At 33.2% G+C, this 106,183-nt stretch overlaps 6 protein-coding genes across 6 annotated transcripts in view; 3 read left to right on the top strand and 3 right to left on the bottom strand.

The window, feature by feature from the left end:
- Positions 1-929: 929 nt before the first annotated feature.
- Positions 930-13,899, top strand: LOC148598028 (uncharacterized). The gene is made up of 8 exons (XM_088560762.1): positions 930-1,128; positions 2,386-2,435; positions 4,199-4,244; positions 6,589-6,891; positions 8,113-8,136; positions 9,310-9,414; positions 10,347-13,199; positions 13,813-13,899. Exons 1-8 carry the CDS (start codon positions 1,056-1,058, stop codon positions 13,875-13,877), a joined length of 3,519 nt encoding a protein of 1,172 aa, XP_088416888.1. The 5' UTR covers positions 930-1,055; the 3' UTR covers positions 13,878-13,899.
- A 10,670-nt stretch (positions 13,900-24,569) lies between these two features.
- LOC148598027 (uncharacterized) lies at positions 24,570-40,703 on the bottom strand. The gene is made up of 9 exons (XM_088561092.1): positions 40,533-40,703; positions 39,891-39,949; positions 36,207-36,249; positions 35,321-35,581; positions 34,787-34,810; positions 33,174-33,278; positions 27,272-30,121; positions 26,545-26,594; positions 24,570-24,632 (listed from the first exon to the last, which is right to left on the bottom strand). The coding sequence occupies exons 1-9, from the start codon at positions 40,603-40,605 to the stop codon at positions 24,621-24,623; spliced, it is 3,477 nt and encodes a 1,158-aa protein (XP_088417218.1). The 5' UTR covers positions 40,606-40,703; the 3' UTR covers positions 24,570-24,620.
- Positions 40,704-41,448: 745 nt separating this feature from the next.
- Positions 41,449-59,797, top strand: LOC148598026 (uncharacterized). Its single transcript, XM_088561131.1, has 9 exons — positions 41,449-41,590; positions 44,810-44,841; positions 46,862-46,919; positions 47,262-47,549; positions 49,882-49,905; positions 52,447-52,551; positions 53,161-56,016; positions 57,036-57,118; positions 59,739-59,797. Exons 1-8 carry the CDS (start codon positions 41,518-41,520, stop codon positions 57,095-57,097), a joined length of 3,498 nt encoding a protein of 1,165 aa, XP_088417257.1. The 5' UTR covers positions 41,449-41,517; the 3' UTR covers positions 57,098-57,118; positions 59,739-59,797.
- A 563-nt stretch (positions 59,798-60,360) lies between these two features.
- Positions 60,361-80,721, bottom strand: LOC148598025 (von Willebrand factor D and EGF domain-containing protein-like). The gene is made up of 20 exons (XM_088561533.1): positions 80,637-80,721; positions 77,975-78,406; positions 77,056-77,106; positions 76,270-76,514; positions 75,383-75,466; positions 74,913-75,060; positions 73,578-73,783; positions 73,266-73,339; positions 72,030-72,108; positions 71,529-71,726; positions 70,402-70,562; positions 69,352-69,496; positions 66,567-66,675; positions 65,980-66,143; positions 65,411-65,679; positions 64,368-64,485; positions 63,886-64,009; positions 63,126-63,253; positions 61,238-61,355; positions 60,361-60,560 (listed from the first exon to the last, which is right to left on the bottom strand). Exons 1-20 carry the CDS (start codon positions 80,683-80,685, stop codon positions 60,406-60,408), a joined length of 3,057 nt encoding a protein of 1,018 aa, XP_088417659.1. The 5' UTR covers positions 80,686-80,721; the 3' UTR covers positions 60,361-60,405.
- Positions 80,722-91,426: 10,705 nt separating this feature from the next.
- LOC148598024 (uncharacterized) lies at positions 91,427-99,714 on the top strand. Its single transcript, XM_088562140.1, has 7 exons — positions 91,427-91,559; positions 94,066-94,374; positions 95,214-95,394; positions 95,772-95,860; positions 96,462-96,761; positions 97,151-97,282; positions 97,925-99,714. Exons 1-7 carry the CDS (start codon positions 91,427-91,429, stop codon positions 98,779-98,781), a joined length of 2,001 nt encoding a protein of 666 aa, XP_088418266.1. The 3' UTR covers positions 98,782-99,714.
- Positions 99,715-102,852: 3,138 nt separating this feature from the next.
- The window catches only part of LOC148598023 (uncharacterized), a 5,231-nt gene continuing 1,900 nt past the window's right edge, over positions 102,853-106,183 (bottom strand). The window contains exon 3 of the mRNA XM_088561492.1: positions 102,853-103,508. Coding sequence (XP_088417618.1) covers positions 103,219-103,508 — 290 coding nt within the window. The 3' untranslated portion in view covers positions 102,853-103,218. The remainder of the gene's footprint in view (positions 103,509-106,183) is intronic.

The raw sequence follows: 106,183 nt of genomic DNA, 5'->3' as shown, positions 1-106,183 counted from the left end.
ACTTGGCATCTGTCTGGGTCTACCCTAATAATCAATTTTAAGTCCACCTTCTCTTACTTTATAATGATAACACCACTTTATTTCTTTCACATAATTTTTTTTCTTCATTGAGATTTCAATTTAACTTAAACATACACATGTTTTGCATACCATATTAACCCTCCGAATCAACGTTAATATATCTAGTTACGGAGTGATATTTTGCGATACTAGTATAAGGTAGTGTGAATTTAATCAAAACGTTTAGCTAAGTTTACTTACAAAAACTAAGACAAACATCCCAATCACAACACATAAGAACAAAAAATACGAACAAACATTAAAAAATTGGTAATCACACCCCACCCCCATCCCCCTACCCCCGAAGAAAAAAAACATTTATTTTTAGATTTTACAATTGTTGAACCTTTCTATTACGAATACTGTGATTTGGCGATGTAATCAAGGGGACAGAGGTATATCTCAGTTGCTTTGAATTTTTGCTAAACTTTTCTTGGAAAACTAATTAGTGATACACAATCAACACAGAAGTATACAAACGTAAGTTTACTTAATTCTAAATTATTTTACAAAACATAACGTTTCTTGTGTTTATACCTTAAATGCAAAACAATGACTGTATTCAATCGTCCATTAAATATAGTGGCATCTGCTTAGATTATAAAATATGATTATTATATATATATATTGCCAATCCTATCGTTCAGACGAAAAACAACAATTTTGAACGTTGCCTATTGGCTAACCATGCAGTCCCCTCATGAGCCTTTTTAAGAAAAAAATCTATCACATTTCTTTAAAGCGCAATCCAAATTCCATCAGGCCAACATCAGGCACAATCTCTGCTTTAATGGTCGATTAATAGCGATTACTAAGTAAAACTCAAGTATTCGTTAGAATATCCATATTTGATGTAATTATTTGGGCGTTTTGTCAGTTGGCAAGGGAAGCAGTACTGCAAAACTATTAGACACTGACATTTTAACAACAATCAGTAATTTCATTTATATAAATACGTCAACAGCGACGCCATATGCAGAAAGGAGGGGACCACCATGACAATGGATAGCATGGTGAGGTGGTTGATTGTCATCGTTGTGGGGACAGCGGTCTCCATCAATTCTATGGGTAAGGCTTAATGTCTAGAAAAGGTACCACATCACAGTCTGAAATTTATTACCGAAACTTCAATAGTTGATAATGAACGAACATCCATCCAGTCAGTAACGACATTTATTTAGACAAACATTACCTATCATTGAAACATCCAGTAAAGCAATTGAACATCAATTCTAATATGACGTGCTTTGAAGCTCATTAGACCACAGCCATGGTAAAAAAGTGATAAAAATATGACCAACATTTCGTGCAACACATAGGCTGCGTCTTTTCAAAAATATGAAGAAATTAGTCCTATTAGAATCAAAATAAATCACGGAGACTCCATTTTATTATTGTTTTTCCGCAAATTGGCCATTTATGCCGCTATTGAACCCCTCGCTATCGTTCTGGGTTCAACAATACGATTCGAATGGCCGGCCCGTGTTAAAACAATGATAAAATGGCGTTTCCGTAATATATTCTTAATTTAATACAATCTTTTTACGTTTCCCTTTGGTAATTGTGAATTATTTGCAATATTTGTGTGCTCCTTGTTTCCATTTTGTTAATGCGAAGATTATAAATGTCAAAATAAAAGAAAGATACACTTCTTGAAACATTTAGGTTTCCCGCACGCACTATACCCAAACGCACGAAAAACGATACACGAACGCTAAAATGGGAAACGTGAACGTTTCAAGGAGTGTATCTTTCAAATGGACCTCATGATATGTAAACTATATATAAACATTTTGTTCATGTTCAGGTTAATTTGTTTTATATTTTCATATGAAATTCACTTAATTTTCTACCAAATTGAGGGAATAAAATATATGAAAGATTTCTTGTGATTTCGTGAACATCGAACCTTCACGCGAATTTGATATGCAATCTTCACATAAAGTTCATGTAAGGTGAATTTTACGTGCAAATCACATTTATTTCATATACATTTTACCAAATCCATGTTCGATAGAAGAGAACAGGCATACATCCAAATCCGCTACCCTTTCATATTCATATCGCTCCATGAGTACAAACCGCTGAATCAAGAACTCAGTCTATTATTGTAGTAATGATATCATGCATTTACAATGTACGTATGGTAGAAAATTTTGCTGAATAAAGTTTACCAAAATATGTCAGGAAAACCCCCACACACAACCAAGTAACCATATGGTCAGAATATAAAAAAAGGTTTCGAACAGGAAGTTGACGTTAGAAAACGTGACGTTTGGCCTAAAAATGATTTTGTTTTTACAACAAATTCTTTTTGTATTTTAGAAATACAAAGACTTAAGGATGCAAGCAAAAGAACACTGAACGAACGAATGGTAAGATTTTTAAAAATCATAGCATATTTTTTCGGGACTCCATCTGCTTATTAGTCTTATTAAAATTCTCGAGCAAACGACAACCATTTTTCGGTGATTGTTAACATCAAGTTTTCACAAGTGGAGGTATATAACATTATAAATATTAAAAGGTTTGTTTTATAGAGTAATCAAGCGAACCAAGGTTATAGCGGTAATCAAAAGAATGTAATCCAAGGACAAAGACCAGACATGGAAAACAGACATACAAAACAAAGAACATATAGTAACTAAAATCATACAAGTAACAAAAGCAAATGAGCAACTCGGACTCCACTAAAATCTGGGAGCATGGACCAGGTGCACTGGTAGGGTAAGCGCCCTCTGCTTTTCTACCTCGACATATTATCGAATATTGCGAAAGAGCAAGAATTATAAATATACCATATGGCAAACGTGATGTCTTTTCTTTTTCGGTTTTCTTTTAGTCCGCGTTAATGCTTCTTCATTTTCTGCGTATGAATATTTATATCGCATTTCATGTGTTATGGAAGACTCTGTCTTCAACAAAGGGTGCTATTTTCCTCCCGTTTCTCACTCCCAGTTTTTAATGAAGCAATAGATGTCCATATATTGTCTTACGAGGACCTTATAACTACTTCAAAATTGATTTAGGGCCATTTCCGTTTAATTTTCCATTATATACTGTATACACATCTCTATGACGAATGGGTAAATATGAAGTTCCCTCAGTGTAGTCTTAATAAAGTTGCTTAATTCAAAACTGGATAATAATTGTTTAAAACATTTGTCCTGTACAAACCAAACATCCTATAAAAATGATGACACGGAGAAAACTTTATCCGAAAATTCTATGTTAGCTTCTTTCGAATATTTAACTTATAATTTATGCATGAAAGAACATGGATTTGTCTGTACTGAATGTGAATGGCACAAAATATATTTTGAAATATATCTAACAAATCTACTAAATTATGAAAAGATGAAAGAGTTAATTCCCTTTAATCAGAAACCATGGAGTCATGTAACGAGACTAACTTACCCTCTAGAACATCGATAAAATTTTACATTTAATCTCTCAATAAACGTCTCATCGAGTAAATCGCACATTGTCATAAAACATTTCGGAGGAGTAAAATTGTTTCTCAATCAATGTCATTTAGAGCCGTCTATATGAACGAGTTATCATGAGAACATAAAGTTACTACACCTGTATATGTAATCTGCAGCACATCGCTACTCATAAAATATCACGTGCTGGGTAGATGAAGGAGAAAAATGAAGTACTATCTTTAAAAAAAGATAGCCGATGCAGTAAAATTTTACTTCTAAATTTCTCCATTTCTTTCAAGAAATAACAGATGGCATACAATTAAAATTTTCGATACGGTTTTTGTTCTCTTTTAAGTTTCTACAGTTCTTTAAAGAAAATAACATATGGCACGCAGTTTCAAAATTTCGATACAGTTTTTTCGAACGCCACTAAGTTATCAGTATTTGGCCAATCGGGAAACAGAATTGCGTTCAGGTAACTAGCGTTTCATAGACGAGCGTCCCTAATGTCAAATGGTAAAAATCTAAACTGTACCGACTACATAGGAATAACTATGACATGGTGAACAAATCGGTTCTCTTGGGGCAGATAGATACATTTTAATAATGAAACCAATGTTTGCATCGATTATGTTATATAATAAGGCAACTTTGAAATGAAACAAGAGCAATAACACTATCAACGTTGAATTAATAATTGTTTCTATTAGCAAGACACACTACTCCGACGTTTAAAGAGAATGGTACCTCAAACAGGTATGTATTTATGTTCATTTTTCTTTCACCATGCTGTACTAGCTTACTTGATTTAATTTGTCGTTGAATTGAACATATAACTATCATTAAGTAAGCTAAATAATGAGACAAACAAAGTAAGGGAGCATTCATCACACCAATCTACATAGACCTACAACCAACTGAACAATTTCTGGTGTATAGCCTTAAATGATGGGGCGTACTACTCGCATTTAACTCTGATTTTAGTACACTACTTTCTGGTGCTACATAAACCTCAATAAACTTGACTAACTTATATACATGTAGATATCTATGTTAGTACTAAGAGACATGTTTTCTTTGTAAGAGTAACTTATGATTGCGAAAGAAATATCTGTGAATGTCCATCGAAGGTGCGCTAATACACTCCAAGTAAAAGGCTACAAACTTAACATTCTAAGTTCTGTCCCACCAATTATATTTATTTTAAGCAATTTTGTAACATAATTGTTAATAAGTTTTTGGATGTCACACTTTATATAGAAGTCATTCTATTTGAGCAATTGTATTCGTATATTTACTAGTTGGCAAGTGATATACGGTCACTGACTGAATAATTTTTTCTGTTGCGACGTCATAATTTTCTTGCAGTATGACAGTATGAGAATAACAGGGCTTTGAATTGAAAATATATCTGCCCTACGGATGAGGCTTAGAACTGCGGAAAAATTGTCAGACGTTATTGTCTATGTATAAGGATGAGTTGACCAAATTCAATGTATTCAACAAATTCATTAATATATTATACAAGGGACTTTAACAAATAATATAAATTGTGTTAAAGAGTATTGACGGTCAACGACTCCTAATAAGAACGTCTAAAGTGGGGATCAAATTGGTGGCACATTTTAATCTAGCCGACCTTTCAAAACTTACAAATAAGTAACTTAAGACGGTACTAATACTCTAATGACCATTTGGTTACGTAAGTCTTTATCTTCCCACTTTGTCAAATCATCCGTGTAGGTGTGCAGTTCTCACGCATTCCGCAGTATTTGACCATAAGTTGAAATACTAATAGCGACAGATATAAACAGGGATACCGTATGGTCGTTGATTGCTACTGCTTTTGGTAAATGCTAAATCAGCATTCTATAGTTTTTGCAACATATTTTGCAATGGGAAAAGGTTATCATGATTACAATCAAAACAAGAGGATCCCAGGAGCCTGGATCGCTCACCTGGTTAACGTTTGTCTTTCAAGGACAATAAATTCAACAAGGAGTTTTCCAAAATTTTGACTCAGACACCTTTATAAAGACTTATCAAAAGGATCATTTCAGCAATTGAAAGTTTCCTTCTGTCTAATATAGTTTTCAAGTTATTGGCTAAAAACTGAAAAAAAACATCATCTTTCTAGGACAATAACTCATACAAGTAGTAACCTGACAACTTCGATCCATGACGACTTTTGAAGGCCTTACAATAAGGATCATTTCAGCGATTGAAAGAGTTTGGATAAACTACTGTCTGACATTTATGTTCTATTTTTAGTAACAGCGGCCATGTTTCTTAACAAATTGGAAATCCCCACATTCGTTCTATGCCTCCAGAAACATTCACGCCAAGTTTGGTTTCAATTGGTCCAGTAGTGTCAGAGGAAAAGATTAAAAAAATATACATTAAAAAATAGGGAAAAAAGAAACATCAAAAAAGGGCAATAACTCCAAAATGACTTCACAGATTAAAATGACAATTTGACCACAGATAGATCTCATCATGCTGAACACTTTTATTTATGTCAAAATTGGCTAAACCAAATAATGTTGGAGCTGAAAGCAAAAAACTACAGTTTGACCCCTTTGTTTTATTTTTAGAAACGGCGGCCATGTTTTCCGACGGATTAATAATCCCCACATGAGTTCTATGCAGGATACCCTGAGAAACATTCATACCATGTTTTTTTTGAAAATTGTTAACGAAGATGACGACTACGACGACGGACGCCAAGTGAGGGTTATAGCTCACTTGGCCGAAGACTAAAAAGACATAACAAAGGGTTTCTTCCAGGCCAACAGTTGGTCCAGCTGCCAACAGTTTTCATTCGGCTTGCATTGCTATCTTTAACCATAACTCTAGTTTAAAGACATGCAATTTGGTTGGTATAAACACAGACTTTGCTTAAAGAAAAGATTTTTTCAAGGTGACTTGTTTTGCTTTAGTTTATATTGATAAACTCTTTTTTTTTTTTTTTGGTTTCTTTATACATGGTAAGAAGTAAGATATTAAATTTTAATTACTGTATTGTACGAGGTAGTGAACACAATAAAATGACTTTATGTGTAAGGATTTAACAATGATAACCTCGTTTTTTATGTTTTAGTTGGAGAATTTAAGAGATTTTGTAATGGAGAAGTAGTTCAATTAAGTTGTGCAGATCCGTTTAGCACAATATATATACTAAAGGCGTTTTATGGAGCCATTCCTGACTGCCAGGTTGATGAATATTGGGATGTTGATGCTGAACACCAAGTCAATCCATCTGCTTTATGTGGTAAAACTGTTTCACTCCCAATCGCAACCTTGTGTGACGATAAAAACGAGTGTTCTTTTGACGTTGGAGAAGCTGTGTTTGGACAAGTAGACTGTAATGGCCAAGCTGATTTGTACCTAGAGTGGGTTTGTTGTAAGTATTTATGAAGAAACAATACACGAAGCTTATAACTTTGTGCTATCGTGTACTGTCGACGTACTAATTCTTTTTTTTTCGCGGTAGACAGAAAACCGAGAATAATGACACCCGCGACAACAACTTTAAACTCAATATAACGCGTATCATTCTTTTTATACCTGCGAATATAATTAATTGACAGAATTTGCGAAAATAAACAACCGCGAAAATTATCGTAATAACAGTATTAGTGTCGTACCAAATTCCAGTTTTTTTTTTTTTACAACAGGTCCATCCACGAGTTCTTTTATTATTATGAACAATGAAGAACCAAATAATACAGTACAAATATTTTGTTTCATCAAAAAGCACTGAATATATGGCAGATAACCTTCCGTCTTAAAATGAGTGTTGTTCACCAACAAACAGTTCTCATCGCAAGATAACATAAACAACTTTATTATAGCAAAATCATACAAGTACCAAAAGCAAATGAACAACTCGAACTCCACTAAAAACTAGGAGCATGGACCGGGTGCACTGGTAGGGTAAGCGCCCACTGCTTTTCTACCTCGACATACAATCGAATATTAACCGACCCCCGAGTAGTAAAAGACACCTGTTCAGCTTAGATTTAGTCTAAATATATGTGAACCTAAAACCTGTTCTTTAAAAGGACCATTTTAAAAGTCCTGAATACTTGAGTGGAATGAAATCACATAATCTGATAACCTAGGGAATCTTTAAGTACCTCTTAAGTTACAAATCATACAAAATGTGATTCATGGTGGAAGAGCCTACTTATTTTTATTTTTGATATTTTGTTTAAAATGTTACAGTAAACAGAAATGAACATGTTGTTGTTATGTAACACATGCTCTTATGAGATAAAAATCATATAGAATGTAATGTAGAATACAAACTTAAGGGAGATAACTCTGTAAATGACAGTAAAATACAATAGAAACTTGGATTTTCAATATGGATTACCTACTAAGAGCAGACAGATTGGAATGAATTATTATTATTATACATTTCATTACATAGACCTATAAATCACACGAATAAAAATATGTTACCTTTTTTGGGGTGTATCATATATTACAGAATTTGCATGATTCTTACGAAGACTGCTACTTAAACATCAGCCTTGGTACAAAAACAATGAAAAACTATTTCTATGACTATCTGAACTGTTAATTTGGAAATTAAATAGCTTTTGATAATTTGTTTCAGTACAACCTGATGCAATTGTGGAAGGTTTGTATTTACAATATGACATTTTATTTTCTATGAAGTATTAATTAGATTGTACAATGTCATCTTTGAGCAAATACCACAATAAATATGTGGTTCTATCCTAACAAAAATTACACCTTAATCCATTTGAAATTAATGGTAGAAACAAAACATATGACAGAAAATCCAATAGCAGAAATGGTGCTTTTTCGGTCGACATACATAAAATTGTTATGTAGCTATATTGTGTTCCGTATCAAACATTTATTTGTGATGTTTGAATCACCCCTGGCTGATATAATAAATACTGCTATTCTATCTAACGATGTATAAAATATAATAACGAAAAGGTTGATCGTCTTTCAAAGTGTATTTTAAGAAGGTAGACCTAGGGTAAGGGGCACAACTCATACAAATTATTCGAAAGTTTGTATGCAGCATTTTACATCTATCTTATGTAAGCATCAAAGTAACTTGGACTGATTTCATTCTGCTTCAAATGAAAGCTTGATAGGCTTTGGCGAAATTGAATATGATACAAACATATTACTGATTTCAAGAGTTATGTCCCTTGCCCTAGGTCTCCCCCCTCAAACAATGGTAGTAGATATTGTTTTCTTCCAATGTCACAACAATAGATACATATACATAGTTTTACATTTACTTTTTACGTCCTAAAATGTGAGATCCCTTAGAACGAGGAAAGGACGACAATGAAAACAGAAACAAATCAGCTTTTATATACACCATAACGATTCAAATTTAATCATGATCTGAAAAAAAACACTATATTTATGAACGAACACGCGATTAAAGCGTATTTATGAAAGGAAAGAAATTTTCCAGAACACAAGAAGAAAAACAAAACAGGTTATCTTTCTTTTTGTGAACAATCATTTAAAGTTAAGCCAACAGAATAGTATGTTCACCTTCTAATGCACGATTCAAACGCGTTTTCAAAATAATAAACCAATAAAAAAATACAAGGAATTTTCCAGTACCAGCTAGAACGCTTACAAAATACCGCACTGTAAGTAGTCGATTAAAGAGGAAGTAAACTTCAACGTATTAGTAAAAGCATGACAAAATGAAAAATACACGCCGATAAGAAATAAAGTTAAATTCTGGTTGTTCGTTGGTGTGTTGGCTATATAGCACACCGATGAAAAAAATACTATATTTACGTTTTACCAGGTCCTCCGGGCGAAAAAGGATCTCCGGGAGTAAAAGGAGTGATGGGGATGTCGGTCAAAGGAGAAGAAGGAATGACAGGAAAAAAGGGCAACTTAGGCGCTAAAGGTAGGTTCATAGGGCGGAGCATAAAGGTACGTCTTGGACTTATTCCCCAGACGCGTGCCCTATCGTTTTCTAGGAAAAATTGGTAAGGTGCACCTGGTCCAAGCTCCCAGTTTTTAGTGGAGTCCGAGTTGCTCATTTACTTTTGTTACTTTGTATGTATGATTTTAGTTACTTTGTTGTGTATGTCTGTTTTCCATGTCTGGTCTTTGTCCCTGGATTACATTCTTTTGATTACCGCTATAACCTTGGTTCCCTTGATTACTATTTCAATTAAAACAGGGTTCTGTTAAAACAGACTTCACTGTACTTTAAGGAGATAGACCTAGGGTAAGGGACATATATCTTACAAATCATTGGAACGTTTGTATTCAGCATTTTACATCTATCTCATGCAAGCATCAAAGTAACTTGGATTGATTTCATTCCATTTCAAAGGAAAGCTTTGAATCACATTATCTATTAGTAGATTTGGTAGATATGTTAGAAAATATTCAGCTTGTTACATGTAAAATTTGTAATGCATACTAATATGTAAGATTAATTTGATAAAATTGGAGAGAATTTCTAATCAAATTGATTTTTTCAGTTTAGATAAACTCATTAAATGTGCATTATTAACTGTATGCTTAAATGACTATGCGTATCTCGTGAAATGTTGTCAATTGCACATTTGAAAAAAAAGAAGAAAAATATAAAACTATATGGTGTTAATATATGCAGTTGCTACACCTTGTTGTTTTTAGGTTTTTATTTTACTCGTCTAGGTTTTTGTTAATAATACAATTATCTTAGATCTAACGCTTGTTGTCTAATTAACCCATAAATTCCTGTTCAAAATATATATTTGATATTTCGTCGAAATATTTTTTTTTTTCACCAGAAGTGTTTTGTTCTGTAGACAGTTAATCTGATTACATTTTCTATCTAAATAGGACCAAAAGGAATGAAGGGGCAGATGGGAGCTTTAGGTGGTAAAGGGGTGAAAGGAACGTCTGGAATGGAAGGAAACAAAGGAGAACAAGGTCAAAAGGGAACGGATGGTATAAAGGGTCAAAAGGGTGTAACCGGAATAATAGGCATGAAGGGCATCCGCGGACCTGATGGACCTAAAGGAATGAAGGGTATAAAAGGACCAAAAGGATTCGAGGGTGAGGCTGGTCTTAAAGGAATAAAAGGCACTAAAGGTCCCAAAGGAGAGCCAGGGTATAAAGGGAGTAAAGGAGGAAAGGGTTACCTTGGTTACCAAGGACTTGTTGGAATGAAAGGTGAAGAGGGCATAAAGGGTTCAAAAGGCATGCAAGGCGTCAAGGGACCAAAAGGTCCAAAAGGCCTGAATGGATTTAAAGGTGAAGTAGGACCTAAAGGATTCAAAGGAAAAAAAGGTGTCAAGGGAGGCGTTGGAAAGCAAGGCTCTAAAGGTCTCAAAGGAGAAAAGGGTATCAAAGGATTTAAAGGCAGTAAAGGACCAAAAGGACCAGCAGGCGAAAAAGGAATGGAAGGAAAAAAAGGACAAAAAGGCTCAAAGGGCATCAAAGGCGTAAAAGGCATACTTGGCATGAAAGGATCCAAAGGAATGAAAGGGTTCAAAGGGGGGAAAGGCATGAAAGCTCCAAGGGGTGTTATGGGTATTAAAGGTGTGGAAGGCGAAGATGGCATAAAGGGTCATAAAGGTGAAAAGGGCGTTAAAGGCTACAAGGGACAGATGGGAAGCAAAGGCATGAAGGGACAAAAAGGAATTGAAGGAGATAAAGGCTTTAAAGGAATCAAAGGTCTTGGTGTCAAAGGACAAAAGGGGCTAAAGGGTGAAAAGGGACAGAAAGGCAAGAAAGGGTATAAAGGCACTAAAGGGTACAAAGGATATAAAGGGGATAAAGGTATGAAGGGTATGAAGGGACTGAAAGGGGTTAAAGGGTACAAGGGACCAAAGGGAATGAAAGGATATACAGGCGAGAAAGGTGTAAAAGGAGACAAGGGATTCAAAGGTTATAAGGGATATGTAGGAATAGTTGGTTTACAGGGATTAATCGGACAAAAAGGTTATAATGGGGACAAAGGAATGCAGGGAATGTACGGAGTGAAGGGGATTAAGGGGTTAAAGGGATATAAAGGCGGAAAAGGCTATAAAGGCTACAAGGGAGCTAAAGATTACAAGGGTGAGAAAGGAATGAAAGGTTACAAAGGTGTAAAAGGTATGAAAGGTTACAAGGGTTCAAAGGGTAAGAAGGGACAAAAAGGTCAAAAGGGAATGAAAGGCTATAAGGGATACAAAGGAATGAAAGGATATAAAGGTGAAAAGGGCATAAAAGGTTATAAAGGAACAAAAGGCCAAAAAGGATATAAAGGTGTTAAGGGCACAAAAGGTTACAAAGGATATAAAGGTCAAAAAGGATACAAGGGTTCAAAGGGTATGAAAGGGGATAAGGGTTACAAAGGAATAAAAGGATATAAAGGCAAAAAGGGAACAAAAGGATACAAGGGAGAAAAAGGCATGAAAGGTTATAAAGGAGAAAAAGGGCAAAAAGGGTACAAAGGAGAAAAAGGGCAAAAGGGCTACAAAGGCAAAAAGGGACTAAAAGGTTACAAAGGGAACAAAGGCTATAAAGGATCTAAAGGTATGAAGGGTCAAAAGGGCTTTATGGGTGAAAAGGGCATCAAAGGATATAAAGGTAATAAGGGACTCAAAGGATACAAAGGTGATACAGGTATGAAGGGACAGAAAGGTAATAAAGGTCAAAAGGGTTATAAAGGCAACAAAGGTATGAAAGGATACAAAGGTATAAAAGGCGAAAAGGGCTATAAAGGCACTAAAGGTACCAAGGGATATAAAGGTCAAAAGGGTTACAAAGGCTACAAAGGAGAAAAAGGTCAAAAAGGTTACAAAGGAATGAAAGGTAAAAAGGGATATAAAGGTGACAAAGGCATCAAAGGGATCAAAGGAGAAAAGGGCATTAAAGGGTATAAGGGTGTCATAGGCATTGAAGGTAGAAAAGGTGCAAAAGGTCAGAAAGGATATAAAGGAATCAAAGGAATTAAAGGGTACAAAGGAATGAAAGGCGACAAAGGGTTAAAAGGTAAGAAGGGCTATAAAGGCTACAAAGGTCAAAAGGGCATTAAAGGGTACAAAGGAGAGAAAGGTCAGAAAGGATACAAGGGTGAAAAAGGATACAAAGGTAAAAAAGGCATGAAAGGCTTCAAAGGCGAAAAGGGACAAAAAGGCTACAAGGGTATGAAGGGCAATAAGGGTTATAAGGGCAGTAAAGGGTTGAAAGGAGAGAAAGGATATAAAGGTATTAAAGGCGAGAAGGGAGAAAAAGGACTTAAAGGAACTAAGGGACGAACAGGGTTCAAAGGGCTAAAAGGCTTAAAAGGGATAAAAGGTCAAAAAGGTTATAAAGGGAGAGAGGGAATAAAGGGCAATAAGGGCCAAAAGGGTTACAAGGGCGAAAAAGGGCTAAAAGGAGCTAAGGGATATAAAGGACATAAAGGTGTTAAGGGTATAAAAGGCAGCGAGGGAATGAAGGGAGTAAAAGGGCTGAAGGGTAGTAAAGGACTCAAAGGCTTCAAAGGAACGAAAGGAGAAAAGGGACCGAAAGGATCAAAAGGCCTTAAAGGAAACAAAGGAATGAAAGGAGAAAAGGGTATTAAAGGCTACAAAGGCTTACAAGGAACAAAGGGTGAAAAAGGCATTAAAGGCAATAAAGGAATGAAGGGAATGAAAGGTCCACTTGGTAGTGACCACAAAGGACAAAAAGGAGAACCAAATAAAGGTCAAAAGGGTCAGAAGGGTAAATACTGTTAATGATTGAAAGCGATTCTTATATTATTATTATTTAAAAAGTGCCGTTTTTGCAATTGATGTTCTGAATATACAAAACAAAAGCAAAAACCTACAAATAAAAAAACCAACATACAAAAAAGCAAGAAAACACAACAAAACAAAAACGAAATGAAAAATAAATAAATAGCCATTCACACACTGAACCCGGATAGAACACAAAAAATTGCAATGTGAGAAACCGTGATTCCGCCATAACCATTCACACACTCAACACAAATAAAATTGCAATGTGAGAAACCGGGATTCCGCCAAATGTGGAGAAAACATAATAATCATTCCCACTGATGTGTATACTGAAGACATAAAAACCACGATTTCAAGAATCCACGAACTTGTGTATCTTCCATAATCCACGAAAATTGGTATCCACGAAAAGTACTTTCACAGAATTCGAACTATAGACAAAAAAGAGGCTTTACAGATAAAATGATTGCACAAATAACAACCTCAAACACATATATTCGATCAGAACTAAGAATAATATAGCATCCACTGTATGTGTATTCATTATTATTTGAACAGATGATAACATAGGTTTTCAATATATGTTTTTGTTTCAGGTTATAGAGCTTATATTGGGCTTGTAGGGATAAAAGGACAAAAAGGAGATATTGACAATCCTTAAAAATACAATCTACAATGTCGCAGTTCTATTTTTGTTGTCTTTCATGGTAGCCTGTTTTTGTGAAGTGCGATAGATTGTGCGTTCAATTCCCGTTCGAGTCACATCAACCCTTTATAAAGAAAACCACTACGTATGTGTTAATCACACGATATAAAAGAGTAAGGATTGGTTGTCTCGAACATGGTAATAAATGTGTCTAATTGGGATGAAAGCGTACTTGTTGCGGCCTGTTGTATCTGTGAGCAAGCCCAACGAAGATTCGCTTTAGTGTGCCCGACTGGTCAAAAGTTTTTCGACAAGTCAAATGTGCCTGTCCTATAATGTACGAAATGTCTTCCATTGGACTAAAACCCACAACAGTCAATCAATCATCTTTTTTTGCAGTATAATCAGGTATTAATTCAAAATGAGAACATTTTGAAATGTAATTTGGTGTTTTCTTTTATCATTCTGAGTAGGCTTTATATAGTAATTTGGTATTTCCATATTTGAATTTACCGTCCTATGGCAACGAAATTTCTAATAGTAACCAAAGAGTGCATTTAAGATCTACATATGGCACATGTTCAGTTTTAGATAGATTTTGTATTTATCGGACAGGGTTCACATCATCATTACACGCAAAAGATAAAAAAGAATAAAATGGGCTACAGGAAAAAGTTTAGCAAATCCGGTCACACCAACAGGAAAACACATTAATGAAGCACGCGTACGTTAAAAAAACAAATAAAAATAAAAACTAAAACTAAAACAAAAACTAAAACAAAAACTAAAACAAACAAAAACATAAAACATAAAACAAAAAAACAAACAAAACAAAAACAAAACTGTTCACTCAGTAAAATGAAACATGCTAACAAAACAGGGAATAACTCAGTTTCTTCTAATATTATTAGTCATTATAAAGATGAAAGCATTGGAAAGGTACTTACGCTTGATTAACGGAAAGCTCTAACACAGATATAGGATACCCCAATAGAGTATGTAAGTTTCGTCACCTAACTCCGTGGTTTCATGAGAATGGGTCCTCGCCTACCATTCAAATCCATGGAGATTCGTCATTAACGTTTCATTGGGTTCAATATTAAAAACAAAACATCTTTTTGTGTAAAACTACTGATACAAATGACAAAAATGTAGTTTTACAGGATAAAAATATTATGAAAAGCATAAAATAGAAGACTTTGCTTTGTGATGCAGTGTTTCGATTTCCCGGAAGTAAACAAGAAAATGCAGATCGGTCTTCGGATTTCAATTCGTTCTACATCGGAAATTCCGGAAGGGAAACTGAAACTAGAACAAGACTTATAAACCCTATTATACAAACAGGAAACCGAATACACGAAATCTGTAATTTTTTCTAACAACTCAAAAAGGAACTCAAGGCCACGTCCTATTGCGGAAAATTATTCGATTAAGTGGCAAAATATACAGAAGCGTTAATAATTGGACACTGCAGATGCACCAAAAGTCAACAAACATTTCCTAAATATGAAAACTAGAAACAGAGGCGATCTTTTTATACAATAAAGCAAAGATGATAAAATCAAATCATTATATCAACACTAATTTATAATAATTTGAAGGCACAACTTTTTTCGTCAGTGGCAAATCTGCAAACCTGCAAGGGTACAAAGCCAATGGATACAGGAAGAACACATTACAACTTCATCACGTGTCCATTGCTAGGAATGTCACTTGTACATATGTAGAATTTTGATTTCAAACATTTTACAGAATATGTCAACTGAATCGATACGTGGAACTTTATGTGATCCATTATCGGTCATTGATCATTAACAGGTCAGTCATTCATCCAAACAAGGTTTAGATCAATTGTTCCGGCGTTTTGACATACATGTATATTATTGTTATTATCCAATTTTGAATGGTGATTTTTAACATCTGAGTTTAATTTTTCTATTCCGAATGATTTTCCATCATATCCGCTTTACAAGTATTTATTTTTTTATTTACCTAATACGTTTTGTTGAAATGAATGATACTACCTATACTCTGGGTCATCCATCCAATTTTGGACAAAAAAATTGTGATAAAAATATGTTTCATTTTTTCGCCAAATGTATGGCGAAAATATAAACCTATGCATCGACCATTGATTTTTTGCGGTTGACATAATTTTCGGTCCGCTGAATTTGTTACTCCGCCTTCTTAAAATTCATTACGAGGATTCCCATTGTAAACTTGATCTGTTATGGCCTTCTTCATCGCATAGCAACATCTAATTTTCTTCGAGAAAAACCGTCAACCAATCAAAGCGACTTCCGCCGAGATCGGAAAATTACGCGCCACTTTGATCTTAAAGTGTCCGTTCAATATCCGCATTGTGTAAGTTGTCTTAGATGCCCTTATGGATGCTTAACTATCATTTATTAGCGACTAAGAGTGTGGGAAATTGTTCACGGAGTATGACTGGAATAATTGGCCTGAGAATTACGAAATAAAAAAAGTAACCATTTGTTTACATTAGTCTGATTAGAGTCAGACATTTTGACCCCTTGACATCCTTTTGTTTATTTTTTTTTTTGTATTTTTCTGTTAATCTGATCGTGAATGCTTTCCTGTAGCTGTTTTTCAGTTAACTCATACATTGAAGCACCATCGCAATTTCAAGTTTACATGGCCTGTAATGTATTTAGTAGTCGTGGCACAATGTACGGCACTTGCAAACTGAGAAACGCGAAATCACTATAGTGGAAACTCATTTTTTTTCTTATTTCAAGCATCATTAACACATACATGTAGCTCTCATAAGTGCATAAAGTTTACGATATATATATTTTCTTGTTATATACATGTATGTTAATCAAATTTTTATGTTATTTAGAATAATGTGAATTGACCAAATGAAGACCCATGAGATCCCTTGTAGAAATGATTTTATTAAAGCATGTCAAATAATCACTTATGTGTAAGTATTGATATATGTAGATAGAGTATTGGGGAATATATAAGGGGGAGATCGTAACATTTATTTTTTTTCAACATTGATATAATTAGTTCCTATTTAATTGTACATACATGTATGTAAGTAAGTACATGTGTGAATACAGATATATGTGATATTTATGTATTAACAATTTTAATATATATGACAGATAATACTAAAGTACAAATGATATCACATCAAAACTTTTATCACGGTGTTTCAAAGAGTAATCAAGGGAACCAAGGTTATAACGGTAATCAAAAGAATTGTAATCCGGAGCATGGACCAGGTGCACCAGTAGGGTAAGCGTCCTCTGCTTTTCTAGAAACACCCACCGAGTTGCTCATCAAAAGTCAGGTCCGGGGAAGAAAAACGAGGAAAGGAAAACTATGACCCGTTTAATAAATCAGTTTTCATGGTGCAGATGGATATACGACCCTCGAGTTCATTATGATGACCATAAAACGTCTGTAGTGATGACTGCAACCTTGTAGCAACATAACCCTGTTCCAGAAGCCTATTTGTTAGAGTTCTAACGCGATGCAAAAAGTCTGCGTAGTTGATATGGTAAAGAATTTCTTCTTGAAATAATTTTTACTTAATCAAAACTTTTGAAATCCATGCATATCACAGTTTTATACATTGTATATATAAATAAGTTAAAAATCTATTAAAAATGTAAACGTGATTATAAAAGTAATTTTTTTAAAAAAAAAATTCTCCTGCATGATTAAAATGTATTCACCGTTTGTTGTGAAAATAGCTATTCATGATTGATTAACTAGACTTGAAATGTATTGCACTTTCTTTTTGCAGCCCGCTCTACAGTGATGAATGAAGAAACCAAGTTATTGTGTAAGAGGAAACTGAAGAGTACATTTTGTAGATGTGATTTATCTGTGGAAAGCTTTCATATATTTTTTTTTTTGATATTTTGCTTCATACAATCAGATAGTGACTATGCTGAGGTGATTCATTGTGAAGAAAATCCCAAAGACAAAAACAAAAAAAAAACAAAAAAACAAAAAACAAAAAAAAAACTACTTATTTGATCAATGGTTACTGTTCTTATAACTATATATTTTGAAGATATTTTTCTTTGCTTGTAGCAATCGGAATTACTCGGCCATTTCCGCTACACTAAATAAAAAAACAGGGTTCAAATGTCCCCCGAGGAACACTGTAAATTCACTGAAATTTTCTAAGTCCAAGGACAGTAACTTCCGTAAAAATCATACACCCATAACCGAAGTCGAGCTTAATCTGTAACTCTTCATAATTAGGCCACATACCAAGAACAAACTATTTGGTAAAAGTATAACAAAAAAGTGCGGAAAACGCGGACGGACGGACGGACGCCCGGCATTTCCATGTCCCCACCCAACGTGTCGCGGGGACAAAATAACCTCAGATGGATGAAGAATTTCTTCTTGAAAAAAATGCTGGAATAATTGTAGTCATACGTGAATCAAAGTAGTTCTACCCGCTATGCGCTAGAAGTAAAAAAAAATCAACAACTCTCCTGAGAATTTTGACCCAAAGCGAGGAGCTAAGAAAGGAAGCAATGGTAAAAAACAATAACCAGTTTAACCATAATTTTAGAATTGGATCGGTCAAATTCCTGACAGATCCATCCACCTAGTGCCTCCAGGGTTTTTCTTTTGCGTAACTAGAAAGGCTGAGGTGTTCTGATTGTGCTTGCACCCCAAAAGTTTACCCACCGAAGATGTGTTGAACTGCAACTCAATGGAAAACCTGAATGTGGTATATGATAAAACTGTCTGTGCTTATACTTATAACTGGTTATACATGTATGGCCTTATTACCTGTAGCATGTGCTAGTCGACATATTGGGTTTTCTTTGTACCATGATCTTTTCTATTTTCTTTCTGGCTCAAAGTATTTCAAGATGCTGTAGTTTTTTTTTAATTTTTGTTAGATTAATCATTTAAGATGTTAAAGGAGCTTTACTGTTAAACATACACACTAAAAGATGTGTGATATAAAGTAGATTATAGTATGGAAGATTTAAATTGAAGTTTGAAATATGTATAAGGAGTATTTACATGTAGGTGCAGCCCACTTAAGGCCTTACACAGAGTGCATTTGCAGAAACCCAATTTCTGTTGAATCTAGGTTTAAGTAACTGTTGGATTTTACAAAGTTGACACAGGTTCAAATGACCTTTTAAGAAAACTCAGTCCCTAAGTTTTCAAAAAGTCAATGCTACAGAATGCTTGATGAATCAGACCACAACAAAAAACAGACCATGACAAAATCAGTCCAAGGCGGAATCGGACCAATACCGGTATATTTCATTTTTATGCTTACTCATTATGTAGGGATACATTATGATTATAAAGGATTTTTTGGTTTGAAATTATAAAATGAAAATAGGTTTATGCGAGTGATTTTCTACAGAGAGTATATATATGTGTAATATAAAGTCCCTGTTTTCTAGTAGCATATTCTGTTTTATTTAAAACTAACTGAATGAAGGATATTTTAAATCCTTGACTTAAAAAAAAAAATTAGCCCTTTTAATACTTTCTGAACAGGGACTCCCTCTAATATACACTCCCTGTTTCCTCATAATTTCAGGCACATACATAATATGTAGTTAAACAAATGCTACCCTTGGAATACTACCCTATAAATATTGAATTTCACTCTTTATTGTTTAATTTACATTGTTATTGCTGGATGTCTTGTCTAGTATGAAATATCAAATCATTAGAACATTTTAAAACATGTACAAGTACATTTTTTTATATTTATGGTCTGATTTTCTGATGGTCCATTTTTGTTTTGGTCCGAATCATCTTGTCCCAACTTAAATAAGTGTTAATGAAAATTAAGAACAAAAAAGTATAGGTAGTACCATAATGAAACTTAAAAGGTCATAGATATAAAATGAAATTGATGGTACTACTAGAGCTTGGATTAGTAATTATTTGAACCCGTGATTACATGTTGAAAGCTGTGACCAGTGAAATATTATTTAGATTATATGATATGATTTCAACATAGAAGTGTATCTTAGTAAATGACTGGGTACAAAGAAGCATTTATATTATATAACTTCTACTAAGTATTAATAATATTGTTGTTTTAATATCAAATTTGAATGATACATGTAACTGTATTATTATTTGAATGTAATAAAGGATGGTGATTAACAACAAATGAATTTTAATAGGTTGTATATCCCAGTTAACACTGGAGTTACATGTAGATGCAGAACTATACAAAAATTTAGGAAATATCTACACAAAAGAACTCCCTTCATAAATATCATTAATTTCTTATCAAATATTACGTGAAAAATTCTATTAGAAATGTTCACAATTGTGAACAGCAGGGTGACAAAGAACGCAAGAAAATGTAAGGAATTTAATCAGCTGGACAAATTTATTATAAATATAGAAACTAATCTGTTAAATATTCATGCAAATTAAATTGAATTAAAATAATTTCCTTTTCTTTATTAATTAGTCGAGATTTATAATTAAGAAATTTGAATTTCCCACGCCTATGGGCAACATCATGATCGGTTGAACTGTGACGTCACGAAGTCGGTTTGTAAAGTGAAAGTAAATAGGTAAATGATTACGATGTCAGAAGAAATCGCAAATATGGGGCTTTTCTCCTATAATTTCAATCCAAAATAAATGGAAGAAGTGATTGAACCAAAACATGTAAGTAAATGTCAGACATCACTGACAAACAACGGGATTTGCAGCCAGATAGTATATTGGTAAGGTAAAAATCTTATGGCTACTTCCGAACAATGATCGTGTTGCTGCTAAAAAATCTTTTAGAACATTTCTCTTTTATCATTCGCGCAATCGTAAACTTGACAAGTCATCATGTTTTGGTGATTAGATGAACAGGATCGTAGAAATATTTACGGAATACTCTTTGTTTACATATTATTTGCAGTTCTTTATCAGTACCAAACCGACTTCATGTGACGTCATGAGCCAATCGGAAGATATCGGTAAAAATCAATAAAGTCTTACTATGATCTACTAAGTTTATAATTGTTTGGAAACACTAAAAATTTGGGTGACGACCAGTTTTATGCTGAAGGGGAGGGGTGGCTAATTGGCAGATTTTGACAATACATATTATTGTTCTATACCTCGTAGAAAATTATCAAATATTCTGCCCTCAGTCACTCAGATACTTTAGACAGTGAAATGGAAATAAACACAAGTAATCTTGTCCCAGTGGGGTTGAAAATACATTTTCTGACCCCCAGAATTTCAACAATTAAAAATATTCAGACCCACACAATTTGTCAGCCTCCTCCCCTGAGTCAAATGATCGCCCCTTAATCTACGGAACCAATATTGGGAAATGTCATGAATGGGATGTGATGGGGTAGATTATATGAAGAAGCTTTTCTGTCTTTTTTATCCAAAAAATTTCCTCATAAGAAATAACATTGCATTAATTACTTATTGAAAAGTTATTAATAATATGGAATCGGCTTATAATAAAGACCGAAAATGCTCGTTCTTCAATTCTTGATGTTTACGTCTTTCACCTCTACTGGTGTAGCCAATATACAACTACAAAATAACGTAGTTTCGAAAATTAATATTCGCTGTCAATATCAGCTGATCAGCGTCTGATTGCAGGAATCGCTCCCCTTTGCACGGAATACACCGTCTAGAGTACCATTGTGACGTAAGTTAAGTTTTCCGCCTGTGACTTCCGGGAAAAAATGGCCGTTATCTTATAATTTAAACACGACATAACAAACGCTGTATATTTTTTAATTGCCGATCTACGGTCGTGCTATTGAGGTTGCCAATCTTGGAAAAACGCCCTGAGTTCGGGATTATGGAATTCATTTACGTAAGGTCAGTCATTTTTTTAGAAATTTCAAAATTTAATGTCGCCGGTTGCAGGTAACCAAAAGTATAGGTGTGAATTATTTGTTAAAGAACCCCTTTGTGATTCCTGTTGGGGAGATGCATTATGGTTTCTAGACTACTATCGGATAATACTCACTTCCAATATGATGGGTGCCACAGGCAGAACAGGACATGCTTTGTCTTCGGGGAAGCAATTGATGTCCCTAACGGCTTGTTTATGGGAGTTTATAAGCTAAAGCTTAACGTTGTTGTGTGTAGGGCTTGTTTTTTTTTTATTTCAGGTTTTTAAATGTAATCTATTTCGGTTCGATACATTGTTTATGATCGTCTTTTTGTTGTTTCACGTTCAGGCCACGTACTTGGATTTTGACACATTGGAATTAACCCAGCGTTGATGCTTTGTCATATTTATGACTTTTCATTTAAGAATTGTCAACTTTCCTTCCATCTCTGGCATTTTCCCTTCAGCACCTGTGCATGGAATGTTCATATCACAACTCATACGTTATGCAAGAGCTTGCCGAAACTATGCAGACTTTTTTTTATCGCGCTACAACTGTAACACATAGGCTTCTGGAACAGGGTTATGTTGCTACAAGATTGAAGTCATCACTACAGAAGTTTTTTATGTTCGTCATCATGAACTCGTGGATCGTTATGATGTATCCAGCTGCACCATGACTATCCGACTATCAAATTTATATTTACTTAAGCTTAGACGACTTTAGTTCACTGTGAGTAGTAATTAGAAAATCATTGACCAGGTTATACGAAAAACGTAATGATTTTTCATTCCATTTTGTCATCTGTGTCAACATTCTTCTGGCACCTGCATATGGCGTTTTCATATCACAACTCACACGTTATGCTAGAGCCTGTAACAACTACGCACACTTTTTGTACCACGCTTGACTTCTTATAATTAGGCTTCTGGAATATGATTGTGTTGCTACAACATTGAAGTCATCACCTTAGAGGTCTTATGGTCGTCATCATGAACTCATGGATCGTTACGGACTACCCAGCTGCACCATGAGAACGATTTGTTCATTGTATCAATTTTCTTTCCTTTTTTGTCTACCCGGACTTGACTTTTCATGAACAATTCGGCAGGTGTTTCTAGAACAGCAGAGGACGCCTGTCGTATCCGTCCGTGCACCTGGTCCATGCTCCAAATTTTTAGTGGAGTCCGAGTTGCTCAATTCCTTTTGTTGCTTTGTACGTATCATTTTTAGGGATGCCAATTTTGTCTTGAATAACTAATCCAGTACTCAATAGGCCTATCGAGCGAGTACTAGATTACTTGCTTGGTACCTCGGGGTTGTATCTCTTATATTACATAATGCTAAACTATGACATTAGGAGCTAGATAAGAAAGTATACAACTATTAGAGCAGTATCATTTTTATTTTTTTTCTAAATCAGTAAGATCACGTTTGTCATTTGTAATTATGTTATTTTTAACCTTAATGTACGTTTTCTAAGTAACACCTTACGGCATTTAATAATCTCCTTTCAAAGCTGTGAATGAGATCAAAAATACAATTCAATGATTACCATAGTTATTAAACAAACAAACATATTTACAGGTAAAACTGAAGGTATTATCAAAACATTGTCATTGAATAAATCAATTGGACAGATTTGGGATGGCTACATACAATTCAATAGAACTGTGCTTGCAAGGTAATTATAATAGGATAGCGGTGCTCCAAACAATGGCTAAATATTTGATTAAGAAAAAAAATATATGACCTATCGCTGTTTCTCGTGAAAATAGTCAAGAACACCCGAAAACCCGAATACGAACTATATTTAAAAGAGTACTAGTTGACATTCCTAATTATTTAGGTTATTTTATGTTCTTTGCTGTTTGTGTCGATTTACCCTAACTGGTTTTTGTCCCTGATCTTTATTCTTTTGAATTCCGCTAGAATCTTGGTTCCATTGATAGCTCTTTCAAAATGGTTTCTGTATGATCTTTGACACACACTATTTTACATTGTTAGCATTTACAAAAGAAGAAGTTCGGCATTAAATGAAAAGTTCCTGAAATATTGTGATTACTAAAAACGCTTAAAAATATCGTAAATGATTACATGATACATTTGTAAACAAGGATCTTTTCTTCTATTTTGTCTTGTGTTCATTGCTTGTTGCTGTTTATTCAAATTTATTTTTTTTGTTTATTATATATTTTTAGTAAATTCCGGAGCATCAAATGTTGTATTTGCGTGTCATAAAATGTTAAAGTAACATTTTGACAAAACTTTATGTTACTGTGTATTTACTTTCTTTATTTTTTCAAGGGATGATAGGAATGAATTAGATTTTTGTTTTAGAATCAGCATTCAAATTGATAGTATTCGAATTCTTGATGCCTTAGAATTCTCTAGGGGAAATTCAAAAAAATCATATATGATTCACTTCAATATATATTTGTTTCTTGAATGGCAAAGACCTGTTATGAAAATGTACACAATACATATTCCATTTGTTATGTTTGTCTAGAAGTCATGACAACGAGGCGTAAAACCCTACTTCCTCTAATGTTTCGTCTAAAGTGTAAAAAAATCGATTTCAAATGACGTGTGCTATGAGTCTGGAAACATACTCTACAAACCAGGTCTCAGCAATGTCAGAAGAAATTGAAGAAATGCAGTCGTAAAACACAAAAAAAATGTAACTATTATTCAATCGTTGGAAAGAATAAGTTTTATTTACACAAGGAGAAATTCGAACGTTACAACATGCCCTCAACTGAATTACACAATCGCATGAAGAAAAAAAAACGTTCGTATGAAATCACAAGCTCAACTAACTACTAAAATGGCAATTAAAATAAAAACATCAATACAGGTTTTAATTTATTTAATGTGAAACCATTGTTCTTAAGACACTTTCTGTTCATGGTTCAAACTAAAAGAAAACAAACAACAAAATCTTACTACTTTAAATATCAAAATAGCTTTAACAATATATAGCAAATATGGTAAGAATTTCTGATAAATGATTTATAGATTTTAAATTTTGTCTTTTGTGTTTTAGTGGCTCGATATATTTAGTTTGCATTGTATATTTTACCGAAGGGGTTACATTGTTATACCTTATTTACTGACGCATAGAAACCACATGGAAAAATAAGGAATCAGAATTTATTTTACCTATCACATGATACAATTGATATTGTCATTTTTAACCACCGTCTCTTTATTATTTTATTTCTACTGTCTGAATAATTTTAGCCATGTCACAAATTTATTCTGGTGTCGGCTATTATATTTTAAATATCAATTTCTTTGGATAAAAAAATAGGAAAACACGTAAATTGTATAGACACTGTTACTTAATTTTCAAAATTAGACAGAGCTGTAAGCACAAAATGCTTGTTTAGATACAAGAGGATAAAAGAATACAAATTTTCTGTCTAGTTAATGTGTTATCCCAGTAAAAAGTCGTTGTTACACAATCTTAAAAGTATACAGTTCATCTACATGTATAGAAAAGTAAATCAAGGAAACCAGGAATCTACACAATTATGGCAGCTCATCGTGTTTAATGGAACACTTGACAGAGATATTAGATGAGGCAAAAGGCCGAGGTCGATATCTATTTTAAGTCTTCCATAAAACATGATATTGCATGTACCAATTCCCTGTAGAAAGTTTTAGAAATTACCACTGGGTGAGTTTTAAAACAATTATTTTTTGTATGCATTTAAATTTGTAGAGTCAAGTATAAATGCATTTGTTTTTGGAAGTCTTTGTTTTTCAGGTGAGCAAATTCAGTCAAATACATATTTAATATTTTACCAATTGTTATTTACTCTGATAATTTGTCTACATAAAACACTTTTATCCTAAATGTAAACAGCTGACGTCAGTCGTGTAACATCACTTCTGATCAAAACGTCTTGAGGATGCAATATAAAATATTATACTTTTACCGATTTTATTTGTTTACTTTCTTAGATAAAACTGCCGGTCCATATAATGCTATATGGACCGGTAAGACATTATATAGACAGCCTCGCTTTCAAATTAAGATCATAACGTTATAATTTAAGAAGTTCTGTATGGTTCTTGTTTCTTCATACGAATGATCCAGAGTAAACTATATATATATATATATATATATATATATATATATAAAAGTATAATATAGCAAATAGTTCATGCTACTTCGGGCCAAATGGCAATATATGGACCGGTTGGTCAATCCCACAAATTCAATAGACCTCAGCAACGCTTTGGTCTATATATATATTTGGGGGACCAATCAATCCATATATTGCCATATGACCGTTAGCATCACGAACTATTTGCTAAATATGGGTGTATCAGAAATAATAAAAACTACAGATTACGAATGTAATAAAAAACAAAAGGTTATCAGAAAAAATACTATCCTGGCATAGTTACCGGAACAATAAATTACAAGTGACAATACCATGTACAGGTATTTCTAAAGGCAAAAGACGATCAGAAACAAATTAAAAAAAACAGACAAAAAGAAGTACAAACACATGCTTGTCGGGTACCTATTGACTGATCATTTTGTGTAAAACTCTCAAATGTGTAAAAACTATAATGTCGTTATGTATTTGTGAAATGGTTGTCATGCATAGTCTTTGAGTCTGCCTTGTAAGGCAGTGAAGTAAACTGGTGTTACCTTTCAGTTAATTTTTTTTTCGGATTTTTCTAGGTTTTGAACATACTTCATGAACAAAAGTACATTCAGTATACAAATATGTAATAATGACTTTAACAACGTGTGATGATAAAGAGAGCGTCGGAGAATTGTTATTTTTTTTTATTATATTAATTCTTACCCGTTTTCCCTTTTCGCCTTTATCACCTTTCAAATAAATTCCTTTCTCGCCTGAAAAAATGAATTGGCAGATATTAAAACTGACTAAACGCAGATTTTTTTAACGTAAATAAGTTTGCCTTCTATATTCTATATATGTGAAAAAATAAGTTTGATTAATAACAACGTGTTTGGAACGTGTCTATCTCAATCACAGAGTCAACATTGGCATCAGAATATTACCTTCTTTCTTCTGTATTCTATCAAATTAAAAAAAAAACCAGCTCAGCTGATTACTGCCAAATTTGATGAAACATTCAACCCTATTGTTGCACTTTGTTCTGACAACAATAGTTTTAGTACATTTGTTCTTCTTTTCTTAATTAATTTTACATTAGTTTAGTACGTTTTGTCTAATCTTGATTTCGAATATTTACTCCATATACTTGTTTATGTGTTTATTCAATATTTAATCTGCAATGTAAGTTTGATTTCCATCTTTACAAAAACTCCTATCCAAAACAAAACAATAGCAAAAAAAAAAACAAACAAACTAACTAACAAACAAACAAACTAACAAACACACACACAAAAAAAAAAGACAAAAAACACGTTTTGCTATGTGGTGAATGGTCACCTCTTGTTTATCTTGTCGACGATAATCATTATAGTAGCTTAGATCGTTTCCGTATAAATAATTTTCCACGACCTGTATTATAGTACTCTGAATATTATATAATCTCACTTACCCTTAAATCCCTTTTCGCCCTTTACTCCTTTGGAACCTTTTAAGCCTTTTTCTCCTTTAAGTCCCTTCATGCCTTTTTCTCCTTTCATGCCTTTCAGGCCCTTCATTCCTTTTGCACCTTTTACGCCCTTTTCGCCTTTAAGGCCTTTATATCCTTTCATTCCTTTCAATCCCTTTGGGCCTTTCATCCCCTTTTCTCCTTTACTTCCTTTGAAGCCTTTAAATCCCTTTTCACCCTTTACGCCTTTCACGCCTTTGATCCCTTTATCGCCTTTGAAGCCTTTGGGGCCCTTCACTCCTTTGTTTCCTTTAAACCCTTTCATTGCCTTATTTCCTTTATCTCCTTTGTATCCTTTTGGGCCTTTCATGCCTTTTTGACCTTTCATGCCTTTTATTCCTTTATAACCTTTGAATCCCTTGTCGCCTTTATCACCTTTTGGTCCTTTATATCCCTTTTGACCCTTGTAACCTTTCATGCCCTTGCTTCCCTTATATCCTTTATCACCTTTTACTCCCTTAAAACCTTTCGTGCCTTTCATTCCCTTAATTCCTTTGTGGCCTTTTTGTCCCTTTGGACCTTTATACCCTTTCATTCCTTTTGATCCCTTGTATCCCTTGTATCCCTTGTCCCCTTTGTAGCCTTTAATTCCTTTCTGTCCTTTATAACCTTTAACCCCCTTTTCACCTTTATTGCCTTTCCATCCCTTATTACCTTTATACCCTTTAAGGCCCTTAAATCCTTTGTTTCCTTTCATTCCTTTTGGACCCTTGTCACCTTTCATGCCTTTAATACCTTTTGTACCTTTTATTCCTTTATAGCCTTTGCTGCCCTTTTGACCTTTATAACCTTTCATTCCCTTTTGACCTTTCATTCCCTTTTGTCCCTTATAGCCTTTATAGCCTTTCGTGCCTTTACTACCCTTATAACCTTTTGGGCCCTTTTCACCCTTGTATCCTTTTTTGCCTTTGTAACCTTTATAACCTTTGTAGCCCTTTTGACCTTTGTATCCTTTCATTCCTTTATTTCCTTTGTATCCCTTCATGCCTTTTTCTCCCTTAGGGCCTTTATATCCCTTGTAGCCTTTATACCCTTTAAAGCCTTTCTGACCTTTGTATCCTTTAACTCCCTTTTGACCCTTATAACCTTTCATTCCCTTTTCTCCCATATAGCCTTTTTGTCCCTTGTATCCCTTCTGACCCTTGTAACCTTTTTGACCTTTGTAACCCTTTTGTCCTTTTTCTCCTTTATACCCTTTATATCCTTTAATTCCTTTCTGTCCCTTATAACCCTTTTGGCCTTTGTTACCTTTGAAACCCTTCAATCCCTTTTCTCCTTTATATCCTTTATAACCTTTCTGACCTTTGTATCCTTTCATACCTTTCACACCCTTATAACCCTTAATTCCTTTCTGGCCCTTGTACCCTTTGTCCCCTTTGTAGCCCTTCATTCCTTTCTGGCCTTTATATCCCTTGTCTCCCTTCTTCCCTTTGTATCCCTTCATACCTTTGTTTCCTTTATACCCTTTATCGCCCTTTTCACCCTTTAAGCCTTTTTGACCTTTCTGTCCCTTATAACCCTTCATTCCTTTCGGACCTTTGTAACCTTTAACCCCTTTCTCACCTTTGTATCCTTTCATTCCTTTTTGTCCTTTGTAGCCTTTCTGCCCCTTATAACCCTTATAACCCTTCATTCCTTTTTCTCCTTTATAGCCTTTTGTTCCTTTCTGTCCCTTGTAACCCTTATATCCCTTGTAACCCTTTTTTCCTTTCATTCCTTTAATACCTTTTTCCCCTTTATTTCCTTTGAAACCTTTTGTCCCTTTCATTCCTTTCACTCCTTTAATACCCTTATACCCCTTCATCCCCTGGTCTCCTTTGTAACCTTTTATGCCCTTTGAACCCTTATATCCTTTCATACCTTTGTCGCCCTTGTATCCTTTCTTTCCCTTAGGACCATTAATACCTTTATAGCCCTTCACACCTTTAGGACCTTTTGTTCCAATTTCCCCTTTTAATCCTACATCGCCTTTGTCTCCAAATGGCCCATCTAATCCTTGCATTCCCTTTATACCAAGTATTCCGGCATATCCTTTATAACCCTTAAGCCCTTTGTCTCCTTCCAACCCCTGTATTCCTTTCAGTCCTTTGAATCCCTTTGGTCCTTTGTCCCCTTTATATCCTTTCACTCCTTTCACTCCTTTGTTACCTTTGCTTCCTACTTCCCCTCTCTTGCCTTTTTGACCCTTATCTCCAGCCATTCCTTGTGGACCTTTTTGTCCTGCTAAACCATCATAGCCTTTGTATCCCTTTGGTCCTTTACCTCCTATGTCACCTTTTGGACCCTCCATACCTTTAAGTCCCTTCATACCTTTACTTCCGTTGAGACCGTTGTTGCCTTTTATACCCTTTAATCCCTTATTTCCGAAAGAACCACGGGGACCTTTAAATCCCTTCATTCCCTTTTCTCCGAGAGAGCCATTGACTCCTTTACCGCCTTTGTACCCTTTTGCTCCATCAACACCCTCTGGTCCAGCAACTCCTTTGTCTCCTTTTTGTCCATCCATTCCTTTTGTTCCCTCAATTCCTTTATAACCGTTTTCTCCTTTGACTCCATTTATTCCATTTAAACCAAGATCTCCTTTTAAGCCTTTATGTCCTTTACTACCAGCTATGCCATTAGTGCCTTTTTCACCTTCAACTCCCAAATCTCCCTTTAACCCTTTCATGCCTGCTTGCCCTTTGAAACCTTTAGCACTATTCTCTCCTTTGGGTCCAGTGTTGCCCTTTTGCCCTTTGACACCAGTGTCTCCCTTTTGACTTATACCTTTGTTTCCTTTTTGTCCGCTTATTCCTAGAGAAATTAATTCAGCCTTTAACAGAAAAGAATACTACGAACTTTGCTTGGATATATTATCCGTTCACAATCTTCAGTTAATGCACTTACACACTTGATGGTACATTTGACTAAAAAAATGTGGTAAATTCAAACCCTTGTAAGAAATAGTTTACTAAGTTCCTTACATACCAAAAGAGGAATTAAATAAGTGACACACGCTTTTCGAAAATGGAAAGTCCGTAATTCAAATGGCAATGTCAGAGTAAAAACAGGAAAGTTGCAAAACCATCGCAATGGTTTGGACTTGGTACAGGCATTTCAAAATGACAGTTCAACCAGGCTCTTCAGTTAATGCACTTACACACTTGATGGTACATTTGACTAAAAAAATGTGGTAAATTCAAACCCTTGTAAGAAATAGTTTACTAAGTTCCTTACATACCAAAGGAGGAATTAAATAAGTGTCACACACTTTTGAAAATGGAAAGTCCGTAATTCAAATGGCAATGTCAGAGTAAAAACAGGAAAGTTGCAAAACCATCGCAATGGTTTGGACTTGGTACAGGCATTTCAAAATCCCAGGAAGATATCTTGAAGCGTTGGAACATAACCTGTTGCTAAAAAAACTACGGATCCATCAAGCTATCTTCAGACAAGACCGATTATGTACCGATCAGATAGCCACACTGCACATCATCATCAAGCAGTCCATGGAATGGAACTCTCCAGTTTACGTAAACCTTGTGGACTACGAGAAGGTATCTGATAGTGTGAACAGGGAGATGCTATATAAGTTACTTCGGCATTATGGAGGGCCAAAGAAATATGTTAACTTGATACGAAAATCCTACGAGGGTATGTCATGGAGGGCAACTGGCTAAAATATTTCATATCGACTGGAGTAAGACAAGGTTGCTTGCTGTCAGCATTTCTGTTCTTTCTAGCCATACATTGGATCTTGTAGACCGCCACCAGAAGACAGAATAATAGGATTCAATGGACACTGAAGAACCGGCTCGACGACCTATACTTTGCAGACGATCTGACACTCTTGTCACACAACCAACATCAGCAGAAATCTTCACACTTACGCAACAACTCAAATTTACAAAGAAAAAGACAAAGATTAAAAAATCACGCTAGTAAAAATGAACAACTTGATGGTGATACCTTGGAAGAGGTAGAGTCCTCTACATACCTTGGAAGTGGAGATGACAAACAGGAAGGCACAGATGCTGATGTAAAGACCAGGTTCAGCAAAACCAGAGGAGCTTTTATACAGCTTAGAAACATCCGGAGCTCGATAGTAATAAGCCAGCAGACCATTGTCCGACTGTTTAACTCAAATGTAAACTCTGTGCTAATGTAGGGAACAGAGACCTGGAGATTTACCAAGGTTACCGCAAATAGAATAAACTTTCATCAAACTGTGTCTTCAACGAATATTGTCCATTGGTCAGATATCATCAGATACACTAGTACTGAGCTATGAAGACAAACTGACCGGCGTCCAGTGGAGGAATGAATACTAAGAAGGAAATAGAGTTGAACAGTTTACACCCAAAATAATCCAGCAAATAATATTACTCGGCAGGCCCTACATGAACACCTAAATGGAAGAGGAAGAGAGGAAGAATACGAAATACCTGACGACGACACCTGGAGTCAGATGTAAAGCTGACATGAAAACATAGGGACAGTTTGAGCAGACCATTAAGAACAAGCAGTGCTGGAAGACAGTCATCGATGGCCTATGATCCAGGAGGAGCCAAAGTGAGAATGTAAAAACAAATGAAAATTAATTTGTAGACATTATGAAAATCTATCTTATAAAACATGTTGATCTGAAATGATATCTTTTAATAAGATGTAGAAATCGGCAATAGAACCTTTTAAGCCAGCTTATGAGATGTAGTTTCTTATTATCCTGATCCCAAAGCTTAGCTCTTAGGCAACGGTGACGTCTTAAAAAGACATAAAAGTGTTACTACTAAGCATGACATACTTTAACAACTGAAAAATACAAGCACCCATGGACAGGGGTAGCTGATATGTCACTGTTTAAGAAAGGGAAAGTCATAATTTTAAAATCAAAGTCATTTCGTTTGTCATATATTTTTATACTTAGATGACTAAGGTGGTTATATTCGAGGTGGAGGTCTACAAATGATGTGGAGTGCATATGTTCATATGTTCTCTTGCTTATCTATGTCATCATTGCTTCACATATTGTTATTTATTGTATGGTAAAACCTGCCTTGTACAAACCAAGCCAAAACCTGTCTAAACGAGACACATTATTGCAGTCATTTTTTTATCAGTATAAAAATATTTTTAACCTATGCAAACCGAACACCTGTCAAAAGCAAACAAATTATACATTCCGAAACGTTTCGGTTAATACAGGTTTCACTTTACTTTCTAACAAAAAGCAGGCGTTTAATTGTAAATTTTTCTTTTTACAACATTTATCAGATCAATTACTATTTAGTCCGAGGTTGGAATAAACTGAATATTTGGAGTACCAACATGTCATGAAATTCTAAGGTTCTAGAAAAGCAGAGGACGCTTACCCTACCGGTGCACCTGGTCCATGCTCCACGTTTTTAGTGGAGTCCGAGTTGCTCATTTGTTTTTGTTGCTTTGTTCTTTGTTGTGTATGTCTGTTTTCCATGTCTGGTCTTTGTCCCTGGATTACATTCATTTGATTACCGCTATAATCTTGGTTCCCTTGATTACTGTTCTATAACTGAGGTCGTAAATAGTTTTTGCGCCATTAAAGGTTCATTCCCTTGTTAAAGCTGCTATGTTGTCAGACACTTAGGTACCAAATAAGATGAAACCTGTCTAAACAGAACACCTTATGGGCTTTAAAATGTGGTCAGTTCAAGCCCCGCGTAGCGGCAATCGTTCTGCATCCTATCAAAATCGAAATTTCCGATTAGGTTTAAGATTTAACTTGTACGCAGAGCAAATTCCGCACACTCGTGAAATCTAGGAGTTCTACACTCCTAATCACATTTTGGTTCGAACTCAATTTTCCATTTAAAAATATAATTATTCCTACCTTTTGCCCCCGCCATTCCTGTCATCCCTGCAGTGCCCTTTTCTCCTTTTGTTCCAATTCCCGGCATGCCTTTCTGTCCTTGGATTCCTCCCTGTCCTTTTTCACCTAATTGTAATACAATAAAGTTGTGATTGTCAAACAAGGGACATCCATATCTGATTGGACATTTTAATTTTTTTTTCGAATCAATTACTGCAATGGTATTAAATGTTGCTAATTCGCATTTTCCTATTTCGCGAGTACTTGAATTCGAGTTATCTCAAATTTAACGAAAAGTAAAACGCTTTATATGCAGATTCCTAGTTCAATAATTTCGATAATAATCAGTTATTGTTAAATACATGAAAGTGAATACACAGTCGTTATAAGTGTAATGACAACAAATGTTTTACTCTTGGACCTCAAACATAAGATAGGATTTAGATGTATCCATCTACATTATGACAAACCGATTTGTTCAAGGAGTCATAATTTTCTTCTCCTCTTTCGAATACCCTGGACTTTACTTTTTGTGATCAGCTTGGCGGTAGTTTCTAGAAAAGCAGAGAAGGCTTATCCTACCGGTGCACCTGATCGATGCTTCTGGTTTTTAATGGATTCTAAGTTGCTCATTTACTTTTACTGTTTTATGATTTTGGTTATTTTATGTTGTTGCAGTATGTGTGTCTGTTTTTTATGTCTAGTCTTTGTCACTGGAATACATTCTTTTTATTCCCGTTGGAATCTTGGTTCCCGTTATTACTCTTTTAATGTGATTATCAGTGACTTGATGGGACAATTATTTGAGTATTAAGAAAAAAAAATAAAATGAAAATTTAATTTGTAATAAAATGTGTTATTATATAGATAGCAGTGATTTACCGAATGTTCCGAGTGTACTTTGTTTTCGATAATTCACACTGTGAAATAAATTCAGTAATTTCACTCTCGTGCTATCACCCGCCAAAACGTCACAATATGAATATCAATCCGCCGTTTACAAAATTTTAAATTTATGTTGAAAATAAGAATAAATAATCTATATGATAAATAGGATAATCAATTGGTTATCGTGAAAAACCAAAATATGATCATTCGTGCCAAAAACGCATAAAGAGTTGACTCGTGCTCGGAACAAGTTCCGCACACTCGTTAAATCTGGGCACTTTTCGGCACTCGAGATAATATTTTGGTTATTTAATCTTTCCAATGAATTATTTTATTAAGATTACTCGAGCTCTAACAAAATGGTTGATATACATGTATAAGCTAGAAATAGGTACTAGATTACCACTTTCGAGGATTGGTCGTAAACAAAATGGATAGCAAGCTCCACGCAAATTTCGAAATTCTGGGACATTCTGCAAAATCAATGATTGCTTGACAATCTGAAAACGTTGCGTAAAATCATTCATTTTTTGCCAAATTTGCAAGATTCTTGTATTTTCTAAGAGCGCTTACTGCAGAGTCTAGGGTGAATTTCGAACGTCAGACGCTTTTCGGAGCTTGAGTTGATGCTTTTTGTTATTCAGTGCAGTCCTCGTACTTCATTGCCTACTGTTCTGATTATAATCCGTATAAACCTTCTACAAAAATAGATAGGTTAACAGAACGTTTATATTTGTTTAACTTACCCTCTATAACGACTGTCGGTTCAACTGAAATAAAAAAAAGGAAATATGTGTTATCAAGACGTTTGCTAATCTAAAACAAACAATATGCTCTCTTTTATGAGAGTGATTTTTCTCCATTTTTTTTTTTTTTTTTTTTTTTTTTTGGCACATGTACAACTTCAGAAAATGGCGGGAAAATAAACTTATAACTTTTTAAACAAAAATGACAAGAATGTTTTTCAGAAATTCCAATACAGAAAAACAGCAAAACAAATATAAAACAAAACATGTTTAAGTTCTGATGAAGAAATTGGCCTAAGTCTGATCTTGAAAATAAATTATAATTTTAGTTATGTTCTGACTAAAATAGTCATTGGAAACATTGGGTGTTTGTATTAAATTTGCTTATTGGATATGGGGACGTTCATACTATAAAATTAACTAATATCTATTTCCTTCCCCATTCAAAATTCTTTATTTCCCATCTCCCCATATACAATAGAATGGAAGATTTCCCCACACAATTACTATATAAAGGAGATTCTACATCCTTACCACAAAAATAATACACAAAGAAATTGTTCTCAATGCAGTTTGTCGATGGTAATGGGCTAAGGGTACTGAGGTTACATGTTACACTATGATCGCATCCTGCAGCCACCATATTAGTGATATTTGCACCACATAAACGATCCGGAACTTCTAAATATCCGGTTTCATTACACAGAAATTCTCCATAAAATGCTTCCAGTACGAATATATATGTATCTTCCGGACAAAGAAGAACGTCTTTACATCGTACAAATTTTGGAGATGCTAAAATTATAAAATTCGTAGTTTTAGTATAAGCTAATGGATTCAAAACAGACAAATGTGCGTTATTTGTTTTTGATTTCATTTTTTCTTTTATTGTTTTGTTATTTTCTGCTTTAATATATGAGAAACTTCCATTTGTTTAAAGCTATTTACAGGTAGATTTTTCAGACTATGTGATATTCTTCACTTGAAAATAATGAAGGTCGATCGATATTCACTCCAATACTATTTTATAAACATGTACAACTTATAAGCAGTTTTATTTATACTTATTCTTCGTCTTCCATACAATTATCTTTTACTTTTTATTTTTGAATAATTTACGATTCAGGATCTTCCGAAAACCTATGATTGGTTCCTGAGTTACTACGTATCACTCCGTTAGCTTATAGGCTTTGTTATACAGGATGGGAAAAAGTCAAGAGAAAGAACACTTTTCATTACAAATTCATGAAGCTGTTTCCAGTGTACTGTGCTAATTTGCATAAAAGGGCGGGGTTCAACAGTTGATGAGTCACACTTTTAAAATCTTTGAAATAGCAAATATACCCTCGTGGAAGAAATTGTTACAATTCTGTCCGATAAATGGTAATAAAATTATAAATTTATAATGGCGGCTACCTACTTCCGATTTGTCTTTTTGATCTTTGAACTGCTCCCTCTGTGTTCTGGAAGTACAGTTAATATGTTCACAGTTACAAAGGGAAATCAAAATAATATAATACAAGGAAAAAATGAAACAACCAACACGTACAGAGGAACAGAAATATATGAGCAACCGCGGACTCCGAACAAAAAAAATATATGGAAGCATTTTGCAAGTACACCGGTGAGGGTAAGCATTAGTTGCATTTCTGGAAATACCCGCGATGTTATGTTATGTTTTCAAACATAAAGTAATAACCAATAGATACATGTATATTGATATTACAAATACTTCTATATACCTATACAAAATATAACCTGATACACAAAATTTAAGTACACATACTTAACCAAGGTGAAAGGTCATGACATCATGAAAAACAAGATATACATGTACCCCAGATACAACCAAAAGAAACTTAGTTAAACATTTGAAAAAAAAAAAAAACTCACGGGACTGCATTATTGTAGGTAAACTCATAACAGATTTTACTCACTTTCAATGTGACGGATTATGCTGGGGGTACCATGTCATGCTTACCCTTTCGAGGAATCTGATATGACTTCGGCTTCTATGATCGAGTTCATATTTTATGTACTTAATTTTTTGTATAGTTTGTTTACCTTATCTTCAGTTTTTGTACGTCATTTCATTCATTCTTTATATGAATCCCATCTGTGTACTATTCTAAATATACTAATTAGGACATGTGATCGAATGTTTAAAAATAACAAGGATTTCAATAGGCTGCAAAATCTGTTAAGATCTTTCTCACAACAACACCATGAAAGAGCAATCAAGGGAACCAAGGTTATAGCGGTAATCAAATGAATGTAATCCAGGGACAAAGACCAGACATGAAAAACAGACATACACAACAAAGAACATAAAGTAACTAAAATCATACATACAAAGTAACAAATGTAAATGAGCAACTCGGACTCCACTAAAAACTGGGAGCATGGACCAGGTGCACCGGTAGGGTAAGCGTCCTCTGCTTTTCTAGAAACACCCGCCGAGTTGCTCATAAAAAGTCAAGTCCGGGGTAGACAAACGAGGAAAGGAAAACTATTACCCGTTGAATACATCAGCTTTCATGGTGCTGATGGATACACCATAACGATCCACGAGTTCATGATAACGACCATAAAACTTCTGTAGTGAATAAATGAATAAACAAATGACGGGTCAATTATCTCGTTTTGAAATTTTGGCGGGAAAATGAATTTCTGGATTTTCAACAGGTTTTGCCTTTGTAGGTTTTATCTTTAAAAACCCTGCCGAAATAACAAGAATTTCAAAAAAAACTTCTTGAGGCACATTTAAAGATGTGCTTTGATGGAATTATGAAAAGAAAAGTATATAACTGGGAAAAAAATGATTATGCTACGAAATGGATAAAATCAGAAAAGTCTAAAAATCTGACAAAAATGACTGGTCTTGAGCAGCGAACATCATTAAGTTCCGGTTATAAGATATCCGCATATGTATAATGTTAATTTATCTTATACAGTGAAACTTGCCGTACAAATGTAATCAAAACTTGAATTATCTAAAAACTATCTAAAGCAGACAATTTTGAAGTCTTATATTTATTTTAAGTTAATCGAATGTTTAAAAATAACAAGGATTTCAATGGGCTGCAAAATCTGTTAAGATCTTTCTCACAGCAACACCATGAATAAATGAATAAACAAATGACGGGATAGTTATCTCGTTTTGAAATTTTGGCGGGAAAATCGAAGGACTGTGAAAACGGAGAAAAGTTGTATATCCAACAGGGCTTCAGTTTAGACGAGTTTTGCTGTATGTAGCTATTGTTGCCCTTATTGCAGAAAAAAAAGATGCATGGTGATATATATAAAGAAACACTCAAGGAGGCAAAATAAGAATATTTGAGTCATAATATGCCAAGTATATGTAAATTCGACCCAGAGAAGGAATGGTGGAATTGATTTTTGAATTTAAACCAAAAATGAGTGAGTTAACCCTGTAAATGACAGTAAAATACAATAGAAACTGTTGGATTTTCAATGTGGATTATCTACTAAGAGCAGACAGATTGGAGTGAATAATTAAATACTTCATTATATAGACCTATAATACAACTGAAGTACCAGTCTTTATAAAAATCAGACAGGAAGTGATTCATGCATGTCAAAAACCCACGGAATTCAGTTTTAACTCTTATTCAGAAACCGTTATAGATCATATAACCAGTTTTAGTTTTTCATTTAGGAGTTGCGCTTTTGAGATAAAAATTTATAGAGATTGAACATGAAATTAGCACTTTGCAAGAGTTACCGTTCTTGATTTGCAGAAAGGATTATTGTCACTTAAAAATATAGCATATGTAGACCAAAAAAGCATCGTCTGATCCGTGGGTTTTTCTACACCATGAATCACCTTACCATAGGCAGTGTCTGAATTTCATATGGACTGGTACTTAATAACACAATTAAAACTGTGTAGTCTTTTTGGTGTGTATCATGTATTACAGAATTTGCATGATTCTTAAAGAAACTGCTACTTAAAAATGTGCAGAAAATTTTACAATAAAACCATTTGAAAACAGTATACTTTAAAAAGTACTGCATAGTTATTTTATCATAATATAAGAACTTTCCAACTATACATTGGAAAACTTTCTTAGAATAAAGACAAAGTCGAAACCGATTATCTTTTTAGAGTATATCTGTAATGAGAAACACAATTACACGAACATCGACTAATATATGTAACTCTAATATGACGTGCTTCAAAGCTCTTCAGACCAAAGCCATGGTGAAAACGTGATAAAACATGACCGACATTTCGTGCAACACATAAGCTACGTCTTATTAGAATCTAAATCTGATAACGTTGGGTTAAATCATTCACCTTTTACCGACTTTGCGACTTTGCCAGTCTTGAAATTTTTGAGAATAACAATCATTAGACACTTTTTCAAAGTTTGATAGTTTCATTGTTTAAAAAACAGAAACTAAATCATATAATCAAGAATTTCCATATCGTTGACTAAAAGACTAACAAGATTCTGAAACAATATTGGTTTTCAAATAAATATGTTTCATTGATAAAATGTTTTCATAAAATCCTTCACCGTTCCTATTGTTTCTGCAAGACGCGTATCAATAATAATTCATGTATTTCTTAATCCCATCATTATTTTTTTTTTTAATTCTTCGATGGGACTCAAGGAAACTATTTTTTAACAATAGCGATCTGCACCATGAAAAATAATTTATTCAATGGGTCATAGTTCACCTTTCCTCGTTTGTCTACCCTGGATTTGACTTTTTATGAGCAACTCGGCGGATGTTTCTTGAAAAGCAGAGGACGCTTACCCTACCGGTGCACCTGGTCCATGCTCCCAGTTTTTAGTGGAGTCCGAGTTGCTCATTCGCTTTTGTTCCGTTGTATGTATGATTTTAGTTACTTTATGTTCTTTGTTGTGTATGTCTGTTTTCCATGTCTGGTCTTTGTGTCTGGATTACATTCTTTTGATTACCGCTATAAAATTGGTTCCCTTGATTACTCTTGTAACAAAAAAAATGTTTTCGTTTACTTACTCTTAATCATTCATTGGTGATATCAAGCTAGATATTCAATCATGAATTTGCTTTATAAGGAAGATAGAAGATAGAAACATATTGTACTCACTTCCATATCTTCTGTAAGCCCATCTCTTTTCGAACGAATCATTTTAGGTTTCTGCAAATCTGAGGTCAACAACAAAGTAGATAGTACTTTATGAGTTTATTCCATATAGTTCTTTTGATGATAAACTAAATTATCTTTTACTTTCGCTTTACAAAGGATTTCTCTATTTAGAATATACAGTCTTTACAAATGAAGGCGTCGATAGAAGAGGGTCAAGGTCTATATCAAATATGTGCATAAGGTTTCCAAGAGACAACAAATTTCGGACTGAGTTACAAAAGTACTGTGAAAGTACTATTGTTCGTGAGGCCAATTTTCGTGGAATTCGTGGGTAGGCAAAACAACAAATTTGTTTCCAAACGAAAAAAAAATCCATTGATGTATATACGGAAAACCTCCAAGCCACGAATTCAAGAATCCACGAACTTGTGTTTCTTCTATAATCCTCGAAAATTGGGATCCACGAACCTTCACAGTGATATCGGGGTAGGGAATCTTGACTTCTTGTCATATTTGTAATGTTGTAATTAATGGCAGGATGTGGTATTAAAAGTGATTGATATTCGGACAGATAAACATATCTTTTGAAAATACAAAATTAAAGTCATGGTCTCTTTTTATTTCCACTTGTAATTCACTTACCCAATGCTTCGGTGAGGACCGCTGTCCCCACAACGATGACAATCAACCACCTTGTCGTACTATCCATTGTCATGGTGGTCCCCTCCTTTCTGCATATGGCGTCGCTGTTGACGTATTTATATAAATGAAATTACTGATTGTTGTTCAAATATCAGTAACTAATGGTTGTGGTGTACAGATTTTCATACAAAGCAGGAAAATTAATATATAATAAGGGCTTATAAGAAGAATAATTGGTACCTCGTCAAATAACGATCTCTGTATTTTTTCTAAAAGTAATACAATAAGTTTCCAATTTAGATGTATTATGCCAAGATGTTGTGTGATGGAATTTGTTTTCTTTGTGAACAGAGTTTTCCAATAAAAAGGCTCTAAGGGGGATTTGCTAATATATTGCAAAAATGAGAACAATTAACAAAAAGTACTAAATGAAAATAGTAATTATGTTCCATCCGTTGAATGATAGTCGAAATCATTATTTTAATTCATTCCAAATATTATAGACATATACCATTAGGGAAGTTAATGCAGCGGAATTCTTATGTGAAATTATATTCATATGTAAAGAAATTTGGGTATAAAATCATCAATTATTTGAAAAGAGGGTTTGTGAGCTGTAATATTACCAATCAATTTTCTGATCAAATTTAAAGAAAATAATACTAATAAATTTGTTTTAAGGCATGCTTGCGATTGAAAATAACCAATCCTTAAATCTGAGATGCACACCTGGTCAATAATATACTTTTCAGGCAAAAAATATAAAAAAAACAACATAAATTTTGATTTATTCAATATGCCTAACGACATATCAATAATAATGACAATACAAAATCATAATTTCAGTATAATGATTATTATAAATAAATAATACAGAAGAGCAAAATCGTGAACGATTGGAGAGCTAAAGAATTAAACGTACAAAATAATTTCATTTATATAAATACTCAACGGCGACACCATATGCAGAAAGGAGGGGACCACCATGACAATGGATAGCATGACAAGGTGGTTGATTGTCTTCGTGGTGGGGACAGCGGCCCTCACCGAAGCATTAGGTAAGTGGCCAACTGAGCAAAATCCCAATTTTTTTATGTTAGTATTATATGGATTATCTTTTGCTGAAAACCAGCCTGCTCTATTATGTATCAAATAATCAATTCATACATGTAAACAGTTAAATCATCATTCGTAAAATATTTAAACGACGGAATTCCTGGGTAAAAGCAAAAACAGTAAATAATGTTTTCTGTACGCATACAAGTAAAGAGGAGGAATTGGAGTTCGTTGTTTAAATAAGCAACCTATCTACCTACCTAATCCTATTTGCACTGGAAAGGCAGTAACTGGTGACCACAATATCTTTCTGGCAGCTTAGCATGATCAAAATGTAAGTCTAAAGAGTAAGGATTTATTGTTAAAAAACCTATCTGTCTAAAAAGATATCCTTTATTTAAAAAAATAAATTTACAACTTTTGGGTTTTTAAAACAAATTCAAGGACGCTTACCCTACCGGTGCACCTGGTCCATGCTCCCAGTTTTTTGGTGCAGTCCGAGTTGCTCATTTGCTTTTGTTGCTTTGTGTTTATGATTTTATTTACTTTGTGTTCTTTGTTGTGTGTGTATATTTTCCATGTCTGGTCTTTATCCCTGGATTGCATTCTTTAGATTACTGCTAAAACCCTTGATTACTCTTTCGAAGACTTTTTTAATGAATATATACCTTCAGACAAAACCAATCATTCGAAATTATTTCACCACAATTAGTACTTATGTTACATGCCTCATTGAACATCAAATGAAAACAATTGTGCAAGAAGTAGACAAAAAATTAACATGTGCAAATAACGGCTATTATTTTTATTTGATGCTTAATGGACTTTCTTCCTAAAACAAAATAGATATCAAATCATATATGAAAATCGAGATATTAGAAAAAAAAATAGCATAATTGTCAACACGAATTTGGCAATGGGTCTTTGTCTTTTGAAGTCGAATTAACTGTTTGTTTTAGGAATTTCAGAGGATGCAGAACAGCGAGTTAAAAATTACAATATAACATATAATATATATGATAGGGGTAGAGTTAGTTATGCCCCTGTAGTGAAGAAATGGCAATTCATTTCAAATAATATCAACCTCAATCGAATTACTGGCACTTCATCGAAATAAATGCAATATTTTGAATAAGATTTCACTGGGAAAAAAAACTTTAGTGTGTTTTTTCCCTTACCATAATTATTATAAAATATAGCAGTAAAGTGTTCTAATTAGGTAAAACATCCACAGATGTCAATACCAGAGGACCAGAGTGAGAAAAATACTTTAAATGTTCAGTTTCTGACTGAAATTTTCTCAGGACAGATTTGAAGATCATTCGTCATATTTTTTCTCGAATTTTGAAAACAAAAGATTTCATTTCCCAAAATTATTTACTGAATTTACCACAATTGTCTACGATTGACGTAAAGAATGTCTCGAAGTCTTTATTCTTATTAAAATATATCAGGAAGGTAAGCATTATATGAGGGTCTGTCTTCCAATCGTATGAGTTTTGAATTAACAAATTGTTAACACAGAGGCGATGAAATATCAATTAAATTAGGTTTTTCAATGGAAATTGATGATTGATTAACATGTTGAACCAATTCCAAAAAAGTTATTTTTCATGCACACATTAAGAAAGAATGAGTCTTTTTCGTATGATTCAAACTATTCAATGAACAAATAAAGCGCTCTTGTCACAAATAAAACATTTATTTGTCATTAATATGACGAAAAAAACTTAGGAATGCGCACAGCAAGACAACAATTTGTCGAACGTTTAACTTTGTCCACCCCTGATTTGTATCATTTAGCGTATAACTACCATTGTTAAGGTTATTTGAAAAATGTTCATGTGTCTACAGTTTTATTTCAATTGCCTGATTCTTCTTTGGTCTGCATCCTCTATATATCGCCAACTTTGCAACCAGGTCATTTTTTGCGATACACGAGGCTGCAACTAAAATATTTATACAGAGACTATTGTTGTTTTGAAAAAAGGGACGCTGGAAAAATGTGGTGATAAATGAAGAACCACCATTGAAGAGGGGCATATAACGAGTGTGGACTATACGATATTTTTACGAAACAATAGTTCTTAATGTAATCAGATCTGTTTTAAAAAAAACCATACATTGATCACCAAATCAAATCTAACCAAGAAAGATAACTCTTGCAAACTAAAAATTTCAAACACAATCTATATAATTCTTATCTCGAAAGTCAAACAACCAGGTGATAAACTATGAAAGGTTCTGTGGTTTAAAACAAGCTCCACGCAGCGGCTTTCTACCTAACCGCTGGAGACAAGCCTTTCAAAATTCTCGGACTTTATTTAAATCAAGTTTCGTTTGACAATCGGATAACATCGCGTAAAATCATTCACTTTTCCCGACTTTTCAAGATTATTGCATTTTTCTGAGAGGGCTGGCCGCAGCGTCTAGAGTACCTGTCGAACGTCCGACGCTGTTTCGGAGCTTGGGACTTTAGCTATTCCCGAATTAGAAATAAACGTGGGATTTCCTCTTGTCTGATTCATATAAAAATGCTACTAAAAGGGAAAAATCCATTATTTCGACTTGACCTTGATTTAGCACGATATAAGTAATTCAGTGAATGTTTCTAAAAAAGGCAGGAGCCTTCCTCTAATGTTGTAACATCATATAAATCGGTTTGTATTTATTTCTTTCTTTATGTGTCGATTCTTTCAGTCAGTGTAAGAATAATGAATATATAATACAAACAAAAGAAAAGTCTACACATTTTTATTTTTATAATCAAGTTTTTTTTTGTGGATTTAAATGATGAAATGTATTATCATTCATTCTAATATGTCTGTTCTTAGTAGGTAATTGTCATTAAAAATTCAATAGTTTCTATTGTGTTTTATTGCCAATTGCAGAGTTATCTCCCTTAATTTCGAATTCTGTAGTACATTGTTTATAATTCATACCTCCAATGAACATGGTTTACATAAAAAGTCACATGTGAGTTCCTGTTTACTTTAACATTTTAAACAAAATATTAAAAAGGAAAAAAAATGAATCGTATTTTGCATGATTCTTAGATGGAGTACTACTAAATTTGTGTTATTGAATTTATGTCGTCTGTTTTCTCTGCCTACTTTATCATCGTAGGTACATTTTGATTAAACAAGAAAACAGGAATGTGTTATATGTATAATAAATATATGTATATGTATAATATCTATATATATACATTTATATTGTAGATCTAACCCATGTCAAGCAACGAGAACTAGAGGTTGGTGTTGATAGAATGGGAAACTCCGTCTTTTTAACCTAAACAAAATATTTCAATAGTCGCGTGATGATTGTTAAGTATCAGTCTCTGTAAGAATCAGGCAGTGGATGAATCATGATATGAAAAAAACTACTTTTTCTAAAGTTTAATTTGACTATTTGGCCATCAGAATCAGGGATAAAAAGACATCACTTTCCTTGTCATGTAGGTTATCTGAGTTATAATTTCACTGAAATACACTTAAAATGGCAATTATAATTTCAAGGGCAGATATCTGTCGAAAACCTCAGTTTTCTTACATCCTGTTGACAAATTTGCGAGCAAATCCTGTGATGCCGAGATAAATTAATGTTCTTTCCAAATAGAGAAGAATTCGCGAATGAAATTGTCAGATCGATGGGTTTTTTTTAAATGATTTTTTCTGATTTTCCGCATTTTGCCTTATTCTTACCAAACAACTACGCCTATTTAAAAAAGGAAACATGTATATCGTTTTGCCTTAAAAAAATGTTTTACACTATGCTTGATTCTGCAGGTATTAAGTACTTCCCTGTTTAAGAATCAGGCAATATGTGTATAAGATTGGCACATATAGAAAAGAAACACAGCGCAAAAATAACAATAACAAGTTTGTAAAGTTTGATTTCTTAAGATATTGCTTCGTCATAATTGGCTGAAATTCACTGTAAAATAAAGAGGTGAACATTTTTCGGATTACAATGTATGAAGATAACTTTTCGGTTGTTTTCAAGATGTATTGATTCTTACTACGACTGGAACTTAGAGCATTGATATGGTCAAATATTTCCATTTTTAAAAACTACTAAATAAGCGTCATTTAAAGTCACCCAATATTTTCTTACCCAATCTCCTCTACAGACCTGTGACAGATTACTAATTTTTGTAATTGTTGATTGAAACATCTATTTTGAAAATGTTAACAGTTTCGTTGAATAAATTACGTCATCAAGCGTGTAAGGGTACATTCTTCATACCATATGAATATCTGGGCCATATTGCGTATGATCTGGACCGTATGCGTATACCTATACGGTCAAACCATACGAGTGGTGTCAAACTTAAGATGCCTGTTCGCATATCAACGAGATGAATCTCGTGTAATATTCCCTACTTGCGGAGCTCGGGATGCAGCCATATTTCATCCTGTTTTTGCAGAGTTACCTCCCGTAAGAGCAGGTAAAATTTCGAAGTCTCTCTAATCGATGTTCGGATTCGGGTGCAGAAAAAAGAGGTAACTCGAATGAAAATGGAATTCCCAGCAGGTTTTATAATTTAACCCTAGTAGAATTTGTGACACATACTGACATTTCAACTTACAAAACTTTTAGTAAGATAAGATAATTAATTGGAAGGTATGAATAACCAAAATATTATCACGAGTGCCGATGAACGCCTAGATTTAACGGGCGTGCGGAACTTGTTCCGCGCACGAGTTAAATCTTCAAGCGTTCTTGGCACGAGTGATAATATCTTGGTTATTCACGTTAACCAATTGGTTATCCTATTTATTATATAGATCTTCTTCATATTTTATCCATTTTTCCAATATGATTTTTAAATTCTGTGATTGGCTGATTGATATCAAAGTTGTGATGTTTTGGCGGGAGAAAGCCCGAGAGTGAAATTACCGAATTTATTTCACAGTGTGAATTATCGAAATTTATTACACTGGAAACATTCGATAACACAATGTTATCTATAAAAAAAAAATATTATTATATAGAATACATGTATAATTTTAATGTTGATTTCTAAAGTTTGCAACTTTTGAAAAAGAGGATATTTAGATATAAACCTTCAGAATCAGTTCAAAGTCTTCTATTTACCCAGGTTAAAAATGCATTTTGACATGTATGTTGAAAGCGTCTGGTTGAGACCAAAAATGCTCTCGACTTGTTTCACTGTTTATAATGTGTGTGTGATTCGGTCAGTATCGTATATATATATATGTTCACATGAAAAATAATGTATTGTTGAATAGTTGCTGCTGTCTTTTTAGCTTTCAAACGAAGAAACTAATCAGAACGAAATATCTCTAGAAAGGGAAAAGAGACAATGTAAGTTAAAACAATTAAGCTAGTTACAATATTTCCAAAGCGGCACCTATCACATTGTAAGTGAGTGAAATCAAGTTACTACAGCCAAAATAACATAACTATCCGACACACTTTGTAAAAATGCAGTCACTAACAGTCCGGCCAAGATTAACATGGCGACCCCATATTCGACTCACGTCTGGGCAACTAAAGAAAATATAGTTTTGTTTAAGTTAATCCCCGTTCTGTCGGTTCTGGTCGAATGATTTTATGACTATATTTTCAACCTGATGTTTTTTTTCTTCAAAACTTCGAATAGATATGCAATTGAAAATGCTTTATTTCTTCTTATTCTTATTTCAGTTTCACATTCGACATTTTACAGACGGATTTGTCAGGGTGAGAACATTCGCATATTTTGCTCCAATGGAAAGATCTTCGTTTTGCAAGCGTTTTACGGTGAAATGTCAAATTGCGGCAAAAATGAATATCTCGATACGACAACGCCACCATGTGGTCACTACGTAACAGATATATTTAAATCCGCTACAGATTGTCATAATGAAGAAGAGTGTTATTTCGATGTTAACGACAGTATCTATGGAGGCACGAGTTGCACAAATAACAACCTTTATGTAGAGTGGGATTGCGGTGTGTATTTATTTAAAGAAACAGCTTTGATTATTTTCTATCACACTAAAATGCCTTTAATAGTTAAGAAAATCATGCAATTGTTTTTATCACACTTACATTAACTTAAACGTTTACAACTTGTAATAATGAATGCATGGAACACATTTTTTTTAATAGTTAACGAATGGAATATGCTATAATATTATTATAATATTACAGTGCAGCGAGTTAAGTAATATTCAAGCTATCCCCAATACCTTCGTAAAAAAGTCTCCACATCTGTTTACCAGTAAAACAAATACTGTGGATTTTGAAATTTCAACTCTCTTTAGGTTACTACAATTACCAGGTTTGATGTAGAATTGCAAAGAAATCCTTAGTTCTTTAAAGACAAGTTTATCAGTTATCAAGGGGACCAAGATTCAAACGGTTATCAAAGAGTAATCAAGGGAATCAAGGTTATAGCGGTAATCGAAAGAATGTAATCCAGAGACAGAGACCAGACATTGGAAACTGACATACACAACAAAGAACATTAAGGAACTAAAATCATGCATACAAATTAACAAAAGTAAATGAGCAACTCGGACTCCACTAAAATTGGGAGCATGGACCAGGTGCACCGGTAGGGTAAGCCCTTCTGCTTTTCTAGAAACACCCGCCCAAATGGATACACCGTAACGATCCATGAGTTCACAATGAAGCCATAAAACTTCTGTAGTGATGACTTCAATCTTGTATCAACATAATCCTGTTCCAGAAGCCTATTTGTCAAAATTCTAGCGCATACAAAAAGTCTGCGTAGTTTCGGCAAGCTCTGGCATAACGTATGAGTTGAGATATGAACACTCCATACGCAGGTGCTGAAGAAAGAGTATATAAGGATGAACAAGACAGAAAAACAAATATACACAACAGAAAACATGAATAATCGAAATAGCATGTACATAGATACAAAATGAAGTAGCACCTCGAACTCCACTAAAACCTGGGAAAATGGACCTGGCGCACCGGTAGGGTTAGCGACCTTTGCTTACAATGCATTCTGGCATAGACAGAAAGGTTACATTTTTTACCTTTGCTGTAATAGCGTAAGTCAGTAACCCTATCCCCAATAAACGAAAGAGCACCATTACGTACGTGCAATAAAACCAATACCTTATGTTACATGTAACATATCTTGAAGTTTTAACATTCTAAACATAACGAGAGGAAGCCATGACAGGAAATCAATTATCGAACTAGTAATATTAAAAAGATCTTGTGTAAAACCAAACACTTATCGCTTAATATCAATTTAAAATGTATTTCACACCTTATAAACCGTAAACTCGTATTAACCGAACAAATTTAAAAATAATGTTCCATTGTATCTGATTACCTATTTTACTGACAAATCAAGGATTTAAGGAGGTAGAGTTTGGATAAGGGACATAGCTCTTGAAATCAGTGATATGCTTGTACCGCATTCAATTTCACCATAGCCTATCAAGCTTTCATTTGAAACAGGATGAAATTAGTCCCAAGTTTTATGATTACATTAGATTGATGTAAAATGCTGCACACAAACGTTCCATGATTTGTAAGAGTTGTGTCCCTTACCCAAGGTCAACCTCCTTAATAAGTTGTTTTTTATCGAAATCCGTATCATATTTTGCTTATCTTATGCTGTAGATACAAGTCATGGTGCTAATGCACAAAATTCAAAACCCCCAAGACACTGAGGCTTTATTCTTTGTATTGCGCATGGAAGCTTTAACAATAGATCTTTTTTAAAGCAATTCGGTAAAACTTTTCGGTAGTGGCTTTGACATCCTATCACGGTCTTTTCTTTTTTCGGTTTGAGTACTTTTTATATCACGCTTTAATAGTGTAGCACCTTTAACGATATTTGGTAAAACTTCTTGGTATTGGATTTAGCATCCTATCACAATAGTGTTTATGGTTTGAGAACTTTCAATATTATTTGCTTTGAACGTCATAAGTACTTGTAACGTATGCTGGTGAAAGGAACCTTTGATTAATTATAATACCCCGAAGCTTCCTTACCATATGAATATAAAGGAAAAAGAATCAGCGATCTTCTAACACTTGAATCACCTCCTGGTAAGACTGTAAGATAGTCTGATATATATCTAATATATCTCTCTCCCGGACGCCTATAATCTCGGACTGCGTTGTTAAACAAATAACATGTTATGTGAAATGAAGTTCAGGTAGTCAAATTTGATGTATTATTTTTACATTTATGCAACTATTGAGTAAATCACATTTATGTAATTGTAGAGGAAGCCACATTTACATAATAATTAAAGATATCACAATAATATATGCCTAATTTCTATTTCAGTGGAACCAGCAATTGTTTTAGTAGGTAGGTTTCTTAGATATTAAGTATCTGTCTTTGTAGGAATCATGCAAAATCTGAAAAATGTGATACACCCTATAAAGGCTACATATGTTTATTTTTGTAATTAAGTTGTTTTATGGGTCTGTACTATGAAATGTGTAATTATTCATTCAAATCTGCCTGCTCTTAGGAGATAATCAACATTGAAAATCCAGTAGATTCTATTGTATTTTAGCGTCATTTAGAGAGTTATCTCCCTTAATTTTGAAATCTACAGTGCATTCTACATAATTTTTATCTCCTAATAACACAGGTTAGATGAAAAACTGAATGTTAATTTCTGTTTACTAAAGCATTTTAAACAAAATATCAAAAATAAAAATATGTAGGCTTTCCAACCATGTATCACATTTTGCATGATTCTTAGCTGGAGTGGTACTTAAGAATCTAACTAAGCTGATATCTCAAGACAGAGAATCTGAGGATTAGATTTCAAGTGCTCTGACTAGAACATTCACATCTTACGCAAGGTATCTTAGAATTCTGTCTTGCACTTTCTAGCGATATTTGATTCTCTTTCCAAATTATTTTGTGATTAGTACACCACTTCAGAAAGCCCTGCTTGCTAAAATGTCTTCTTTAATCGTATATCGCATATATCGTGTACCGTACAGGTGGAAAATTTACACGATCCGGGTACTTTATTTAAAGTAGCATGTCCTGGGGCCGGTTTCATAAAAAAAATCTCAAATTGAGATTCTCCTCAATTCCTTCCTCAACTCAAATTTCAACAAATCAGATTGCTTGAAATTGAAGATGTACTTGTTGATAATAATTGGATAGTCGAACTGATTTGCTACAAGAAATGACCGAACAGTTTGCAAAAGGCCAATTACCAGCATAGGGATCCTTTTCCTCAGAAGTCCAATGAAATAACATTAAACTGGAACGTTGCAACGACCCGCTAGTTCGTACATATAACCGTTATGTGAACAATACCTCGTAAACAAATGTGAATTAAGTACGTCCAGGTACATTAATATTGCAAATCAAATATCCTGAAATGATAAATACATTGTATTAATCAAATCTGTCCTATTCTAAAGCTACAAATAATATTTTCTACTTTCTTACATTAATATACATGTAGATCGTATGCTTTTGCGCTGGAGAACGAAATATAGAAAAACCATGATGCTCTTACGAGTTTTGAAGCTTATTGTAAATAGTTACAATAAAGTACTATTTTGAAAAATTTTTTTAGCACATGGATAGAAACCAGATAACTGACAATGTTTATCATCCTCTGTATTTCTGATCGATCTGTCTACACTACACAGGAATGAATTTATATTCAATGAACTGGCGAAATCGTAAATATATCGCACCTCGCCATTGTAGAAAAAATGTCAAACTAAATTTGCAATATGCCAACCATCCTCTGTAAAATCGCTTCATCTACTGACCTAAGTGCTAAATTTGAACTTGACTATTACAAAACATGATGATCAGAGGTCACCTGATAAAAAGTCCCTATTAAGTTAGAACTTTTGGGTAAAAGTGTGAGCATTATTTTAGATAACGAGCACTGTTTTCATTCATAAATCGTAAATTACCGATAAAAGAAAGAAATGCTTTTGTTTTGAGATAGACATGTGTAAAAATGGTTTCTATAATTATATATTTAGACATGTCTCTATGTTCTATAACTATGTATAGGGTTGTAAGTGTCGTCATGTGAGTCCGTGATTTCACGAGAATGGGTCCTAGTCTACCATTCAAAGGCATGGAGATTTGTCATTTAGAAAGCGTTGAGTTCGGTGTTAAGGGCAAACATCTTTCTATGTAAAACCTACCGACAAAAAATGACAAATATCTTTTTTTATATATTAAAGGTAGTAAGAAAAAACATATATAATGGAAGATTTTGCGCTGTTACACAGCCTTTCGAGTACCCGGAAGTAAACAATAAATACAGATCGGTCTTTGGTTTTCAATACGTTCTGCATCGGAAATTCCGTAAAGAAAATAAAACCAGAACGAGACTTACATACCCTATTTAGACATGTATTCAAGATATGTCACAGTCATACACTAAAAATAAGTCAAATGTCAAATTCTAGGTCAACTGACCGTTTTGAATTTGAGACAAGAAAACAGGATCGTGGTTTCTATTTTCAGACACGATCTTTGAAACAAAGACAAAAAAATAAATCATATTTAATAATCTCCCTAAGTATCAAAAGACATGAAAAGCCGTTTTAAAGACGTCTGAAGGGGATAGCCCAAGGATAAGGGACCTAACTCTTACAAATCATTGGACGGTTTTGTATTCAGTATTTTACATCAATCTTATGTAAGCAAAAATGGGATTTTGATTAATTCCATTCTGTTTCAAATGAAAGCTTGATAAACTTTGGTGAAATTGAATATGATACAAACATATCACTGATTTCAAGGGTTAAGTCCCTTATCCTAGGTCAACCTCCTTAAGGCAAGGAAATGAATATCAAAACTTCACAAGGCACAGAGATTTATTTTTTATTCGCCTTTTCAATTAAACAGGTGAAAAAGGAATGAAGGGTTTTCAGGGACAGAAAGGAATGATTGGTACTGGTATCAAAGGACAAAAAGGGACGAAGGGACCAAAAGGCATGACGGGATTCAAAGGTAACTTAACTGATAATTTACGTCTCTGTGGTGAAAAAACGACTAACAACCAAAGTAACTTTGAAAATTGAAACGTGTGAGATAAGAGGGTCTTTTAAGAATCAAGAGTTGAAAGAGCAATCAAGGGAAGCCAAGAATGTGACAAAGACCAGACATGGAAAACAGACAAACACATACAAAGTAACGAAAGTAAATTCGGACTCCACTAAAAGCTGGGAGCATGGACAAAGTGCACCGGTAGGATAAGCGTGCTTGAAATGAAGTTAATAAGAAAACCACAAGTATAAGAAAGTTTGAGGTTTAGTTACAGACAATGAAAATGTATCGGTAATACCGTTGTAATGTATGTTTTACAGTGACATCTATCACAACCGAACTGTGTTTTGGACTGTATATCTAATTCTGTTTAGAGAGGTTTCCGGTGTATAAATGTTCCAAATGATATAATGATATAAAGGTTCTTTATAAAGTGTTCGGTAAAGACAGGTTTTAAGGTACTCATGGTTTGATATAGACAGGTTTCCTTGTTTGTACGATGAAAATAGCTGGTAAAAACTATTAGGTTTTGTAATGATTATGAAGTTATCTGTATCTTATATTTCATCGAAGGTGTTACAGGGAATATAGGTATGACAGGAGGGCATGGCCAAAAGGGTCAAAAAGGCCAAACTGGAACGAAAGGAGTTGACGGTGCAAAGGGCATAAAAGGCTTGCCTGGTCTAAAGGGACAAAAGGGAATAACAAGTCCCAAAGGAGAGGCCGGTAGTAAAGGATTTAAAGGATCTAAAGGTTACAAAGGAGATGAAGGAAAGTCCGGTGGAAAAGGGGTAAAAGGACAAAAGGGAATGGTGGGTATGAAAGGACAAAAAGGTTATAAAGGTGAAAAAGGAATGGACGGTCGAAAAGGCAATAAGGGAGTCAAAGGCGAGCATGGCATGAAAGGACCGAAAGGCCGAAAAGGTGACATTGGAATAGATGGCGATAAGGGTCACAAGGGTTCAAAAGGTTACAAAGGTCAGATGGGTCAAAAGGGTCCCAAAGGAGATGAGGGACCAAAAGGAGACAAAGGAATTAAGGGATTAAAAGGAAAGAAAGGAATGAGAGGGTATAAAGGGGAAAGCGGGAATAAAGGAGTTGAAGGCATGAAGGGTTTCAAAGGACAAAAGGGAGTTAAAGGCATGAAGGGAAATAAAGGTATGCAAGGTCCAAAAGGCATCAAAGGGGTTGAAGGTTCGAAGGGATATAAGGGAGGGAATGGATCGAATGGAATGAAAGGGAACAAGGGATTGAAAGGACGAAAAGGACAACGAGGTCTAAAGGGTCCCAAAGGAATGAAAGGAGTAAAAGGATCAAAGGGAAAGAAAGGACAGCAGGGGAGAAAAGGAATTAAGGGTTACAAAGGAGATAAGGGACTGAAGGGATTGAAAGGTGAAAAGGGTGTAAAAGGGCATAAAGGTGTCAAAGGGATGAATGGTGAAATAGGCGATAAAGGACCTAAAGGTTTCAAAGGAACGAAGGGCATGAAAGGTGAAAAAGGCGTAAAAGGTATAAAAGGATACAAAGGCGACCAGGGTGATAAGGGTTATAAGGGGAAAAAGGGAATAAAAGGCTATAAAGGCATTAATGGTCCAAAAGGATACAAAGGCGAAAAGGGATCAGAGGGACAGAAGGGAGAAAAGGGGATAAAAGGCATCAAAGGTAAAAAAGGATTAAAAGGCATGAAAGGTAAAAAAGGTTACAAGGGTTTTAAAGGAAAAAAAGGATACAAGGGAAGGAAGGGTGAAAAGGGTGTGAAAGGTCAGAAAGGTTACAAGGGCGCAAAAGGAATGAAAGGCATGAAAGGCCAAAAAGGGTATAAAGGGGTTAAGGGGGCAGATGGTAAAAAAGGAGACAAGGGACCAAAAGGTTACACGGGATATAAAGGAATGAAAGGCTACAAAGGTGTAAAGGGTTATAAAGGATACAAAGGAGTAAAAGGATTGAAAGGGGGCAAAGGTTACAAAGGTCAAAAAGGCTATAAAGGTCAAAAGGGTTACAAAGGTATGAAAGGCATGAAAGGGTATAAAGGCAAAACAGGAGATAAGGGATATAAAGGTCGAAAGGGTGCAAAAGGATATAAAGGTGAAAAGGGAATAAAGGGTTATAAAGGTGAAAAAGGACAGAAGGGTTATAAGGGACAGAAAGGAAACAAAGGGTACAAGGGTAAAAAAGGATTGAAGGGATATAAAGGACAGAAGGGTTATAAAGGTTACAAAGGTCAAAAGGGAATAAAAGGTTACAAAGGTCAGAAGGGTCAAAAAGGTTATAAGGGAATGAAAGGTCGTAAAGGATATAAAGGATATAAAGGGAATAAGGGAATGAAAGGTTATAAAGGGCAAAAGGGACAGAAGGGGTATAAAGGTGATAAGGGTTATAAAGGTTTTAAAGGCGAAAAAGGTAATAAAGGCTTAAAAGGGGTCAAAGGTCAAAAAGGATACAAAGGAGCAAAAGGTTTTAAAGGACAGAAAGGATATAAGGGCCTAACGGGAATGAAGGGATATAAGGGCAATAAAGGTCAGAAGGGTTACAAAGGGCAGAAAGGTCCTAAAGGCTACAAAGGTGAAAAGGGAGTAAAGGGATACAAAGGCGGTAAGGGTCAAAAAGGATTAAAGGGAGCAAAGGGTCCGAAAGGCTACAAAGGAAACAAAGGTATAAAAGGTTACAAAGGGCAGAAAGGATTTAAAGGAATGATGGGTACTAAAGGACAAAAGGGAATAATAGGTGAGAAGGGATATAAAGGACATAAAGGTTTAAAGGGATTAAAAGGCATGAGAGGAATCAAAGGTCAAAAAGGCTATAAAGGTGAAAAAGGTTTGAAAGGGGTTAAAGGACAAAAGGGAATGAAAGGTTACAAGGGTCAAAAGGGCAATAAAGGACTGAAAGGCCCGAAGGGCATGAAAGGGTATAAAGGTTCAAAGGGAATAAAAGGGTATAAAGGTTTAAAGGGAATGAAAGGTTACAAAGGGCAGAAAGGTAAGAAAGGATACAAAGGTCAAAAAGGGTATAAGGGCCTTAAAGGTGATAAGGGTATGAAAGGTTTTAAGGGAAATATGGGTGTGAAAGGCGAGAAAGGTATCAAAGGAGGAAAGGGTTTCAAGGGAGAAAAGGGTATGAAAGGTTACAAAGGTGAGACAGGAACCAAAGGCATAAAGGGTTTGAAAGGTGTTAAGGGAATAAAAGGAATGAAGGGAATGAAAAGCGAAAAGGGACAGAAGGGCTATAAAGGGGGAAAAGGAGACGAAGGCATAAAAGGAATTAAGGGACAGAAAGGATACAAAGGTGACAAAGGCGGAAAGGGAAATAAAGGACTCAAAGGAATGCAGGGAAACAAAGGCATGCCTGGAAATAAAGGCGATAAGGGGATTAAAGGATCACCCGTAAAAGGTGAAAAGGGAGAAGCAGAAAAGGGACCGAAAGGACAAAAAGGTAATTATATTAGATACGATTGGATTGGTATGAAGGTATTTACCAACAGACATTCTGGAGAAACAATGAAACATGTCTTTTAAATGAACAATATTTTTCTCCTCAACTTCCATGAATAGTACTACTTATGTTTTTCGGATCCATTTAAATGATCGCGTTAAGTGTCAGTCCCTGTAAGAATCAGGTAGTAGGTGAAACATGGTAGAAAAAAAATCCATCATTTTGATAGTGTTAATTATTAGTGACTATTTGCACCATCAGAATCAATGAAAACAGATAAGATTTTCCATATCACGCTGGACTATTGCGTCACAATTTCATTGAAATGTCCTGAAAATGAATATTTCAAGGGCAGATAACTGTGTCAAAAACCTCATTTTCTTACATTCTATTGAAAAATTTCTGAGCAAAGCCAGAGATTCAGAGATTAAATAGTGTTATTTTTTTAAATAGAAAAAAGGATCTTTGAGTGATACAACATTGTCAGATCGATGGGTTTTTGACATGCACGCTTCTGATTTTTCCCATTTTGCCTGATTATTACAAACACTTACAATTAAGCTTAACTGTAATCAGTTCACGGGCAAATATTACGTTTTCATATTTTCAAACATATGTCTAGGACCAGTGTAGTAAAAATATGTTTTTGTTGCTTTAATAGATATATAAAATCATGTGATTTTAAAAAATCATATGAATACCATACTCTTAATATCTATGAATTATATTGCAAACATATAACCGTATACTTTTATTATATTTTATTTACGTGAGTTAATTCTTTCGTCAGAATCATCGGTCTCACATGTTTTTTCAATGTGGCCCAAAACATGAATAACAGATGAAAACCATAGTATTTACGTGTTTTCAAAACATGTGAGAAACATATGTTGTATCTTTTTTGCTACATCAATTTGTCACAAATGAAAAATAACCACTTAAAAAGCGCACCTTTCGGAACATGTTTAACCTTATGCTCATCGGTACTTTTTTAAAGCAATTTATCGATATTTGTCAAGGTGAAAAGGGAACCATAAAAGGACCAAAAGGACAGAAGGGAGAAACGGGAATGACGCCGTAGTTAACATCTGTTCTGCAGTAGGTACGTTTTTAAAAGGTTGTGTAAAATATCAGACTTGTGCTTATAACAGGCGCATGTTTTTAGTAGCTGTCGTGCTCAGAATCATGCAAAATGTGATACATTGCTAAAAAGCCTACATTTTTGTAGATAACAAAAATTCATATAATCAATCCTGTTCTAAGAAAATTATATGGAATGTGTATAGAAGTAAAAATTAAGGGAGATAAACCTATTATTGACACTGAAATACTATAGAAATACTATTAAATATTCGATGACAATTACCCCCTGAGAACAGACAGGTTAGAATAATACATTTCATCATATAGACCCATTGTTTTTTTTTTTTTTTTTTTTTTTTTTTAGTTTATCACATATTACAGAATTTGCATGATTCTTACAAAGACTACTTGTGAAGTTTCATATTAATTCAATAACCGAACAAATAAAGAACTAATGAAATAAAGAGGTAAATATACAAATAACACAAAGACATAAGCATAATTATTTACCAAACAATTTCAAATAAATCCACTAAAAAAATTAACAAAAGTAACATAATTTATGTCGCTACATAAGATTAAAGTCATCACTACAGAAGTTTTATGGTTACCTTCATGAACTCGTGGATCGTTATGGTGTATCCATCTGCACCATGAAAACTGATTTATTCAACGGGTCATAGTTTTCCTTTCCTCCTTTGTCTACACCGGACTCGACTTTTTATGAGCAACTCGGTGGGTGTTTCTAGAACAACAGAGAACACTTAGCCTACCGGTGCACCTGGTCCATGCTCCCAGTTTTTTAGTGGAGTCCGAGTTGCTCATTTGATTTTGTTACTTTATATGTATGATTTTATTTACTTTATGTTCTTTGTTTTTGTATGTCTGTTTTCCATGTCTGGTCTTTGTCCCTGTATCACATTCTTTTGATTTCCGCTATAACCTTGGTTCCCTTGATTACTCTTTCACCGAACTTATTCCGTAATTTTGCAACAACGAATAAGGAACAAAATCTATATAATAGGAAGAAAACTTAATTGGTTGTCGTAAATAACCAAAATATAATCACGCATGCCATAAAAACATTAAGATTTAATTCGTGCGCGGAACATGTTCCGCAAACTCTTTTAATCTATGGGGCTCTTTGGCACCCATGATTGTATTTTGGTTACTTACTCTTTCCAAATAATTATCCTATTATTCTATCATTGAAGTCGGGTTTTATGTCATGCGAACATAGACCTGTATCGACTATAATATAAGCAACTCGTAGGTTAGTTCTGTTGTGTTTGTTTTCATTGTCTAGTCCTTTTTGTTTTGTTTGTTTTTATTGTCTAGTACTTTTTCTATGAATCATGAATACTCTTTTCAATATTCTAATCGCGCTTTCTTTTTTCTTTTACTTATTTAAGTGTCTGCAATTTCTATAGAAGGCATAAATGTAATGGTGTTGTTAAATCAATTACTCAAATCATATCAAAACCCGATGTGCAAAGCAGATTTTGCTACCTAATTTTCACATACATGTAATTTGTTCTATTCCATACTTTTATGTAATCAGGAACTTTCTCATAATGATAAAACTTGAATTCGTTGTATTGTAAGCATTGTGACGGTTTTTACAATCTGTATTAAAAGAGTTGTTTTGTAGACTATTATATAGCCGACATTAGTGTTTTGACTTGAAATAAAAACGATATACGGATGAGGCTGATAATCAGATATATAGCAAGAGTCCGTCGAGTGTGTTTTTTTTCTAGCCGATTCGAGCCGAAATCGTTTATTGTTTTTATTTTTAGTCAATATACAATAATTGTCTTTTAAAAGCTATCCTAATCAGCTTTTACAACAATATTGCAGTCATCTCTACAGAAGTTTTATGGTCATCATAATGAATTCGTGGATCGTTACGGTGTATCATTCTACAGAATGAGAACCTATTTGTTCAAAGAGTCACAGTTATCCCTTACTCTTTCGTCTACCCCGGACTTGACATTTATAAGCAACTTGTTAGGTGTTTCCAGAAAGGAAGAGAATGCTAATCCTACCGGTGCACCTAGTTGATGCTCCAAGTTTTTAGTGGAGTCCGAGTTGCTCATTTACTTTTGCTGCTTTGTACGTATTTTGGTTATTTCGTATTTTTTGTTGTGTGTGTCTGTTTTCCATGTCTAGCCTTTGTCTCTGAATACAATTCTTTGATTTCTACTAAAAGCATGCTTCTCTTGATTACTCTTTCCTATCAAGTTTAGCATTTCGTCAACAGTAGTTAACTCTTATAGTATCGCTATGATGAAAAGGTTGTTCATATGTAAGGGTAGTAAAGTAGTTTGAGCCAAAGTGGTATATACTGTCAGTTATTGTATATCATCAATAAACATACTTCCAATCTATTTGTGGTTGCTCAAATAGAACGACTGCATTATGAATGATATTAACGCGTTGTTAAATGTCGAATAAAAGTTAGCTTGAAAGTAAGAATTAAGTTTATGTAGTATGTCAAACGGTGTTTTCCCGGAGTTTGAATAGATTTCTACATGCTTGTTTATACAATTTACTGTAGGATGGCAAGAATTAACATAAATGTTATCTACAAACATAAATATTTATAAAGGACTATCATGATATATTTTTGGTTACAGGAATGGCTGAACGGAAAGACAAAGAATATATCCTAATACCAATAAATGGTAGAAATACATTTTAAATTTCCTATCTTTTTTTCCAGTTATATTTAGACTGTCATATTCATGGATATATAGTTTTTATACACAGACAAATTAAGTACTACTACCGTGCTTTGATTTTATATTTAAATGCGATTCTTTGTGTGTTGAATCAGTGGGTGAATTATGGTGAACAAAACCACCAAAGTCTTTCAGTGAGATTTTATTCAAACTTTAATCTGAAATGCAGAAATATCATTCATTTCGTGTATAATAAAAATAGAATGCACTGCAAAATTTCATAATCAAACTCAGAATAATCCGTAAACCAGTCTAAACCAGACTCCTTTTTAAGTACCTTCACATCAATTTAAATGCATTTGGAAACTTAGTAAAAAATACATCTGTCATAACCGAATCAAAGTTAAAGTTTAAAAGGGACTCAATAGATACGATTCCTGCTTTGCAAGCTACATCTACTACTGTTCAGTACTATTGTTCGTTATGGACCAATTTTTGTGGTTTGCGTGGGTAAGTCGAACTTCAAAATTTGGTTCCTAACGAATAAAAGATTCCCATAATAAACATATCACGACAATGAGGGGATTTATCGATTTATTTCATTTGTCAAATGCAAATGCTTTCATCCACAAAGATTCTTATGTCCACATTCAACACACTGGTGAGGAGATAGATATCCACACGGACAACCGCCATTTTGACAACAAGCGCATGAGAAACTTCCAGGGTCATCTGGACAGTCACATCCGGTTTCAGAGGCTGTGTAATGATCTATTTCTATGAAAAGATAAAGTTAATTGAAATGTAGATTGATATGTAAAGATAATGATGAAATGAAATACATGACAAATTCGACATTTTGCCCCAAGTTGTTTGTACCCATGGTTATGGAAGCGGGGTTCAGAGTCGTTTTTGCTTTATTTGTCCGTCAGTCCGTCTAAAACCTACAAATCGGAAATATGAATAGCATAGTAAAATATGATAAGTTAGTTACGTAATATGGGGCAGGACTAACCTGTATGAGGACAAACTTGAATGTATAGTTAGATTTAAAAATCTTTTTGCTGCAATTTTCCCCTCTGATTGTTTTTTATAGAAATATTGACGTTTCTTGTCGCTAATAGGTATCACTTAACGTTCGTAAAGCCAGAAAAGTCTACTCTTACTGCATATCGGAAATGAAATAACATCTGAATTAATGTAATTATTGAAGACCATACAATAGGCGCATATGAGTGAAGAGAATACGAAAATATATTGCTCTGTATCCACAAGATGTACTTCCTGTCATATGAAATTCCGACCCTCAATGCTTTCCAGGCAATCAGTTATTTCGTATCAAGTACCATTATTAGAACTTCGTCCTCTATAATAAAAGATGTGCAAATTAAACCTGTAAATATTGGTCAAATTGTACACATAGTTTTGTGAATACAAGTAGAAAATGTACTAACCTTTTATCCGTGGGTCAGAAGTCCAATGTAATGGATCAACAGATGGTTCGCATACTTGTTGTTGAGAGTTTTGTTCTCCTTTTCGTCGACAATAACCGTCTATTGCACAAACTCCAGACTAAAACATGATGTTACACCAGAAATGAAACATCTTAAAGTGAAATTTGTCTAATCAGAATCCTGAATAATCCGAAAATTTGTATTTTTTAAATGCTTTTTATATTAATTTAAATGTTCTTTGAACCTTAATAAACTAAACATCTGTCTAAACCGAAGTGTTGAAGTCAAAAAAGGGTTCAGGTTATATATCTCATTGTATAAAAAAGTTAAATCCTGAAATAGCAATGTGAATGATGACTAATCATACAGGAAATATTGTTGGTATAATTAGGGGCAATCTAATAAAAAATGGACCTACCAATTTCTATTCAGTCCCAGCATGTATAGGATCTAACAACATTCCATTATACTTTTGTTCTGATGACATTTTTTGATCAGCAAATTTGATTTCATCTAACATGAATTTGAAAGCATTAATTTTTCAAAGGAAAAACACCCGAGGATTCTGAAAAGGTCACCCGAATACAGTGTTGCTATATCCTACACGCTGTAACTGAATCGAACAATTGATAGGTCTAATTTTAATTAGATTGCCCCCTAATTACACCAATAAGATTTCGACAGTAATAGCAGAATTAACATTTTAATAGCAGTCCAGCAAATAACCATGCCTAATGTGATAGAAGTTGGACAGCGTTCATATTTTCATTTTTGGTGGTTTGTATAATATGTCATAGTAAGTAGAAATTAACGTAAGGTTTTTGATATAACCCTGGTTCTTGATTATAAGTGAAATATATATGTGAATGACACTAAACTACAAAAGAAAGTACTGAATGTTTTAACTTGAGCTATCTCCTTAACACAGACAGATTGGAACGAATATCCCTGAATATCATCCTATGTAAACAAAAATAATTATTTAGTAACAAAAATAAAAAGGTTAAGCCTTTATTTAGGTGTACCATATATTATAACATACTTTGCACGACTAATACTTAAGTATGCATTGGTCGCTTAGGTCTAACAGTGAAGCCCCGAATACTAAAAATGACGATTGCCAAGATATTACGGTAAAATCTGTCAAAATAATACCTAGATAATTAGAAAACTATCTAAAAACCACCCTTTTAAAAAAATACCAATTTAATGTTTTTTTTTAAAGTTCGTTTACAGTACTTGTATAAGGAAACTTCCAATTGTATGGTATATGAGGGTATTGGGAATGGGAAGGGTTGTGGAATATGAATAGGGGGATGAGGATTGTGTATGGGGGATTGGGATTTTGAATGGGAAGATTGGGGAGTAATGTTTTAGTATTTATTGATATGAAAATGTATCGAATCAATTTAGATAACAGTGTAAATGTAAAATTAAAAAATATGAAATTTTATTTGATAATGTACAAATTTGATACGAAAAATACAATGGGGATTCTGTAGGGGATGGTGGTTTTCCAATAGAAAGTTTTGAATAGGGCATGGTTCATGGTTTAAGTGTGAAGTCTATACCATTCAAGACCTATGCTTAATCACTTGTATAAACCGAATAAATGTCAAAGTCCTAAAGGCGTTTGGTGTAGACAAGTGTCTCTATCATACAAACCACGTTTCTATTTATACATGTATTCTACATTTTCTTTCTCGGGAAAATTTGAAACAATACAAGCGACATAATTTTTTGTTGGTGATTTTTATTGTGATTTTTTGCTCAGTACGGAATATTTTCTTTTTAATATTTTTTTGTGATTGATCTAAACGTTTAGCGGACCAAAGATCCATGTCAATATAAATTCAATATCAATATAAAGAATGACCCGTCTTCTTACCTTAACATGACAAGTTCCCACCTCCTGGCAGTTTTGACACATCGAATCGTAAATAACGAAATTTTGCTTGTTGCTGAAATGGCGACCGTTGGTTGTGACGCTGATTATGAATCCAGTTACAATTGTTCCTAAATATTTAATTTCTTAATTAAAATATTCAATTCTTCCAATGATACTGCAATTGATATCATATTTATAAAAGATTTGAACAATGTTTATTTCCGATTCATATAAAAAAAATATGACGTTTTATTTTAATTGATAATAGATGGCTTAGAATATGATTTTACAGTTTCCTTACACAACAAAAAATAATTGCTAAAAAATGTTAACCCCTTGAAAACAAAATTGCCATGTACCACTCACTGCCTAGTATTTGACTGGACTCCCTATTAATACGGGCATGATGTGAGCGATGTCCTTCAGTTGTAGATCATGTATCAAAATATTAATTTCTCATCATTTTTTTGCCGGAAGTGATGTAGTCGGAAGTGACTTATGTAGTTTGAATATGATTATTTGATTTGTTTTTAACTCGGATGCATCGTGTGTGTTATAACCAGTCTCTCATATTCTCCGTAGTCGAGACATCAACTATATTACGAAATATATCCTATTTGCTGTATCATCGACAAAGTAAAATGTAACTCAAGTACAGATAGCTCTGTCCATCATAGGCAAAGTCTAAAATCATGCTGTGTACCCCACGGTAATTCACTCATACAATACGTATAATAATGAATATTTCATAGTTACGAACCGCGTGTGACTTCGGCCACTTTACTGGATGGTAATGGACATTCAACTTCTTTAGAGGATGAAAAGAGACCATCAACAATGATAGTGCTCTTGCTACTGTTGGGGACGAGAGTACCATTAACCATCTATAAAATGAACATAGTAAACACACTTCATTATGATAAGATAAATTGCCTTTTAAACCAATTTACAAATACTTGTACACATATTTATCAATCATCATCTAAACGAACCCGTTTTGCTACACTACACTTTCGTATGAAAAAATAATCATATTTTCAAATCTTTTTTAATCATAAACATTAAAAAAGTCTTCCATTGAATTTTAAGTATGGTGCAGTGTAAGTATTTATCATATACCTTGTATACTTGTGTCAGTTTTGTTTATATTACCGGGATATTACAGCCACTTCATATGTCTTTTTCACCAGTTAGACAGAATAAGCAAGCGCTTATAATATGGTTTTAATCTCAATTACTTACCATTAAGTATTCAACCTTGCATTGCAGTGTTTGCGTATAAAAAAGGTTTTCTGCAAACACAAACGCCGATGAGCAGCTTGCACTTCTTGCATCACATACATTTGTTTCATCTCCCGACCTATGTTAGCAAATGCATAGAACTAATTGTTTTGTGGATACGTGTTGATATAGGATATAAATAACATCAATATCAAAATAAAGACTCATTTAATGCTATTTTATTCTGTGTTGTTTTTTTTTTTTTTTTGCTCGCATATTAGCGGCAATAAGTTATTTTACAAAATTCAAAGATAACAAAATTGAAAGTCAAATATGAATGTAGCATAAATGAAAGGAAAAGACGCATTTTAATGAAAATTGATTGAAAGGCATATATTATACCTTTTCAAAAAATGTTCTTTAACAGCACAAAAAATGATTACTTCTCAATTGCATGTATTCTCGTGTTTGTACTTCTCTTGTTTGTCAATATAAGGGTTAAAAATCATCTATCCTGCATTTCGTTGTGTTCAGTTCATTCACGTTGTGTGTATCGCTTAAACATCAAACTTAAAGGATTTTTTTTCAAGATCCATATAATTTGGTACAATTGTGAAAAATAACAAAAAAACGATATAATCCATTCCGAGAAAAAAATACCAGTCTTTGAACCGATAAGTGGCCACGTTGCGTAAAACTGTAAGTGATCACTGCTTTCACAGATCGGATTCACGACTCGATGACTTATGACTGCGGGAACTGATTGAAGATCGATGTTGGATCGCAATTACGGTTGTTTGGATTGGTGCATGTCCTTCTTAAAGCTTAATCGCCATACTTAAATAGTAGAATGATACATAAATTATGGACGAACCCAATTGTTCATGACATGACAACAGTGTGCATATCAACATGACAGTAATCAAATTGAACCAAAAGGAGATATGCGCTTTTTCGTTGTCAATTTTTCAGTTATTTTATAAACCTGGATTGCGGCTCTTTATAAATTTGAGGATAGGTTGTTCTATCGACTATACTGCGAAAGTGAAATATTAAAGATTTACCCAAAAATGAAATGAATTAATGGCACAGCACCAGCTTTAACTGAGCAGTCAGGTCCCTGGTATCCATTTTGACATGTACATTTTCCACGTATACAGGTTCCGTGCATGCTGCATTCATTCGGACACATATCGGAAGTGAGGTAGCTTGGTAAGCCCAATTGTCCATCACTTCCTTTGACATAGTATTTAGGATCAGCAGACAATGTAATCTGACAAGATTCGTCGTACGTAGATGAATAGCCTTCTAAAAAGTCGAGACTATCTGACGCCTTAAATATACACATATTACAAAAGTTTTAGTTCTATATAATTGATCTATCTCAGTACGATTTTCCTTATACGAATACAAGTCTGCAAAATAATGTTACTTGAGTAGGCATTGCAATAAAAGGAACTGTTTGTTCACTACATGACTTGACTCCAGTTAAAGGCTAGATGATAGAAGCTGCTGGTTATCTGATTACTATTCAGTTCTTATGTGTTATTTCTGTTTTTTAATGGGTCAGTAGAGAATGGTTTAGTCTGAATTAAACGCTTTGGTATGTCTGGTTTGTCTATACTGTACTCACTTTTATATCTTCTATACAACCAGTTAGCAGGCCAGAGTAAAAATCAAGCGTATTTTTACAATACTGGAATAGGTTGGCCCGTTTTAAAGCTGTTTTGCAAAGAGATGTTGCGTTCGTCAATGTGATCCCTGAAGGGGTTGGCCAGCTGGAAGATCTTTTAAATACTAAAACGCGAAAAAGACAATGAACAGATAATGTATTTATTAATACTTCAACTTATCTGAATAATAAATATCACATATAACGTAAAATAAAACAAAAATCAGAATTTAAACAAAGATTCTGCTTCTATTGTTTCCAGAACTTCGACAATTATACCAGATTGTGTTACATGTAAGTCAAGTAATTTAAGATGGTAGACCTGGGGTAAGGGACAAAACTCTTACAAATCATTGGAACGTCTTTGTGTTCAGCATTTTCATTTATCTCATATAAGCATTAAAGTAACTTGAACTGATTTCATTCTGTTTCAAACAAAAGCTTGATATGTTTTAATGAAATTGAATATGGTATAATATATTACTGATTTCAAGAGTTATGTCTCTTACCCTAGGTCAACCTCCTTAGTTTGTGAAAAAAAACTGTACCGTTTTGAAGATTAGACCTGTGTTTGATTTGAATCCATTTTCCACCACATGTATTTCTGTTACTGTTTTGGTTGGGATTCACTGATACAGCCTTACCACCCGCAAAAACCTGTAATAACAATTTTGATACAGCCTTACCGGCCGCAAAAAAACCTGTAATACCAATTCTGGTCTTTGTCCCTGGATTACATTCTTTTGATTACCGCTATATCCTTGGTTCCCTTGATTACTCTTACATATGAGAAAATAAAGACTTTTGAGTCAAACAGCTCTATACATCAAATGTGCCACACACGAGAGTATTTTGATTTGCAACATATGATTATCATGATTATTATGATATGATAGTCATGTTTTATTCCACAAACATATGATAACCACCTTAATATCATATTAGAATTAACAAACAAGTATCATATGATTACAATATGATTGTCATAGAAAACGAGTACTGTATGCTTATCACAGTTGGCACATGTTGCAGTGTTCTTCATTACAGTGGTTGAATTGTCGGATTACTTTGATTGTACAAACATGCATCAATATCACTGTATCACAATTGTCACAGTAACTTACATTGGAACTTTAAGTTCTATTTCAAAAAGAAGTTTTTTTTTAACTTTTTCTATAGTCACATTTCTTTCTATTAATTAATTAATTCTGTAAAATTTACAATTTTTACAATAGACGTTTTACATCAAAACGTAAGAACTTAGATTTAGCAACAAATCCCACCATATAGAATTTCTACGGGAAAATTAATGTTTTTTATATGAGTGGAGTAATTATTTATTGTGAAGCATGAATATAGGGCAATAAAGGTTATATGAAGCTAGCATTGCTGAAGGTGTAACTGTCATTTATGTATTTTGGTAAGAGTGTCATTGCAACATCTTCTCAAATATTTCTTACTCAAATGAATCAAATTTTATCAAACAGACAAGATGTAAAAACTATTACCAAAAATTTCGTAGTAGATGTTGTTTTTTTTGACATTTGTTTTATTGATGATGATTAAGTTCATTAAGATATATTTATATATTCTTTAGTATTCCATTCTATTACATTTTCATATACTTGGGTTCATATTCAATTTTAGGTCATTTCCATTCCCTTTTATTGGGTTTGAAAGTTATGAATGAGTTATGGGTTTTTGAATGAATGAGTATACTAAGTGCTGTATTTTTCTTGACTCTTGCTATTCCGATTTATAATTTATGTTTATTTCTATTTGGTAGCTACTTATCTTTTGATAGTTTCACCTTGGCTTATGATTGTTTTATTTATTTTGTTTTGATTATGAGCATGTGCCAGTCGGTCCAAACATACTTCGTTTATTTCAAAAGCTTTGTATTTCATATGAGGTAAGCTATATGCGTGTTTTACATGTGCATTAATTTTGTACACCTTTTAAGTTTATTATATTGAGCTCTATTTTTTCTTTGTGTCTTGTCTATAAACTAGTTTAGTTTCATTCTTCTCCATCAGACCGCATATTGCTATTACTATACTCGGCGTCACATAAATAAGATACTGTTAAAATTTGAAAAAAATATTTTCGACGACTTTATTGACACCTACTGCCGTTTAAATTGTCTTAAATGACTTGCTCATTCGTTTAGTCAAACGGCTTCTCCCTAAACATAGTAACGCTAAATTCCCGTGAGATTTTAATTCTCGCTCCTAATATTTACATTTTAAACGGCTTCTCCCTAAACATAGTAACGCTAAATTCCCGTGAGATTTTAATTCTCGCTCCTAATATTTACATTTTCAAAAGTCGGCCATGTTTACAGTGATATGGTTGCTAGATGCTGTTGTTTACGTTTAAATGGTTTGTCCAAAAACCAAAGAACCCAGAATGCATGTCGGCGCTAATTCGGATACCTCGCATTTATTCTACGCGAACATCGTACAACACCGAGAAGTTGATCAAGCAGACGATTGTCACCGAAGTTCGACGGAAATTACGAACTTCGTTTGTAAACAAATCATCCCGTAGAAACCAACATGGCGGATATTAGTATAGGATTTTTTCGTAAGGATTTGTTACGCACGATTCCAGCCAATAAACGACTCGTTGGAACTATCACGTCATGCATATATGCGAACTATCTTAAGACCAAATGAAAGAGAGACAACTCTAACGGTAAGTCCCGACAGTTTAAAAAAAATAGAGCTTCAAATCGAAAATGTACTGTAAGTGACGTCGAGTATAGGTACTGCTATTTTTATCATATCCTTACGTATGAGATTTTTAGTCAGATTCAATTACTTATTTCGAAACTATTACATTTATCTATCATCTTTGACGGAGATACTTCTCATTTAGGGTATAAACTTTAATTGATATTGATTATATTTTAAAATTTGAGAACAAGATGGAGTTGTCTTTCTTTGTGTCTTTGTCTTATAATGTGTTATTTTGTTACGGGAATATAACTGCTGATATGTAACAATAAACTATGAACCCTAGAATACTTATTATTTAAAAGTTTGGTGGTTTCTACAATACAAAGAATCATTAAAGCAATCATCACATCAATGAAGACATTCAATGTTTCTTTAAACCCACTGGCTCGTGTTTAATATACGACGATAAACCATAAAAATCATATTAACTATCATTTAAACAATCATTTTTGCAATATATTATCAAAATTGATTTATTTTCTTTTTTAACTGGACAAATCGGAGATACTCGATTTTCTTTTAGTACCCGATTTTTTTTATTCTTACCAGAAGCACATCATATTATATAGTGTTGTTTGTGTGTGAAACTTACGTTTTTCAGTGGGTTTCGTGTTGCTCCGGTACATGCTACTGAATGTGTAGTGTTGTCACATGGACAAAACTCGGTTCTGGGTCTCGCGACAGCATTATATCTTGGCTTGTTTGGGTCGTGAAACAATGACTGTTCACATCTTATTCTAAAACACGTAACAATTTGTATTAGACTTACATATGTGTAGTATATTTGTATATGCTGACAGAGTAAGTTGAATGCTAATACTGCAAATGAAGTATGAAGGCGCATAAAGGCAATATGTGTTCAACAGTTTTGTATTGTTGTTTTCAACTTTCTATGTTTGACAATGTGTTTCCATTTAATTAGTTTAATTTGTGTATCCATCTGCACCATGAAAAATGATTTATTCAACGGGCCATAATTTTCTTTTCTTCGTTTGTCTACCCCGGACTTGACTTTTTTATGAGCGGCTGTTTCTACCTACTTACCATACCGGTGCACCTGGTCCATGCTCCCACTTTTTAGTGAAGTCCGAGTTGTTCATTTGCTTTTGTTACTTTGTATGTATGATTTTATTTACTTTATGTTCTTTGTTGTGTATGTCTGTTTTCCATGTCTAGTCTTTGTACCTGGATTACATTCTATTATTATCGCTATAACCTGGGTTCCCTTGATTACCCTTAAAATTCTTACTAGCTTCTTTTTTAAGAATTAAGAAACGACTTATATTTTTTTCGGGTCTATGAATAGATAACCTTAATAACGTGGAGCATATTAAATAACCCGCTAATTATGTATGTACCACGGGCATTGAGGTTAAAATAGACTGAAAAACAATCATTCCTTATGATTTGATTTAAGTATCAAACAAGGTTGATGACGTCACCATTTGGTCCATGAAATGATGTGCAAAATTGTGTATCTAATCAGAAAGCGTGTTATATCTGATATGAAATCATAGATAAATAAACCAAAATAAAATTACAGAAACATTAATTAGTTAAAAAATAATATTTTAACAAAAATTTCAAACGAAAGATGACCGATCAGCAAAAATGATCACAAATTGTAAATATTTATACGTACACCCAACGTTTAGGATCGACTGCATTGTTTTTATTAAAAGAACCACAGGAACCCTCGGCACATCCATTGTGATCAGATGGTATATGTAGATTAACATCATGGAAGTGAGATAAACTGGCGTGAATTGTTAATGTCAATCGTGCTCCAGATGGAAAGTTAATCTGTAGTTTAGAAAAGTTTGTAATATTAAATAGGCATCACAGATGATGAGAGGTTTGTAGTTTTGACAGAAAAAAAGATACAAGTACTTAACATCGTAGGATTTCAAAATAAGTTTCCTTGATAAAATTCAGTTGAATTATTGAATGACAAGAGCTGTTTTTGCTACTCTAGACCATATGGGTACATTGTATAAAATGACAATTAGATTAAATGTCATGATATTGTCTCGAAGCAAAAAGATAAATCAAATTAATCAAAAAGAAATTACAATGCAAAAGTTTTATAGATAAATGTTGATAGCAACCTTAAACTAAATGGATATTGATTGCATTGTCATTAATCTTCTGTTATAAACCTTATTGACACAAAATTGTAATGCTGAAAATGATTATTGTAAAAAAATGAAAAAAGGGAATATTCTCCATTGATTTCATAGAGCGGCGGGTCAACCAATCTATTGGTAAATTGAAAAATATATGTACTTGTCCTCCGGATTTTAGGCAAATAAATTATTGTATATATTGGAACATATGTAATTCTTGATCATTCTGTTATATAAGACAAAGTCCAACATAAGTTTTAACGTTAAAATCCTTAATACCTTAAATATTTTTAAGCTATAAAATGAAACATTAATTTGGTATTTTTAAGAAATCAGAAGCAATTTTGCGGTTACCTGTGCAGCTAAAATATTAATTCAAAACGGACTAGATAAATTTAAAATTTCATCAAATATAGATGAACATTTTAAACATTTGTGGATATCTTGTTTGGTCATTTATTTAACCTTTAACCTTTGAGTTGAAAAGCAAAGCATGGTTAAATCATTTTGCATTTATACGGATTATGTCATATGTGTACATACATCAAATAGTTTTATATATTGATTATTTTTATTTTAAGATTTCTTTTTAGGAAATCTAACCAGAATTTGACTATACAAATACATTTCATTTAGTACATACATAAAATTTCTTCCCACTTAGATCCGTATGAAATGTTGTCCCATCCAGTAGACTCGACTTTTTTGAAAGGTGATGCACCCCTTTTATTTGAGTACAAGCGTCAATTTCAACATAATCATTTCCCTCCGAAGCCACTACAGCGCATGTGCAGGTCCATGTTCCACCATTGGAACACTCGACGTTTGTTCGAACTTGCACCTTAAAGCAGAAGAATATATTCCTGCACTAAATTGTTCAGATGTTTTTGTGCATACCAAATATGCATTTCAGCGAGAAAAATGCTTTATTTCTACCCGAATCCGTACGTCACTTGCCTCGCGATATTCATATTTCATAAATATATCTTAAGCGGATGCATGTAATTCACAACAGACTTCTTGGGGTATTGACAATTTTTGAAAGATAAAACAACGAAGTATTTATTTCCTAAAGAAAATGTAATATTACAACAGAGAATGTCAAATACAGTTTGATTAAATCTGTGATTCTAGAAAACAGTACCTCTAGATGTCTTATCTTTTTACAAGACGGTTTGCTTCTATACATCACATGGTATCCTATTCCATAATGGTCGTAATTTCTGTGAAAAACAACAGCATAACATATGAATATTGACATTTGTATTTCATACGGTTTAAATCATCCAAATTGCATTAGCTGTACATGTTAAGCAATCTGATTTGGACTTGATTCCATTGTTGAAGTTGGATAATTTTTAATAGTCTTATTAATGTTTGACTAAATAATATTGGCATTACCTTATAACTATATGGGACGTTACCTCTTGGTGAACCAACATTTCATTAAAAGCATACCCACATTTTAACCAATGTATATATAGTGAGGACACAGGTATTATATTTAAAGACATGGATACATTTATTTGTGCCTTATATCTATGTTGCTATTTGATAAACATACTTTATCGTTAAGACCGTTGTTACAATATCTCGACCTTCATTTGAAAAACTGATTAACAACCGTGTGAATTTTTTTCTTCCAATCTTCTGCGTGTTTCGAAATATTTGTGCCCCATGCGGTTTGGGTATAAAAAAAAGATCTGCAGCAGCGCTAAGCTTATCGTACAAGGCGACTAACTAATGCTCAGAAACCTGGCCCCCACTGGGTTTTGTGCCCCCAGGTGGTTGAATCGGGTAACTATTGTATTCCACATGCTGGGGTCGTCAGGCCATACTAAAGGAAACCTGACCGTATACCAAAGTGATGCAATGTGTTGAGAAAGAAGCCACCTTCCTCGCACATTAAGAACCCTGCTGTGGTATTCGATAAGAGTCGGAACCTATCACAGCAAGCTAAATTGCCCGACCACACCCACTTTCCCTATTTCCAGTGGCAATCAAAATTCGTCTACACTATTATCCTTGTGTCCAAACCCATTTTACACTACATCATCATTTCATATTCATTTTATCATCCACTTCATCTTCATCGCCTGGTCAAACTTGAAATATTGCTGCTTTGGGCGTTAAACACCAACTATCTATGAATGATTGAATCAATCAGAATATTTGTTCTCTAACATTCTGTATGAGGAATCTAAAGAAATTACATATTTCGCTTTGAGATTTAATCTCCAAAACAAAAGTATGGAACTTAAAACCATCACGAAGGCTTTCTTTAAATAATTTATATTCTTACTACATCGATTGAAAAAAAACCAACTGCTAACACACGGTTCAAGTAAGGAAGCTCTGTATGTAAAAAAAAGATACAAACGGGATTGCAATGGCGTCTATATGTGGGTCCTCAAACATTTTACAAAATCCACTTTTACTGTCGATTGTTGTTACCTGTAAAACAAATATTGATTGTCAGGCGATTAATTCAACGTCAACAGTTGATGATTCTATAGTTTTACCACTAATTGATTCATATTGGGTTGGTTGTACATAAAGAGTTGGCTATATATACCCTTTGCTTAACTATCTAGATGCAAAAACATTGCAGACTATCGACAAAAAATATAAAATTAAAGGAAGAATGGGCCATATATGCATCCAATGAATATGATCTGGTTATTCTACTTACATGTATAGGACTAATTGTGTGCAGCAGCCACATAAAACTGTTGGGATCACTGTTGTTAACTTTGGCAATAGGCTTAAATCCAATCTCATGAACTTTTATTCCATCGTTAACGAAATCACGTGTTGCAATTACTGGCACAGTTGCTTCACATTTTTTTGTGATTCCGTTATATTCGAAATCGTAAACACATTGGCTGGTTGAGGTGTCTACAAACACAAAACAGATGCAAAAGGGTGCTATGATATAAAAAATAAATGTCATTTTATTCATCCTTCGTTATAAGTTCGTATTTATTAGTTTAACTACTGCTTAATTATGCGTCTTTATTGAAAAGATATATTGCTTTATATGTATCCGTTGTGAAACAAATAGACAAATTAGGAAAGTATGCATAAATGCAAAAAAAAAAGTTTATTTCACGACAGAACGACAGATTCGTGTCTATGCATGTAATATATATGTATAAAGTGCGTGTAACTAGAAATTATGTATTTTAATACCCCAAAAAAATCATTCTTTATAAAGACAACACGTCTTACCAATACATTGGTGAACAATTACATGAACTCCATACACATTGAACTCCAACACTTGTAAAATCCTTTAAATTGATACATATTAAAATTACTTTTTGATTTAATTGACAACACAAAACAAACAAAAATCAAAAACAAACAAAAACAAAAACAAATACTATGACGCAACACCTTGAATTCACCAACGTATATTGTAAATATTATGATTCAGTAACCATTTAGCAATGTAAATGATAGAAAAGAATCATTCGGAAGTAAACTTAAATTTTCATTTAATTATAAGTCTGAAATTGGTGTTGATAAACCTACTTCACTTGATTTCATAATGTGGGTTATTATTTGACAATTTCTGAATTGCTAATTACCTTGTGGAATCTCTCGTCTTCAGTAATCGTCATTATACATATATTGTACACCATTATGCTGTCATGTATTTTTCTACTTTGTGTTGTTCCTTTGTGTATGTTACTTTTGTACATGTACTCATTCATCTCAATTTTTCATCGATAGTCATGCGTCATAAGGTTTGTTTTTTGTTTTGTTTTGTTTTTTTGTTTTGTTTTGTTTTTTTTTTTTTTTGTGATTTATTTTCAAATATTGCAAAGGTTTTATCTTATCACAATTCTTTTGCACAAACTAATAATAAAAATAACTGAAAAAATAAATGAAATAGGAGCATTCAAAACGGATTTACAATTACTGTTTAATTCATCACGAACCCGTGATTCCATTGTTGAAGGCATTTGAATCTTCAAAACAAACATTGCGATCTTCTAAATGTCTGTTAACGTTTACATACCAGTAGCAGAGTTTAAACTTGCTTTGATTTCTACTGCGAAATCACAACTTGGGGTTGATCCAAGAGCAGAACAAAATGGAATTGATGTTGATAATGTAACGTTTTGTGGGGTTCCTTTCTCAGAAACATTGACGGCTACTGGGTTGGTCTGTTATATTCAATAAAAAATATGAAGCTAAGTTCCTTATTAAACAAATGCTAAAACAGAGACAAATGGTAAAAAACATACTTTTACAAAATACTCTTACTTAAATTAATTTAGTAAATATTTCATTATAGATATGTAATCTTTTATAAAAGAAAGGTACACTGTTTGAATGTTAACTGTTTTTTTTTTAAAGAAAATTCATACAGACATTGTTTCTAAATAACGCCACTCTTAATTTAAGTATCGTGTAGTAAGCATTCAAGAATAACTCTGATAACTGTTACAATGTTTTAATAACAAAAAGGTTAAAAATAAAACTCACGTGTATTCCCACAAATATCCCTTTACTTTTCAGAGTTTGATTGTCATTTTGGGTGTGATAAAATGAAGTCACTTCACACTGCAACTAAAACCCCAAGAACACAAACAAGAGTATTATTCACATGATTTTCACAAATTATATACATGCCTCTCGCTTGAAATGCAATTTGTAACATAATTCACAGTAACTCTATACTCATATAAGTTTGAAAAAAAAGTTATCAAAACTGTTTATATGAAGTTCATGTTATGTGATTTTACATGAAAATCACGTTAGTTTCATTAGGGTATGTAAGTCTCGTCACGCGACTCCGAGGTTTCGTAAGAATGGTTCCTAGTCTACCATTCAAATGTATGGAGTTTTGTTATTTACATAGCATTGAGTTCCATATTAAGTATCTTTTTTGGGAAAAACACTGATTAAAAATGACAAATATATAGTTCCAGGGGAAAAACATATTAGGAATAACATAAAATAGAAGATTTTGCATTGTGAAGCAGCGTTTGGATTTCCCAAAAGTACACAATAAAATGCAGATCGGTCTTCGGATTTCAATACGTTCTACACCAGAAATTCCGAAAGGGAAACCGAAACTAGAACGAGACTTACAAATCCTGTTTCAAATAAACCTCACGTGAAAGTCAATTTAAATAAATTAAACTTAAGCGATGTATAACTGTGAAATATAATATCATATAAGTCTTAAAATAAATTTACTGAATTTTTTTCCACGTGTTTTGGTATGATAAAATACTTACGAAATAGTAATGAAATAATCTATGAGGTTAAGTATCTAATGCCCAATTTTGGAGGATATATATGCAATAACAGTTTCATTATCAAAATCAACAGTCAGAAAACAGTATGTTTTATATTAAGATACGTACATCTTTCCCAGTGTTTTTCAATAAAAGGAAGGTATTCAACTCCGCTATTCTGTCTCCTGATTTTAGTACCGAATTGATAATTTTGTGCGTTCTAGGATCAGTTAAAGGCCTTCCACCGACTAACCATGTGACTATGAAGTTAGCAGATTTATCACTAGGATCATACGGAATTTTACACTCGAACTTTGAATTTCCATTATCACATTTGTGTTCCAAAGTAGGTTGATTTGTCATATGGGGATAAACTGAAAATGAAATTAAAATCGTATTTCATATTTCCAGACATATCTTTCCCTACGATTGCCTAAATATGTCATTCCCTTTGCGTGGAATATTAAATATCAGTCTTTATAAAAATCAGACAGAAGGTGATTCATGCATGTCGAAAACCCACCGAACTCAGTTTTATTTCTTGTTCAGAAACAGTTACCGATCACATAACCAGTTTTGGTTTTTCATTTCGATGTTGCGCTATTGAGATAAAAATTATATAGATTGTATGCATGAAATTTGCACTTTCCAGCAGTTGTCGTTCTTGATTTGGTTTCATTTGGTGGATTTTAGTGGGATATAAATGTATGATTTTATAAATAGCGCAAATCTGAATGCAGAAATGATTATCGTTTAATGACTGTGTTTCATATGTAGACTGAAAAAAAGCATCGTTTGTTTGGTGGGTTTTTCTACACCATGAATCACTTTATCATTGGTACTGTCTGAATTTTATGTGGACTGGTACCTAATGAAATATAATAAACAACATAAAATATTTTATACTAAACTTACGTGGTGCACATGAAGGACCTCCTCTTCCGGTCGGGCAAACATAGTGATTGCCTGCAAAGTACGATCTATATTTAATACCATGTTTTCTAATAAAATTAAGAAAGTGTCCATAGAAAATCAAGGATATACAACTAATGCTTTAACACTTTATATATTGGTATAAATATTTTTCTTCATAATTCAAACTTAAACGAACTAGCCATGTTTGGATACAGTATGATAAACAAACAATAAACCGGAAGTTTAAATTCCTGCAAATTGAATTATCTCTCACCCAATTTTGTCAATACTGATAATCGCAAATGTGCTGTTTGCGTTGTTGGCGTTTAATGGGCTTAATTTGAATTTGTACGTCATTAAAAATGTTGTCTTATTTAACAACGTTACCATGAAGGTATTTAGATCTGGAATTGCGATTTTGAATTTTATTGTTTTGTTTAATTAGAGAAAGAGCATCCTGCGATATGACTAGTGTTATATCATAATTAACAGATTTGACGGTATTGTAAGCCCTTGCTAAAGCTCGTTCTAAAATTGATTATATGTTCTTTACAATGTAAGTAGCTGTAATTCTATATAGTCAATGATGGTTTTTGTACTTGAGTGCCTAATTTGGTTTACGATTTATACGAGTAAAACAGATAAAAATCTAAAAAAAAAACAAATAATACGATGCCCGTTTGATATCATCAAAATAAATAGATAAGTCACATGATGACCATATTTTGTTTTTAGATTATCTGAAGATGAGTATTCATATAATTATTTCTATAACCAAAGTAAGGGAATAAAGACAGTGACAACACCTGATAAGCAGCGTGATAAAGATAGTTCAGTGTGGTATAATTTATGCTCATCATGTGTTCTATCCAGGATTGAAGAAAAGAGAAAGTAATAAGATTGTCAAATGGTTACTTACCCGCACAATAAGCCATTGAGCATCCTGGTGTCCTTCTCAACCAATACACATTAAATGAATCACAATTCTTCACACAAATGTCTAATGTTTCATGACAACATTTAGTTCCGCCAAGAAGCATAAGTAGTAAGTCGTTGTTACTTCCACGATTTATACAGGCCTTTTCTGCTAAAGCTGCCCCTTTAATAGACGGAAGGGTACCCTGAAGCCAAATTGGAACATACGTCCCACAGTGGTCGACATCGACACATGACGTCGGCATGTCAACGTCCTTGCCATCGGCCTGAAAACGGTACCATCCCACATTGATGTTTGTATCACATATCAGTCTAGTTGTATTTGATGCGGTATACTTCGCACTTCTGTGAGGCTCATCAATAATTTGGTGTTCAGTGCAGGCGTCAGATGATGGATGCGAGCATGGAACACCTCCTACAAAAAAACATAGTTACGATTAGCAAACAACAGAAAAAAATATTGATATCAAAGGACTGATAAACGTTTGTTAAAATCATTTTTAGATAGAAACATTACGCCTCAAACCGAAGAAAAAAAACGAAATAAAAATTATATAAAATACAGTCAGACGTCTTAAAAGACACCTTCGTTTTGTTTTTTATTCAAAAACAGTCGTGAAAACAGTACATTTTGCACTGTTCCCAGAATATTAAAAAAATCTATGAAGCCAAAATAGTCACCCCTGCAAACTAATTATCAGAGAGTACATGTCAATTTGAGTTACAATTAATGAATATCGGAAAAAAAATAAAATACTGAACCGTCAGCAGTGGCATGATTCAAATATGTCAAAATACAAAACAAACTTTGTATAAGCGCATTTGCGTGAAAGAATTACGATCTACAAACACAATGTAGTGAGCCGAATAAAGCAGATTACACACCCAAAAAAAAAAGACGTCATACAAAAAACTCACGCACTGGCAATAGCTATCAGTAATCTGCATTGTATGTTATTTAAGATACTGTAATGTCGGTGCTACAATATCTTAATCTTTATCACTGACTTAAAAATATATTAAACTTTAATAAAGATTCAATAAACAGTATTTGTCAGTTTTCCCTAAACCATTTCAATAAGCAGTAGTTGTACGCTTTTCGAGATAACATTTCAATGTTTATCAAAGAATAATAAAGGAAACCAAGGTCCTAGCGAAAACCAGCAGAATGCAATCCTAGTATAAAGACTAGGCAGGGAAAACAGATAATCACAATAAGAACATGGAATACCAAAAATAACACGTTCAAACACAAAAAAAAGTAAATGAGCAACTCGGCATCCAATAAAAACTAGAAGCATGGACAAGAGGTGCACTGGTAGAGTCAGCAATGTATGCTTTATCTGGTCCCGAAAACTTCAGCTAAATATTTAATATCAATGTTTGATAAGCAATTTGCTTTTAATGTAAACTGGATATTCTATTGTTGTTTCCGCATACCATACTACAGAAAAACAAACAACGGACATAAATTAACATTCTGTAAGAGTAATCAAGGGAACCAAGGTTATAGCGGTAATCACATTGCAAACCATTTTTTTCTAATGTCGGAATGTAAATCAAATTAGTTTGATATATCTCGCTTTATCCAGCAATGAAATTATAATTTCAGCACGTTGCCATTGATGTCAAGGCGGTGCAACATAAGGACTTTCAACGCAAACAATTTGAAAGAGTAATCAAGGGAACCAAGGTTATAGCGGTAATCAAAAGAATGAAATCCAGGGACAAAGACCAAACATGAAAAACAGACATACACAACAAAGAACATAAAGTAACTAAAATCATACATACAAAGTAACAAAAGTAAATGAGCAACTCGGACTCCACTAAAAACTGGGAGCACGGACCAGGTGCACCGGTAGGGTGAAAATATGTAATTGTTGCTAGAAAAGAACAAAATGTTTACCCACTGACCAAACAAATATGATATTCAACTTAAATTCTACACGAACATATTTTTTGTGAAGTTTTGTCTTTTAACCGATGAAATTTTTAATATAATGCCTTCCATCAAATGATCAGGGGAGACTATAAAATATATTTGTCATTGTCAAATATTAATAATATATTCCTAGACATAAATCGAAATTTTAGAAATGAATTTTTTCACATTAGAATACAATTGTTATGTCAAGTGATTTCGTGTAATGTCATGTTATGTTCGCTGTCCGATTTTCTCATACGAAATGATTATTAGTCAAATGTACTCAATAAAATTATTACGAGACGATACTGACTGTTTACTCGTTACTAAATAAAATAAAAAAAGAAACATTTTTGTTTGACTTCTCCAAATATCTATATATCCTTTCTTTTTCAAAATCAACTCTTATTGATATACGTTCATTATAATGTTTATTGCTATGTTTGCCCCTCCTTTTGATAGAGGTTTCCACGTGTTTCACTCTATTGTAACATGTTATGGTGTGAAATTTTATGATCGGTCTATATATTAATTGTGATATCGATGTGACGCTAACAAATTAAGATCCCAAATGTATAATCATCAACCGAGATATGTAAAAATCATGCTTTGGATTTGAATTTCTTCACCAAAATATCGTGTTAGCAATGAGACCTTTAACATCACTTATTTGATCAAATGCATGAAATCAAATATTTTTTTAATTGCAGTAACTTACCTCTACAAAACCCTATGAAAAGCACAAAAATGAAAGCGTTTATTAACATTCTGCTGTCATCTACTTTTAACAATGATCATATATGTATATATATATATACCTTAGTACTAAGGAGACCAAGAACTTCCTCAAAGCCTTTCGGCCAATCAATGCTTACATAGTGCTTATCAAGCGCGGCATAAATTCTGACTTCTTTGTCCTGCAACTAGGTTACTTTTATTTGAATCTGTATCAAAATACATGTACTGAAAAAAAATTACGATAAACAATAATATAAAATCTTGTATTTTTTTAAATGTTATTCTGTTCGGTAAACCGTTTATTCTTCTTTAAACGAATCTTTTTGGTTCAGTTTTAATGTCGGAAATAAAGTTAAAACGAAGATTTTATTTTATATGTTTGCTGATATAGGAAATTTACTGTATTTCAGAATCAAAACAACTCTAAATTTCACAGAATGGTTTTCTTGCCATTGTAAAAAAGCTGTAATTCTCGATATATTTTTTTTCCGTTCACCTTCAAAGGGAATATTTATACGTTCGTCAAAGAAATACTTTGATACAACAAATTCAAAAATACAAGTTTAAATTATCTTTTACATCATTTTTTTGTTTTTTGTTTGTTTTTTTTTTTTTTCCGTTTACTTAATTTTCTATATGATTTTGCGAGATAACCGAAAACGACGCTCAGTATAATAGGCATGATCTGCCGTAATTCATGTTTTTTTCATATTTTACTTATAACAATCTGAACCACTTTCCAAGGATCAAATTTAAAGATCAAATAGGCCTTGTACACCACTGAGTTAGATAGATTATTCTGTAATTGGTTTTTATATCAAATGCATATATAGACACTATATTTGCACTTGTTCATGACTTCCTGTAGGTACTGTGATAAGATAATGTGCAACATTAATAGACCCAATAGACTGACCGAATTAAGAAATGGAATAAGTATGACATGTATATTTCGGTTTAAGGATCAGTACAATAAACTCCAACTGTCCATATATATATACTTATAACATACTTATGTAGTTATTAATACCAGTCTTTGTAAGAATCATGCAATTCTCTAATATGTGATGCACCCAAAAAAAGGCTACACATTTTTATCATTGAGTATTTATAATTATTCATACCAAGCTGTCTGCTCTAAGGAGATAATCCACATAGAAAAACCAACAATACCTATTGTATTTTAGTGTCATTTACAGAGTTATCTCCCTTAATTTTGAAATCTACAGTGCATTCTTTATAACTTTTGTCCCCTAAGAGCATGCGTTATATGAAAAACCACGTGTTAATTTCTGTTAACTATAACATTTTAAACAAAATATCAAAAAATGTGTAGGCTTTTCAATCATGAATCACATTTTGCATGATTCTTATCTGGAGTTCTTCTGAAAAAAACATAAACACGTATTTTGATTAATCAGCAATACTGATGTGGTTGTTTATTCTGCAGGTTGATCTGCAGCCTGAAAACTGATTTGTTCAACGTGTCAATGCAGTAGACTCTTACTCTACCGGTACACCTGGTCTATGCACCTAGTTTTAGTGGAGTCCGAGTTACTTATTTAGTTTTGTTACTTTCTATGTATTATTTTAGTCATTTTATGTTCTTTGTTGTGTTACGTGTCAAACACTATTGATAACTAGGCTTAATCATTCACTTTTAACTGTATATCATGTTTTTAGCGTAGTAGTGTTTTCCATGTCTGGTCTTTGTCCCTGGATTACATTCTTTCGATTACCGCTATAACCTTGGTTTCCTTAATTAGTCTATGGAAAAATGTAGACAAATATCATTGTTGGACAAAATTATTCATCCATTTACTGCGTATGCAGCTTTTATTCACAGTTAAGTGTTATATTTTAGCCTGTCAAAACTACATGTACTATATCATTTGCTGTTCCTAAGAATCGTTGGACATGATTATTTTTGGGAAAGACCTAAAATAATTATTTCAAATGTTTTACAATATCGTTTTGATATGAACATGTCCACCATGAAAACAATGTCTTCTCTCCTTCGTTTTAGACGGGCTTTTATCACTATAATTCTATTGCAGCAGCATGCTATCTATTGACATATTCATTTGACTAAGGTGGATGCTTTATCTAACAATGATCAACTTAATGAAAAAAGAAAAAGTGGAAACAACACACACACACACACACACACACACACACACACACAGAAGTCTTTGCTGTTTCGGAGAACTATTTTTATCCGGTAGCAATTTTTCTGCAGAGGGTTCACAGTATATGCATATTTAGTTGCTTTATGAGCCCTTTTTTTTCAATATTTATGATGCGTAAGGTAGTAAGGTTTACAATTCTATGTTGATATATACTGTGAACATCTACGTATTTATCTGCCGGTTATCGATGTCTACACAGCCATATTAAATGAGTATAATCAACGTTCCGTAATATGTATAGTAACAAACCTGGGTACGTTGCAGTAGGTATTGAATAGTGGGACAGGATGGGTGAATTTTGCGAATTGGGTTGAGAATGGAACAATGGGACAAGAGGGATGCATGTGGGAACCGGGTTTGGTAAGGAAGACTGGGACAGGAGAGAGAATGTAAGAATTGGGTTGAGTATGGACAAATGAGACAGTAGCGTGAAAGTGGGAATTGGGTTGGGAATTGAACACTTGAATAGTAGGGTGAATGTGATCATTAGAACACAAACACACGCATTTTGACATTTTCTTTATGATAATCCGGATAGATCGTCGTGCAATTTTACCTAATCTACAAATAAAATCGATTTAGGAATCGTATATTATCATTGCCAATACATGGATCACCACGTCCAAGACTGTTTCCGAATACAAGATTGTGCCCTTAACTGATCTCTATGGGAACAAATGTCATTATGGCAACTAACATTATCTTGAAAAACTGGATAACCAGCATATTTTAAATGACAGATCGAAACACCACTCATGAAATAAAAATCATTATCTTAAAAACCCGAAAAAATTATCCACTTCCTAGTTCGCATAATAACACGTAGCTTTGTTCTATGTGTTGACTTGGTCAATATTGCAGGTCATTGTTTGGAATTCTTTGCGATTTGCAATGTGCGTATATATAACCACTTTTAATGGAAAATAAAATTGATGTTTGATGAATATATTCCTGAATATTATTTTGCATTACATGAACTGCATTTATGAAAAGAACATTTAGTGCAATTATTGCTATAGCTATGGTATTACAGTGATGAACATAAGAAAAGGTACAGATATAGTACAAACCTTTGGAAAACCGTGAAATCCTTTATCCATCAAAATGCCCATTTCACAAAAAACGACCCATCATTTTTTCGAATCATGTTGTTCTAGCAACAAAGATCTTAAAATAATTTACAACCTTTTGAAATCTTTGTTGTTCTTTAACAGAGCAGCTAAAATACTTAAAACAATTTGTTTTACAGACCTTAAGTTAATATTAGGTTTATAACGGTAATCAGAGGAATGTAATCCAGAGACAAAGACCAGACATGGAAAACAAAGATACATAACATAGAACATAAAGTAACTAAAATCATACATACAAAGTAACAAAAGAAAATGAGCAACTCGGACTCCACTAAAAACTTGGAGCATGGACCAGGTGCACCGGTAGGGTAAGCGTCCTCTGCTTTTTTTAGCAACACCAGCCGAATTGCTCAAAGTCAAGTCCGGGACAGACGAATGAGGAAAGAAAAACTATGACACGTTGACCGTAACGATCCACAAGTTCATGATGACGACCATAAAACTTTTGTAGTGATGACTTAAATCTTGTATTAACATAACCCTGTTCCAAAAGTCTATTTGTTAGAATTCTAGCGCGATACAAAAAGTCTGTGTAGTCTCGGCAACCTCTGGCATAACGTATGAGTTCTGATATGAACACTCCATACGCAGATGTTGAAGGGTAGTTGCAACAGATGGAAGGAAAGTTGACAATTTTGAATGAAAAGTCATTACGTTTGTCATAAAGTTTGGTCAATAGTTTTCCTTTACCATCGATTTCTCAGTGTAGGTCAAGATATGAGGCTGACTTCACAGTGTCTAGTATATTTAATCGTAAGTTCTTTGGGGTAGATGCGATGTATCAGTCCCCAAAATTAGGATTGTTTAAAGATAATACATCATCTATATAGCGGAAACTGAGATTAAAGGATCTAGCTATATGATATTCTTTCTTTGGGATGAGCTATTGAGTCAGCCTCATAAGAGTGAAGAAAAAAGTCAGCAAGTAGAGGAGCACAATTTGTTCCCATTGGAATGTGCCAACCGTTTGTTGAAAAACGCGTCTACCACACTGGACAAATATGTTGTCGATTAAAAATTCCAGCATTTTGTAAACATCATCTTCTGTATATTTGGAAGATGATTTGGAATTATTTCTTACAAAGAATGAGGAATCTCTACCAAGAACTATATATTTGTATAAGATGGTGTACAATCTTTTTTTAAAAAACAACGATGGATATTGATTTTAAGTTTTATTTTTAAACAAATCTTCTAAATGGCACCACCAAAAATAAAATAAATTAAGATCAATAGCTATTGTCAATCTTTTTAAAAAAAACACCACGTAATTTGTCAATTGCTGTTGTCAATAATTACATGACGTTTAACGCAGCTTATGAATACTAGTTTATCTGATTGTAAGAATTAAAAAAGATGTAATTTCATCATCATGTTTACACTCAATGAACATAATTAAAGGACGGGATATTTTGATGGCGTGTTTCACATTGCGTAAATAATTACCAATGATCAAAAGCTACATAGTTTATTTTTAAAACATTATACATTTGTATCGTTTCATTTAGAAGATCAAGGACCCAATAAACAAACTCTTTGAGGAATGATTTAGTTAGAAGGTGTTTTAATTTGACTTACTCTAAACCCTGCACATTATTTTTCTTTTCTTTTTTTTTTCTTTTTTTTTTTTTTTTTTTTTTTTGGTTTCTGTAATCATCTGCTTTCGTGCTGTTTTAGATTCGCGATCATTTTGAAAATTTTATTATGATTTTCTTCGATGAATATTTTAAGGAAAACTTGGTTTTCGCGTTTACGGGTCGTTTCGCGATAACACCAAAAAATTAACGGTCTCTTTACGTATTCAATCTTAAATTATTAATGCGAAAGGGATATCATGGGAACCTTGTTTCGAAAGATAATAAAAAATGTTATCATATCAAAACCAAGATGCCATAAAATAGACACACAGAACAGTTGCTCAGAAAATGTCACACGCAAGGTAGACGAAAGAGAGAAAAAAATAATCTAAATTTTGTGAACAAATGTTCTCACATATTTATTGAATTGTTGGTTTGTTTGTTGTTTCAATTCTTTTTTTTTTATGAAAGAATTTTGTTAAGGCTTTATAAATCTAGATTCACTTCACCGCGGACATAAAACTGTCCACATGTTGGTCATTTATGTGCTTTTGTGTTGTTATTTAACTTCTTATAAAGTGTCTTCGTTCTGTTACAATGGATTTTATTGCTGTTTTTGTTGAAACCTTTAAAGCCCTTTTCTGTCTAAGAATCAGGAAAATGTGTATAATGTATAAGATGTGGCACATGTTTAATAAACACATGTTTCATTGCATTGTCCTAGTATTCAGAACATATAAATATAACCATCAAAGTGTTTGTCAATTTTGCCTTTTTAAGACATTAATGTGTTAGATTTAGTTAATAAGTACTATGAAAAAATGGCGGGAAAATTTTCTAACATTTTCCCTATATAAGCAGTCAATGACTTCCACAGATCTGTGTTTTTCACTAAATCATTCAACCAGAGTTTAGTTATTGGGTCTTTAATCTTCTCAGTGACAAAAGGCAAATGACAAAAGATTAAAAACTATATATGTTGCTTAAATGATATCCACGACAGTTCAAATGACCCAATTTGCTTCTCACAATGATATCTGCATCAGATGATATTCTTTAAACAGCGGTATTTATTTACGCAATGTAAGAGATAGAGAGGGAGAGATATTGGAACGTATGTATTCAGCATTTTATATCAATATCATGTAAGCATCTAATTAACTTGGATTCATTTTATTCTGTTTCGAACGAAAGCTCTCGATTAACAACTCCGGCTCCTTTAAAAACTGGGAGCATGGACCAGGTGAACCGGTACGCATCCTCTACCTTTTTTTAGAAATTAAAGATTTTAACTTATACGTCAACAAACATTTTATAATCAATTGAAACAGCTCAGGTTTTTCTGACATAAAAATGTGTTCGGGTTATCAAGATTTAAAATAAAACTTCACTGACGCAAAGATACTTTTAAAAAAATGACAGATTAAAGCATGTTTTACTCAGAATTTCGTTTTAACAGGTTTCACTATATACTGTATGTAATAAGACAAAACAGTCTTACATTATTTACCAAAATTGAACAAGTAACATTAAGTTTTTTCATCAAAGAAAAAAAGCCCGCGCGAATATTTCATGGTTTCCAGTTAGTATTATTACAAAAGATTTTGACAACACCGTCTAACTTAATAAAACAGCAAACAGTTTGGTTATTGGGTTCATCTTCTAAATCGAGCGAGACAAATTACTATTTTTTAAAAATCCAGTATGTGGCTTTAATGCTATTAATGACGGTTAAAATTACCAAATTTGTTTCTCTCGATTTTATCTCTGCCATATGTTATTCTTTGAACATTGGTATTTATTTATGCAATGTAAAACACGCCTTCAAAATCTCTTGTCCTTTTAAATTTTCATTGAGCGTTAATATGAAGATGAAGTAACATCTTTATTTCTTCTTACAATCAGATAAATTATTATTCTTAAGCTGTGCTAAACGTCACGTTATTATTGACAACAGGAATTGACATATTACGTAGTCTTTTTACGAGAACTGCTCTGTTTAAGAATAACAAAGATTTTAAAAGGTTGTTAAATATTTTAAAATCTTTCTTGTTAGAACAATAATAGCTTGTAAGTCAGTGTGTTCTTTTTTTTTTTTTTTTTGCTCTACAAGGATTTTGGCGGGAAAATAATTCCACTTGATTTTCCTCAGGTTTTTTCTTAGTTTTTTTGTCTATATAAAGAACGGAGAAATAACAAGTTACTTCTAAATTAACGTTTGCAGATGTTTTTAATGAAATTATGAAAGGAAAGAGGTTCACTTGGCAAAAATTATGCCATGTCGGCACCCATTACCCATGCTTGATTTTAGCTAAACCCCACCGTTTTTGAGTTAATCACTTAATTATGCTTTTTTTACCCTTATGGTTTTTTTTTTTAATTACGACAGTAAGTTTGTACGCCAGATCAAAAATATCCACGCCTATATTGTTCTACATAACATTGATCCTAAGTTTTGTTTCAATTCAACCGTGTGTTTCAGAGGAGAATATTGTCAAAGTTGAAAATGTGAAATTCAGTAAAAAAATCCATTTTAGGACCTATAACTCATTCATTCGTCGACGGAACTTTTTGGAAATTTTGGCCTATATCCATCCCATCTTGCTGACCAATTTTACCCACTGCCAGATTTTAACTATAACCAACAGTTATTAAGTTATTTCCAATTTCTGGAATTTCCCTATGATTTATTTTTAGTAACGACGGCAATGTTTTTGCCAGATCTAAAATCCCAAGACATGGATTGTTAAAATTACCATGCTAAAACAGATTAAAATCGACCTTGGAATTTCCGAATGACAATTAAATTGCTTTGTCATGAAAACGGAATTAAGACGACGTGAGTTGTATTGTAGAATATGTTACCTACAGCAATAATCAGTATAGGAAATACAATACTTTACGGGACAAACTATTGATTAATTCTATCTATGGTCATTTGACCCGGCAAAAAAGTCTACATTCAAGCAGTGGGTCGGCGGTATAAATGAGAATGAAAATGATTCAGAACAGCTATATTTGTATCTCATCTATTAGAAGCCAACTGTCGAGTCCTGAACAAACATGATGTAGAGAAACTAGCTACAAGGAACTTTCTTTAATAATAAATTCGTTTCAGGACAAATACAGGCTCAGGCTCAGGGTCAGGCGCTTATACCTGAAAAATCGAGTCAATGCGTATGTAAAGGGAATTTGTAAAACGGAATTACTAGTCTTACATTGGGTATATGATTAATCAAGCAATAACCATCGATGTTATCAATTTAATTCTTTTCTAATATTTTACAATACATGACGGTTAATTTTGTCAAATCAATATGTGTAAAAACCAAGAGTTGAATTCTATTAAAACAAATATACCCATTTCCACAATTCGTACAAATTGCTATGCGTGCATCAATTATTATATCAGGATCATGATTTATGAGTAAGCAAAACCTATCCTTAAGACAAAGGCTATCGAGGCAATTCAGACACAGTAGTGTACGCTTACAATAATTAAAGGCAATATAAGTCTGATAATCCTTGTCTGATAGAACAATGAAATTAAGTACTGTATAAAGAACAATCACTTAATCTTTCTTTTATTGGCGTGTTTTCCATGCGTTATTCATAGATGACAACCCCCGAACCACGACTTCTTCATCAACCTTAATGGAAAACTTGCCGTTCTTCGATATTTAGTTTCTTGATGCTAAAATATTTTTCAGATTTCGGTTATCAGATATAATGGCTCTAGATAAACCCTGCTTCAAACAAATTAAACAGGTTGCATATTTCTATGGTTGCTGAAAAAATTCTTTCAATAATTATATGACGTTTAACACTGATTGAAATATATGGTTCACCTAATAGGAGGAAGGAAAGAAGACTGTAACTTTGCTGCTATTCACACCATCAAAATTGCCAATTCCCAAAACAGCTTATTTTTTTTTTCAAAAAAGGCGAATACAGCAAAGTGTCATATCATATGTTACAAACAAAACAAAGCACAAGAAGAAACATGCTTAAGATGGTTAACTTTGCGATGCTATGTAAAAATGCATATTGCGTATGAATGTGGAAATTTGAATAGTGTATAAAGCAACGGGACACGCGGAATGAATCTGTGAATTGGGTATGAAACAATGGGACAGGGTAGAAGAATGTGATAATTGAATAGGGTGTTGAATACTGGGACTGGAGGGATGATATTAGGAATTTTTATTTTACAATGATTTAAGGAGAAGCTTAAACATTTTCGTTTTCCACAGATAACGTGACTTTTGAAATCGTTCATAAATACTCGTTTTATCTGATAGTAATAAGAAAAGAAGACTGAAACTTTATCATTCATCTTTAAAAACTAAGTAAAACGATGAGAGGACAGCAAACTGTTGAGTGTCTATAACGTTTAGTTAATGATGACAATGTACAAAGAATAATATTCGATCGAGATAGATTTGTGGTTATTTACACTATCATAATTGGAAATCAGCAAAAGACACACCTTTTCCTCCTTTATTTAGACCAGGAAGTAATTGATTTATTCATATCTTGATCAAAGACAGGATCGCAACAAATGCATATATAAATCACAAAAAAGGACCAAACAGCCAAATTGAGTGTTGTATTATTTAGCAGGAACTTCAGTTCAATAGAGGTAATTAATTAAGCTTCAGATTATATTTCAAATGTTCGTTTTTATTAAACTGTGAGAAATGTTTTGATATGATAAAACAGAGAAACATGTATATCAAACCAACGTGAAAAAGATCGCTTTGCCTGTTCTATTGTAAATCATGAGCAATCATTAAATGGGATATTAATTGTAATTCTATCATGTTTAACATGTTCGTTTTATCAATCATGTAATAAAATGGAGAAACATGAAAAAAGATAGCTATACCTGATTTATTATAAGTCATAATCAAAGCAAATATTCTGGTATTTGCTTCAGTCAGAATAATGTGTCCGCGAGGGGATTGGCAAATCGCTCTTTTCTTGAAATACATGAAATGTCTGTCATAGGACGTAAAGCAAGAATCAGTCAATCAATCGATTCAGAATGTATATTTACGTTACCATTTTTCATGGGGATTTTGGTTTATTGATTGTAGGAGAATGTGATTTATTAAACGTGTAATCTAAGTTGAATTATTGAGATTAAAACGTCATATCAGTCAATCCGATTTCGATTACGATCATGAAGATAATAATTTATTAATGTAGCAATATTTCTGTAAGGTCCATAAGTTTTGCAAAGAAGTAAATTGTGAATGATTTTATTTTATGTTAATGATATTTCTGAATATGTATGTGTGATAAAGAGTACAGACTGTATCAAAATGAACCCCACTTCAATTTTATTTCATGTACAATATTGCCATTTTCTTTCAATTTAACAATATATTGTTAAAAATCTGCCAGTCTCTATCCTGATTATATTTTTTAAGTCATGCATTATCCTTCAATGTATGTATTTATTTTACCAGGAGATATGTCATAAAAAGATGCACATTTTGATTTGTAAAATTGTTGGAAAATATAGACCAACATGAGACAAAAAACGCACTTGCGTTTTCTATGCAAATTAAGTTGAGTTATTTGCGATTCAAATAATTAAGCTTTATTTAGATTAATATATTTGTCATAAATTTAATGTTTCATATTTGATGCAAGCGATGCAAAAAATTTCCATTTTTTTTACGATAATAATATCGTTCATAAGACCAATCCTCGTGAAATCACCGGGTCACATGACAATCCATACATACCCTATAATATTGTTCATTGTGGAAACGTTTTGTTCTTGTGTTCTCTTATTTCAGCAATGAAGATTATACAGTTTTGCAAGTTAATGTTAATAGCTATAACAGCATTACAAGAGAGATGGGTTGTAGTGGGCGTGACCCTCTATCTATAAATCTCTATAGACGTGGTGGCCGAAGTTTGTCCAACGTTACTAGTCGATTGTTACCTATCAGAGGCAAAGGTCGACGTCGACAAGATGCTGACACAGGCAGTAATCATTTTTTGCGACCTGCACGTTTGGGTCGAAGTCATCGTAGTGGTATACTTTTACGACTAGAAAGAAGTAGAATCCCTGATCATCGAAATAATTTTCAGTTTTAGATTGAAGATGGACAGTGAATTTGATGATTATTGATCACTTATTTCTTAAATGTTTTGTCAATGATAAATCAATGCTTATTAGATTTTACCTTGAAATGCTAAACTGCCGGCTTGAAACTTGATTTTTAAGTTGTATTATATACTAATAACATTATCTCAAATAAAAACGTAGCCTTTTTTTCGCCATGATTAAATTTTGTCAAATGCAAGTTTACCAATCAGATTTTGTTTGTTTGTTTGATTTACTTATGTTTTATTCCTCTGTTGATTTAAGTTGCTTATCTATGATAAAAATTTTTTCGTCTTCCGAAAATATAAGGTTTGAGGTACAGAATTATTTTGAAAATAAACTTTATCTCGATATAGTGTGTGCTATTTCGTCCAAATTTTAATATGATATAACGGTTAATACCCCTAAAATTAATTTTTAGCTACCAATAAGAAATTAAAAAGTGATTCAGACATCAAACGATTTCGAATATAGCCTAGAATAATTTTCTATAAAAAAAAGTCTGCTGTAAAAGGGGGAGACTCATACTGATCTATAAGACAAAAACAAAAACGCTTATTCTTCATTGAATGAGTGTCAATGAGCTATTAAAATTGCAAAAAAGGAACAGTCGATGGATTTTCTTTTTTTTAAATTATTTTCAAACATGATACTTTTTTTTTTTTATTTTGTCCTTAAATCATGTCCGTATTTCTTGTTACTTGTCTGTGACTGTTCTGTGTAATTGTATTTGAAGTATCAAAAGTATTGAAAATTTTATCCTTCAAGTAGGTTTTTGTATAAAATGAAATTGTCTCATTTAAACAAAAATATTTTGCCTAATATCTTATTTCAATACGTCTTTTTGGCGTTTCAATTATCTTTGTTTTGTTTGCATTGAGTCAAACTTACACCTAATAGTGTGCAGACTAACAAGCAGCATTATAAAGCAAGTTTTTCTTCTATATTTGTGAAGTAATGACGGTATCCCATGGAGTGCAGATAGTAATTTACGTATATTTCAATAATTTGTCCTTTAAAGTTTTATTTATATTATGACTATATCCATTATGGAAACTATGTATGAGGTTCCCTTCTTTTCTATTCGACATTATACAACCAGGTCATTGTAATGGCATTGTTTCATGGAGAATTCAGCATGGTGGACATGTTAACGATTCAAACATCAGACTGATGATGAGCTTTATAGATTGCAGACGCTTGGATTCTGTAGTGTTTGTTTCGTTTTCTCCATTTTTTTAAGAATTCTATTTCATTTATGTTATTAATTACTGACTAACACAGAAACAGATGGAAAGCTGATCACCTGGAATAAACAAAAAATCTCGACTTTTTGTGTGTTACTTCGTTAAAAAAACAATTTGATATGATACAATGTTTTTTACTCCTGGAAATAATCGGCTATCTTTTAATAATCAAAGAAGAGGTGATGTTTAAATAGAAACTTTTTCCAAAAAAAAACAACAAAAGCAAAAAACAAAAATACAAAAAAAAAACCAAAAACAAATACATGAAACTATGCTCCTAAAGATACTGTTTTCATTGGAGAGGAAAACCTATAAACAATCCATAGGACAAAATATTTACTTCTTTTTTTAAAATTTGTCGTCAAATTTTAATGATCTATATTATGTCGATTAAAAAAAATCTAAAGCTTCAGCAGTGGGATGATTGAAATACGTTAATATTCCAAAACATGGCCTACAAGTGAACGCATAACACTTAAGACGATCTACATAGACAATGCAGCGAACAAAAATAAAACAGATGACATAAAAACTAGAGATAAAGGACACAAGTAGCCATTAAAAAAACTAAAGCACTGCAATAGTGCAAGGGGTTATAATCCAGTAATAATCTAGCAATAATAACGCTATTCTACGTCACGTGTCAAACAATATTGACCATAGGGGCGTAATCATTCATTTTTATCTCAATATCATGTTGTAAGTGTAGTAGTTAACCTGGAAAAAGTAGACAAATATCATCAATTGACAAACATTTACTGCGTTTGCAGCATTTATTTACAGTTTTAGCTTGGCTATATCATTCCTATTCCTAAGTATCGTTTAAGGTATCCGACCCATAATAAAAACTTCCGGTCAATTTTCCGAAGTTTACCGAGGTGTCTTATTTCTTTTAACCTCGGTAATTTTCGTAAAGTAAACGAAAGTACACTTAATTTTTATTCAATTTTTAAGAATGAAATAAAATACTTTGAAATTGTATATTTTCAATAAAAATATAGTATAATCCCTTTTTCTTTAAAAAATATTGCATGTTATTTTACGAATCGGAAATAAAAATTGCAGTTCATTGCATAACAACAACACAAAACATGGCTTACTCGGTCGTCTGCCGGGATAGACGTGGGCGTTTTTCTAAGCCGGAATTGACAAACTTCTGCGAAGTTCCAAGATAAACACTAGTACGTCCTGGCATTCGGACAGAAGATTGATTGAATGGGGCACACTTCTAGACAACCTGCAGTCTTGTAGACAGTGTTTGCTTGGCCCGCTTATTCTTAGCCACAAAACAGTGAAGACAGAAATGAAATGTGGATTCGGTGGCTACCTGTATGTGCAATGTAAGGATTGTAACGAGTTAAACCGAATTGCATATGGTACAACGCACAAAGACAACAAAAGCTGCAAGGGGATGCCAAGTTTCAGTATAAACACAAAGCTTGGGGCAGGTAATAAACAATGTGTCTTGCTTATCAGTTTGATCAGTACAACGTCATATTACATATTATATACATTTGTAGGTCCACATTTCAGACAGAGCCTCACTCCTTTGACTAAGTATAGGGAGCAATACTCTGACTGAAACTAGTATGGTATTTCTTAGGGTAGGGGCAGTTATATCTGAAATGGGGGTGGGGTCAGGTGGGGATAACCTGATTTCTGGACTTGTTCTCAACCTGTTAATGTAATTCTAGTCGAATACCCACACTGTCATTTTCAAATCTTTCCTTTGTCAAAGCATACACACCAGATGAACTAAAAAATAGTTAACAAATGCCATTTTATTACCAGTCAATGTCAAAAAAAGACAAAATCATTAAAATGATTACCATTACACACAAACATTAAAAGAAAAAGACAATAGTAAACAGCAAAATATGCCCATTTCAAGGCTTGTAAAAATAGTCTCAAGTACTTCAATTTACAGAACAATGGTTCATTCATGTTGAAAATTGGCTTTGAGTCAAAATGTCCTGAAAAAAAAAGTAATATTAAAGTTCAAGCTTTACGAGCCTGAACAACAATAAACAACAAAAAACAACAAAAAACAACTTCATTTGGTGTAAAAGTGATTTATTTATTTCCATTGAAATTTTGGCATGGACTATAAATAATAGGCTTCAAACCAATTGTTACTTGGTTTTTGATCAGTGACATTTTTTTTATATTATTTTCATGATTATGTGTGATGCTACTACTGTAATTTTAGATGTATATATATGTACTTTGTATGATATTTTGTACAATTGTATTGAACATTATGATATATTTTGAATTTTTCTTTCAGCAATGATAGATGCCTTAGGGGGTCCACAAAGAGTGAATAATTTCCTTTTCAAACTGAACCTACCCCCTTTTTCCCATAAAAATTTAAAAGTAATGGAAAGAAGAGCAGGGGAAATGATAGAAGGTTTCGCAAACTTAAGTATGGAGCAGAGAGGCAGAAAGGCTTTTGAAGCTGAAATGAGGTTAGTTATTTTGTAACATTAATTAAATGTATCTGCTAGAAATTTACATGTACTTGTACATCACTAATTGAAAGTGTTTCAAAATGTGTAAGAAATTATACTGATGCCATGACCTTGGCAAAGAATCAAAAGATACAAGAGACAAAGGAATAATGTTTTATTTTTGTTTTCAACTAAAAGTTGTATAGATATACAGAAATGTATTATTTATGATTATAATCTGAATTTTATATTATGTGCATGCACTGCACATGTAAATTGTGTTTGTGTTTAATTTCAAAATTGCATAGATATAACAATAACAAGAAAAAAGGTTCATTGTTTATGTATTATCTCCCATGATTGTATAACCATTTTCTATTCGGATTTTTCAACAGGAACTTTAATACTATAGAAGATGAAAATACAGCTAATAATACTTCAGAAGATGTGTTGGAAATGAACCCTACAGATTCTGAAATGATAGGTATTATTATTGATTATATTCTATGTAAAATAAAGCAGTTATTGCTTTTACAATGCAACAAACAATAGTTTGAAAAAGTTACATATTGGCCATATAGTCTGCAAGTGTAAATACATGTACATGAGTGAAAGCTTGGATTTCTGTGTCAAAGCCTCAGCTGCTTGCATTAATGAAGGGAGAAAGTACTTGTCTGAGGTTAAGAAGATATGAACTTCTATGCTAGTTTTTTTTTTTTCAAGCATGTTATTACCTTGCATGATTTCAATTGAGAGCACGATTAAAAGAAAAAAAATATTGTTAAATTGATTTATATTTATGTCCCAGTTCAAACTATAAGTCTGCATACTTTTTGTACAAATGTAGACCTAATGAAAGGCATCTTTTTGAAGAATTTCTATTACATGTATTTCAAATTATATGTAAAAATTAATTATTTAAAATTTAAGTCACACCATAACTTTTAAATCGGAAAGCATTAAAATCACTGGTCCTTTGCCAAAATTCTGTTTTGTGCTTTGTTGCAATTTCACTGTCATGTACCCGATACTTATCAAAGGACAATTTCAGATATAGTAAATATGATCTAATATCAACATATCAGCTATAGAAGTATGCAAAGATGAGGTACGGCAAATGTATTTAATCCCCAGATTGACTACACTCAATCAAGCATCATTAAATAATACAATACATATCTTCTGTTCACAGACATTCCAAACGAAAGGGCTTTCCTCAGGCAGCTATACAGTTTCATATAACTTAAAGAAAGATATTGCAAGAGAAAAGCGTCAAGGAAAGTTCATATTACCAGAACAGAAATTACGCCGCCTAAAATTAAAGGAAGAAAGATCAACTTCCAAAGGAGCCTGTGAGGCGTCAGAGGGTGCAAGCTATGAGTCCGGTATGTACAACAGAGTTAGACCAATCCTAAGATGACGGTTTATGATCTGTTTAGATTCTTGTCACATATTAACTGTATACCTTTTGTAGCAAGTTAAAATTACCTACAATGGAAAACCCATTGGTACATTCATGTAGAAAGGCTGAAGTACATTTATGGGTGAAATTTGCCCTGTTTTGTGAAAATTGATCTTTGAGGACAGTTAAAGTTTTACTTGCTGTTGTTGAAGATGAATTGCCTATATACTCAAATAAGGGTCAAAATAAGTTAATTGTGAATATAACCAAATTTCTTGAATTTTGTGAATTACTATCAACATTTTAACATAAAATTAAACTCTCTCTACGTCAACTGCATAGACTCAAACAGACATGGTTGTTTCTTTTCAGAGATAAGTCTAACGGAACAGGCAGATGACATTGAAATGATTCCAGATGCTATTCAAAAGCCAGCATTTACTTCAGTACCACCTTTGGCCAATCCAACTTTTGTTCTAATAGATTTAGAAACTACAGACTTTAGTAAGTAATAGTACTTTTCAAGTACCAAATCAGATCTACAGAGAAAAAAAATAAGTTATACAATGATGCAATTTGTAAAATCCTTGTTCCTATACGCTAACATTTACAGTAAACAATGACTGATGTCATGTTTGATGAAATTAGCTTTATGTCTGTTTTCAAAAAAATAAGAGGTCTTGAAATATGAGGATGTTTTACTTACTGAAATGCCTACATCAAGCTAGATTTTGTGTTACATTTTGAATCAAATTATACATTAATATACCAAATATCTAAACCATTCATACCATGCATATGGGACCGCTTCGGTGGTAGCATGCTCACCATAAGTGTAACAATTTGTGAGATTTATCACACTAAAGACTATGAAGTTAGTAGATACTCTGCTATCTACATGTTAGTCAAAAACAATGCATGTAGGAGAAAGAATGAATATTTGTTGTCTATACGTCAAAGCTAGCACAATAAAGATCTGATTCGGCATGTTAGACTACTTCAAAGTATAGTCTGTTTGTTCAAACATACATTCCTAACAGATCTGCTAAAGAACAATCAATAAAGGTCATTTATATATATGCAAGACTGGGCAAGGAGAATATGCATAAAATTATTTAAAATTTATTCCAATTTATTTTCTGACAGTCAGAAGAAATATATTTCCACACATTGTGCAGATAGCAGCAAAAGAACACAGAAAACAGATTAATTTAAGTCGATATGTGTCTCCTGAAATGCCAATGTCCGATGAAGCTGAACAAGTAACTGGGATTGTTTGGAATGGACAAAACCTTTTTTTAAAAGGGGTAGAACTTGATTTTGTTAATATTAGGGCTGCCATATCAGATTTGTTTCTTTGGTTAAAAAATTTCAATAATGTTTTACTTGTAGCAAATAATGGGAAAAGTTTTGATTTTCGAGTTTTGTCAGCAGCTGTTTATAATTGTAGAATGTTTGATAATTTTACAGAAACTGTAGTAGGACTTGTAGACTCATTAGCTTTATTTAGATCACAATTTCAAACAATAGGAAAATACAGTCAACCTTATCTAGCACAACATTTTTGTAAGGAAATCTATAATGCACATAATGCTGAAGATGATGTAAAGATGCTTGACAAAATACTTATTGCAGCAAACATAATCTCTGAACAAATGTTTAATTACTCATATCAAACAAATAGTCATCTGATACAGGAAAACTTCATCAAGGCAAAATCTAAGAACTTGCCAAGTTTTCATCCCTTTATTGCTAGTGGTGTTATGAAAATGACAACAGCAGAGAACATGGCTGGGTCAGGTTTAAGCTGTGTACACTTAAAACTTATATATGTTCGTAAAGGAGAAGATGGTCTTCTTGATGTTCTTATGTCAAAGAACATTTTTGGGAAATCAAGGGATTCAAATGATAAAAAATTAATGTCTGTGGTACAAAAATTATGCAGAATTGTGTTAAAGTGTTCATTATCTCATTTGAACTATAGTTCTGTATGTGTCATTTAGGACTTATGTATCCCATGCTTTGAAGCAGTGTGTGTATAGTGAAAACGATGACCCTTTTTTTCCATGCAATTACTTTGCGTGTGGTCAACCAATTGTTATGAAATTTGGATATTATTTGACTATTTACTAAGGGAAGGTTCCTACTACTTTGTTAAATGTTTGGTCTATTTTCAACATTTTTTAACTGATTCCTCATAAAAAGTCCTGCTGATGTTTTTTCAATCAGATTTCAGATATCCCATTCAGTTTTTGAGTTATTAAGGGTAAAAGAGGCCCCATCCCAAAACACTGACTCTTATTTTTGGTCTGATTTTGAAATATTGATTGAATTTAAAATTTTGTGCCTATAGTGTCCAAACCTGTTCTGTCTATAATGAATTGTAAGTCCCTATGTTTAAGTGTGCCAAAACTAATATTATGTTCAGGATTTGACCACTGCAGGTTGTATCATGCTGCACTCTGTGGAGCTTTTTATTCTTATTTGATAAGACATGATCAGCTATAGCTATAAGTGTTTTGAAGGACTTGAATTATCTAAGCATGTTGATTAAATCATTTATTGAAATTGAGCAATTAGGTTTCCTAAAATTCTCTAGTTGATAGATACATTTGTATCACATATTTTATTATTTTTATTTATGCTTGATAAATAATTTTGGTATTTTAAATGCATGTAACTAGCCTTTTTTTTTTTGTTGGCCCTTTTATTTCTTTAATCTTCTGATAAGTATTTTTCATAAAAACATATTTTTTACTGAAGATTATTCATTGTCAAGAACCATCTCTTGATTCGTACCAAATAGAATAAATATGTATTGCAAGACATTACATGATTGTAAACATTTGCAACTCGTGCTTTTATGTGATGAAAAGAATTATATGAATTTAGAATTCAGAGTATATATTACTTGTAAATAAATTATTTTATGTTTGTGCAGTTTTTGGTTATTATATGTATGCAGTTAGGATCCCGAGAAAAGTGTTGAGGGAACCCTTGTTAGATTTGCTGCCAGGATGCCAAATATTTATTTGGCTTTGATATTGTCTCATTTATGAAAAAGAGTCTTTTAAACTTTTCTACAAACTAATGACCGCAAGAAATCATTTTGAATCGACAGGGAAGAAATCGTCATTCCTAATAATTAGGTTTTTAATTCCAACTTCACTTTGTGTAGTAGTGTAATACTCTCGTGCACCATAGTCGCACATTTCTATATCTATAGTTTGGAATTGTGATACATGTAAATGCATATTTGCAAGAATATGAATTCCAAAATACCTTGTGTTGGAGGTTGGACTTGACCATATACATCTAATGATATTTTTCAGGTGTAAAACTGTCAATAGCAAGGATTAGTGGATCAAATTATTTTTAAAAAAATACACACTTTTGAGGATTGAGCATTAGAAGGAAATTGTTATCAGATTTTAGCCTTTAAGGTGACCTTAACCTTTAGCCTGTTGGTTGTTAAATGTCCCTATTATGACACACTATCAAAGTTGTTTGCAAACTTAAAGTATTGTGAAAAACAAAAGAGATAAACTGAAACGAGACACCAAAAAATATATATAATTGATTGCCAGTCTACATCTCACGACCTTGACATTACGAATCTTAATTCATAGAAATTGGCACGGTAAAAGTCTCCGAATTCTTTTTTTACAACATAAACAATAACTAAAGTTATTTTTAATGCAAATGTTGAGTACCTCAAAAAAAATCTGGACTCCTTAATTTCTGAGGTTGTGTCTATTTAGCCTTTTCTTCTATTTCTATTTTTAGTAACAACCATACATGTCTAAAAATAGAACAACCTATAACTGTGAGATTTTTCTTAGTTTCAATTGATAAGAACATCTTTATGGTTCCTCTTGAGGTATATAGTAGTATATTGTATTAAAGTGGTTACTGTCATTTGAATATTACTTGCACCCCCTAACCCCCAAAATATGACAAAAAAGGGGGGTGAATAACCAAGCCCTGTGCTAATACCTTGAACATTTTACAGATTTTTATTTTATAGTAAGAACCACTTGACACCTCTGCTTATTACTACTGATAAAAAAAACAAATTATTTTGCTGGTTGTTTTTGGGCCATTTATGGATTGGATACCTTAACATATTTATGTTTGCGGGGGACCTAAAATCATCATTTCAAATGTTTAACGATATCATTATGATATGATTATGTCCACCATGAAAACAGTGTCTTCCCTCCTTCGTTTTAAACGGGATTCGACATTTTATCATTTTAAATCTATTGCAACAGTGTGCTACCTATTTAAATATTCTTTTGACTAAGTTGGAAATTGTTTCTAGTAATGATTAACTTTAATTTAAAAAGAAAAATAGAAAATTCTAATACATGTATTAAATAAAACAAAATAAGGGAAAAACACACACGCACACACAAGTCATTTCTGTTTTTCAGAACTATTTTTTTGGGTAGCACATTTTGCAACAGGTTCAAAGTACATGCATAGCTGGTTTCTTTATGAACTCGCTTTTCAATATTTATGGAACACTAGGAGAGTGAATGTAGAATTTGGTTGGTAATGAAACACTGGGACAGGAGGGTGAATGTGATAAATTGAAATAAGCCGGTTTGCATTTCTTTTTAATTATCCTTAAATATTTTCCTGCAATTTTCCCTTATCGGCAAATAAAATCGATTTAGGAATCGATTATCACGTTTCAAAATACAAGATTGCGGTCATAACTGATTTCTATGGGAACGAAATATATATGGCAACTATATCATTAGCTTGAAAAATGGATAGTATTCATCCTTTGAACAACAGAACGAAACTCTATTGTTAAAAAATTATCATCTTAAAAACCTTCAGAATTTAGGCACTTCCTAGGTCGTAAACTTTGTTCTACGTGCTGACTTGGGTAATATTGCAGAAAGCTGTTTTGAATTTTATGCATTTGCAACGAGCGTATATATAAACATTTTTGATTGGATATGATATTGATGCTTGAGGAATATATTCCTGAATATTAGTTTGCATTGTATTCATGAAAAGATGATTTTGTGAAAAGTAATGCTCTAGCTGTTAAAGAACACTAGAAAAAAATACAGATTTGGTGAAACGAAACAAATATATCATCGTATACAGGTCTATAACTTTTGAAATAGTAAATACTTACGAAAAGAACTTCAGAAAGTGTACACACATCTTTAAGTAAGCTCTGAAAGTACCCGACAACAGAAATTATCAAATCCATGGAAACAGAACGAAGGCCCCTCTATAAAAAATCGGGTAACGATACCAAATAAAAATGAAGTTACATCTTTTCTTCTTACTATCAGATAAAGTAGTACTTTAAAGCAGTTTTAAACGGCACGTAATTATTGTGTACTAGTTATACATTGTATTGAAGATGAAAGAGATTGAGCGCGGTTTAAAGATATCGTCAGTGAACAACACACAACAGAAAACAGAAAAGGAAAGACAAATATTAACTTTGTTGTTTTCTTAAAAAAAAATTATGTTAACAGTTTTTTTTTATGGTACGGACAAAGAGGATCAAAGGAAATCAGGCCAAACGGATTTCGAATGGTAAAGAAAAATAAACATAAACTAAGTAAAACAGCAAGACCAGAATACTAGACACACACAAAAAAAGAATTTTGAAAAGTAAAGAAACGAGCACTTATAAACAAAAGTATGTGAGGCAGTTTTCGAGCTGCAAACAACTATGATAATTGATTAGCATCACACGAAGCAACCAGAATAATGCTATAGTGAAACATCGCAACGGTGTTACGGTAACTTCCAAGATTTTTGTCATCATTCTTGATCTCCATGGAAGATAATGCTGATGAATCAACCTTCAAGTCTTCATCTACTGCAACTTCTGTTGTAGTCGCTACATTATTAACCAAAACATTAATGCTGCGATGCAAGCCATCAACACACCCTAACAATGAAAATGTTAATTTATGATCTTGAAAGTATTGTTTTTGAAAGAGTAATCAAGGGAACCAAGATAGCGGTAATCAAAAGAATGTAATCAATAGACAAAGACCAGACATGAAAAACAGACATACACAACAAAGAACATAAAGTAACTAAAATCATACACACAAAGTAACAAAAGTAAATGAGCAACTCGGACTCCACTAAAAACTGGGAGCATGGACCAGATGCACCGATAGGGTCAGCGTCCTGCTACTAAACATATATAAACTAAAAACTGTGAGCTATTTCATAAAACAGTATTTATTCAAAACGATTAACCATTGCATAGACGATCATTATGTACTGCATAAATGCTTTTAGAGTATTTTAAACTATTTTTATGAGTAAAAAACAAAAAAAAACCAAACCCCATCCCATCTCCCTAAAATAAAAACAAATACAAATACACTCCATATTACTCAATAGTATCTGAATAAGAATAGGTTTCAATTAATTGAATATATTGCTCAAACGCACAACCGAATATATTCATCATATTCTGTGTTGTCAGTTCGATATGACCCAAAGACAAGAATATCTTCTTCAACTCTATTCCACATAAATCTACACTCTCCTGGTTTTGTATAAACAGCAATACAAATAAAATCTGTTTGACCAACGCATTGGGCTTTACAAAAATCTGCTGTAACGTAACTTGTGGCTCCCGTTAACGTCGGTTCCCACGTCATCCATGGAGATGGAAGATCAAAATACTTTCCAGGTGTTCTTTCAAACGAGGAACTATATGCTGTGCACTCTGATAAGATGGAAAAAATATTTTAGTAATTCATTATTTTAAATAACGTATGAAAAATATCAATTAAAATTATAACTTGACGTTGCAAACGTAAGATCAAAATTTACTAATAAACGTCACGCAACTGATCACAGTTTCGTACTAGAATGTTAAACTTATGACCTCTATCTGTAAAGGAGTACAAGAATTATATATATTTTATTATATGTTTGGTAGCAAATACAGTAATTTTAGACATCTGATCAAAAATGTATGACCCGTATCAACTATTGAATCGTGCCACCCTTTATTACAACTCTACTCAAGATGCTCTATTAGTTCCGATACTGCGCGAACACATAGAAGCGATACGTCAATAAAAAGACACCAATTTATAGTTTTAAATATATATTATTCTAAAATGTTTGACCTGTATAAACCGTTGTGACGTCACACCCTTTATCACATTCCCTGCTCGAAATTATCTATCATTTTCGATACTGCGAAATCGGACGATGAAACAATTAAAGTAAGTTGTTAATCTTGTATTTTATACTTGTTTTTGTTTGGTTTTTCTTTTTTTTTTTTCAAATTGATATTATTCACTATGCAAGTACATGTAACACCCCCTTGTTAACCAAAGGTAGTATATGAAAAAAACAAAATTGATCAAGCGAAAACCTGCATATTATTATAGTTCTCTCCAATCTAATTGATTACTAAAGTATGACAAGTCTTTATTGACTTCAATCGATATCAGCCCTCGTGTAAATATAGGAATGTTGAGATGATACACCATGTGATGCATATTTTGCTATATATTATGGCATTATGTAAAGTATACAGCCTTTTCCGACAAGATATGTAATAATTATCAGTATTGCATACGCATTCATTTAAACCATAATGTACATTCAAGTTACTTTATCATTTAGAAATATTTCTTCGGTGAAAGAATATTTAAAATTGATTGATTGATTGTTGGGTTTAACGCCCGATCATCAATATTTCAGCTATATTCAGGCAATGAACATGAAGTGGAAGATATAATGGACATGAAATGATGATGAAATGAAAAATGGGAAAATGGGATGGGACATAAGGATAATGGAGCCGACAAATTTTGATTGCCACTGGAAATAGGGAGTGGTGAGTAGGGTCGGGTAATTTAGCCTTCTGTGGCGGAGCCAAATTATACCTACTTCGAGATAATACTACAGGAGGGTTCTTTCACGTGCGAAGAACGTGACATCTTTCCCAACACGGTGCACCACTATGGTTTGCGGTCACGTTTTCCGTATTATGGCCTGACGACTCCAGCATGAAACACGCCAGGGGTACCCCATTCCACCACCTGGGGCACACAACCCAGTTGCTCTGTGGGCAGAGCGGCCTAGCCCCGGCCAAGATTCTGAGCACCATTTTATCGCCTTTTACGACAAGCTTAGCGCTGCTGTAGGCCTATTCTTTTGACCCCCCCCTCTGACCTGCGTATATTTAAGTACCAATCCATAAAAATTCAGTCACCATGGTGAAGTAAATCCAACCAAACACAAAATGTTTTTATCTCTTTATGTAATATTGTATGTAACTACTATAACAGTTTGTTCTGCATATAGATCTGTATTTTGTAGAAAGACCATGTACTCATTTATCTCCCACTTAAAAGTGCAACCATACAAAAACCAGGCAGTGGGTGGCACGTGACAAATTTTGTTTAAAAGAAAATTATCTATTCATATAGCAAATGCATCCGTTCTCATAGTTGAATGATAACTCTTTCATTTTGTGCAAAATTTGGTTGCTTTCTTCGGGAATTTCAAATTCATTTTCTAAGCCATTCATTGTCGATTTATAATAAGAAAAAAAACCTTTATACTGTTTGACATACATACTATATAAACATAACATTGAGACACAAGATTCCGTGCAATTTTCAATGGGCCATCTATATCAAAGGAACTGCCTCGTTTGTACATGGACAGGATCATAAATCAACATATTTTATATCTACATAATTTATATCTTAAAAGTGCAACAAAGAAATTAGTGGATAAGTGATACGTACGTGTTTCTCAATATTGATAAATACAAGTGAATTTCGTGGTGTCAAGCACGAATCACCTTCTGTCTGAATTTTATAAAGACTGATACACAATAGAACAGTTTTACATGTACATACGTCTAGTAGAATTGAAACACATTTTCGATTAGTACTTTAAATGATAACGAAAACCATACAAAGTTGACAAAAACAAACTCTGCATCTATTTGTTACATTTAAAACACTTTGTATATCTGTTATGAATTCATTATAATGAAATATAGCTTTGTCGCCAATTTGAGGATTAGATTTATTGAAAATTGGTTTTTTAGCTACTGAAAGACTATTTACTATTTTGCAAATACAGTTACATATATCATCAATTATTCATCACATTTTATAACTTTGATATTTATATTGACTTATTTTAGTCGTCACGGGTTGTCAGTGCTATACGGCGTTCAAGAAGATTAATCAATTCCGTTCCACATATTATCATAGATGTAACGCTGTCAGTTTATTGAATTTTGAATTCAAACCAAAGAAACAATTAAAATCTCCTGAATATATATTGACTTAGACCGACGGGAAATCCAATTAGACGTGTATATTTATATATGTTTCAGTCATCTTCAATATGAAAGTTTTGATG

Source organism: Perna viridis, chromosome 14, assembly GCF_037379345.1.
Source record: "Perna viridis isolate PV_CMFRI_1.1 ecotype Kerala chromosome 14, ASM3737934v1, whole genome shotgun sequence".
In the NCBI taxonomy this organism is placed as follows: Eukaryota; Metazoa; Mollusca; class Bivalvia; order Mytilida; family Mytilidae; genus Perna; species Perna viridis.
This window is presented reverse-complemented; position numbering and strand designations above follow the sequence as displayed.

What these genes read in the sequence shown, in the direction of transcription:
- LOC148598028 (XM_088560762.1), top strand. Translation starts at nt 1,056, where the DNA reads ATGACAATGGATAGCATGGTGAGGTGGTTGATTGTCATCGTTGTGGGG. An exon ending in GGTCTCCATCAATTCTATGG is followed by an intron (nt 1,129 to 2,385) that starts GTAAGGCTTAAT and finishes TTTGTATTTTAG; the next exon opens with AAATACAAAGACTTAAGGAT. An exon ending in GGGCAACTTAGGCGCTAAAG is followed by an intron (nt 9,415 to 10,346) that starts GTAGGTTCATAG and finishes CTATCTAAATAG; the next exon opens with GACCAAAAGGAATGAAGGGG.
- LOC148598027 (XM_088561092.1), bottom strand. Translation starts at nt 40,605, where the DNA reads ATGACAATGGATAGTACGACAAGGTGGTTGATTGTCATCGTTGTGGGG. An exon ending in GGTCCTCACCGAAGCATTGG is followed by an intron (nt 39,950 to 40,532) that starts GTAAGTGAATTA and finishes TGTTGACCTCAG; the next exon opens with ATTTGCAGAAACCTAAAATG. An exon ending in CTTTGTGTATTATTTTTGTG is followed by an intron (nt 34,811 to 35,320) that starts GTAAGGATGTAG and finishes TTTTTATTTCAG; the next exon opens with TTGAACCGACAGTCGTTATA.
- LOC148598026 (XM_088561131.1), top strand. Translation starts at nt 41,518, where the DNA reads ATGACAATGGATAGCATGACAAGGTGGTTGATTGTCTTCGTGGTGGGG. An exon ending in AGAAAGGGAAAAGAGACAAT is followed by an intron (nt 46,920 to 47,261) that starts GTAAGTTAAAAC and finishes TTCTTATTTCAG; the next exon opens with TTTCACATTCGACATTTTAC. An exon ending in TTATGTAGAGTGGGATTGCG is followed by an intron (nt 47,550 to 49,881) that starts GTGTGTATTTAT and finishes TTTCTATTTCAG; the next exon opens with TGGAACCAGCAATTGTTTTA.
- LOC148598025 (XM_088561533.1), bottom strand. Translation starts at nt 80,685, where the DNA reads ATGTTAATAAACGCTTTCATTTTTGTGCTTTTCATAGGGTTTTGTAGA. An exon ending in TAAGTGGGAAGAAATTTTAT is followed by an intron (nt 70,563 to 71,528) that starts GTATGTACTAAA and finishes TCTAAACTACAG; the next exon opens with ATTAACTTTCCATCTGGAGC. An exon ending in CAGGTCTAATCTTCAAAACG is followed by an intron (nt 66,144 to 66,566) that starts GTACAGTTTTTT and finishes TTCGCGTTTTAG; the next exon opens with TATTTAAAAGATCTTCCAGC.
- LOC148598024 (XM_088562140.1), top strand. Translation starts at nt 91,427, where the DNA reads ATGGGTTGTAGTGGGCGTGACCCTCTATCTATAAATCTCTATAGACGT. An exon ending in GCTTTTGAAGCTGAAATGAG is followed by an intron (nt 95,395 to 95,771) that starts GTTAGTTATTTT and finishes ATTTTTCAACAG; the next exon opens with GAACTTTAATACTATAGAAG. An exon ending in TACAGATTCTGAAATGATAG is followed by an intron (nt 95,861 to 96,461) that starts GTATTATTATTG and finishes TCAACATATCAG; the next exon opens with CTATAGAAGTATGCAAAGAT.